Source organism: Euleptes europaea, chromosome 9 (assembly GCF_029931775.1).
Source record: "Euleptes europaea isolate rEulEur1 chromosome 9, rEulEur1.hap1, whole genome shotgun sequence".
In the NCBI taxonomy this organism is placed as follows: Eukaryota; Metazoa; Chordata; class Lepidosauria; order Squamata; family Sphaerodactylidae; genus Euleptes; species Euleptes europaea.
In genome coordinates this window covers 41,644,517-41,788,695 of record NC_079320.1, presented here as the reverse complement: position 1 = coordinate 41,788,695, position 144,179 = coordinate 41,644,517, and the positions used below count along the sequence as shown (strand labels likewise).

The 144,179-nt window shown below is 42.2% G+C and overlaps 1 protein-coding gene and 1 non-coding gene across 2 annotated transcripts; one reads left to right on the top strand and one right to left on the bottom strand.

Moving 5' to 3' along the window:
• Window positions 1-29,169: 29,169 nt before the first annotated feature.
• HHIP (hedgehog interacting protein) lies at window positions 29,170-136,114 on the bottom strand. Its single transcript, XM_056855354.1, has 13 exons — window positions 135,842-136,114; window positions 119,847-120,039; window positions 105,905-106,061; window positions 104,380-104,581; window positions 52,317-52,468; window positions 51,061-51,234; window positions 49,247-49,390; window positions 48,120-48,241; window positions 46,834-46,957; window positions 45,295-45,425; window positions 44,316-44,397; window positions 32,504-32,652; window positions 29,170-29,433 (listed from the first exon to the last, which is right to left on the bottom strand). The coding sequence occupies exons 1-13, from the start codon at window positions 136,112-136,114 to the stop codon at window positions 29,240-29,242; spliced, it is 2,097 nt and encodes a 698-aa protein (XP_056711332.1). The 3' UTR covers window positions 29,170-29,239.
• On the top strand, window positions 31,225-31,296 carry TRNAA-UGC (transfer RNA alanine (anticodon UGC)). The gene has a single exon. It is a non-coding gene; the product is annotated as a tRNA-Ala (tRNA).
• Window positions 136,115-144,179: the final 8,065 nt, after the last annotated feature.

The following is a 144,179-nucleotide window of genomic DNA, read 5'->3' as shown; positions in this document are numbered from 1 at the left end:
ACCCTACTTAGATTCTGAGATCTGACAGGCTATACCATGCTGCCTTCCCTCCCTTAGAACATCCTACATCAGCTTAATTCTGCTTCCTGAATTCTGTTCTAACTGCTGGTACCAGTTCTGGTGACTAAACATTTCATACATTATTTAGAAGTTAAGCAGTAATGATGTCCCCAAGGTTTGAGATTACCTGGTTCAGGGCATGAATTTATCAGCTTGTAATGCTTGGATTCATTATGACTGAAGCATTTTTGCAGAACGACTTCTCCAACCCAGAATGTAAGATGAGCTGCACAGATCATCCTGGCCAACATTCAGGCTGGCCAGGTGGCTTTGTAGTACATGCTCAAAAATTCTTTGATGTCATCTCCTTACTTTCAATGACACTTTCATTTATCACTGTGAAATTATGAACGGCAAAGCCCATTGCTTTTTAGGTATATGCACAGGGGTTTTATATTTAAAAAGAACCCTATAAACCTTTTATTCTCAATTAAAATGTCATTGTTTGCTATGGCCTATGCTATGGACCACCCAACTAAGCAACCTTTTGTTATTGGGTGAGGATTTGGATCAATTTTCTCACTAGTTTCTTGCAAGTGCTTTCTGTGGTTGCTGGCCCCCATTCAGATCAAAAACCCTTTCTTATTTTTGGGTGTATTCGATTTGGGAGTGGGATGACTGACTTTCAAAAGTTGCTTGCAGCCATGGCTGGCAGTGGGAGATACAGTTCCCAGGGGATAATACGATAAGGAAGACGTGCCAATATTACAAGTTGGAAAGAAGTCCCAGAAAACAGGCAAGGTTTTTGTCCTGAACATTCACCAAGAGAACTATGAAATATTGAGTTGATTCCAAATTGAGCCAAGGGAAATTTTCTTTTAAGCAGTAGTTATAGCACCCTGTGGTCTTCTGATAGTTTTATAAATAGGTGTCCATGTGTAAACAGTCTCTATTATATATTTTATATGGGTAAAGTATTTTTTACGATATTGCTGAGGAACATAGACACTTGTCATATCCACTTTTATATCTTGCGCAGATATAGTTACAGAGTATAAGTGCTCGAAAACAATGAATGATCATGACATTTCTTCTGCTTCTACTCATCATGAAAGTTCTGCTTCCTAAAAATTCCAACGTGAAAAGTGTTCCGACCCTTCACATTTGTTAAAGGGATCAGTGCTAATTTCTTTGACAGAAGCTATGTGAGAGATAGTGTTTCGCTGAAAGAGTTGGAGGGGAGCCTTGCCTCATTCCTTATTTTACTTTTGGTGATAGCAACTTGAACCATGCATCCCTGAGCAGCCAGTCCCTCGAGCACCAGTTTTCACTTGGCAGAAAATGGATCGCTTTGACCCAATTCACATCTGATTCTCAGTGGTGGGGGTGTGGATTGGTATTGACTTTCAGTGGAGACGTGCCACGGTGTGAGTCACACTCCACCTTGCCCTCCCAATAGGACGATGAATAATGACACTGGCAGAAACGGGGAGGTAAAGCAGCACTCTTTCGATCCAGAGCTGTCTCTTGCTGCTCTGTCAACATGTCCCAAGTCTAGTATGGGTGGAGGCTGAGCCCGTTTGGAACGAGTTGAAGCAACATGCCGTAGTAAGTGAACAGAGAGGTCCTAACCCTAGCCTGCCCTGGGGTAAAGACTTAGGTCATGAGAGGGTAAAACAGAGCATATTATTGCAATGGAAAGCGAGGGGAAAGCATCAGAAGTTTGTTTAAGGATCAAGATCAGCCCAGCCCTTCTGCTTTGCCAAAACGTATATGAACTTAGCACCATGAAGCCAATTCTAGCCTCTTATTACCCTTCCATTATATATCACTTTGGCAGTGAAGACAACTTCAGCCAGTGGCTTTCCTGATTTGTGGTTTCCACTTGGCTTACCTTACTGACTTTAAATTTATTTTATTTTGTTAATGGTCAATGACAGAGCAAGGCTCCAAAGCAGAATTGCTCTGGCCAAGATTCATTATATAAACATGTTGTATTACTGTGGATTCTGCAAAACACAGTGAACCAAAAGCACTTCAAACACATGTTGGGCCTCAGTAAAAAATGTCATTGACCATTATTGATAGTTGGAAGCCATTGCTTTGATTTCTTTCCAGCTTTTAGTGCCTCTCTGTAGAGCTCAGTTCGTAGACAACTCACCACAGATGATCATCACTCCGTCTAATAGTAAACTTTCTGGCTTTTGAGTGAGTAGCAAGAACTGCACAAAGTGACCAGCCTCAGAAAAAAGGTAGGTGGTCTACCAACTTGCAGGACTCCCTAATATGCTGGTGATAATAATTTTGTAATCTAAAGAACCGAAAATAGCCCCCTCCCCCAAAAACCATCACTTGATGTGGACTGAAAGTGCTTTAGAAGAGAAGAGGGCATCGACAGCAGCTGAGTGTCAGGTAAAGGGGTGGTGGTGGACATCAGCCTGGTTGACCCCCTGAAGAGCTTAGAGAACCCCAAAGAAGGAGGCTTTGGCATGGGATTCACAGCCCTCCATCAATTCGTTGTGCGCCCCCAACTTGTAGTCCCTTCAAAATTATTTGGCAAGTTTGCCTGTCCATTACATACCCACCAATATCGTAATAGTGTGAAGCTGTTGATATCTGTAATCATGGGCCTATTATTTATTATTTTCCTGGACAGTTTCGTTATACTTAAAGAATACAATCAAAGAAGTGAGAATAAGAGAACAAACAGATGTCATTAACACATTTTACAACTTTTTTTTAGAGTTTGAATCAAGTGTTTTCATAGTTCTTTCACAATTAAATGTAGTAGTCTCCTTCCGGTTTTCAGCAATTATTCAGAGTGTTCTGTTACGTTTATTCATGGTTTGTCTTGCTTTATGCCCCCATCACATAGAGGAAGATGCTGATGGCAGGAATTTGGGCACCTAGGACAGCTGGGAAGGATCTGTTAAGCATCTTCCACCTTTCAGGTATCTGGAAAGTAACAGTATCCTGTTTCTTTTGGGCTGCAGTCCTTGCAGTTTCATCCTATTATAATTTCCATAAAGTCAATCATACATTAAATACCAGAACCTTAAAATTCAGAAGCTGAAGGACCTATGCTGGCTCCTTTCAGCACAAGTACCTGATTCAGATGTTTCATTATTCAAGATGCCAAGGTTTACTACTGCTTTATAGGCCACGCTAAAATAAATGGCTTTAAAAGCCATTCATGGCCTGAGGCCTACATACCTGAAGGACTGTCTCTCTCTTGATACTAACCCATGTGGTAATTGCACTCCTCACAACAGGGTCTCAAAGCAGTCCCCTCATTCCTGAGAATACAAGAATGCTGCCCCACAGTTATGGAACAGCATCCTGGAAGGGGTAAGGCAGGCACCTACCCTTGGGGCTTTCTGATGAGGCTACAAGGCAGAGTTATTTTGAAGAGCTTAAGGGTCAGTTTGAATGAGCTCTGGCTTAACTATATTAATTAACTATTTTAATCATCTGTTTTTGTTATGTTTAAATTGCTGTCTCTTGCCTTGGGTCCTAAATGTGTCTGGAGATTGGCAGGGTATACAAACAGTATAAATAAACCACAATTGTGCTTTTTTGCCTATTAAAATGAGTCTGTCAGTTATTAGAGCAATGAAAATGACTGATTGGTCAATTGCGTGAGAGGTGGCAACTTTTCTCTTTATAGTGTCAAGGAAAACTTAAATTTCATTTCCCCCTTTTAAAGTGTGAAGTGGTTGATGTATAGCCAATGGCTGTTAAATCTAGGGAAAGAAAGAAAATGACTGATGGTTTAAAAAGCGGTATCATTTAAGAATTCTAAGAAATGAGCAGCTGGTTTTACAACAGATTTGTTGTTCTCACTGGAAAGTTGAGCAAGATACCTGGCTACTGGGGCCCTCCATGATATTTCAAGGTGAGTCAGGATGGACGGACTGATGAAATCAAAGCTGTACTTACAAAAGGTGATTCCACTTTTGGGTTTACATATTGACCCCAATAGGTAAGGAGAAGGGACTTACAAGCAATTGCTAATGAACTTCTTCCACAAACTTATCGCCCACAGCTGGGAGTATGTAGAAAGAAATCATGCAGGAGTTCAGGAAAGGATACAGTGCACTGGTAGGGGAAAAAAGGACAACCCACAACATCTGGAACCTGACTGAAAAGAAGAAACAATTGAAAGTGCAAATGGTAAGAGAAAACAGAATGCAGATTGCAACCAATTAGGAAAGATCAAAAGCATCATTGGAAAGACTTTGCGGTTGGAGTTACATGTTACAAAAGACAAGTGTGGTTGTTCCTTCTCACTTGGGAGGCCATATTAGGACTCCCTCACATGTTGAAACCTACGCAGTATTTAGCTTTGCTTGACTTTCAGACCATGGCAAAGAAATTAAACTCAGATATATGAGTTTTGCAAAGGATAGGTTGAAATAACGTGCATGGCCTTACCACTAGATCACCATTAAGGTTTCTGATTTTCAACCTGAACAGTAGAGTTTATATTCTCATTATCATCTTATTACAGCTATTCATACAAGCACCTTGTATGATATGCCAGGTCATATCACTGGAGCATGTCACACTGCTCATAAATAATGTTATCATCACCTTTTCCGATCACACAGAGCAATCACAACTGCCAGTATTCATTTCATGAAAAAGCAGAGAACAAAATTCAGTGGACTGACTTGAAAACCAAATACCATTTAAATCCATCTGCTTCAGAAAATTGAAGCCAAAATAGGTGAGAAGATCTCTGCTGGATAAGACTAAAGGTAGGGTTTCCAGGTCCTTCTTTGCCACTGGCGGGAGGTTTCTAGGGCGGAGCCTGAGGAGGGCACTTCAATGCCATAGAGTCCACTTGCCAAAGCGGCCATTTTCTCCAGGTGAACTGATCTCTGTTGGCTGGAGATCAGTTGTAATAACAGGAGATATCCAGCTAGTACCTGGAGGTTGGGAAGAAAATAGACACCACTGTACTAGTATCAAAGAGATTAGGAAATTAGCACAGGAGCAATGTTAATTAACAAAAGTGCAAAATTATTTATACTCTACTTAGTAATACATAAACACATCATAATGAACATATACAAACATGACCTATGATATAACAAACAAAGTAACAAGGGTACTATAAAGTCAAAAGGGTTCAAAATTGTCTCTTAAAAGAGTACAGTAAGTTCCTTGAAATGAGATATCATGTATCTTATAGAAGCCAAGATCTTGATGAGGATACGGCCGTTTCAAATTCTTAATTAATAATTCTTCATCAGTCCTTCAATCAATGGTTTTCTTATATTTCTACATTTTCATCAACAAGTTGTAGGTTACATCACACGTCCCATTCAGGGTAAGAATGCCACTATGCATATTGTAGAAATATGTAGAAATATAATGTAAATGTAGAAACATAAGAAAACTATTGATTGAAGGACTGATGAAGAATTATTAATTAAGAATTTGAAACGGCCGTATCCTCATCAAGACCTTGGCTTCTACAAGACTACATGATATCTCATTTCAAGGAGCTTACTGTACTCTTTTAAGAGACAATTTTGAATCCTTTTGACTTTATAGTACACTTGTCACTTTAATTGTTTGTAATATTGTAGGTCATGTTAGTACCTGGAGGTTGGCAACCCTAACTACAGGTCCATCTAGTCCTGCATCTGTTTGACACGTTGGCCAACCAGATGCCTTCAGGAAGGTCATCAGCAGGGCCCCGGGCAAACAGCCCTCCTCACTCACTTGCCCCACCCCCCCAGCAACTGGCATTCAGTGGTAAATTGCCTCTGAACATGGAGACTCCATTTAGATGATGTCTGATAGTAGCTGATAGGCCTGTCTTTTAATTTGCCTGTTTAAAAGCCATCAAAGATATAAATATGCTTAATAATGCACTTTTATATAGTACTCTTGAGTAGGTTTAAGGCACTTCACATCTCTGTCACTGTTTTCACCCAAAAGCTTGCCTCCTGATTTCCTCCTGCCTTAAAAGAACAAGAGGGGAACTTTCTCTTTGTATAACCTTGAAGCACCTTTAAAAAAATCAGCTTTTCAATAATAACAATAATATTAATAGGAAAAAAAAAACATGTTATGTAGATGGGCTCCACAGGGCAACGACACAAGATAAACTGTAAAATCTTCCCTATTTGTCTTTCCCCCTTTTTTTCTTTTCCTGTACCCCCTTCAAGAAAATGAATAAAATCATTTAATTAAAAAAAAATTCAGCTTTTCCTGCTTGAGAGGGAAGAAAGAGAAAGGTTGGTGGGATGGAGCTTCAAGAGAGAAGAAGGATGAGGGAGAAAGCAACAAAGGTGTCTCTTTGCATTTATGTGAATCAAGGAGGATTTGCAGGGCCCTTTCAAAAGTTTGGGTTTTGTTTGTTTTTAAAGGCGGAAAGTAATGGCCATATCAGTTTCACCTTTTCACATGCAAAGTGGGTATCTTAGGGAAGGCAGATCCTAGTCCTGGTCTGGCTGTGGGTTGAGTTTTAAATCCAAGTATATCATTGTCTAAAAACACAGCTGCTGCAAGCTAGAGTTGCCAACACACCTGGAGGAAAATGTCCTGTCCCTTGAATAGATATGAACATTAATGTGGAAATGAGCAGTTGAGACTTTTCTTGACATGGGGGTAAATAACATTGCCTGGTAAATAACATCCCAATAAGCCTTAAAGAAAGGTACGGAAAAGACACTTTTCTCTGGGCCTGTTGGCAACCCTATCCAAGGTCCAGGATGAATGGTGAGAGCACACATGGCTTTTAAGCAATACTCTTCTGCATTCAGTGCTGCTGCTAATGCAAGAGGTATTCACACTGGCAATGGGTTTGAAGCAAATCCCATATGTATGGGAACAATTCTAAGTAGGTCTATGAAGAACTAAGTTCTCTCTTATTTAACAGGGCTTACTCCCAGAAATGACTGGGGAAGGGACTGGCAAACCACCCCGCAAACAAAGTCTGCCTTGGAAACGTCAGGATGTGACGTCACCCTATGGGTCAGGAATGACCCAGTGCTTGCACAGGGGAACTTTACCTTTTTTTTTTTTACTCCCAGAAAAGTGGCTTGAGGATTGTAGCCTAAGTATGCATTTTATATGACTGGTCAATATTTAACATGAGGCTAAGAGAAGCTTTCCACCAGGTACAGACTGAATGTATGAAAACACTCTAAGAGAAAGTATAACCCCCAGTGCCCCTTCATGTCCTCAGCAGGAAGGAAAATGGAGAAAGCAGAGGTGTTATCAGTCCATAGCATGCTCAGGTCCCCAGAAGGGGGACTCTTCCCACAAGAGAGTAGCTTATGGGTGTCCCTAGCCCTAATAAATCAACACAAAATGCAGCACAAAGTTTCTGCAGTATACTGATAAGACTGTCTCTCTGTCATGAAGGGATCAATTGGGAGGGTCAGGGAGGATCTTGGTTTCCCCTAGCAACTGTTCACACTTTCTCAAGGAAACCTTTCTCACATTGTTTTAAATAACATAAAGATCACTTTTGTGGGTGCTACCCTTAAAACCTGTTTACTTTTAGAAGTTTAAGGAACAGAGAGCTGCAGCCTAGTGGCTCTCAGCTCATGGCAATGGGTAACCAAAACATTCCCTTGGGCTCCCCTTACTTGTCTATCACAGACATTGGCTATAACAAAGGGAACGTGGTCCTGTTTCCATGTGTAGATGAAGCAGAAAACTATTTTCCCATTTGCCTTCTGTCTCCGGTTCTAGAAGGTTCAGAGACTTTCTTGAAATGAAAGCTTCGAATCTGAGCAGCTAATGGGCCAGACAGGTATTGGGTGCCATGTCCAGCTTCCAGGTAAAACCAGGCAATATGGCACCCCTAAATATGGAAAATAAAGCATACGTGCTTTTCATCAGCATGCTAACGCCCGAAGTATAATAGCACTTAATCAATGGTACCACTAGGTGGCATGGTTTTTAAGTAATGAGAAATACATCTACTTAAAAAAATATATACAAGCATGCTTTTATTTATTTTGGGGTGGGCTGACCTCATTCCAGTAGTATTTTGAGGGAAATGGCATGTAAAGATTCAAGGGTTGTTGGGAAAATCCAAAATATACTAATACTTTAATGAGAGTGTCAGAGCTTATAACACCTGTTACTCCTAAACTTTTGTAACATCCGAAGTAGCCTCAGCGACTATTATTCCTGCTCTTGTTTCACACAAATAGTCTTCCTGGTTCAAAACAACATGTCACATTCTACTGATATAGCATGATGTGGTTATTTCCCAGTCTTGTGTACAGATTCTTTAATGAAAGGGCTACATTTGATCTTCAATACATAAATAGCCAAGGGGGAGGGGGTGTCAACTGATTTCAGTCCCTTTTACGATGGGTAATAACAATTTCCATTGCTTTTGTCAGTATATAGATTATCTCCTCTAGTGTTTCCTTCCCACATTCCAAAGAAATGGGAATCATTAAAGTTAACTTTGAAAGTAATCAATATCCCTGTTCCACAAATTCATTAATTTGCAATTTGTAATCTAATATGTGATTATGGATATATTTTAGATTTTCCTGTACTGCTGCTGCAGAAGAGGCAAGATACTGTATCACAGAGATGTAGAAAGCAGTTTGAGACGGCACTCCTAAGAACCCTTTCCTTGGATCACGATGGGTAGCCACGTTAGTCTGTCACTAGCAGTAGGAAATAGTAGGAGTCCAGTAGCACCTTAAAGGCTAACAAAATTTCTGGCAGGGCTTTCGTGCTTTCATGATGAATGTGAGCTGAGGCTCACGAAAGCTCATAACCTGCCAGAAATTTTGTTAGCCTTTAAGGTGCTACTGGACTCTTACTCTTTTCTACTTTCCTTGGAGTAAGCCCCATTGGATAAAACAGGACTGACTTCCAAGAAGACCTGCTTCGGATCGCTCCCTGTATCACTTGAGTACTAATGAGCTGGGAATTTACAGTTCTTCTCTCACTTGCCCTCACAAAAACTGTGAAAGGTAGAGTGGGCTAGGAGGATGCTGAGTGGTCTAAAGGTAGGGTTGCCAGGTTCATCTTTGCCACCGGTGGGAGGTTTTCTGGGCGGAGCCTGAGGAGGGTGGGGTTTGGGGAGGGGACTAGGCTTGCCAGGCCCCCTAGCACCACCGGTGGGAGACTTCTAGGGCTGTGGCTGCGGCATGGGATTCGCGTGCACCGCACGCAACAAGCCTATGTCACTACGGGGTTTACCCGGAAGCGACGTGGATGCTCTAGCAATCTTGGCTAAAACTCTATGGTGATGAGAGGGGCTGTTTTTATAATCAGTTAAGCACAGTACAAGTGAAAGTCGTATTGGAAATCTCTACCCTAAACAAGGCAGAATCTTGTAGAAAGCTGGACAAGTTTGCCAAGTTTGGAACACTGGCACTTTTAGGGAGCAGTAGTGGCTGCTGTTTTTTTTAAAAAAAACCTTTAAACCTAGCAAGAACCTTTAAATCTTTACATGAAGGGCTGTTATGTGGCAGAATTTGAAAACCTGGGTTTCTTTGGTGGTGGGTGATTTTTCGAGAGTGAATCAGTGTTCCACACAAGGCCTTGAGGCCAATGAACCCACCCCTGGCTATGGCTCAGTACAGGTGGACAACTGCCCACAATATTCAAATTGTAGCCAATGCCCCACACTGACTACTTCTTACACTTCAGCATGAAGATGCCTGTGCATCACCCTGGAGAGATTTTGAGCTGAAAGTATCGTTCTGTTGGGTCCATCTTGAATGCTCAATGAGCTCAGCTCTTTAACCAGCACAACGTCATGGCTTTCAGACCCTGGCTGTGCAATCTACAACGTTCAACAGTCAGTTGCAAAAAAAATCCCACAGATGGAAAAATGTGCACAAATGAAATGTGCTCTCAATCTACTTGGGCAGTTTGACTTGTCTGTAGATGCTGATGAGATATCTCCAGATTAGGTTACCTTAAAGAAGTGAATGGGTGGTCTTAACAAAAATTAATATTTGAGATAAAAATCAAAGCATAGGGGTATAGAGAGAAGGATAAATACTTAACCTTTGTGTTTAGACAGGGTTTCAGTTTCAGTAGAAGCTAATTTTTCAAAAACATGACAGCTTTTGGCTTTCTTAGCAGGCAAATAGTTTGTGGGCAGAGGTATGACAAACTTCTACAGCTGTTCTGAAATAATGCTTGGTTCAACTGAGGTTTTATGTTGAACTTTACGGCAACCAGTTAGGCCTGAGGGCTGCACGCATGAAGGACTAAATAGAGTTTTTAAAACATAAACTAAACCAATGAGAGGGAAGGACGCATGCTTGAAACGATATTTTAAAGCCTCTGCCAATAGGCGAACTAGCATGGATGATTGATTTTTAACTCTAGGAAACCTTTCTTGCCTTTCTCTCGCCATTTTGTTTTCATTCCCTTGCGAATGTCGTGGCTAGGCAGCTGAGGATGGATGCAGGACACCCGAATCTCTGCTGAGCCATGCATCTCACTGGCCAGCTCTCAACAAGATGCGCTTTTTCCGCCTGCTTGGTTTTAAGGAGAAATAAACAAAGTGCAATCTCTATCCCATTATAGTAAATGTCAAAATGTTAGTTTTGAATGAAACTGGATTATCCCAGCCTAAGTACCCTACCCTTGACCTTTTTGATAGGAACAAAATCTAAAACCAGCAGACTCTGTAACAGACTGAAATAAAACTGAAGACTGGAGGCACACCCCCAAAAAATTGGATGATGGGTTAAAGTTTTACTGTTTTATGGAGTGCTTCTGACTTTTTATTATAAGAGGTTTTATCAATTTTAGTAACGAATGTATTATTGATAATGTTGCATTAATTTATTTAATTTATTTATACACGCCTTTTTCCTCAATGAAGATCCAAAGTGGCTTGCATCATTCTCCTCTCCTCCATTTTATCCCCACAACAACTCTGTAAGGTAGGTTAGGCTGTAAGGTAGGTTATGACTGGCCCAAGGACACCCAATGAGCTTCCATGCACGAGTAGGGATTTGAACCTGAGTCTTCCCAATACTAGTCTGACACTCTTAACCACTACACCACACTGGCTCTCTTGCCCGTGTAAATTCTGGTGTCTTTGGATAATGAGGCAACTAACAAATCTGATAAATAAAAAGGGTGCTGCGTTACAAGATGTGCCGTGATGAAAAATTTCGAATCTAGCCACTTCTCCCCATTTGGTATAGATTTCAATCCCACCATTTATCTTGAAAGGTCTATGTGGAACATAAATTCTATAAAGCAATAAGCCCCAAACTGTAAACATTTAATACAGGTGTATAACCCCCCTCCGTAATCTTAAAAACATGACCAGAATATCTGTCCACAATAAAAGTAGCTAGGGCTGTCAATTCAGTTCGGCCCAAACCGAAAAACAGCCGAATTTCCCCCGATTCGGCAGTTTTTAGTTCGGATGGAACTGAACTAAAAAAAGGCTGGAAACCGGGGAGCCGAATTCAGCGAGTTCGGGGTGTTCGGCGAATAAATTCGGCAAATTCATGGTTTGGCACAGCAGCATAACCGTCAGTTAGTAAGCATCATTCTCCCGCGGCCAATCGGTGGCCAAGCAGGGTCTTCTTCTGGCCAATCAGTTGCGATTGAGCATGTGAGCCCAGCTGCTGCGTGGCCCGGGGAGAGAAAGAGAGAGTATCTGTTTTTGTGAGAGAGAAATCCCTGTGTGTGTGTGGGGGGTGCGTGTGCACATTCGCTCCTTTCCGTGGCTGCAGGGGTGCATTTTTGGGGGTGCAGCCCCCAAACTTTCAGCGTAGCTTCAGATGAGGCTTCTTGGAAGAACCCCCAAGTTTTGTAAAGATGGGATCAGGGGGTCCAGAGATATGGGTCCCCCCTTTTCCTTTACTATCTCAGGAATAAATGTGTGATTCACCTCTGCAACGCATTGATACCATTCTAACAAGCGGTCCTCACGAATGAAACTGGAGTGAGAGACTTGCCTGGTATAGATGTCAGTGCGTTTATCCAGCATGTCAGATCCGCATGCAGGCTTCCACCCATCCAACCCCACGGAAGACTATCAGCATCACAGTGCTTTTCATGCTGTACTGACCTGGCAGGATGTATCTTTTGATGGGATTAAGTCTCATGTTGCACATAGCAAGGACTAGACAAAGGCCAGTTTGGAAGGTACATTAAGAGACAGGTAACTGCATGGTGGAACTAATTGTGGAATGTTGCAGAGGGGGGATTGCAGGAAGAGAATGGAAGTTTGAGTGCCCTCCCAAATAAAGAACTGTCTGCGCACAGGAAAGTAGTGCTGGAAACAGCTAATAGATTTTAGAAGGCCTGAAGGTGGAATGACTGGGGTTGCCAGCTCTGGGTTGGGAAATATCTGGAGATTTTGGGAGTGGAGCCTGGGGAGGGGAGGGTTTGGGGGGAGGAATCTCAGTGGGGTATAATACCATAGAGGACCCTCCAAAGCAGCCATTTTCTCCAGGGGAACTGATCTTGGTTCCCTGGAGATCAGTTGTAATAGTAGGAGAGCTCCAGGTGCTACCTGTAGGTTGGCAACCCTAGGAATGACAGAGATATCACTACCCATGGTGCATACATTGATTTCTTTTGTCCCATCACCGTCTCTGTTCAAATAGGCACTGCAGATCTTTGAACAGTGACAAAAGCCTGCAGAACTCCTTGGCTTAAACCTTTATGCAGCTGCGCTCACAGAAGGGAATTTTGCACACACACACCCCACGACACCCTGCCATGCTCCCTCAAAGTCTGCTCCCAGCAATCTTTGGGCTCCCAGGAACAACATGCAGGACAAAGTGGGAGTCTACAGAGGAACGATGGGGTGAGGATTGCTGAAAAAGTGCTTTCTGCAAGCGGAAAAAGAGTTTAGGATCTAAGCTGTTTGCTGGTGACAACTGTGGGGGTGAGTCTTTATAACCATGGGTAACAGGTAAACAAACAGAAGGAACAAAATCCTACGTCAGGACAAAGTCCAGCTGTCTTCCTAGCATACAGACACACATACACATCTGTAATCAGAAGGGGAACAGTCTTTCACAGCACAATCTGTTGGTACAGGCCGGTTAAATCTGCCCATGAAGAACTATTATTTCCATTTTTTTACGGATGGTGAACTGAGGCTGAGGAGCTGTAATTTGCCAAGGTAACACAAAGCAAGTCTAAAGCCAACAACCTGTCAACTGGGCCATACTATTTCCATCAGAAGCCTCAACTGGAGACAAGAAGAGAAGAAACTGAAAGGGCTTCAAGTCCCTTGGCACAAGGAGGGGATGGCTCTTTCCCTCCACTTCCCTTCAACTAAATTTTTCTGAAGTGACGTCCACTTAGCAGTCCCCACCCAGGCGGCACTAGATGAGGTAAGGGAACCCTCCATGTAGCTGAGCCAGTGGGTGCCGTGCTAAGCTTTCCCTACTTGGAAGTCTCTCATAACTACCTCACACCTGGCCATATTTCAGAGATTAATGAACAGCATCTTGTCAGGTTTAATATATCACCCTGCTTAAGTTTACTTTGACGATGTAATCATAAATTCCCTAACTTGTGGACTACACCTTAAGGATTTGCATGAAAGTCCTAAGAAGAAAAGAGGTGGGGGGAGGACCCTGAAAGGACTATAAAACAGAATAAGTGCCAGCTTGGAGAAAATGAACTGTTATTTTTGTTATTTTTTTTAACATGGGATTTTTTTTAAAGGATTACATGCAGACTAAACAGAGTAGAAGCCATAAAAATTTAAAGACACCAGAAAACATAACAAAAATAAGATCCTTTTTAGGTATGATACAGTACTAGAGAAAATTTATACCCAATTATGCCACCCAAGCAGAGCTGTTAATTAACCTAATGAGAAAATATGTTCCATTTTCATATGCCAGAAGCATCTGATATTTCTAAAAGTAACATCTATGCTGCAAACATGTCCCAAAATGGTTTTGAGTAACCGGCCGTTGGGGAGGGGAACAATAATATTGTCTGCTAGTGGTATGTGTAAAATATTAACAGATAAGCAAGCTCTCTTTGCTACCCCGGATACCTCCATTCAGCTCATATATCATACAACTTGCATAGATTTAATAGTATTTATCTCTCTGAAATGTGAGGGCATTAGACTAGTACACCTTTCCCACAGTTTACCTCTTTCTCGGGAATGGCAATATCTAACAGACGTGTTCATCCCCTCTTACGTTCTAGAACCCTGAAATGATTGCTTGAACTCGTCCATAGAGACGTCATGAAGACATTACACAAATTAATCTGAGATGCGTGCATGCCAACGCCTGGTGTTCTGGCAGACTCACATTCAGACGTATCAATTATGATTCTAATGGCGGCAAAGGACAACGGCGCCCCAGCTGCAAGCCTAAGCCATCACAAGGTGACAAGTGTCATGCCATTCAAGTAATCCTTTAATCTGAATTGGGCACCTGCAGTGGAAGAGATCCTCTTCCAACTGCAGTGGAAGAGATCCTCTCTGTTCGGGACCACCATGGGGCACAGGCTTTTTCTGCCCAAGAATGAAAGGAAACAAGGAAATGTGGAAGGACATGGGTGAAAACCAGGGAGGTTAGGCAAGCCGTCCAGCTAATGAGATTGTGGGGCTTGCACCCCTGGACTCTGTGGACAACCCAGCTCTCCTGTGTGACAACAAAATTGGGAGGCTCTGGCCCAAAGGTTGTGTGTCAAAACATGGATCAAATGGGCTGGGAAGCACAAATGCTATCTAGCACATTTCAATCCTGCTGTTTTCATGGTGAACAGGGTGAACTCATGGTACTGTGCCTGGTTTTCCATTCTGCACCTGATAACCATGTGAAGTAGGTTATGCTGACAGAAAATGACTGACAAAAGGTCACACAGCAAGCATCCTGGCCAAATGGGGACTTGAACCTGGGTCTCTCAGGTCATAGTCTGACACACTGCTGCACCTTGCTTGATGCTCAGAGTTTTAAAAATGGAAGATGCCATTGTGGGGCTCCCTAGGCCTCAGTGAGAAGAGGGGAGGGGGTTGCAACACCAGAGTCCTCCTCCTTTCCACTGTCCTCTGTTCACCATTGCTCTGAGCATAGGGTTGCCAGGTCCCTCTTCGCCACCGGTTTTTTGGGGGGGAGCCTGAGGAGGGCAGGGTTTGGGGAGGAGAGGGACTTCAATTCCATAGAGTCCAATTGCCAAAGCGGCCATTGTCTCCAGGTGAACTGATCTCTATCGGCTGGAGATCAGTTGTAATAGCAGGAGATCTCCAGCTAGTTACCTGGAGGTTAGCAACCCTATCTGAGCAGGATCAGCTACAACCAGGGTTGCCACCCTCTAGGTGGCACCTGGAGATCTCCTGCTATTACAACTGATCTCCAGACAACCAAGAGAAACCTGGAGAAAATGGCTGCTTTGGAGGGTGGACTCTATGGCATTGAAGTCCCTCTCCTCCCCAAACCCTGCCCTCCTCAGGCTCCCCCCAAAAAACCCTGCTGAGGTTCCTCCCCACCCCAAATCCTGCCTCAGAGATGGTGCTGAGGTCTTTGTCTAGACCAGCCTTTTGGGAAACATGTAAGGCCATATTATTCGGAAGTTCATATTGGTTCAATGGAGTGATCTGAAGCTGGTCTGAGATTGATCTGTTGTGCATTGTTTGAGCAGGCTACGGATTATGGATTTCCTTTGTGGATTTAGATCACTGTGCAAACTGAATTTTGTTGTGGGTTGGATCCAGATGAAATTTTCCATGAGTGGAATGGAACTTTCCTGCTCTCCCTCTCCCCTGAGGAATGATATGATGGAGGGCTGCAGCAAGAAGGGGGAACTGGTGGAAATTGCCAGTTCAGTCTGGATCCAGCCCTGTGTCAGTTTGACTATTGTTGTAAGCCAATTAAAAATAACCGAACCAACTGATGTTGCATTGTTATTTTAGTGTGGTTTCTAATTTTACTGTATTCCGTAAGAGGCAGCTTAGAAATGTGTTTTTCATTGTTATTTATTCATACATTAGCAAAATATATGACACCTAAGATCAGGGGTGTCAAACTCATTTGTTATGAGGGCAGGATATGACATAAATGTCATTTCCTCAGGCTGGGCCCTGTGTACCATAAAATTTAATGCCAGGTACTGGAGATACAGACTTTATAGAAGACACAGGCAAAGCCAATTAATGTTGTTATTGTGTTAAGCATGTTTGTATTTTAAGTAAAAAAAGTAAAAAGTAAAAAAGTAAAAAAATAAGTCTCTTAGAGTATTTTCTTTTATTTCCCAGTCTTTGATCCTTGACACCTCGGGACTGTGGGGGAGGTGGGGGAGGTGGTTGCCTCGGATGGCTCGCAGGCCAGATAAGAGCTCTCAAGGGGCTGGATCCGGCCCGCAGGCCATATGTTTGACACCCCTGCCTTAGACAGTTTCATAAGTAAAACATAGCTTCAGTGATAAAGAGGGGAGTTTTAAAGCACAGAAGGAAGGAGAGCAGTTTTTTGATTCCTGAGTCTTAAAGTCATAGAATCTACTGGGATGGTATCTAACTTAGAAGCTGTCATAACACTACAATTGATGGGACTAATGTTAGTGTTAGCCTGAGCGGGTGACACATGCCCAGATATGGTTACAGTCCTCTTGGCCTCTCTTGCTACAGTCCTCAATGAGCAGATGCTGGTGAAGTCCAAAACTTCACTGACAGAAGTACATCTGTAGTCACGGCCAGAGTAAGCAATTGGTGTGTTCGAATTGCAAAATGACAAAGATCATAAACAGCTCTTAGAGGGCAGCTGACATCACGGCAATCCATCAGCATTTCAACGGCACATGAAGTCCCAAGGTGCCTGAGCAATGTTTCTGTCGCTTTCAGTCAATTTTACCAGCACTGAATATAAATATCACAAGTTTAAATAATGTATTACTGATGCTTTTTTATTTACCTGTTTCCGTTACCATTGATCTCTTGCTTCTTAAGAGACAGGGAGATCAAAGCCTTAAATGGCCATTATAAGCCGCAGTTGCATCAACAGTATTATGCTTTCCAGCAGGTGTACTCTCCACCCATTTGTTTATAATATTGTGAAGGGTGGGGTCCCAAATGCAAATACTTGGATTCCTTGCTGGTCAGGTGATTCTGCTGTTCCTTGCTGTTGGATCAGAGTCCAAATGACAGACACAAAATGTGCCGAACTCAACTGTGGGGCAGAGTTGATCTTTAATACAATCGCGCAGAGAAAGAAAAATACAACCCAGATGTTGTTTGGAGCTGTTGATGGAATCGGTCCAGATGGACATCATCCTGAATCACATACTGGCACTGCTTTCATTTCAATGAGATTACTTAAAAGCAAGTGGTTTTCAGGCCTGAGGCCAACTTGACATTCCCAGGGCTCTAGGTTCAAAACAAAATAAAACACCCTGCGTAAACTTGCTCTGAAACCCAAATGAAAGGTCAGGTGCATATTAATTACAAGGCAAATAAATATGTCAGCAGGTTTTTGTAACTTCTTAATAAGTCACCAAAGCAAACAGAGCTGGCTTGTGATGGCAGGACCATATGGTCAGTAATTAGGTACTCAACCTTGGAAAATTCCTTTCTGTGCAACAGATCCTACTCAACATAAGCCTAAGATACTATTTTCCCCAAAGATATAATAATAAGTTCAAGAGAATGACACTCATTTTAGAAGGAGTTTTGCTTAGGGTTGTGGTCCTCTCTTCCACCCTGCAGCAGGTGCAAATGAAGCTTTCCCCATTGTAGGGGTGCCATGCTGAGACAAGATGGTGGTGGAAAGCGCCATCAAGTTGCAGCCAACTTATGGAGACCCTGTAGGGTTCTCAAGGCAAGAGATGTTCAGAGGTGGTTTGGCATTACCTGCCTTTGCATAGCGTCCTTGGACTTATTTGGTGGTCTCCCATCCAAATGCTAACCAGGGCCAGCACCTATTTAATTTCAATTTGTTCCTGTGGCTGGTACAGGTACAGAAGGAAAATGGCTGCCAGCCTGCCAGAGAGGAAGAGTCATGCTTAGGGGAGTCATGCTTCTTGTGTCACGTTGTGGAAAGATGCCAGAAAGTGCTCAAGAGGGTGTATGGAGAGTAGGCCCTTTTCAATGAAATGGGTACAAGTAGTAGAAAGGTGACCTGAAAGTAAATTTAAAGCAGTGCCGGTCTGAACTTCCCTGTTGTGCGAAGCATGAGTCACTGCTGTACGGCCTCAGAGAGGATTGCCAGCTTTTCCTGGCAGGGCTTTTGAGCCTTCAGCAATTACGTTTAAGAAGGTAAGGCAAAGACAAAGAAGAGCAAGGCACAAGGCTGAGAGTTTATTGAGCTCTTCTAGATCCCTACAATTGTTCAAGATGAGAGCGGAGAAATTTCTATAGGGGATTCCCTGATGAAACAACTTGCGAAAGGTGTAGGGATCTAGAAGAGCTCAATAAACCTTTGACCTTGCACCTTGTTCTCCTTTGACTTGTCCTGCCTGCTGGTGCAGCCTCATTTTCTCCTGATTTAACAAGATAAGCCTTTCTTTTCTCTGATATCCATGCCTAGCATGGCTTTGATGGTCAAATGTCTCCATATCAAGTAGCTCTTAATGGCACAGAAACCATAAAAAGAAAAGTGGTGGCAGCCTCAGTATGGCCAAGTGTAGTGATGACTCACTCCTCATTCCTCAGTGTGTAAAAACTGGAATGCAACCTTCTCACAGTGGACTGCTCAGAATAGGGGTTTATGCTCATCTCAGTGTTTTCCAGTTGCCTGCCACACCCCTTTTTAATGCTTCAAGAGAATGAGGCAATATGATTTCCTCCCCAATTTATTTGTTCCTTGTACCAGTCTAGGTTTAGGGGCTCCACTTCAGAAAACCTGGCTTAGGATACTCAATCTAGGTGACATATGGTATAAGAACTGGACGAACCTTTAGAGACCTTGCTGACTGAGACCTTATTAACCATAACAATGCTAAACAGTAGGCGGTATTGCTTGTGCTAAAAAAGTTCAAATTCTGCGTCAAATAACCTACATTCTGTACGTGAACAAGTGCAATTTTACGATCAAGCACATTTCCCTTATTCACATCACTTACACTTTTTGCTAATCGCTGGGAAGGGCAATAAATGTGAGGTATAAAGAGCCCTGAGGCCTTTCTCCAAACACCTGGAAATCCTACTGAGCCCATTGCTCCAAAAGTTCACCAGATGTTTAAAGTTAAACCCTGTCTTCATAAGAACAAGTCTTAAAACAAAACATGGAAACTGAAGTTATCAGAAGGGAGAATTCTGTGGCCACTGACAAATCCTGCTGTCTTTATAATCTGCTTTGAGAACTTTATGTTCAGAAAGAGAGCTAGAAATCCAGCAAACAAATGTTGATGGGTACCAATCAATACTAACATGATGCCATAGTAAGCTGTCTTGTTGTCACAGTCTGATTTTGGGACTTTGCTCTTTGAAACCAGTCACAGTAGTGATTTATGAGTATGGCCAGCAACTTCCTCTGCTCCACACTCGATGCTGCGCTATCCATCCTGAGAGTCAGACTCAGGAGGTAGGATAATCACATGCAACAGAGGACAGGGCTCCTGTATTTTTAATAGCTGTGTAGAAAAGAGAATTTCAGCAGGTGGAGCTTTTCTCACTTGCATTGCCTTGTGACATGAAAACTGCACATGCTGTGGCTTAGTGGAAGAGCCTCTGCTTTGCATGCAGAAGGCCCCAGGTTAAATCCCTGCCATCTTCAGTTAGAAGGACCAGGCAGTAGATGATGTGTAAGCTCTCTACCTGAGACTCCGGAGAACTGCTGCCAGTCTGAGTAGACAATACTGACCTTGATGGACAGATGGTCTGACTCAGTATAAGGCAGCTTCATGTGTGTGTTCCCTCTGGTACACAGCTGTTCATGGTATAGGAATTCTGTTCTCTGTAGCATCTCCTCATCTTAAGCAGTGTCATTCTTAACGGAGGGGCCTTCAGGATCAGTGGACCCTGCCTGAGCCAAGTATATTCAGGAAGTCCATGCACCCATCACACCACTTCTCACAACTGACATTGGAAGTACTGATACTATAATATTATCCCTACATGGGTAATAGCTAGACTATAGATGGAATGACAAAAACAAGGAGACCTATGGTTCTTGAAGATGACCAAAGCTTCGAATGCTGCTGCATCTGTCTATCTTCAGACTGACAGGAACGAAGAAGACGAAGAAGACTTGGTTTTTATATGCCGACTTTCTCTGCCACTTAAAGAAAAATCAAAGTGGCTTACAATCACCTTCCCTCCCCCTCCCCACAACAGAAACCCTATGAGGTAGGTGGGGCTGAGAGAGCTCGAAGAGAGCTGTGACTAGCCCAAGGTCACCCATCTGGCTTCGTGTGTAGGAGTGGGGAAACCAACCCAGTTCACCAGATTAGTGTCCGCTACTCATGTGGAGGAGTGGGGAATCAAACCCGGTTCTCCAGATTAGAGTCCACTGAAACAGTTTAAATTCCATTTGGGGTGTGATACGGGACAAATTCCCTTGGTATGCCTGGCATATCAGATGCTCAGTGCCTTGAAGCCTGATTAATTCGTCTCCATCAAGATACTACCAACTTACCGGTAACAATTTATTAAAATATTTATACTCTGCTTTTTTACATCATTCTCCCTGCCTCTATTTTTTCCCTCACAATAACCAGGTGAGGTGGGTTAGGCTGATAAAGAGTGTAACCAGCCCAAGATCACCCGGTGAGCTTCCATGTGCTGACTAGAACCCACGCCTCCCAGAGTCCAAGCTGATACTCTAACCACCACACACTAAATTTGAAATATATTTTACAGGCTGAGAAGGTATTCAGAAAAAACTTAAAAGTAGCCTTTATTGTCAGTATACAAGCCAGTAGACAATGCATGAAAAGTTGCAGGAGACATACAGATATGCTGTATATTAAACTATATATTTTTCTTTCATTTGAATGGCATTTTATTTTATATGTTTTATTAAAAAAAAACATTTCTGACATGGCACTTCCTTCCCCATTCAAGCAAAATTCTTCCAACAATTCCCCAGGCTTTAGCTTATAACATTATGATGCCTATGTACATTAGAGTAATTACAAACATGCTATGAACAGAATGAGGCTATCAAAATGTCTTTTAAATCTGTAAACTTCTAAACAGTAAAAATGTCATTATCATTATTTACACCTAGTAAATGCAATGTGATTGTGTGTTGGTTCTTGTGGGTTATCCAGGCTGTGTGTGTTTGTGTGTGTTTTACTGACAAAGGGTTAAAAATGCATCACCCGATGCCACTTTGTTGCTACTCTACTGAGGAGTGAGAGGGAATAAATGATCTTTATTTGGTCAGAACAGCCCCACATGAACCAGCCCATTATATATAATCTATTCTTTTTCCATTTTAAAATACTAATGTTGGTCTCCTTGACAGCTATAATGGTAGAAATGCTGCATTGCTGAGTTCCAGAAATTATTATTATTTTCAGTTATAATCCACCTGTTCCAAGGTGGATTGCAGGTATTATAAAACAACTTTCTAGGCAGTCAGTAAGTGCATTACAAAAAATCCCCCATGTTGGCTGTTAACTTATTACGTATCAAGAAGAAAAAGAGTTGGTTTTTATATGCTGACTTTCTCCACCACTTAAAGAAGAATCAAACCAGCTTACAATCACCTTCCCTTCCCCTCCCCACAACAGACACCCTGTGAGGTAGGTGGGCTGAGAGAGCTCTAAGAGAGCTGTGACTAGCCCAAGGTCACCCGTCTGGCTTCATGTGGAGTGGGGAAACCAACCCAGTTCACCAGATTAGCGTCCGCCACTCATGTTATTATTATTTATTATTTACAGCTTTTGCCAGAACAACCGCCACTCATGTGGAGGAGTGGGGAATCAAACTCAGTTCTCCAGATTAGAGTCCACCGCTCCAAACCACCATTCCTAACCACTACACTACGCTATCAAGGGGACTAGAGATGAAGAAATTAAAAGTATCAAGATTTTTTTGTTTTCGTGAGGTGCCACCGAATAGACATCAAGCATAAGATTTTGGGGACAGGAAGGTTGTCTGTTGTTGAATATTTCTGTAGACCTCACTATGATGCCATGTAGAAGGTCAGAGCAAGGTGTAATCCCAGATACATCTCAACACTTTTTTATTCGGAAGATATGAAACTGGTCTCACAAACCACTGATCCATGCACTCTGATTGGCAGTAGCTCTCTAGAGCCTCAGGCAGAGATTGCCCCTTTTCAACACCTGCTCCTTGACATCCTTCTATACTGGAGATTCCAGAGACTGAACCTGGGACTGTCTGCATCCAACCTCAGGCATGGCTTTTCTCACTCAGCCATGGCTTTTCAGGATTGGATCCAAGTTTCCATGTCTCTTGGAAATAGTGATTTGCGATACTGTTAGTTTTTGGGGGAAATCTTACTTTATGCATGTTAGATGCAGCTATGCATACATCTGCCATTACAGGCTGAACTGCAGCTGTATATTTACCTATGCGTATAAACAAGTATTTGCAACTAAACAACTAACAGAAAATGCTTCCCTATGGCTATATCTGTCAGAAGCCAGAACAGGACACTATTTTTAATCACTTTCCCACAAATCAGTTTCTATTAAGATAAATGAGTGCCAGTATGCAAGAAGGAAGTGTGATGTGCTTGCTTCTATAGAGTTATGCCAAGAAATAAAAGCCTGGCAATGGGAAGAGCCTTAACTGATGCAAAGAACTGGTTCGCTTCTATCCTGATTTTTTAAAATTGCTGATCTATGTAATTTGTTACTGACACATAATTCACTATATAAAACACATCAAAACTATTCTGTTGCATTCAACAGTTGCTCATAACACATCTTATGAGCACCTCCTATGCATTATGAAACGGAGGTAATCTTTATTAAACAATGATATCAGTCTACAATCCAGCTGCACTGTGTTGATATATTAAAAATTATATCAGTCTACAATTCAGCTGCATCACCGTGTTGATGTATTCTGTCAGCTTAATAGAACAGCTCATTTCAACTTTGGATGTGATCCACACCACCATTATGAAGCTCCACCCAGCACCAACATAGACAGCTGAGTCCTGAAAACTCCAGCATACCTGAAAGCTGAGATACTACATGATCCATCAGCCCTCAACAGCCACAGATGCTGCAGTGTCTGGCTGGAGCAGTCAAATTAAGATATGATAAAAGGAAACAGGGGTGTCTAGGTTTTAGCGGCTTCATTCTGGAAGATATAACAACCTGGACATCTCTACTTCCATTGATCACACTTACTTTGACTGCTCTAGTACTACTGCATCATCCGTGATTGTGACTTTAATGCTCAGATCAATGATGACTAATACTGTATTTTGTAATATGAATATGGGGAGAACAGTAACTTATGATGATTCAGAGGCCAGATTTTGTCTATTGCTGCTTCCTTAAGAGGGTCTCTCTATGAATCTAAGGGATGCTTTTTACCTAATATCATTCAGAAGACAAATGATAGAAAATTCAGTTGACAGCTGAAAACCGACAGTCTAATTGTGAAGAGTTGCAGAATGACTCATTGATTGCACTTTGATTCTACCACATTGCTGTTTCCATAAATATCAAAGATATAAAGCCCTGTAATGGTGCAACAGTGGATTCATGCTAGTTGTCACAAGGGTCAATTAAAGGTAAAGGTAGTCCCCTGTGCAAGCACCGGGTTATTCCTGACCCATGGGGTGACGTCACATCCTGACATCTACTAGGCAGACTTTGTTTATGGGGTGGTTTGCCAGTGCCTTCCCCAGTCATCTTCCCTTTACCCCCAGCAAGCTGGGTACTCATTTTACCGACCTCGGAAGGATGGAAGGCTGAGTCAACCTTGAGCCGGCTACCTGAAACCAACGTCTGTTGGGATCGAACTCAGGTTGTGAGCAGAGCTTGGACTGCAGTACTGCAGCTTATCACTCTGTGCCACGGTGCTCCTAAAGGGTCAATTACTATTATTTAATTACACCATAACTTTAGTAAGAGATTAAAGTATTCCTCTTATGTGCATTTGTATGTAAAAGGGATCACATAAATTATGGAAAGTATATAAGATATGTTCTACATATAAGGCTGAACTATGTTCATTGGAGTATTCAGGAATTTTTGTTTCTGCTTGGCAGAAAAACAACTTGAAGAATGTCCTCCACCCTCTCCTGAAAAATATACATTGCTGTGGAAACAAAGACATGGTTTCAAAATAACCTCATTAGAACTGCAGGTGAGAATACCTTAGATTATGGGAAGAAATAAAGAAAGATATGATGATTTGGACTAACAAAAATCTGTCCCTGTTGGGCCGCATTTCAACAATACAAATGAATGTATTGCCAAAATTATTATTTTTGTTTCAGAATCTTCCTATAATATCCCAAGTAAAGTATTTTAATACTTGGAAGAAGACATACTGAACTTCATCTGGCAAGGTAAAAAACCAAGGATTGCATATAAATATTTGGTGGATTCAAAAGAGAGAGGAGGTCTTGCACTTCCTAATTTTAAACTATATGCTGAGGCGGCTGCTTTAGCATGGCTGAAAGACTGGATGGACTTAAAAAATACATGTTTATTGGACTTGGAGGGTTTTGATAATAGAAGTGGTTGGCACGGTTATTTGTGGTACAATAAAGTTAAAACACATGCATCATTTCAACAACATATGGTTAAATCATCCCTTTATAGGATATGGATTAGATATAAGCATATATTAGAAACAAAAACTCCGTTATGGATCTCTTCTCAAGAAATGTTGACATTACGCCCATTAAGACAAGCTCAATTTGTAATATATCAGGATCTTTTGAAATGGGAAGGTACAAAATGCTCACTAAAAGAATATGAAGAAGTTAAAGACTTATTATCTTGGTTCCAGTATCATCAAATAAACTCGGTTTTTTTTACAGGATGTGAAAACAGGATTTTCTAAAACTAAATCAACTCTACAGAAACTTTTGCTGGATACAAATGATCATCTTATTTCCAAGATGTATAAATTATTGTTAGAACTTTATTGTGAACAAGAACAAATAAAACCTACTACGATTGGTTGGGCACAAATGTTGGGTCATGATATAATGTTACAAAAATGGGAAAGGCTTTGGACGAGAGATCTGAAACTTATATCTTCGCAACTACTAAGAGAAAATGTATACAAAATGATGTATAAATGGTATTTAACACCAAAGAAATTAGCAAAATCATATGCTTCAATGTCACCAAATTGTTGGAAATGCAATAAAGAAATAGGATCTTTTCATCACGTGGTGGACTTGTGAAAAAGCTAAGAAATTTTGGGAGATGATATATAATGAAATAAGGTTGATTTTACAACAAAATATTTCTAAAACACCTGAAATGATGCTATTAAGTATGATACCGGATACCATTTTTACTCACAGAACCTTTTTGATGTATGCCACCACGGCTGCTCGATTGGTATGTGCAGCTAGATGGAAGACAGTTGAGATACCAGACAAAAAAGACTGGATAAAAAAGATGCTGGAACTGACCGAGATGGCGAAACTTACAGCTTTGATAAATCAGAATGATAATGTACAATTTTGGGGGGAATGGGAGGCTTGGAGAATGTACTGTGAAAATCATTTTTAATGGGACCATTTAAAGGATATTCTTTGATCTAATCCCTTGTTTATATTTTGTATTAATTTTTATATTAGGTATTGATTTAATAATATTGGATACGACGAGAACAGGTTAATTAAAATAATATTGGGATTAGTTCCGTTAGCAAAAGTTTATACAACTTAATTTTAGATGGAAGAGGGAGAGGGGGAAGTCATTTGATTGTTAAACTAGAGATATTACTTGTTTTTCTTTTTATTATTACTATTATATTGTTTTTGTTGATATGTTAAATGAAGAAAAATAAAAAAAATATTATAAAAAAAGAAAGAACTGCAGGTGAGAAGAGGCAGACAAAGAAAAAACTTGAACCCAAACACAAAAGCCATAGGCTCTTTTTGAGCCTGTTAACTGATTGCCCTACTGACCCCAGTTTTTACTAGGGGCAAAAGTTTCACTGTAAACTCCATCTTTAGGGTCTCATTGTGAGCTGCCAGGGTGTGAGATCAAATAGCAATGAAATTGTCACAGAAATTATTTAACTTTGTGCATGTTCATTACACAAAGTCATTACCACATACCATTAAAACTCTTTTAATTTTAGTCTCAAAGGGGTGAAGGAGAAAGACAAGGATCAAAGTTACTTACCAACCTTTTCAATAATTGGTGTGCTGTTCATAGCCATATGACTTGACTGAGAAAATTTGTTTCCATTGAAGTGTTCTCATGCTAAATTATGCACACATGGATGCCTAGTGGGGTGAGCTCTGTCTCCAAGGGATGGAACGGATCTTAAGCCATTTGCCAGTACACATTCCTTTCCATACTACCCCAGTTCAGTATTTTCATTGCTTAGGTTGGGCTATGAGGATGGTTACTCCAGCGTAGTATCACAAAACAGACATTAGGCCAATGTTATGGTACACTGACATAGCATGTCAAAATGAATGTCAGGGTCCCTGCTTTTACTAACAAAATAGTCTGATGGTTTCAAGTATTGTTCTATTATAACATGCTTCTTATGAACTAACACATGGGATGTTTGATGTATTAACTCACTTCAAGGACTTAACCTTCAATATTTCAAGACTTTAACTGGAATGATGCTAGGAGTTCCTGTAGAAAAAGCACAATGTCTCTTTTTAAGTTTGAGACTGAAAATATTTTCCTGTGGTAGCTAGTTTTCTCCCCCGCCCCCTGCAGCTCTGCAGGGAAATGCTTCAAACTGTTGGCTGTTTGAGCCCTCTAAATATGGAATGCTTATCAGTGTTGCAGTAACTTTATTTTTACTCGGACAGAGTTATGGGCAGTGTAATGCATAATAAAAATGCGGTATTTGATAGATTTGGACAGCTGTGTCATTCTCTAGAAGTTCACATTTTGTTAATGTCACCCCCACATTGAATAAGAGAAGATTAGATGGTAAGGTCAACTTACAAAAATGGTTGTCAGGACATTTTTTTTAATTGTAAAACTTTTTGTGATGTGATTCAGTAAAAAGACTATGGGGAGAAAGCAATGGAGACAAAGGCCTGCTATTAACCTACAGATGCAGGCTATTGCAGGGTTCATTGCAAGATTTGTCACACTGCTTAACCAATGATGTGCTAGCAGGACTGGAAGAGACCACCCTTTTCTGGGGGAAGAGGGCAATTTGGTCTCCATGCTCATTTAATCCTGAACCTTCTGTGAATAGAGTGACAGTTGGACCTACATTGTGCGAAATTACGCATGCACTTTTTAATGCAGACCATTGTTCACTAAGCACTCGACCAAGATTTCTCAACCAATTTCCATTTGTCATGAGGTCACTTGAAACTCAAGTGTAATACATAGGTGGATGGCAAGTGTCGATTCTGTGTCCTCCTTCTGTCTCTAAACCAAGACATTTGGGCAAGAAAAGCCACTATCACGTTTTGTTTCCAAATTAGTTGCACTAAAATGCAAGAAATCTCTCGGTGTCATTAGTGAAGGATTTGTGACACAGACATTTGCAGAGTCCATTTTAAATTTATCTTGGAACGTTTGGTTACAGGTTCAGGCTACCAAGCTTAAAAACCCCGGCACTGTTGGTAGAAGAACACTTATTTGATGAAGCACAGGAAGGAGAGCAGTCTTGTTCTTCCCATCTCTCTGTGTGGGAAGGCTACTCTGCGAAAATAATGACATGGAGGAATCGACATAAGCTGTAATTATGCACACACAGACCAGGCCACAGGTATTGCACAAAAAAGATTTTAAATTCTCAAGATGATCCTATAGTTCAAATAGGAATACTTTTACAATTCTGAATACAGCATGTACACCAAATTTATTGATACATTTACAAAAACAAACAAACAAGGGAACAGTATTCTGTTAACTTCCCCCCAAATTTACATTTTAACCATATTTGGCAAATAATCATATTTTTAATGATTTGTACAAGTATCCTCTTACACAGACAAGGTTAGCTGAAGTGAGCTCCCATCCAGTGACGTTTCATTCAGTGTGAATTCTGCGATAGATTCTAATAACATATAAACAGGCCAGTCGTAATATAGTGGAAAGAACTCTCTAAATATTACAGTGACTGGATCGGTGGTGATTCTCCGTTGATAAGGAATAAAAGTTGTCACAAGGATACATTTCTACATTAGGTCCACAACACATTAAAGAGTGTGTTTGCTCTTTCATCCCCCGTCATTCCAATTAAGTTGGAGAAAAATGTAACTTTAGTATTTTACAGGACATGGCAAAGCTGTTCATCTAGGTGATGTCTATATTATAAAAAAATAAAATAAAATAATATAAATATGTAACACAAACCCAGTGCTCATTGTTAAATAAGATATTCAATAAAAAGCAGTCCTTTTAGAATTGACTGGTTTTTAAAATATGCAGATATAATTTAATTAAGAACTTGAAACAGTGTGGAAATTAAACTGCAAGAGCCATATTTTTGCATCTATGCCAGGTTAAGTAGTTAAGTGCATAACATTCTGTTACATTGATAAACGTGTAGATTACAATCTTACAATGAATTGTTTATATAAGAATGCATTAAGGAGTTTTGAAATATTGCCTTATATGATCAGGTGGATTCACATGACTATTGTTCTTCAAATGATGACAGCAATTTTCATATGATAGCTTGGTAATTTGAAACTTCCCCTAGGTGAAAGCTCTTACCACAATAGACTTTGAATCTGGTTTAGACAATAGCTTCCAATGGAAGAAAAACTGGCAATGAATTTACCATAATATGAATTGGGTGACAACTGGCCATTTGAATCCACCTGCCATTTTTTGCACATTAACCAATGGTTAAAATTAATTTGTAATTACATTCAACCATCTCAAAACTCCTCTCTGATTGCTATAATTAAATAGTTACAGACATAAAATTGGTGGGACATCAAATAATTCTTGGTGACATAATGATCTTTGTGGTTAACAGTGGAATTCCTGTGTAAACTACTTCACATGAGGAAATATAATTTTAATATTCCACTAGTTATGCAACCAGATATTTGTGCGTGAATCATACATTTCTGTTTCTCTGAAAACGTTAAGGCAGATCTACAAACCCAATGGTATCACTGGAGTTAAAAAAGCAGGGTAACAGTCTTTTGTTTTTTTTTAAAGAAAAGAGAAGATTTAAAAATAAATGCCCATTGAAAATGTGGTATTCAAATCGTCCCGGAAACTATACAATGTAGCTGGTTAGATCCAGCAAATAGGATGTCATGTCTATGATCTGATCAAGAATACCTGCCCTTGTCACTCTTCGGATGTTTCTATCCACTTGTTCACACTGAAGACCAAGATATCCTTTTTTACACATGCATTTGTTTGGTCGTATGCAGACACCTCCATGTCGACATGCTGGGTCACATTTTGCTGTTAAAACAAAAGCTCTAATTAAGTGAGGTTCCTGAGGATTAGAAGCTTGGCCCTATGCACAAATGGGATCTACTTCTCGACCATGATATGAGTATCCATGTATGCCAGTTATTTTCCTCAGATAGCCTTCTGTTTGTGGTGCCCTCTCTTAGGACTGTCCATACAGCAACAGTTGGGTCATGGGTTTTCTCTGGAATGGCCTGCCAGCATGGGTAAGAAGAACATCTGAACTGGCTGTGTGTAGGAAGACACGCAAGGCAGTTCTATTTCAGAAGAGATTTGGTGGTGTGTAAACTGTATTTGGTAAATTTGTCTATGTTTATGAATCTGTCCATTTTTAATCTCTGTGTAATTAATTTCTATGTTTTTGTATTCTTGCAACATCTAATTGCTTTATTAATCACTTTACATCTAGGAAGACAGGGTGGGCTAATAAATAAATGAAATGTTGGAAGGCAGACTGTTTTCTAAGTTTTGGAATACACAGCTGGGATAAAATAAAAGACGGGGATAAAATTGAAATAGAAATATGTTGATTTATCAAGGTATCGTTCTAATATGGAACGTGTCTTAGGTCATTTATGCATGGTCGCTTTAACCTCCTTTATTACCCGTTTCAGCCAGGATCAAAGTAACCCGGGTTGGGGGAAACTGTATGCATTGGCTGTGTGCTAATGGAGGCACGAATACAGAAAAGCAGTCTCCCAAGTTCAAATCAAGTCCCACCCCTTTAAATACTGCTCTCTAATTGGCTGACTTCGCAGTACTCACCCTGAGAGAAGATCTCCTTCCCCCCAGACCCAACTGCCGCATTAAAAAGCATTTTAAGAACAAAAAACAAAAAACGGAGTAATCTGAAAGAATGGGGTGGGGGTGGGGGAGAAATCCAAACCTCGTTTCATAAAAGCCTTTCTTTTGCTCAGAAAGAGCTCCGAGGTAGCAGGAAGCACTTGAATCCCTGCCTCTTTACACACTGCTTCGTGATTGGCTGTGAGAGAAGCCAATCTTCTGTGCTTCCCCTGTTTGGCTATCAGCATGTTGCATGGAAGAGGGGTTTGGAAAAGGGTGGGGCGAAGCTCAACCTGAGAACAGAGTATGCATGCTCTGTGACTCCTGAATGAGCCAGGAAGAACGGTTTAATTCGGGCCAGAAGAGGAATGGGAAAAGCTGGGTTCGTTTTGCGTTGAAACAGCGTTGAACTTCCAAGGAATGAGGTAACGTGCATACTGAAAAATTTGATCCTGGCTGAAACAGGGAATAAAGGGGGGTAAAGCAACCATTCATAAATGACCCTAATTAACATTCATGCTCTATATGTAACAGTCTCTTTCTTTCTAGAGGTAATTTCAAGAAATCCCACCCATCATAAGCAGCATTCTAAAGTGAGCAGAGAAAAAAGATATAGCAATGAAATTAATAAATCAAAAAATTAATAAATCAAAAAAATAATTTTGTTCCAGAGATGGCTGTAATTTGTTTAGAAAGGGTGTGAGTGTTAGCTGTTGGAAAGATTAGTATGTCTTTCCCTAGCTTGACGACGTCTCCTTTAAACAGAGTAATTTGGTTTTCTTTGCCTCTGAGGACTGGGGAAGGCAAAGGTTTTCCAAGAAACAATCTCATGTTGCAAAGATATTTCTGCCTCACACACATATTGCACCTGTAGTCCAAATTATTCCCCCTGCCCCAGTCAACTACTTTATTTTTGCTCTGGAATTCAGAGAAATTGACTGAAAAGTTGTGCTTGGACAATATCTCCCTGACGGGCTAATGTAGTTGTATGCTTAGGGAGGAGCTGTGGCTCAGTGGTAGAGCCTCTGCTTTGCATGCAGAAGGTCCCAGGTTCAATCCCTGGCATCTCCAGTTAAAGGGACTAGGCAAGTAGATGATGTGAAAGACCTCAGCCTGAGACCCTGGAGAGCTGCTTCCAGTCTGAGTAGACAATACTGACTTTGATGGACCAAGGGTTTGATTCTGTATAAGGCTGCTTTATGTGCTTGGTGATGGTAACAAACCCTAAGTGTGTTTTCTCACTGCTGCAGTCTCATTATTCTCCATAATTGTTTCTTTCTGCTTTTATACATGCGTTTTAAATTTGGTTTTAGTTGGTTCTTGTAGGTTATACGGGCTGTGTGACCGTGGTCTTGGTATTTTCTTTCCTGACATTTCGCCAGCAGCTGTGGAAGGCATCTTCAGAGGAGTAATACTGAAGGACAGTGTCTCTCAGTGTCAAGTGTGTAGGAAGAGTAATATATAGTCAGAAAGGGGTTGGGTTTGAGCTGAATCATTGTCCTGCAAAAAGTATCAAAGGTAATGTGCTAATCATTGTCCTGTAAGTATCAAGATAATGTGCTAATGAGGGTGTGGTATGTTAATATGGAACTATTTGGCGAAACGTCAGGAAAGAAAATACCAAGACCCATGGTCACACAGCCCGGATAACATACAAGAACCAATGAACTCTGACAGTGAAAGTCTTCGACAATATTTTGGTTTTAGTTGTTTTTATGTTTTTTATAATAATAATTAATCTTTATTGCTCATTGACAAGCATTCATAATATAAGATTTTTATAGTGCTTTGATTTAACTGTTAGCTACCTTGTAACTCTGATTGTACATAAAGGCAGTTTAGGAATACAAACAAACAAACACACAAATAACATCCTTACATACTGCACATAAGCCAATTTCAGAATTCTTTTTGCACTGGTTATTAAATATCTATGGGCGAAAACGCATGGTCGCTTTAGCCTCCTTTATTCCGTTTCAGCCAGGATTCAGCCAGGATCGGACACATGCATTTCGCCAAATGTGCGTTCAGTCCTGGCTGAATCCTGGCTGAAACGGAATAAAGGAGGCTACAGCGACCATGCGTTTATGCCACAACTGAAGCAACTTTAGGATTCATATATCCAGGTTGAATTTCCCAACCTCTCCTTCCAGGCTTTTTCCTCCTCACTCATTCATTATTTACTGTTAGAAGCTTCAATATGTGCAGGTATTTAAAAACTTTGCTCAAAGCCTTGCTAATCAGACATTTTGCTGATTACTATGAATGGAGTACTAACCAGTTCTGCAGAATTCACCTTCCCAGCCTTGATTACAGCAACATTTTCCGGTGGGAGTGCAGTACCCATTTCGACAATGCCTTGAGCATTCAGATGTCAATATCTGGGCAGGAAGAGCTGATATTTTGCATTCTTCTGGGACTAAAGGTCTGTAGAAAAATATACAATCAACATACATATTTAAAAGTCAGGGTCAAAGAGAAATTGTTTACGCTCAGGCTAGATTCACTCCACCTTCTGCTACAAAGAAAGCTGTTTAAAATCACCTATGTTGTATGTACGCTGTGGAAAGTTAGATATTTCAGATGTTTCAGAGTTTTTATGACAATGAAACTTGCTGTTCTACAACAAGTATTACAAACTTAGCAAGAAATAACATTTTCAAGGAAGCCCTTTAGATACAATTCCATCAACAAGGATGTCATATCAGAATTATCTGGCTATCTTGTACATTTCCTTATAAACCTGTTTCCCCCCCTAGTTGGCTAAGAATGATGTTCTCATTGTGTGAGGCCAAACACTCAAGTACCACTAATTACAGCAGGGAATAGTGTGGCTGATATAATCACCGACAGCATAATCCTAAATACCAACTCTTTTTAGGATTGCCCTGTGATGCTTGTAATGTTTTTAATCAGAAGTGAAAGAGCTATCTATCCATACATCCCACAAGGTGCAATTCATAAGGACTGCTATACACACATCCAATTAAAAACCGCTGGCAAATGTAGCACTCCATTATCACACACTTTTACTTGGAAGGTGTGTTCAGGATCAACACATCACAAAGAAAATGGGACAGTATTTTCATTAGTGTTATTTGGTATATACATGAAATTAAATGGCTTTTCTGGTCTTATGATAGTTTAATCTTATATTCTAATAGCCATATGGACCCATCTCCAGATACTTAAATCTGTAGAATGGGGCCACAGAGACAAAAAACAGATAGTTCTGCAAACTTGTGGGACCCTCCCAGGTTTGCAGATAAATCTGAGAACTTCAAACAAAAATAGAGGGGGGGGGTTAAATTCCCTTTAAACACAACAACACTGTCCCTGCTTGTGCACACAATAAGACTCTGTCAACTGGCCTTATCTTCCCTCCTAGCAGCAGAGGGAGCAGATGAAGGACATGCTGTGCCCAACAGTTGGAGGAAGAGTTGGAGTAGTCACTGTTGCCACCACTTGAGCTAGACAGGCAGAGGCTGCAACCAAAGGGCGGGGGGGGGGGGGGGGAGAGAGAGGAAAAACAGTGGTGTTACTCCCTGTGGACAGGTAAGGAGGAGTGGGAGCTGCTCCCCCCCCCCCGTTGAGCTGCAGAGGTGGGGAACAGCAGGAGCCAGCAGGTGGGTAGGTCAGTAAGCAGGGGGGGAGGAGGAGAGAAGGCAATGAGAGTGTGACACAGCTGCCCCAGGCAGTTTTTCAAAATGCAAGATGCAACATGGATTTTCAACCCTTTGTGTGGGAAAGCCAGTGGGCCAGGGAGGGATTTGGAACACAGAAATAATGGGGGGGATGGTTAAGTGCCTTTTTCCTCCCTTCCTTAGTTCTTGCCAAATTCTCTTCTGAAATGACTTGACTTTTTTAAAAAAAGTGTCCAAGTACACAGATTAGCATGTAACACACAGTTAAGTCCTAAAACAGTGAACTCGCCAGCATTCCTATATCCATTTGCTGCTAGGTTTAGAATCATACAATCATAGATTTGGAAGGGGCCATACAGGCCATCTAGTCCAACCTCTTGCTCAATGCAGGATCAGCCTAGAGCATCCTTGACAAATGTTTGTCCAGCCACTGCTTCAAGACTGCCAGTGAGGAGGAGCTCACCACCTCCTTAGGTAGCTGATTCCACTGTTGAATAACCGTTATTGTAAATACCCCCCATATCCAGCTGGTACCTTTCCATCCGTAATTTAAACCCATTATTGTGCGTCCTATCCCCTGCTGCCAATAGGAACAGCTCCCTGCCCTCCTCTAAGTGACATCCCTTCAAATATTTAAAGAGAGCAATCATGTCTTCCCTGAACCTCTTCTTCTCCAGACTAAACATTCCCAAGTCCCTCGGCCTTTCCTTGTAGAGCTTGGTCTCCAGGCCCCTGATCATCCTGGTCGCTCTCCTCTGCACCCGCTCCATTCTGTCCACATACTTTTTGAAGTGAGGCCTCCAGAACTGCACACAATACTCTAGGTGCAGCCTGACCAATGCAGTGTACAGTGGTCCCCCCCATGCCTTTTCAGGTACAGAAACAGCCATTGTTATTAGACTCAAATGTAGTTATATTTTGTAATCACTGAATCATTTTATTTTCCTAGAAATCTTAGCTGTTAGATTCAAATGTTATCATTCAAACACTATTTTGTAACTAGAATACTTCTAATCCACTTTGAGTCCCAGTGAGAAAGGCTGACTATAAATAAATACCAATCATCGATAAAATAAATATATGAAGTTGAAATATGGTTTTGAATTTCTGAAGGGATTTTAAGAGAATTATGCTTGTATTTCTGCTGTGCTGGTATGTCAGGTGTGCATAGATGCATAGGTGCCCAAGGGCTGTATTTTCAATTGAACTTTACATGCACACAAACACACAAAATCAATAACTAATTTTGAAAACTACTTAGTAATACAATTGAGCACAAATGATCATCCAACCCCCCTGGAAGCAGTAGGGACCCCACTTAAAGCTATCTTTGTTCAGGTGGGGCGAAGGGGTAGAGAACAAAAGCAAGAAAAAGCATGACAATGCAAACATTTACTAGTTCATTTCTCTTTAAACCAAAAATCACCACCTGCAAATAAATTTTATTTCCTGGTAAGTGACTACTTTCTCCAGAATAAATACAGCATCCCTTCAGGTATGATTTTTCAATCTATTTGCTTTCAATACTGGGAGGCATGCCAAGAGCTCAAGATTTGATTTACTGTGGGGGAAATGAGTGGGGAGGAAGTAAAAGACCCTTCTCTCCTTTCAAATTTTTAAACTCAGCAGCATATCAAATTTATTCTTATATGGTATACTTGTTCATGACCCCTAGTCTTTAAGAAATCCTGTCATATTTGAAAACTAGTCCCCAGCGGAGCCTGTATCAGTGTTAATAGCTGCGAGGTCAATGCAACTGCTAAACAGTTTGTATTACTGTCAGGGTGGTCATGAAAACAACACCTGCAGCATGAGGCCTTGGCAGCTGGGTCAACAGGCACTGTGGGAATTTATCAATTTAGGGGGCCACTTGCATAGCACTTTGACGGATGAATTGAGAAAGAACTGGCTTACGGGGCTAAAGCTGCTCAATTATGTATTACATTCTTTACGACGGCTGAACAGCCAGCTTCTTGCAGGCACCAGGAAAACACACACACACAGGGAAAATATGTGGAATAGGTGTTTTTTTTGCCTTATAGAGTGAAGTACACGGAGATCTCCTTAAATGCTAGTATTAGAAATATGGAAGTCAAGGGGGAGTGGAAAAGAAAACATTAGATATGGAAGATATATAAAAAAAAGTTCTCCCATAATCAACAATGCTCATGTTAGGCATTCAAAGAGCTTAATGCGTATGTTTTGCCTATGGGCGAATCATTCCCCCTCCCCATTTTAAAAGCTAAACTGTATATGTAGAAGCATTTATTCTGGCCTTCTATGACTGCAAATGACTTTGAGGATTAAGTATGTTTTTGAACCCAAGGGGATCTCATGGTCCACCTGGGCGAGTTACCAAGTCAACTGCAGCTTGCTAACAGCTTCATGTTGCGTAATTCTGCATTATTATTCAAATGCGGTCAGGTATGTGAAGATAATTGCTGACAAGATGTTTTATATTGTGCATGTCACTGAACAAGAGCCTGGAATGTTTTCAGCAAAGCACTATACCCTTAAGCTGGATTTACCAGATACCAAACCATGTTGCCTCCACTTTAATGCTTATAAATATTACTTCACATCACTTAGGGTTAGCGTGTGCCTGAATAAAGTCTTTTATGATACAAGTGCCTGTGAATCGGAAGATCCCAAAAGCTCAAAACAGTGAGCCAGATAAAATTCTTACCACACATTTCTGCAGTCCAGGGGTAAATACAATACTCTGGAAGAAACTACTCTTCCTTAAGTTTGGCTGAAAGGTCTATGGCAACGAGTGATGGTACGGTCATGTTAGGATACTAAGTTTGCAGTCAATCACAGCTCTCTTTAAGCAGTATATAAAGCTCAGCCAGGACATTCATATCTCAGATGAGTGTGTGCAACATGGGGGTGAATCTCTCTTTGGCCTCCTGTTGGGCGCACTTAGGCCCACTTTTCACGGAAGATTTTGATGCTCTCTTGCCTCGGAGCAACAAAAAAAGGCGATTTAAATTTATTTTTCATGGGCGCGATTTAAATTCATGTTTTCATGTCCCCGTCAATCCAGAAGTAGTTTTGGTTTTTCATGAGACCAAAGCAAGCAGTATTCTACAACGATTTGGTCTGTCCCGTTCTGAAAAGCTCATGGTTTATGCCCGCCCCCAACTCCGCCCAGAGGATTACCCAGTGCAGTTCACCTCTGTGGACACAGCCCCAGCCAAAAAAAGCACCAGTCCCTCTGGTTTCCTTATATAACTTTTCTATTTACCATGCTCCCCATCCTCCCCCCCCCCGTACTTGGCCACACACACCCTTTCCCAGACTTTGACAGATGGTCATCATTGTGCCCCCCACCCCCACCCCGTAGAGCTCTGGCTATCCATTGCCAGGAACCTCCATCCAGATAGAGAAGGGAGACCCAGAGCAGACTGGCTGCCCCTCTTCAGAAGGGTGACGGGAGTTTTGGCTTGGATTTGAAGGAGGGAGATCTGTCCTGCCTTGGAGGGAGGCTGTCCCCCGGGCTTGAAACTCTCCTAGCCAATCGCCGTTCACAGGGGAGGAGAAATTAGCCGACATGGGCGGGGACAATTGGTCCGAACCCAGGAACGTTTTTCATGGAGCGAAAAAAAACGCGTAGCAACCAAAGAACGGACCAACACAAGTTTGAGAAGACGCGGAGCTGACGTGGTTTTTCTGCTAAACCTCGAAGCGTTCATGAAAAATCAAATATTTGCCGCAAGGCAAAACAAAGACGAAACCGTGCCAAACCTCCGTGAAAAAATGACCTTAGAATGCACATGAGGGTGGACTTGGGTGATGGGAACTCTAGAGGAAGGGCACGTTGCACTAATGGACCAACACAAGTTTGAGAAGATGCGGAGTTGACGTGGTTTTTCTGCTAAACCTCGAAGCGTTCATGAAAAATCAAATATTTGCCACAAGGCAAAACAAAGATGAAACCGTGCCAAACCTCCGTGAAAAAATGACCTTAGAATGCACATGAGGGTGGACTTGGGTGATGGGAACTCTAGAGGAAGGGCACGTTGCACTAATGGCCAGAGATGACAGCAAACACTGATTGGCTGGGGGTACCCTGTTCAGGGGACCATAGAATTGGAAAATTGGTCCAATCTACTTGAAATATGGGGGTTATTTAAAGGACTGGCACCAGCAGCTCCACTGCAATTTTGGTGCCTGTTCCGTCAAAAACACACTCTCAGCCACCCGGGAAGTTTCCCCATAGGGAATAATGGACCCCCAAAAAATTCAGATCCCCCCCCCCAAACTCAAATTTGAATACCATATCAGTATTGAAGTTTGGGAATGCCAATATTTTTCAAGTCCAATATACCCTAATCCTCCCCCCAAAACACCCTCTTGAAACTGACAAAGAAACCGGAAACTGACAGAAGCAACTTGGCAAGCCCATTGAACTCCCCAAGACACAAAAACAAAAGGAGAAAAGGGGTGGGGGGGGGAAAGGAGGGGAAACAGTCCACAGGAGCCTGCAAACACTGGCTCCTGATTTTCCTGGTAAATCCCAAACATTTCCTGAATTTTCCATGATCTCCCCCCCCCCCAAAAAAAATCTTTGAAATATTTGGGAGAGCCGAATATACCTGAAAAATACCTATAAGTTATTTTTGAGGAATATTTTTGGCTTCGGTGTATCTGAATGTGCACCCCTACTCATTACTGTTCTTGTGCCTATTCTGGCTGTTTCTAGGCATCCTTCCAACAGAGGCAGATGCTTGGCCCAACCAACAGGCCAACCAACAGCTGCAGTGGCTAGTGTGCACCTAGCTGTTCTGATTTGCGGTTGCAATCTTTCCTGTTCTAACATAGTTATTTTACCATTGCAAGCAGCTTAACAGATCACCAGAGGGGCACCTGTGAAGGGGATGAAGTGACAGGGACAGCTCTGCTTGTGATTTTTTCAGACCATTAATGCAGCTTTCAAAGGCACAGGAGTCTTGCTACACCAAGAATGCTGGGAACCTCATTCATCTTACTGGGTGCTATTCAATAAATGAGATGTTTCCTATGCCTGTCTCTGGTTGCAACTACCTTCAGTGGTCTAGAGAATGGGATTCATACTAGGATGGGGCTGACAGAGTCTGTAGCTTTTCTGTAGCAAGAAGAAGAGGCAGGCTTGTTCCTGTTCACAACCCCCTGAATATTGCTGGTGTGTGACAAAGCATGCAGGCTACATGATCTGAAGGGAACATGAAGAATCACAATACATTCCTGACCTTTGAGGCCACAGCACCGTTGGGGCCCCCTGCGCCGGCATCCAGGCTACTTACACCGGCCCCAATACTGGCGGGGAGGCCCAGATGCCAGTCTCTGGGTGCTGCCGCGGCAGCGCCACCCCGGGACACAGGTATAAAGGCCCACACTGGCATTCCAGGAGGTGTTCCGGCATCCCGGGAGGTGTTCCTGGGGCAAGCCGGGGAGAGGAGCTTTGTTAGGTAGCCTCCTGTTCCCTTTCTCCCCTGGTATGCTGGTGGTGAGAAGAGCGAGGCTGTGCCTGATTTTTAGCAGGCGCAGCCTCAGTTTTCTCAATGGCTCGAAAAGCCCCATTTTAAGAGAAAAAAGCCTTTCAAAGGCTTTTTTCGAGCTGCTGGTGGCCATGGAACGGCTTAGGAGGCACCGCAGCGGCACCTCCTCTCCGCCATCCCCAGCCACCAGCAGCTCAGGAATGCGCTGTAAGAGATCTAGTTGTGTTCTGTGTGCGTGGGGGGCAGGGTGACACAAGGGATACATGACGGCATCACTGGTCATCTGCTTCCAATATCTGGCTGGTCCTGGGTATCATCAGCATTCTGCTCCATGATTGGTGGGCCTCAATGACATCACTATGGATTCTCCTACAGATAATGTGCTCTCAGCTCTTCGGAATAGGTTTTTATTTGCCACTTCTTTTCTCTGCCATCAGTGATGTGCCAGCACCTGGGATTTAGGTTTCAGCTGTCAGTTTGTCTGTACCATTGAACAGGGTCAACATATGCTTACCTGGAAAGGATTTTACTACTGTAAGAGATGCATTGCTGAGTGGCAGCTTGGCAGTGATAAAATTCCTCATACTGTATGCAGAAATGTACACAGAGGTGTTGAAATCTGATACTACTGGGATGTTTGGAAGCAATGACAGAAACTTTGTTCAGATTCGGCCCTGTTGACTTTTTGAAGTGATCCTTTGCTTCTTAGGGATGGGAAAAGAAGTACCCAGTGTGCACTGAATGCAATATATTTGTACCTCTCTACCTACAGCAAGTGTTATGGGCTCTAAGTCCTAAAAAGTTACCCATTCAGTGAAAGTAGGCAGAAAAGAAACATAGGATTTTTTCAAGGGAGAGGGGAATTATCCACTTGTATTGATGAGAAGATAAAATATTATAGGAATTCAAGAAAAGCACGGAACTGACTTTTAATCAGTTAGCTAGCCTACAGAATTTAGGGCCCTACAAATGGCTGTCCTCATACAATGACCCCAAAGTCACTGGCAGCCTCCCAGCATAGCTGATGTCTCATGGAGGTGTTGACTGCATGGAATGACACTTCTGTTTATGTGGTGGAAATGGGGCTGCTGAAATTTGATGGATGTACTGAAGTGGGACTTCCCTGCCCCCCCTCCTGTTGCTACCCTGAAATACCTCTCCAAATCCCACTTCTGTGCAAAAGGGGACCCTCAAAAGCAGGGCAGGAGCTGGAGATCTGCAGTGGGAATGGTGGATCAGGGAAACTCATTTCCTTTTCTATCACAGAAATCTTCCATGAGATTCAAGTTATTAGCTCAAAAATGTTTGGATCTGGGTAAATTTGACAGACAGAAACATTTATTGCGGCATTACGCCAATAAGAATTTGAAAGTGTCCAATTTGCTGTTACACTGTTTTCTTGCATGACCACTCAGCTTTCTTGCACCTGCTGTCTCCCATGTTGTCTGCTACCACCTCCAAATTTGAAAGGCACACATTAAAGAGAAACAGAATTAACTCTGACATTTGTAGCTGAGACTTAGTGCCATCCTAAGTGCCATCCTCAGTGCCATCCTAAGCAGAATTAGTGTTACTAAGGCCAATGATTTCAATAGGCTTAATAACAATTCAACTCTGCTTAGGCTGGGACTGTTTCTGTGTCTTCATTTCCTGACCATGAACCCAGCTAATCCTGCAATCAGTTCTTCAGATCACTTCTCAGATAGATGCCACTGACTGCACAGGATCAAAACACATGGAATATATTCTATCCATGTATGAGTTAAAGGATGCATTCAACTTCACGCACAGAAAGGGGACAAGCTACAAACAATATACAGGTTGAGTATCCCTTATCCGGACATCCAATATCCAGACTGATCTGAAAACCGGACCTTTCAAGCTGGCTGCCCGGCCTCTCCTGACTTCCGAGAGGCTGGGCCATGCGGATCTGACTCACATCCCCACCGCCCCGCCTCTCTGAAGTCTGGTGAGATAGTTACACCTTTGCTTTCTGATGGTTCAACGTACACAAAATTATTAAAAATATTGTTTAAAATTACATTCAGGTTATATGTATAAAGTGTATATTTAAACATATACAAAACATAAATGAATTTGGGTCCCATCCCCAAGGTACCTCATTATGTACACGTAAAAATTCCGGAATATTCCAAAATACGGGAAAATCCAAAATATGGACCACTTCTGCTCCCAAGCAGTCCGGATATGGGATATTCAACCTGTATACAAATTGGTCAAATATGACCCAAATGAGTATGAACTCTGGGAACACTGCCTCTTCTCCAGTTAATATCATTTATTCCTTGGACTGGGCAAGAACAGCTGCAAGCTGCAATGACCAAGAGGCTACTGAGCAGGTAAAAAGCTGTTTGACATGATGCAGTGCTCAAGATGAACTTTGTCAGGAAATATTGAGATTTTGCACAAGGGAGTTCAATCGCTGTACGTTTGCCTGGTGTTTGTGTCGAAGTATGCAACATGCCTAATCCATACGTCATCCTGCCACATGCAAGATCAAGAGAAGATAGCCTGCCTTGCTGTCCATTCACAAGATCCTCAACTAAAATAAGACAAAATGCACTTAAGGCTCTAGAACAGGGATGGGAAACCTCAGGCCCGGGGGCCATATGCGGCCCCCGAGGACATTTTTTGTGTTTGTGTGTGTGTGTGGGGGGGAGGGGAAGGGAGGGGAGGGGGGAGGCCGTGGCCCGGAAGCGTGGGCTGGCGTGCGCGGTTGTGTGTGTGTGTGGGAGGCTTTTCTCTTTTCTTCCTCTTTTTCTGTCACTCGTTCTCCTTTCTTTCCCTTTCTTTCTCCCTCTTTTTCTGTCTCTTTCTTTGTCTCCCTCTGTCCTTTTCTTTTTCTTTCTTTCTTTCTTTCTTTCTTTCTTTCTTTCTTTCTTTCTTTCTTTCCTTCCTTCCTTCCTTCCTTCCTTTCTCCCCCCTCTCCATTTCTTTCTCCCTTTCTCTCTCTTTCTCCCTCCCTCCCTTTTCCTCTTTCTCTGTTTTCCTTCCTTTCTTGCCGATTGACTGCGGGCTGCACCCCCCTGGTGCCTCGTTTGCTGGGGCCCACTGCTGGCTGCTCTCCCGCCTGGGAGGGGGGAGTGGGGGCGCCCTGCAGGCCTTGTCTGTGTGGCCTCCCCTGGGGTTGCCAACCTCCAGGTGGTGGCTGGAGACCTGGCAACCCTAGCCTCTTCCGCCACCGAGAGATGTACACCTGGTATGGCCCCCGAATGATGTTATAAATGTGCAAATGGCCCTTGGCAGGAAAAAGGTTCCCCACCCCTGCTCTAGAATAACCAATCTATAATTACAATCTCTACTATTTTATGTATACTTTGGAGGATTTTATCCCTTTATTTCAGTTTTTTAATCTCCACTTCATCTTTATCTTTTGTATTACCAATTCATAACTATTTATGTATATATTTAATTATATTTTTTTGGGATATTTGATGGTTTATGACTACAAATAAAGTCTGATTCTGATTCTGGTTTACAAGATCCAGTGCTGCTGTGTCTGAGCAATGAAGGAGTCCTGTGAAGATAGGCAGGGCAAACCAGCACCTATATTGCCACACATGCAAAGTGTTGCACGTGGAAGAATGATAATGCAATGCAGATGACTGCCTAATACTAGCTGAGCATAGTTTTTGACTGAAAACTGCATTAAATATGTGAGTAACTATTTCACTGTAGTTTTGTATGTGTCAAAACATCAGAAATATAAACTCCCATAGTGCTATTTAATAACTATCTTTTCGCTTTTCCATTTGTATTAGTTTCATTTCAAATTCGTGCCAGAATACACAGTGTCATTAGCATGGTTTTTGTTTCTCTCTTGTCTTATTCCAGCCTCTGTGCCATGCATTAACTAGCTAACCAAGAACTCTGCATTGGGAGGTCTGGCCTTTCAGGTATGTCATTTTGAGACCACCCTAATCGCCGAGGCAACAGGAACACAAAGCCAAGGTCAAACAAAGCAGCCCCCTTGTAATGAGATACTAATAATGGATTAAAGGTGTAAAATTCACCTAAGTCCACACACCAACAGACTAAACAATCCACATGAAACTGGGCAAATATATATAAAATCCTTGACTGACTGCAGTAACATCTGCTTCGTAATTAATAACACTACATTTGGGTGGCAGATCCACGACAAAGAATTAGAGCTCTACTGTAATCTATAATGCTACTCATGTATTGTTAGGTTGTTCATAGTTCTAGAAGACTTGTGCCCAAGGCACAAAAATGTTTGACATGATGCAGTGCTCAAGATGAATCCAAAATCCAAGGCGTTATAGATTAGTTATTGCATGTATTTCCAAGCATCTGTCACATATTCTACCTGCTAGTTGTCCATAAGACCCCACCCACCCATAGTCAACTGATGACTGTGTTCTTCAGGATACTTTAATGGTTTTTTATTTATATTATCTGGAAGATATACAGTACTGATGTAAGCAGGACTGGGAAAGATCAGGACTTCCCTGTTCACAGGGCAGTCACCCTGGCTTTGCTGCAATCTTTCTTGACAGGTTGTTTAGGATCGATCTCAGGAAAGCCAGGGAAAAGCCAGAAGGTGCACAAAAGCACCCCAATGCTGCATGGAAGCAGGAACCCCCCCCACTTCCCATCAGTAGCCAAGCCAAGCCAAATGCCCAGTGAAGAAGTAAATCAATCCTATGTACAACTGCCCCAGCACAAAAGTGGCAAGGTTCTTCTTCACCACAATAGATCGCTACTGAGGCAGATGGTGGGCTATACTTGAAACACACTACAAATCACATTTCTCAGTTTAGCTATGAGTAGGTACAACTCCAGAATCCTTCTGATTCCACTGCAGCTTGTTTCCAAAAAAGGGGTGAAGAGTCAGAATCTAAATTATTCTTTCCTCTGTCATACCTGGAAATCAGAATGATAGCTTAAAGACTGCACTTTATTTCTGTACAGTATTTCTTACCTTTTGGGGTCAATTATTTTATACAGTTTTCCATTGTGAGACTGTGTCATGCTTTTACTGCTTCCTAAGATGTAAACTTCACCTGTCAGACAAAATCATACCATAAATCAATATTGGTATACACAAATGTGTGATTCTAAACAGAGCTGGCAACTTTCTAAGTCCACTTGAAGGCAATAGATTTAAAAGGATCTAATTCTGTTCAGGATTGCATTGTAAAGTACTTTATGGTTTATGTGACAATGTTGTAATGTATCCTTTTCATGGGCCTCTTAACAGGGGCATGTACATCATAATAATTATCTCGCTCATTTTCACAACAACTATGATTTGTATTTTATTTCAATAACGGGGAATAGAAGCTGAGTAACTTGCCCAAGGAAACTCAGAAGATTCATGTATGAGCAGGAAACTGCATCTAGGTCTTTCTGGTCCAAGTATGAAGATCACTTCTAAAGGTACATTTTGTTCTTCGTCTCAACACCTGATTTGTTCTACTTTTATGTAAATATATAGGTTTGATCTACTCAGCTTTTTTGACTGGTAAAAAAGGAAAAAGGAGTCCCCTTTCACTGCCAAAGAAGGTTATGCAGGGATCATGAGATCGGCATGTACAAAAGCCATGTGCAATAGGAATTGTAGTAAGAAGGGGAATTATGTGAGATTGAATGAAAAAGCCGGCTGGATCCAACCCATTGTTACTAAAAGCCTTAGCACAGAATGTGTAAGCAATCATGGTATATAATGCTATTCATAATGCATTTTAAGTAATAATGGAGACAGCGACTAGATGTAAGTAGAACAATGCTTAGGAATACTTTACTAGTAATTTTGTTAAAGAAACAGAAACAAAAGAAAAGCAACTGTTGTGCAGATATGCTGCCACCAACATTCCCACTTCTGAATATCACTGGGATGATCGTGGTCAAGATCCCATTAACAATACAGTCACATACAAAGAATTTTTCCCCTATCTCACCTAATTCATCTTCGCCAAATCCCAAGATATGTCCTGAAAAGAAACCTCTACATGAACCACTGTTGCCAAGGCATAATGGTTTCTCTTGCCACTGTTTGGTAATGAGACTCTGTTGAAGTGTTAAAAAGTTTCTGTAATCACATATACAAAAGACAGACAGTTACACAGTGTTAGTTTTGCTTTAAGGCAATAAACTGCTGGAATTAAGATGAAGACCCCACCCCCCAACTGGAATCCTTTTCAAATTTGGGCTAACATTAACCCTTTGAAATTGGAGTTATAAAACAATAATTCAAATGATACATTATATAAAATAGTGCAAAGATGGATCTCGGAGGCAGAGTTTCTATTACATTAAAGGGGCGTATGCAGGATTTCATTCCTATTAAAAGACTTACTTGGGAGTCATTTAGGACTCGCGGTGCAATCTTAAGCAGTCACACATTTTTAAGTCAATGGGCCTTAGAATGCTGTGATTTTGCTTAGGATAGCACCACAGGGTTGCAATTCTATGCCTATTTACTTGGAAGTAAGAGCAATGTGCCCTGTCCTGGATGGCCCAGGCTAGCCTGATCTCGTCAGATCTCAGAAGCTAAGCTGGGTCAGCCCTGGTTAGTATTTGGATGGGAGACCACCAAGGAATACCAGAGTTGCTATGCAGAGGAAGGCACTGGCAAACCACCTCTGTTAGTCTCTTGCCACCAAAACCAAAAAGGGGTCGCCATAAGTCGGCTGCAACTTGACGGCACTTCACACACATAAGAGCAATGTAACTTATTGAGTCCTACTTTTTAGTAAACATCAAACACCTCTACAGCTTCAGCGCCACCTTCAATGGCATTTGGATAACCACTATAAGTTTTTACATAAAAATATCTTTATTAAAAATGATACAATATTTTTGTTTCTGTTAACTCTGTTTGTTTGCTCCAGCCTTTTAACCCTTTCTTAATCTCTTTATTGGATTTAAACATTCTTGAGAAATACTAAATGTACTGTCATAATAATAGCTTGATTAACCCAGATAATAGTGTTGGGGCCATAATTCAGACAGTTACTTTTAGAGCGCCGAAAAGCTTCTACTTTTTTGTTTGTGAGGCTTTTTTCGGGAACAACAGACAAATGGGGCATGTCACAAGCTGCTTTTGAAACACCTCTGGGCATCAAATAATTGTGTTGTTGGATAGGTATGTGTGCATGAATCCTAGGTTCCTATCTGGAAACACAAATCCAAAGTCCTCTAGACGTGATCTCTGAAACGTCGCCTTGGTCTGCTGTTAGATACTAAAGTGTTGCCTCAGAAGTAGTATCTGTTTTATTGTTCTGGAATCTTTGAATTCTATATTGGACTACTTCAAATGTTAAGCGGATAGAAATCTGATTACTAATCTATATAAAATGTAAGTGATTTACTATGAATATAAATCTTACAACAGTACATGCTCTGTACTTTTGGGTCGCCATGAGTCGGAAGCGACTTGACGGCACTTAACACACACACACACTTTTGGTTCACTATATTGATTTTAAGAAACTTACCCATTGCGGTCTGCAAACACATAACTTCCATAAAGTCTTTCAGACTGGCAGCCTCTGTATACGAATCCCCCAACCAAGGGTCCACTACTGAATGGCTTGAATTCTAATAGTGAAGGCTCACTTTCTAAAAAGGAACTAACATAGCATTAGATAAAACGCTATTTCATGTCTTCCAGACATTTTAAAACTAACATAATAGCAAAGGATAAAATCACAGCTTCTTTATTGTATGTTTTTCTCACATTACACCTAAAACATCAGACTTCAAAGGAGATAAGATCTCTGAATGACCATGGGCTAGATACAGCCAGCTTAGAATAATTGGATTTTTTACACCACAGTATTGCTTTGTGTGATCATTTGGTCATTTTACACCACAGCATTGGTTTGTGTGATCTACTCTGGATGCAGTCAGAATTCCATTGCAACTGTGGCATAATAAATCAGTTTCAAACCACATAACTCTTTGGTTCGGCTTTTATAAAATGCACACATTAAATATGCCCATTGGTTTAAATGAGACTTAAGGGCATGTGGCCGATCCTGTAATATTTTGCATATTTGTTTATAAAACTATAGGACTAGAATCTTTCTCCAAAATGAAATTCTGAAGAACTACTCATGGTCAACAAGATCCTTGTGGACTATACACAACTGTATCAGAATCTATGTGTGCAAGTAGGTGTTAATAGGCTTGGCTATGTATCTATGCTCAGTGAAATATTAGACATGCATGATGACCTAAACATAAGAGCTGGTGTGATGTAGTGGTTACAGTGTAGGACTAGGACCTGGGACAACTGGGTATGATACTGTAGGACGTTATCCTGTTTAAAGGCCAGAGAAATTACTGATCAATAGAACACTAGCAGCATAGATTTTGTGTGATTCTTGGTTTTCTTTTTCTCTTTCTTTTTCTCTTACTGGGATCCAATGTCATCTTGTTCATACTTGACCACAGAAGTGTGAGGCATTGGCCTAAAGCAGGTGTGGGAGCAACTGGAGGCTTATTAGCTGGGTGTTATCAGAATATGGATGACACCCACTTTCGGTGCTACGGACACTTTCTTTAAGGAGAACAATTGGATCCAGCCCTTTTTATTCATATCCAAATTTAAGCAGATTTAATGAACTAATTAAGATTAATGCACCAAATTGACTACAATATCTTTAATCGGCGATAGCCTATAAAATATACACAATATTAAAATAAACCTGCCTGTTTAATTCTATTCTGTATGTTTTTTGAAGGGAATATGTGCAATTGTGTGTGATACAGAACATACCATAATCTTTCCCCTTTATTATCTGTAAGATCCTAGCTGAGGACCGATTCTTTCCATTGGAGTCTGAACAAAGTATTGTTAAATTAACATTCGTATCAGTTGGGTGACGATCCACAGCACACCTGTACACAGCACACAACAATATGTTAGAATGTATAAAACAGCTAATCTTTTGTTATTCATTACATTTAATTCTGTACAGTACAACTGTGAAACAAGGCTTTTTTGTCCCAAGTCACTGATACAGCAGTACAGGACAATATGCATTTGTTTATGGTTTACTGAATGCTGTAGGAATCTGGACATATCAGTTGAGATAAAGTGACAGCATAGGTAATGCAATTGATTTAAGAATGTAAGAACATAAGAAGAGCCCTGCTGGATCAGACCAGTGGTCCATCTAGTCCAGGATCCTGTCTCACACAGTGGCCAACCAGTTCCTCTGGAGGTCCAACAACAGGGCTCATTCAAATATATTCAAAACCCATTCAAATACACTCTGTTAAAAAAAATGCAGCGAATTATATTCTCACAGTACCGGGATGCTCTACAGAAAGCGTTGTTTCTGAGAGCCAAGGGAATACCACCCCGCATAGTAAGAATATGTAAGATGTGACACAATGTTGTCATGTTGTGAATTCCTTCCTGGCCCCTGTTTAATGTTACTGATGTAGGCAGGGAAACTGTGATAAGTACTCCTAGTTTGTGGTTCTGTGTAAATTATTCAGCTAATCTTCAATGTCTACATTTATAAACAGCAAATGTAATATGCTTACGCTGTGGCTTAGTGTAACTGAGAGGCACATGTTTTTAAATTGGGTGGGAAAGTGGCTTGGGCAAGGAAAGGAGTGCACGGCAGAGAACCAGTGGAAGGGCAAAGGGTGTCCTCTGCACACCCTGCCTTGTGCTCTTCTGCCCTACAAGCATCCTTTCTTTCATAAACATGGCAAGGCAATAGAGCTGGAGCTCTGCCACAAGCATGTGGGTATAATAAGTAGTTTGTTCCCAGGAACACTGGGATAAAATGTACTAAACAAATAAGGGCTTCTGTTCCTACTAGGTATTTAGATGTGTGTGAAGAGCCTGGCTAGTCTGCTCATGCTGAAAAAGGAAAGCAATATCCTTACCTGCCTGGATTGTGGAGTCCATGAGCAAAAATTTCAGGAGGCTGATTGGTGCTGTTAAAGTGTGGGTTGCTTTGCGGTATGGAGTAAGGCACATTGCAGAAATCAGTGTCTACATCTAGGCGCAACACAGAACCTGTAAAATCACTGAGAAAGTTGGAGGATAACACAGTTGATTTTAAAAACAATTGATAACTTGGCAGCGTAGAGAACTGTAGAGAATCACTCAGAAGAGGGGAAATTTCTGTTACGTGTAATTCAGTACTTCCTTCTATACCAAATAAAGGAGTGCTGAATTTACGAGATGAATAGGGAGATGGCACATTGGGACTCAGATTGCTGTGATTTTGATTAGTTTAAGGACCAAGCCAGATGGGAGGAAAAAGATCCATGATTATGATCTTTTTAAAAGCCAGTTAACAGGCCTTGGCAGCTGATTTGAAGATAGGGGAAGGGTCAATGGGTGTTTAAGGGTGTTCAACTCTTTTCTCCCACGCCTCTTTTACAATTTAAAACATCCATCCAAAGCTTCAAATCATGTTGCATGGAGGGCAACACAGACACAAGTGCTAGAGCGTATACAGTGAATTGAGGCTTTGCATGGGGCATTTGAAATTGTGAAAGAGCCATGGGAGGAAGTGGTTGAATACTCTCTCACTGCACAGCCCTTCTCATAAACTTCACAACCTCAAACTGCTAATCAGCTTTTAAAAAATTGCAAGGTCCTATGCTTGGACCTTTGGCCTCTTGTCTGTTTTGGTCCTAAGATAATTCCAGAGTGGTAGCTATGTTAGTTTGTTGTGGCAAAATAAAACACACATCCAGTGGCACCTTAAAGACTAACAACATGTATTCTAGCTTGAGCCTCTTTCTGCCGTAGGGTTTCCTACTCTGGATTGGAAACTTCCTGGACATTTGGGGGTAGAACTTGGAGATGTCAGGGTTTGGGTATAATGCCATCCAGTCCACCCTCCAAAGCAGGTATTTTCTCCTGAGGAACTCATCTCTGTAGCCTGGAGCCCAGTTGTAATTCTGTGAGACCTCCAGACCCCACCTACAGCCCCCCTCAATACTACTGTGCCCCAACTACTCCCTTTCCCCTCCCCTTCTGTAACTTTCCTAATAAATAGGAGGAAATTATTTTATCTGAGGAAATGAGCTTTCACTCACAAAACCGCATGCTGGAATAAAGATTGTGAGTCTTTAAGGCGCCAATGGACCTCTGTTTTATCCTGGTCCTTAACAGAAGGAATGCATGCACTTTTAATTACACAACACATTTTCTCGAATTACTTGTTTAAAAACAAATATTTCTGCTGAAGGGTAGCTTCTGGGTAACTGTAACGGGAAGTTACCAATATAACAATTGTATTAATAAAAATGCATTTAACAGAAACTTTTTCAGACTATCAGAATGTGGTCTAGATCTTTTTTCATGACACATCATAAGTACCAGTCTTCTTTACCTATTGAGGCTTAGAGCAGCCCAGGAGGCCTACCCGTCCCCCCACCCCCAAAAAATGAAGGTTGACCACCTTTCCCTACTACCATAGGACCAATTCATATTGGACTCCTCACCTAATTTGGGTCAGTTAATATGTCTGAAGTTCCTGTCATAGAAGTCTAGAACCACATGTAGATTGGCTCTAACTCATTCTGTGAGATTAGTAGGATGTGAATGGGATAAATATACCAAATAGGGTTTGGTTCTTTTTATAAATTAGCATATTGATTTGTTATTGACCAAATGAATGCTAAAACTTCAATTATTTTCTAAGGAAAAAAGGAGAAAATTAAAACTACTGGTATTTTTGTACCTTAAACCATCCATCTCCTCCATATCATCAATAGTGATCATCCCATCACCAAGGAATATGTATAAAAATCCATCAGGGCCGAACAACAGTTGTCCTCCAAGGTGTTTTCTGTGTAGCTCTGCTACTTCTAGGAAAACTCTTGCTGTTCTCATATCAACTTGGTGTGGATTTTTTCTGCAACATACATACACATTAAAAAATCACAATTAATCCCAGTAACATATTTCTGCTCAAATGATGTGTAATACATTTTATCTTTGTCCCACAATGAAAGGAATGGAAGGTCCTTGAGAAGCTGTTGCTACAAAAAGTACTGGGTCATACTATGTTAAGTAAAAAAATGTAGCCTATGCTAGTTGCCATTCATTTGTGCTGGAAGATAATGTTTTCTCAGGGCACTGTAACAGACAAAAAAAGACCTATGTGAGCTTTATATTGTTCCCTTGCCTTCCCTGTAGTACCAGATGTCTTATGACAAGGTTTTGTGGTACTTTATTGCATTCTGAATGCACCTCTGGTTTCCTCCTTGATATTACCACAGTTGTACGGGGATGACATAAACAGGCACTAAGAGATAGAGAGAAACATCACTGAACCATTTGCCAGAATGGTCTCATTAAAGAGACGAAGCTGCCTAGGACAACCATAACAGGCTGAAGCAGCCTGAGAGATATCAGTAATCAATCACATGCAGTAAGGTTGCAAATTCAGTTTGGGGCCAACACTCTATTTCTCCAGCAAAGGCAAACGAGAAAAAGCTTGTGGGCTAGTACAACCTTCAGCAACTACCATAACACTTGAAACTATTTCTGTTGTCCAAATGTCATGATTTTATAGAGCAAGACAATAATGGCCAACCATCCTCTGAATGTGTTCCAGTTTGTTAGCCAAGAGGCAACCTTTTTAATTACAGAAGTGGCAGTATGTCTCTTCCAAGAGCCAAAATTTTGTACCATACATATACGATTGTGCACCATTCAGACAAATATGCACCATTAAGAAATTATTTGATGAGAATTAAAAAAAAAAATTGTACAGAAGGCCAAACGTCATATACTGTTGGTCTCTAAATTTATCATTGGTGCTTTCTTAAGGCATCATCTCAACCAGGAGGACCCTTGTTTAAAAGCAAGACATGGAAAAGAAGGAAGGCAACATTTGAGGTTTGGGACTTGGGATGATACTCAACAAACAAAGTATGTGTTTGATAACTATGCAGTGCAAATCATTGCAGAAATTGTACATAATGATCATACCTGGACACTGTGTATTCCACAACCCTAAGAATATGGTCATGAGGCCCAATAGCCCATCGCTCTTGGTTGGTGGTATAAGACGCATAGAGCTTTCCATTTTTTTTGTAATTGGGATGGAATGCCAGGCTTAACAGCCCTCTTTCATCTCCACCCTGCAGTCAAATGAAAAACACAAAGAATTGTGAAGTTAATTATGTTCTTTATTGTGTTTAAGAGGGAACCCCCAAAAGTTTCTTTCTTTATTTTGGTAATCTTTACCCGGCTCCTTTCTTCCTTCCTTTCTTCCTTTTCTGACTACATCACAAAAAAGGATTATAAAACATTTCATTTGGATTGGGGAAAGGGGAGTCCTTCAGAGTTGGAATAGGACAATTGTTTTGTGAAGCTATCGGTACACAAGCCTCCTTCCTTGGCTTTTATGGAGTGATTTGTGAGTGTAATCTTTGGGAAGCCATGAAGACAAGTTTAAGTGCTGCAAAGAATTCTTTGCTGGATTACTAGGTTGCTTGTGTGCAGAAGGCAAATAAAAAAGGTCTATAATCAGCAGTCACTTCAAACCCAAGTATCCAAGTCCTAAAACGCAGTGCCAACTCCCACTGTCTTGGCAATATGTTTAGAAAACAGTTAAATTGCTTGTATAATATGTAAGCCTTTGTTTTACCCTGGAGGCAGCTACATCACTTGTCACAACGATGGTGGTCTGTTCATCATTGCTAGCATACTGTAGTAGGTAATAAGCTGCCTCCAATCTCACTGCCTGAAAGCATCGTTTGTTTGCATGGGGGCCCACAGTGCAAAGCTTTTTATTATTTCAAAAAACAAAAATAGAAAATAACCAAACATCTTTCTTTCATTATTTATGTTCACCACACAGATTAGTGCAGTTATGTGTTTAGCATCAATTTCATGTACTGTGACAATACGAACGCCAGCAACAGAATGCAGGAAAAGACCACAAAAAAAGAGGCGAGAGACCTAATGTGCAATAAACAAAAGGCACCCCCAAAACAGAATAGCATAAATGCATTTTTCAACAGACAGAGACAGCATCCTGATTATATATTGTTATACAATCTATAAATAAAGACATACAAAATAACAGGAGAAACTAAGATCGGAAAATGAGCAGAAACTACAGTGCGATAAACTATTGTGCGTATGTGTTTTTGACACTGGGAAACTGCAATATTTTAGTGAAAAGCTATGGCCTGGAAACAAACTATTTTCACAATGGTACACTTCACTTCCCATGTTTACTCTGGCCACAATCCATCACAGACAGCCCAGTCCCAAACCTGTTTACTCACGTTCAGTCTCAGTGATTTTAATGAAGTGAGCTTTCAAGTTAGGGCATACAGAATTGCAACCACTGATAAGCTCAAGAATGCTTAATCCTGGACTGGATTGTAGCCTCTGTGGTATTTTACCCTTGCAAAACAATTTTATGCCTCTGAATTGATTAAAAAAAGGTAAAGGTCCCCTGTGCAAGCACCGGGTCATTCCTGACCCATGGGGTGACGTCACATCCCGACGTTTCCTAGGCAGACTTTGTTTGCGGGGTGGTTTGCCAGTGCCTTCCCCAGTCATCTTTCCTTTACCCCCAGCAAGCTGGGTACTCGATTAGTTGCTGCATAAAGAAATAGCTGACCATCTTCTTCTATCACCAATGATCAGGTGAATTTCTGTTATTCATAGGTTAGCTATAAAAATACATTTAATAGCTCATTATATTAAAAAAATCTGAATTATTCTGACATATATGAAATGAAGCATGAGGTGGCATCTAGCCAAAGTTGTTCCTTCAACTCCCATTCATTTCAATATGAAAGAGTAAATATTATTGGGGCCTGAATCCTACTGCTGTTCCACTGATAGTATAGGGAGGAGGATAGATCTCACACAATTCATCTCCTTACTGTAGCCACTCCCAGACCATGTGGGCTCCCTTCTCCCATCAACCCCCTTACAGGATCATGGAAGGCAGATGGGGAAGGGTAAGATGAGGAAAGATCCTCTCAGTTGAGCAGAGGTAGGATACAACCCATATTGCTTAACTCTATATGTTTAACAGTGCAATCCTAAACAGAGTAAAATCCTTTTAATCTCACTGACCTCTATAGACTTAGCAAAGTGTGACTGCACTATAATTCTGCCATAGAAATAAATGGTTCTTAGAAGTGCTACGTTTTAGTTGAATCGTGGCCAACATGCTTTATGCAACTCCAGGCTGTGGCTTGTGGAATGCAGGCTACATTGTTGAAGAGACAGTATGGCTCAGTGGCAGAGCACATATATTGAACACAGAAATTGGTACAACCCTCAGCATCCCCAATTAAGAGATCTCATACAGCAGATGTTGGAAATGACTTTGCACAGCGTAAGATCATTGCCAGTCAGAGTAGACAATCTTGAACTCGATGGAGCAATGATCGGACTCAATATAAGGCAGCTTCATATGTTGCTATACATATTTTACAGAATATTAAAACTGCTATATTTTGAAATAACACTGGCAACAGATATCAAATGCAAGGACTTGGATCTTTGGTGCATGCAAGCACTTCCATGAATACACCAGTGGCTTCTCTGGTTATTCATGCCTAACCCCATTATTTTCCACTTCATATTCTACATTAGAGGCCACCGTCAAGGACTACTCCCAAACTTCCAAAGTTTTGGGTGTCGCTTATCTGGCAGCAGGGAGGGCTGCTTTCAGAAAGAGCCTCTTAGAAGCTCCAATACATTGCCTGTATGGCCTTTTGGATCTCAGCCATAGTCTATTACATTGTACTTTCAATGGAAGACAAAGAGAACTATTATAATAACCAGTGTAAAGAAACAGACGAGAACAACAAAAAAAGAAAGAACAAGAAATCTGTTTCACAAGATCCAAGAAATCAAAGGGAAATTTAAAGCGCGGTTAGGCATGCTGAAAGATCAACATAGAAATACATTAACTGAGCAGGACAAAATAAAAGTTGGGAACAATAGTGAAGAACTATACAGAAGAGATGAAAGGATGGCAAATTCCTTCCAAGAAGAAGCTTTTGAAGAAGAACCTACAGCTTTAGAAAGTGAAATGAAAGCTGTACTGTGAGCAACTGGGAGAAACAAATCACCAGGAGCAGATGGGATATCAATAGAGCTATTCCAAGCCACAGAAACAGAGTCTATCAAAATCTTGACAAGAATATGCCAACAAATATGGAAAACAAAACGATGGCTCTCAGACTGGAAATGGTCAATTTACATCCCAATTCCCAAAAATGGAGACATCAAAGACTCTAGCACCATGTTGGCGAACCTATGGCACGCGTGCCGCAGCCGGCACACTGAGCCCTCTCTGTGGGCACGAGCGGACCCATCGCGTCTGGCTAGGGCTGTGCCGTGTTGCCGTGGCGAGGGTGCTGAGGGCGCTGCTCCTTCTCCCCAAGGCCAGGCTCCCCAAGCGTGCACTGGTGCCCTCCCTCTCTCTCAGCTGAGTTGCGGTGCAGCTCAGCTGTTTGTCGGGCCCCCGCCTGTCTTCAGTTTGGACCGGGAGGCTGTGGCCGAGCACCTTGCCACGCCCCCCTCTCGGCTGAGCTGCGGGGCCCCCGCCCATCTTCAGTTTGTCTGGGGCCCCGCCCATCTAAGAAAGCATTTAGAAAATTCTAAAACATTTGCAGACAATCGTACAAGCCATCAGGAAATCTACAAGGAATTTTCTGGCATTGTAGCAGCTGCAAAGGTGAATTTTAGTAACAGATTTTTACAGTTCCGTAAGATGAAGACAACCCTGTGTTTTCTTACTTCTCCAGATAAAGCCAAATTTGAAGAACTTGATCTTTCCTGCCTACACTGGTTAGATTTAGAAAATCTGGAAATGGAGCTAATAGAATTTCAAGAAAGCTCTATCTGGAAAAATAAATTCTGTGACCTGCGTGAAACACTTGAGAAGATAGAAGGGATGCCAAAGGACAGCACAGTTAGTTCTGAAAATGAAATCCTTAAAGTGTGGAATTCTCTGCCAAATAATTTTAAGTCAATGAAAGCCCTTGGGATTGCTTTCCTTACTTTGTTTGGATCATCTTATGCTTGTGAGCAGCTGTTTTCAGCTTTGAATTATATCAAATCTGACACCAGAAACAGGCTAACAGATGACCTGAGTGCTGCATGTGTTGCTCTCAAACTTACAAAGTATGAGCCAAGGGTAGACAAATTATCAGCATGCACACAACAGCAAAAATCACATTAATTGTTCAAAAAATTTGACGATGTCCTCAAAAATGTCACAAAAATGGTGAATTACATCATGGCTCGTGCTCTGAATTGTCGACAGTTTCAAGCACTTCTTGAGGAGGTTCAGGCACAGTATAATTGTTTACTTATGTACAATAATGTCTGGTGGCTGAGCAGAGGACGAGTCCTGGAGAGATGCATGCCAAATGCAAACTTTTACCTTTCAATAAAAAGTTGTTTGTATCATTGAAAGCTCTGTTATTGTTTCTTTTAATGCAAAATATGTGAATGTATGAGTTGTTTTTTTCTAAACTAAAACCTCAGGATTCAGGTTAAATTGCCGTATTGGCACTTGGCGATAAATAAGTGGGTTTTGGGTTGCAGTTTGGGCACTCGGTCTCTAAAAGGTTCGCCATCACTGCTCTATAAACTATTGGACCATAGCATTAGTTTCTCACACAAGTAAAGTGATGCTCAAAATCTTAGAACAAAGACTGTTACCATATATGGAATAAGAAATGCCTGATGTTCAAGCTGGATTCAGAAAAGGAAGAGGCGCTGGAGATTATATTGCAAATTTATGTTGGTTCCTGGAGCATATGAATTTCAGAAGAAAATCAGTTTACGTGTCACAGATTACAGCAAAGCTTTTGACTGTGTGGATTATTAAAAGTTATGGCTGGTTTTAAAGTAAATGGGTGTTCCACAGCATCTGATTGTTTTGATGGGCAACCTATACTCTGGACAATAGGCTATTGTTAGGACAGAATATGGAGAGAGAATGGTTTCCAATTAGCAAAGGTGTCAGACAAGGATGTATTTTATCTCCCTATTTCTTCAGTATGTATGCAGAACATATCATAAGGAAAGCTGAGTTAGATTTAGATGAAGGTGCAGTGAAAATTGGGGGGAGGAATATTAATAATTTGAGATATGCCGATGATACCACATTACTGTCAGAAAACAGTGATGACTTGAAACAACTACTGCTGAAAGTTAAGGCAGAAAGTGCCAAAGCAGGACTACAGCTGAACATCAAGAAGACAAAAGTAATGACTACTAGGGAATTACCCAACTGTAAGGTGGACAAGGATGTGTCACTGGCAACCAAGATCAAGTTAATTCATACTACAGTATTCCCTATTACTACGCATGGGTGTGAAAGTTGCACAATGAAGAAAGCTGGCAGGAAGAAAGGAAATGTGGGTTGGAGGAGAGTGTTATGGATACCGTGGGTTCTAGAAGCTAAAATGACTAAACCGAGGCTATTGTACTTTGGTCACATTATGAGAAGAGTCACTGGAAAAGACAATAATACTTGGAAAAGTTGAGGGCAGCAGGAAAAGAGGAAGACCTAATATGAGATGGATGGACTCTATAAAGGAAGCCAGGGCCCTCAGATTGCAAGACCTGAGCAAGGCTGTTAATGATAGGATGTTTTGGAGGACACTGATTCATAGGGTCACCATGAGTCAGAAGCAATTTGACAGCACTTAACACACATACATAAGTACACCTCCAATTAGCAGCATCCTGGATGAAAGCTTTGGTAAAACATCCATCCTCTTTCTCAGTTCATAAACAAAACATTACATAGCTGCTTCCAAGTTGCTACGAGATGCTGCTTTCAGATTCCTAAAGAAAGTACAGTGGGACACCAATTATCTGATTACCCAAACTTATCAAGTTCTATACTGTGTATTACATATGAACTCTTGTTATTTGTCATGTACATTTTTTTCATACTTTTTGTTTCCTCATGATTTCCACTGTTCTAATTTCAAGAAATGTCACCATGAAAATTACTAAAAGCCAAGAGCTACTATTGTATGGAGAACTAATTTGCGTTAATAGCATATGTACTTTTATTTTTGTTTGTTTGTTTGCTAGATTTATAACTCGCCCTCCCCGGCCAAGGTCAGGCTTAGGGTGGGTAACAACATTAAAAAAAACATTATAACAGTAAAATACCTTAAAACCAATAACATGTAATTTCTAAAATTAATAACACCAGGTGCCGTATAATATAATGCCCGCTAGAACAGGATGCCAACACCAAGGTGAGTCCTTCAAACAAGGTCAGCAACCAGCCCCACCCCCATAATTCAGTAGTCAATAGTTGTAGATAAAAAGTGGGGCGGGGGCAATTAAAAATAATGAACTCTTGGTAACCTGTGCTAATCAGCTAGTGACCTTGGATCATTAAAAAGCCCTTTGATTATAGATCTTTAAAATAAAAGTATTCTCTGAAACCGCAAAAAAAGTTGACTCATTCACATTTTAATGTATTCAGTTTAATTTTCCACTAGTAAAACCCTGTGGTGCAGAGTGGTAAGCTGCAGTACTGCAGTCCAAGCTCTGCCCATGACCTGAGTTCGATCCCAACGGAAGTTGGTTTCAGGTAGCTGGCTCAAGGTTGACTCAGCCTTCCATCCTTCCGAGGTCAGTAAAATGAGTAGCCAGCTTGCTGGGGGTAAAGGGAAGATGACTGGGAAAGGCACTGGCAAACCACCCCATAAACAAAGTCTGCCCAGTAAACGTTGGGATGTGACGTCACCCCATGGGTCAGGAATGACCTGGTGCTTGCACAGGGGACCTTTACCTTCAAAACTCAGCAAATCAAACCTGTTTAGAATACAAACTGAATTTTATTTCACATGCCAAAACTGTATGATCTGTATGAATGTATGAAAACTGGGATATGTATGAATCAATGCAATTGCTTTTCCAGGCTCTTTGCTCAAAACTCAAGCCATGTTTGCCATAGTACTGGTTAACTCTGGACCTTCTTGTGTGATCCTTTGGGTCCATAGCAGTCATGCATCTTCATCTATAACGACAGCATAAATCAGCTTCTAATAGTTATTTGTGAAGTTGCTTTTCAAGTTACATTTTTGTTTTTATGGTTTGGGTTATGGTGCACCTATATAAAAATGTTACTTAGCCTACATATGCTAAGGTACCAAAGAGAAGGTGGGAACAGGCTTGCCAGCTGGTGGCTAGCACTCTGTGATAGACGGGAGACATGATGGGGTACCATTGCACTGATGGTGTATTGTCATTTCCAGGAAGAACCCAGAAGTGATGCCATGCTGTTCTATAGTGGTGTGAGTACTTCTGGAAATGATATCGCGCCACTGACATGGTGGTGATTTTTTCCTGCATTTCCCCCCTGTTGACCTATCAAGCAGCAACGGGAGTTGGGGCGGGGGAGTTGAACGCCGGAAGTCTCTTGCTATAGCAGGTTTCAGTAAAAGATGTGGTACTATGGAATATCATATTTCTATGCCTCATTTAGTCCGTAAAATACCATATGCTTTCTTTTGGAACTTTATCTAATGTTTTAATAATTATTTCTGATTTTTCTTTTAAAAATCTTGAACTTTAGCATTTTTATTTTTTGTTGTCAAGTTGTAATCGACTTATGGTGACCCCACAGGGTTTTCAATGCAAGAGACGTTCAGGGATGGTTTGCTACTGCCTGGCTCTGTGTAGCAACCCTGGTATTCCTTGGTGGTCTTCCATCTAAATACTAACCAGGGATGCCCCTGTTTGGCTTCCAAGATCTGATGAGACTGGGCATGAAGTGACAGGGTGTACACACTTAAAATGCCTAAAATGCAAAAATGTTCTTTTGGTAGTTGGTTGGTGAATATTTCGGTAGTATGCCACACCATCAGCTATCCAGTGAAAAGTGATTTGCTTATAATCATACCACGAGCCCTACGCTGATTTAACTTGTGTGCCTGTATTCTTCTGTCGACGAGATGCTGCAGGGTATAAAACAGTGGGACAGGATTCAAAATTGTGTTGCAAAAGTTGGGGAGTGAGAGATTCATATTAGCCAGTGCTTTAATTACTAACATGGGAGATTACTGAGTTTCAGCTGCCTCCCTATCTATGTGTTTATTTCAAATATTTATATTCTGCCTCTCCATAGCAATAAACTAAAAATAAATTAATGAAATTATCCAACAAACAGACAATAAGAAAACAAGTAAAACAAAAGTAAATGGTTAAAGAAAAGCCTTAACAGCTAAAACAGCAGCAGCAGCTAAAAGCAAATATTGAATAAAGAAGACCGACAAATACTAACCACCAAGGGGAGCAATAATCAACCAAATTAACTAAAAGCAAGGTGAAGTTTCGAAAAGTCTTGCTCTGGTACAAAAAGATGTTAACTGAAGGCACCAAGTGTTGGGAGAGGGGAGGGTATTCCCGAGCTGGGTAGGCAGTTATGGAAAATGCCCTGTTCCTTGTGGTCACCCGCTTTACTTCTGAAGCCAGAAGAACATGAAGAAGAACCTGCAATGTGGACGCAGCGTATGGGCAACACTATATGAGAGCAAGTGTTCCTCGAAATACATCCCCTAATAGAGGAATGTATGCCTGCAGTGTTTGCAGTCTTGGCATTCAGAGCAGAGATTTTGTTTTTGGCTCAGATTTTTTCAGCTCATTCCAAAGACCTTGTTTTTCGATAGTGAGAGGTGGCACAGCTTCAGGCTACCTCAGTATTACGCCCTCTTTGAATTTCTGTAGTGAACTACTTCTTTTACTGTATTGTGAGGTTCTGGGGTTTAAAACGGCCTGAGCATTATGCCTCTTCAATCCCTAGTATCGGGTTTTGAAGGAGATGAGTATAGAGATTGACAGTGGCTCTTTGCTGGGGTATAACAGGCATTTTACACATGCTCAGAGGCACACCTTCTTTCTCACAGGCAAGTTGTTGCAAGGTGGGTTATGACTCATGATTCAAAATAGATAGGCTGAGTGAAACCAGGCATTCATTTGCCTCCCTTCCCACCTACATTTATTTATTTTATTAATTTTTTAATCCACCCTCCCCAGCCTAGGCCGGGCTCAGAGCAGCTCACATAATAATATAGTATACAATAAAATAAGATAAAACATTTAAAACAGTATTTAAAATAACCCTGTAAAGACAAAAATGTCCAATGGCACCCCTAACATGTAGTCACAGCTGAGTAGGGTTGCCAGGTCCCTCTTCACTACTGGCGGGAGGTTTTGGGGGCAGAGCCTAAGGAAGGTGGGGTTTGGGGAGGGGAGGGACTTCAATGCCATAGAGTCCAATTGCCAAAGCGGCCATTTTCTCCAGGTGAACTGATCTCTATTGGCTGGAGATCAGCTGTAATAGCAGGAGATCTCCAGCTAGTACCTGGAGGTTGGCAACCCTACAGCTGAGTGAACAGATGGTATTCAGCCCCATAAGTTACCAGAAGAGGAAGAAGAAGTAGCAGCAGTGGAGGGTTGGGAAGGCCAGCATTTATAAAAGAAGGAATCGTAGCTGGCCTCAACCATAGGCTTGGCAGAATAGCTCTGTCTTTCAGGCCCTACAGAACTCTTTAAGGTCCCGCAGGGCCCTGGTCTCACTAGAGAGGCTATTCCACCAGGCCTATTCCAGAGAAGGCCCTGGCCATGGCCAGCTGGACACTTCTTGGGCCGGGGACCACCAGAAGATTAGTGTTTTGAGGAACATTTCCCACTGCAAAAAGAGGAGGCAGCCCCAAAATAGGATAAATCTCTCTTAGACTTTCTACCCAGTGTTGTCACTTGTTTCTGCTGACATTAAACAAGGAAGAAGCACCGGGCAAAAAGTTTATGTAACACAACAGACAAGAATTAACTCAGTCAATAAAGGGTTAATTGACTACTACAGAGCTAATTTACAGTTTTCTCTCCCCTGTTCCTCCCTTGGCAATTGGTGAAAAACTGCTTGTACTTTCCCCCTTATATCTGTGTACCGAAAATATCCAGTGTTCTTTTTCAGAGAGGGGAAGCGGAGGAGTGTTCTTTTTCAGAGAGGGGAAGCGGAGTATTTCTAAGGGAGCACTGCCCCATATTTTCCTGTAGCTACAGCTCATACTCTGAAAATCAATTTGACCATGTTAATTCAATTTTACTTTGGTGTATCCATTATAGCCACTGGAAATGTTCCAGGTAGGGTTGCCAACTCTGGCTTGGGAATTTACTGAAATTTTGGGGCAATGTCTGGAGAGGGCACAGTTTGTGGAGGGAGTTCAGTGGGGATGTGATGCAATGGAGTTCACTCTCGGAAGCGGTAATTTCCCACAGGCTCAAGGGAATTGATCTCTTGTATTATGGAGACATTGTTATTCTGGAAAAACTCCAGGCACCACCTGGATGTTGGCAACCCTAGCTCCAGGGCTGCTCCAGAATAAGCGGACTGTGGACTACAATTTTGCGCCTCCAAGCATGTACATAATACATGAACTTGTAAAGTTTAACTATTTTAGCCACAGAACTATACTTGTCTATAAGCATGTTGTATTAATTGCTGCATTTCTTCAAAGTTTCCAAGGGTAGACATATGTCAACATGTTCTTCAAACTTTTTCATCATTTAGCATAATTTTTGTAAGAGCCTAACCGTATATTTCAACAAGTCATCACAAATTCCATCAGAGTTAAAAAAATAAACTTGAGGCATTTTTTAAAGAAAAACCTTACCACAGTGTTAAGATATCCTGGAACTGTTAAAAACAATAAACTGTCACATATATAAACACACAGCCTGCAAGACTTTGAAATCCATTGTGTATTAAAGCTTTTCTATAGGGAGAGAGTTAAAAACAGAGTGTGTGTGAGAGAGAGACGACATGGCAAGTTTGACAATGCTTATGCAAAATGGACAAGCCTACTGCAAATGCTGGGATCGGCTAATTGAAAACAAGCTCATTCTGCTTCACCACCATCACTTTATATGGAAAGTTCTGACTATAGTTTGCAAGGCACTTGAGACATGATGCACTCCATCATAAGCAGGAACACTGATCATTTGTACAAATGTTGAACATTGAAGCACACTCATTGTCCAAGTCCTGTACGACCAGACGGAAAATGAGAGAGGTGCCATAATATATCGCGATGGGTAAGGAGTAACTCTGTCACATGTTAACCTTCAACGTTCTGCTTTGGCAGCCGGTGCTTCAAGTGTTCATCAGTTTCTTGCAGCTAGCGTGATTTGTTTGAGACATAGGACTCAAAATCCTTTTCACTACTACTTAATCCCCACTTATACACCCATGTTCAGCCTTGGTCCCTGCATTTTGAGAAGGATGCAAACGACTTAGAGAGCGTTCAGAGAAGATCAACAAAGATGATTCACGGCCCAATTGTCTTGTGCTTTAGTCACTGCTGCGGTGCAAACGGAAGTATTTTAACAAGGAATGTAGCAGTTAGTCTCAAGTACACAAATTCTGACTCACTTGACTTAATCCATCCCCCCCTCACCACAATCCAACATAGTTCAGCTTTTCATCTGTTCTTCATTGTACAGCTACTAATGGTAAGGATATGGTGAAAGGTTCTGCCAGGGCCTCTCTACAAGAGCCATGTGAGTTTGCTACATTACATGAGGGCATGCCCAACATGCTGCCGCAATTATATTAATTACTGCTGCTTCTCCAGCACAGGGGGCACAGTCAGCTCCCAGTAAACAAGCCAAGGGACCTGCCTATCTTGACCCAAAGCATACTTCAAGACAAGATTAGATCCCAATCTGTGAACTCACTAATTATCCCTGTCTGCCAAACCTCATCAACCAAACCTCATCAACATGACATGAAAACACTAACTGTTCACAAGAAATCACACGCCCCTTATTTTTTCTAGGAACTTTCTGATTGTTTCATGATTTGCACTTAGGATGGCCAATAGGCAGAGCTCTCTAGAGGAGATCATAAGGCCATTTTTAAGTCCTTGTGTTTGCTACATTATTAGGGTTGCCAACCTCCAGGTACTGGCTGAGATCTCCTGCTATTACAACTGACCTCCAGCCGATAGAGATCAGATCACCTGGAGAAAAATGGCCGCTTTGGCAATTAGACTCTATGGCATTGAAGTCCCTCCCCTCCCCAAACCCCACCCTCCTCAGGCTCCAACCCAAAACCTCCCGCCGGTGGCAAAGAGGGACCTGGCAACCCTACACATGGTAACCACAAGCACTTTTTATCAGACATGCCTTGGAAGTTAGATTATTTATTTACTTTATTTATACCCTGTCTTTCTACTCAATAGGGTTCATAAGCAACTTATATCATTCTCCTCTCCTCCATTTTATTCTCACAACAACTCTGTGAGGTTGAGTTTGCTGCCTGAAACTCAATTCCCAGGCACAGGTGGGCCTAATTTGCATCAGGACAGTGACAAGCAAGAAAAGGGGCTTTAAAGCTACCCCTCAAGATAGTTTCCTGACCAGAAGCAGCCCTGGGAAACAACTATTTGCTCCACTAGGGAAACTTACATGTAGCCATCAGTAAATGAAAGTTTCCCCAAAAAGCAAGTAGCAGCTACCCATGTCTCTTTCAGATCAGGAAAACAGTGTAGAAGGGGAAAGGCTTAAATCTCTTCTCCTTGCATCCATGGAAATTAAGTTCCCAACAAAGACGAAGGGGGTTACCGCACTTTGTATTCCCAGCGATGTATTAAGAGTTTGAAAATGTTGTAAAAAACATCGCTTTAAAAGAGTTTTTGGATACAACGGCTTATAAATGGTTGGAAGACGTCTTCACAGCTAAAGGGGCCAAACAAAGTACGAACAGTATTTTTTATAACGTTTTTAAACTCTTAATACATCGGTGGGAATACCTAGAAAGTGCAACCAGTATTTTTTATAACATTTTCAAACTCTTAATACATTGCTGGGAATACAAGTGCGGTAACAGCCTTAGAAAACCTCCATTAAAAGTCCATGTGGAACACATGTGGACTTTGTAACATGCAAATTGGTCTGTAGTGGTAGAAGGCATGTATTTCCCTGTATGATATTCAGTTCCTAAGATCTCCATGTAAAATATGAAGAATTGGGTTGGGACTTTTGCCTGGAAGTGGAAGACACTCTGCTCAGCAGAGAAAACAGTACTGGGCTAGGTGGTTCAAAAGTATAAAAGTCACTAAAAGGAAAAAAAAAAGTTCCTTGTTTCTCTAACATTTTTCCAGGTATGGAAAGCAAGCTAATGGTGATATGGTTCTCCAGACGCTCTACCCTGGATCAATGCCTGATTTTACATCACCTAGCAATGAAATATAGTACCAGGCTCCATGGGGTGCTCTATGTGGCCTTTGTAGATTACAAAAGGGCTTTTGATAGCATTGCCCGGGATAGATTATGGGCTAAATTAGAGGCATCCTCAGTAGATTGCAGACTACTCATTCTTATTCGTATGTTGCACAAAAACAATTTCTTGACTGTACAATGAAGCCAACAGGGCCACCTATTTTCCAGGGTCCCTGTCAAGAGGGGAGTAAAGCAAAGCTGTATTCTGGACCCCTCTGTTATTTAACTTGTATATTAACTCAATGGTTCCTAGGTAAAGTGACATCTCAACTCCTGTATTATTCACAAATCTGTTTGTACAAAGACTTTCATTCCTTGGAAGCAGTTCGATCTAAATTACTTCGATGTTTATTTGGTGTTCCTCGTTGTGCACCAAATGCAATTCTTAGAAGAGAATCAGGACAGCTGTCACTTGAAGCTCATAGCTGGTATCAAGCTATATGTTTTTGGCTCAAACGAAACCTTAACTCATCTGGATTAATTCCCTTTTCTTTCAGATAGCTACTACTCAGGTTGGATCGATGTGGTTGAGAATAAAATACAATTTCTCGGCTTAGCAATATGCCTTAGCAATATGCCATTTGGGGTTCTCGGGAGCTAAAGAAATACTTAAACAATGGATCTGGGATACAGCTCTTCAAGCTGATAGAGCTTGGGCACATCTCTATCCAGTGGTAGGGAATCAGGCACAACTCTATCTGACGGTGGGAAATCATAGCCAAAATTTTGGGCCAGCAAACTACCTTTATATTTTAGAATTCCCCAATACTGCAGAATTTTCATCCTAGTCCATTGTAACTGCCTACCCTCAGTGATACTGGAAGATACTTGCATAACCCCTATTCTCAACGTCTGTGTTCCTGCCAATTGAATGCAATCGAAACAGTGGAACATGTATTATTATATTTTCCATTTTATAAGGACATCCGTTCCACTTACCTCACCATACTCTAGGTAAATTCCCAGGAAGATCTGGACAATTCTACACATAGCTACACTATTAGTAAATAGGAAGCTGAAGCCCTTGAGATACATTGCTTATGCCACATACCCTTGTGGACACCTCTACTCCATTATGAGAAGCACATAAAAGACTCAATAGATTCTGGTTGTTCAAGGTGCTAAGAAATGAAAAATTATAACCTCTTTACTGTGTCTGGCTTTTCGAAAGACAATCACCTTTCATGTTCCCGTCTTTAGACTAGATTTCAACTTTATTATTTTGAGGAAATTATTCAGAAAGGAGCAAGTTTGCTGCCCTAAAGATGTTTCAAAATTAGCAGATTACTAGTGTAGTTATCCATGCTATCCGAGTAAGCAGCAATAATCAGAAGAGAATGACAGCAAAATGGAACATGATGATAATATACTCAGCCTTACCTACATAATGGTCCCAGTCCATGTAAGTCAAAATGGTACAATGTGTTTATCAGTGGCTTCTTGAAAATGCCTACAATCTTGGGCAAGCATGAGTTTTTAGAGAGAATGCCCAGAAGGTGCTATGAGTTTTTACAATATCCTTCATAGGGGTTTCCGAATGATTTCTCTACAAGTCATATAAATATGGCCACTCTGAATGCTTGATAAAAGCTATCAATGCAGGCTTCATATAACCCCAGGACTTCCAGATTATGATGCACATTAAAAAATATTTCATTCAGAATTGCATGGCTCTGGAAAGCATTCCGCATGCTGGATAAGCCATATCCCTGCATTGGATTGCTTAGGTTTTTTCAGACTTGAAGGTCAGACAGGACAAACCAGGACAAAGCATGCAAATTGAGCGTACTGATGCATTTCCCCTCCTGATTTATGTAATGTAAGCACATTTCCCAAACAACTGTATTTCAGATGGCATCGTTCATCCTTCTTGAGTCTGGATTTATTCTAGCAAAAGATAAAATTTAAGCATGGAGTTCTTCTGTAATGAGAAAATGCAGCAGAAAAAAACCAGTTCACCATCAAAGCAATTGGGGGGATGATTAGGGTTGCCAGCCTCCAGGTACTAGCTGGAGATCTCCTGCTATTACAACTGATCTCCAGCTAATAGAGATCAGTTCACCTGGAGAAAACAGCGGCTTTGGCAATTGGACTCTATGGCATTGAAGTCCCTCACCTCCCCAAACCCCACCCTCCTCAGGCTCTATCCCCAAAAACCTCCCGCCGGTTGTGAAGAAGGACCTGGCAACCCTAGGGATGATGTGGGAGGAGGCTTTGGCTGGCATCCATCCAAACAGGGCTGCACACGAAGGTGCTTTCTGTGCAGCCCAGCTTGGATCTTGCTGAGGTGGCAACAACATGAGAGAGAGAAGTCATGTGTCTGCTCTTGCATTGTTCCAGCCTTGGATCAATTCAAGCTGACTGCACAGGAAGTGCCTTCCTCTGCAGCCCCCTCTGGATTCTGCAGGGGCGTACTGACACAGGAGGAGGGTGTTCGGTGCAGTGTAGCCGTTTAAACTGGCCCTGTATCACGGTACCTACAAAGTGCAATGATAGTTCTTTAATGCTCTGTCCTCAGCATTTAGGGTTTGGTGCCATAAACCTAGGATTAAGGCTCGTTTACTTAATCATGTGGTCCAGAAGCAAAAACCCATACGATGATGGCTGCTTACACACCCTCAGCTTTTGATGCCAGCAAAATGATAGATATTCTACCAACCAAAATATTGCTGATGAAGAAAATGCTTGACTGGAGTTAAGAAACACATGATTTCTGACCTCTGGTTTCCATAAAGATTTTTTTATGATCTGTAGCTAATATGGTGGTCATGCAGCTAAAGGCATTATCTTCACATCATTAGAATGAAACATAACACTGGAAATCCCTGACTTCATTGCTTGAGGTTTCATTGCTATCTGAGATTATATATTTCCCATTGTAAATCTAAATAAGAACTTGTGCTGACCTTTATTAGAGCAAACATTAAACAATTTAGCAAGAGTACTACTATGAAAGGGAACTTTAAAAAAGTGATTCGGACCACCAAGAAACAATCATAAATTTAAGGAAATATGAGGTTTTGGCCATGTGACTTCCCCTGCAGAGTTATGCAACAGATTGTTGTGACTTTAAAGGTCATACATTTTTTAAAAATGGCACATTTAAAAGAGATTTATAGAGTTTCTATTTATACAATGTTCACATCAACAATTTAAAAGGTATACGTTACTAAAATAACATATAAAAATTTAGGTTCTATGACCCCCTTGATAAAATGCAGAATGTTAGCCAATAGTAAATTATGTAAACTTGAGTGGTAATAAAGTCATATCTTTTAATAGAGAGGCAAACAGTTATTAATATTCGGTTTTAGGTACTTCATGACTTATGGACAGCAGGGAAAATGTTTATATGTTGGTTTTTAAACTGGGAAATTATTTCTTTTTTTTTTTTTTAATAGCCTACCTTATCAACAAAGTGGAGCGAGGAAAACAACATTTAGAACGGTTTTATAAGTTTCTTGCATCAACCCAGCAAGAGCAATATGCACGGATTGCCCTTCTGGATCCTTTCTTCTGCACATGCAATGCTGAACAACTGGCTTCATGGACAGGTTTGAGAGGATTAATTGCCTGTTTGGGGGCTGGGAACACTGATGCTGCCTAAGAATACTCTTCTTCATTTCTCCCAAGCCATCATCACTGTCAGAGCTGAAAGTGCCAACTATGTTTGGGGGCGGGGAGGGGCAGAATCTCTAGATATGGGCCAGATTGCCTGCTGGGCTTCCTTACTATTAAATGCCATTGGCTGGAATCCAAAAAACTGCTTAGGCTCATGCAAAAAGTAAGACCAAGCCCAATTCTGATTATTCCCCCCCCCTTTTAACAGCTAAACTCCATGCAATATCACAAACTCCTTTGATTCTGAAAAGAGTTTACGATGATGGGAAGAGGAGGAGGGCATCTTTCATACAAGAAAAACAAACCTAAAGGACACTGGGGTCATGGAACTAGTTTCATGTTTCTCTGGATCCTGACCATCTTCTGGAATCTTATGTTGAGATCAAAATTCCAGCTCTAAACAGCTACATTTGTGCAAAACCTTCTCTGGAATGAATGTTCCTCTGGTCTGCAAACCAGGATTAAGCTGAAACAATCTTGACAAGACAGAGGATCTCTGGGTTAGTAGAAAGGCAGATCAGGGACTTGAGATTTCTCCTGATTTGGATAGGGTTAAAATTCCCCTGAAAAGCCAGGTTTGTGGCTTGGGAATGCTTTTTCACACAGTAGTCGCCTTAGAAAACTAGGTGGCTGCGGTGGCTTGGGTGTGCATTCGAATACTGAAAAAGGAGGCACCATTTCAATGGAGCCGAAAAGGCAAATCTGAAAAAGTCTATTCCCCCCAGATTTTTCAGGTTCATTTTACCCTAGGAGAATCTTTGTGGGGCCGCAAATTTTAAGGGCCCCCAAAGAGGGTGCCCCATCCATTCACCATTGTTTCCAATGCAGACAAAACTGAGCCCCTTAAAATTAGATGCCCTTACCCAATCTTTTCCAAACTTGGGGGTTCTTCTAAGGAGAGTCACCTGAAGCTACACTGCAAATTTGGTGCCTTTACCTCAAAAAACCACACCCCGAGCTCCACAAAGATTTCCCAATGGTTTTTTTTGCTGGAAAAATTTCTCTCAGTGATTCTCAGCTGTGATATAGCTCAATGTTATGTCAATGGAGAATCTTTGAGGGGCTCTGGGGGATGTTTTTCAAGATAGAGGCACCAAATTTGCAGCTAGTGACTCTCCTTACACGAACCCACAAATTTTGTAAAGATTGGGTCAGGGAGTCGAATGTTATGGGTCTCCAAATAGAGAAAAAGGAAGGCCCATAAAATTGGACCCCCAGACCCAATCTTTACAAAATTTGGGGGTTCGTGTAAGGAGAGTCATCAGCAGGTATGCTGCAAATTTGATGTCTCTACCTTGAAAATCAGCCCCCTAGAGCCCTACAAAGATCCCCATTGACATAACATTGAGCTAAGAATTGGGAGAGAGAAATTTCCCAACATAAGGGAACTATTGGAAAATCTTTGCAGGGCTCTGGAGGGCATTTTTTTGAGGTAGAGGCACCAAATTTGGGGGCCCATAAAATTGGTCCCTCTGTCCCAATCTTTACCAAACTTGGAGTTCTTCTAAGAAGAGTCACCTGAAGCTACACTGCAAATTTGGTGGCTCATAAGAACATAAGAAAGGCCCTGCTGGATCAGACCAAGGCCCATCAAGTCCAGCAGTCTGTTCACACAGTGGCCAACCAGGTGCCTTTAGGAAGCCACAAACAAGACGATTGCAGCAGCACCATCCTGCCTGTGTTCCACCGCACCACTACCTTAAAAATGCCTCCTAGAGCCCCACAAACATTTCCCATAGCCATAGGGTTTAATGGACCCCCAAAATTTGGATATTTGAAAAAAACAGGAAAAAAAACCATATCGGTATGGGGATTTGGCTTTTTCAGATTTTCCGAAAACATTTCGGAACATTTCTATTAAACCTGAATCCAAAAAATACCCCTGAAGGCACGCGGGGGGGCGTGGAATAGATCTGTGCCTCCTGGCCAGGGGGCACAGATCTATTTAAAGGGCCTCCTGAAGGCGTGAGGGGGGGCATGGAATAGATATGTGCCTCCCGGCTGGGAGGCGCAGATTTATTTAAAGGGTCCCCTGAAGGCGCGGGGGGGGGGGAATTTCCCCCCAAACTCCGGATCTCGCCCGAATTTCGGGGATCCGAAGCAGGGGAGTTCGGACTTCGGCACAGCCTGAATCAAAACAGGCCGAATTTTGCCGAATCCAAATTATACCGATTTTTTTTTTCAACAGCCCTATATGGAACAACTTCCCTGGGGAGCTGCACTGGGCCCCCTTATTTTCAGTCTTCATGAAGCAGCTGAAGACCATTTTAGGATTGAATTTGACTAATTCATTTCTTATTTACTGGCAGTCCTAACTGAGATTTTAAATTGTCATCTTTTATGTGTTTTATAACTGTTGTTTTATTTATATTGTAAGCTTTTTAGAGTACCAGGAGGTAGAAAGGTGACAAATAAATTTCTTAAATAAATAAAGATCAGCCATTCATTACACCAGTAGGACAAAGAGAGAGGAGATCAAGAACCACAATATAATTGTATTTAGTCACATTGCATTAATTATTTCAATGGTGTTGAAAGAAGGGAATTGGAAAACAGGAAACTCATGCTTAATATCCAGAAATTTTAGTTTTCAGAGTGGTGACTGTGTATTATATTTTACAAATTTCATATTAGTCCCTTCTTTTTAAAACATAATTAATATTGCTCCTTGCTATCTTCAAAAGCCATTTCTTTTGCCTTGTTCTCCCTCTTCTGCTACTGTCTTCTGCTGGTGGTTTACTCTCCCTCTTCTGCTGGTGGGCAAAAGGAGGCAATTTCATCTGATTTTTCTCTTGCTGCTGCAAATCCTTGTACTGCCTTGTAGTTTTTGTTTGTGAGGCCCTTCTAACCTTCAGAGAGGCCATGAGCTTTTCTGCTGGATATAGAACTACATGTGGTGCTTTCAGCAGTGAGATTCTATGTCTTTCTTTACTTTAATGTTACTGCTCATACAGCCCAATTCGACTCTGAACACTTCTATGTCTTTCAGTTTAGCTCTGAATGGAAAGCATGAGAAATGATTTGCCAAATATTTGGCATGCTGCTGCTGAGATGTAAACAACTGTTAGGATAATACTAACATCAGCAAGGTATGAGTTATGCTTTCCTAGTGATGCCAAGGGTATCAAGCACTCAGCATTTGGACCAGAGCAGCACAAGTTTTATCAGAATAACATCTGATCCATGCAGCAGAACTGATAAGTGGGTTCTCTCCTCATAGGGAGAAGGAACTTGGCTATACATTTCTCAGAAAAGTCTGTGCTTGTAGGTAACTGTGTTATACGCTTGATCAAAATGGTCTCTTAGTGAAGCACACGTTCATTGAGAAACCACAGTAACTCAAGCCAGTTCTCATTAAGCATAGTTCAATAATAAGAAAACAATACAGAAATTTGGTTACCATTACCGAATAGAATTTATAGGCTCATATAGCTAATGCAAGCAACACTGAAGCCAAGTTAGAGATGTATGAGAAACAAACTGATTTATTTTTTTTTACTCAAATGCAGCTGCAGAGGGCAGTTTGGAGCAGTTGCAGCAGGTGGACATGCTTAATATATTTTTTGTGGACCATTTTTCTGATTAAATGCCAACACATGTATTGATGAGGGTGCTGTACTAAATCTAGGTTTAGAACCCTTGGGAAAATTTGCTTCACTCATGGCTGCTCGGCTATCTTACCTCACATAGTGGGAAGGATAAAATGGCAGAGGGGAAAACCATGCACATGGCCTTGAGCTCCTTGGAGGAGAAGTGGAATGAGTCTGTGCTAAACAAACTTCTCGTCCAAGGAGCTCAAGGCCATGTGCCTCCAGCGTGGTGTAGTGGTTAAGAGCAGTGGTTTGGAGCGGTGGACTCTGTTTTGGAGAACTGGGTTTGATTCCCCTTGGTAGAGAAAGTCAGCTTAGATAAAACAACTCTTCCTCTTCTTTGTCCACAGTGGGGGGAAAAAAAGAATCCTGTAATGTTTCTCCTGACCTGGATGGCCCAGGCTAGCCTGATCTCATCAGGTCTTGGAAGCTAAGCAGAGTTGGCCCTGCTTAGTACTTGGATAGGAGACCACCAAGGAACTCTAGGGTTGATATCCAAAGGCAGGCAATGGCATGTCTCCTCTGTTTGTCTCTTGCCTCGAAAACCCTATGAGGTCACCGTTAGTCAGCTGCGACTTGATGGCACTTCCCATCACAAATGTTTCTCCTGTGGGGAGAAAAGCATCTGAGGGGCTCATCAGGAAAATTTGCCAACAGGGAAAAGGTTAACCCCCCCCCCCCCCACTGCTCTTGTCAAATTCACAGTCTTTTGGCAGGCTGCATGTCAGTTTAAAAAGTTGAAGAGACTTTATCATTTATCTCCCACATCTCATCTTCTTTTAACCTTAGATTAGAGAACATGTGATTACTTCTTATTTATTATAACAAATAATGTAACTGTGTGCAGAATTGGCTTAGGTTAAAAAGCAAGGACAATAATAAGTGAACTAGTGGTATTAGTGGTATTTTTTACAAATAATTTTGCAACAACTGTTTGAAATGGAAGCGCCAAACATGGAAAATTGACGGCAACCCAGTCGAACAAGTTAAGTCCTTTAGATACTTGGGCCTTCTTTTTCACTACAATCTCAATTGGTCGCACCACCGGAAAGCAGCTATTACTGCAGCAAGAAGCCAATCCCAAGCGGTGACACGATTCCACTACCAAGAAGGACATCAGTTTATCCCTGCAGCTATTCAGATCTACTCATCGAAGGTTTCTAATCAATTATTATATGGTATCCCCGTTTGGATCCAGGCTCTAACCTCGGATGTCGACCGTAGTTTGGCTTCTTTCCTACGACGAACATTGGGGCTGCCCAACATGATTAATCTCTACACTCTTTGTAAAGAGCTTGGCCTCCACCTTCTGTCTACAAGAGCCTGGACCGCCACCGTTAAGCTGTGGCTCCATATTCACTTCCGCTTTGATCTTTCCACATTACTGCATGACATGCTAAGGGATTCCTACGTCTCCTCATGGTATCAATTCATTCGGCAAAAAATTAATTCCTTAGGAATTAATTTAGACTCACTAAATAATTGTGGTGAGTCTCAAATTTTCTTCACCATCCGGCAAAGAATTAGGGACATCGAAAAATAGATCATAAATGCAGGCCCCACTATGACACGTTCCCCGTTTCCACGGACTGACGACCTATATGCCCGGAGGTGCCCCCTACATACAAAATGTCATTAACCCCCTTCATCGGCAGTCTTTTATGCTCACCAGATTTAACATCTTTCCCTCAGCAGTTCTCTCCGGGAGATTCCACAATATCCCGTTCAGAAACAGATTATGTCAATTTTGCCACCTCGAACCCGATTCCATAACTCACATCTTACTGATTTGCCCTTTTTTCTCCGGTTTAAGAAATCGTTTCATAGATCCAATCATCATGAATTTCCCTGGCCCAGCGAATAGAACAACCCAACTTTTACTAGCGGATAAGTCCCCCAACTCTACAGAAGCAGTTGCCAAATATTTGGCAAAAAGTTTAGCTATTGATTTTAGTACTGACAACTAATACCTATGCCAATTGCCTGTGTTATTTGGTGCCTATAGTAGAACTCTATTATTGTATTGTATTGAACTTGATAAGTATTGCACTATCTTAACATGCTTTTTCTATGCTTTTTTAATGCCATTAAAGGTTTTTGCCTTTTTTTTGATAACAGGACAGAATTCTGGAGGCTATATTTTTTATAACCGTTGAAAGTTACAGAGAAAGAAAAAAAAACTAATAAACGTCACCCACCATTATGATGTCATTCTTCTAATTTCCTTTGCAATAAACTAGCAAGTGCAAATAATGTTTGCAGGGTGTGACATCATTAATGTATCTTTCCATTGCTCAAACTTAGTGTTATATTTAGCAATGTTTCCTGTTTGTTGTAAAGAACACCTTCTGAGTGGAATGGAGTCCATTAAGAAAAATCTGTCTCATGTTAATCCATCTTTGTTAAAACATACACAAATACATGACGCTAGGAATGATACAGACCCAATGCAGCAATTTATGAAAACTTTATCATGTGTTACAAATTAAGGACTCCATCCTGCTTTAAGGTAATTCATAGCTGGAAAATGAAAGCAGGGCTCAGATAATACAAATAAAGCTCATTTCCTAGGAAATGCTTCATCTCTATTAGCAAAACCTAATTTCCCACCCACGGTACTTAGTCACAAAATACAGGCCAAACTGCTAAATATTAATGTAATCAAGCTTATTAGAAGCATGCTATATCTTAACAAAAACATCTGGGGAAAATCTGATAAGTTTCAAATGTGATAGAGAAGCCATGATTGTTCGAGAGCCAGTGTGAGTGAAGATAAAGAGCCTGATCTTGTAAAAAATGCTGAAATTGTATTGAAATATTAGGTTTCTAATTATTACCAAAAAACGTGGATGTTTTCTTAGCAGAAATTCAAATAGCATTGTAAGAAACAGGACGGATATCATCTGTATGAATTTGTGGGGTCTGTTCAATCTGCCCAGGAGCAGCTGAGTATCTGGAAAGACTCCCCAAAACAAAATGTGACGTTATTGGGGTGAAATACAGATGTAGGATCCAGCCAGTTTTTTGCACTCAATCTCACTCAATTGCTTTTCTTACTACAGCCCCGTTCTACATGGTTTTGTATAGGAAGGCCACATGACCTTTTTGGTGGTCGAAGTGGATCCCTTCCTCTTCTTTTCGCCAGTGGGAAAGCTGGGTGTATCTGTCCGTGTGTCTAAATGAACTTTAGGATTTTGCTTCATGCCCAGTTGGGTGCCTGGAGTTTCACTATTGGAACTACGATGTGGTATACTAATCTTTTGGCCTTCTGTATTTTCCTTATCCATGAGGGAAATATTGTCTTACAATGCATGTTTCCTCTTAAACTACTTCTTTGACAAATACGTAAAAAATTTTTTTTACCACTATTGTATTTGAGATATAGCCACTATCCCTCACCCAGTGTTCAGGGTGCTGCAAAACACAATGTTACCCCAGCTATTTGCATGTTGTAGGTAAACAAAAAAAATTCTCACCAGTGATTTTGTATAATTTAACTCTTTTCAAAAGCTATAAACAAAATTCCAGTGACCAGCCTCAGTATACTTGATTAGAGGCTCTGTCATTTCCCCCCTAACATTAGATTATCCTTATTTATATTTTCCTGGGTTTCACTGCTCTAACCCCCATACACACACACAAGTAACCACAAGTAACTCTAAGAGTCTCTGTAAAACACTGGCCACTCTCCAGTAATAACATCTGTGTTTCTAGTGATGAATTAGACAGTTTTTAAAAATTAACGTAGCAACTTTAAGTCAATTTTTTTCCTTAAAATGTTTTTAAACACTCTTTGGTTTTGCCATTTTCCATCACTGTTTCTTTCTCATATCCTGATGTGGCCTCAGACCTGCAACCTGCTGTGTCAGTGCACAGGGGCAGCCCATCCAGGCTCCTCCTTGGCCGCTTGTTTTATAATTAGAACCACAATTACTGTAAACACAGCATTTATCTGATTTGTAGTAGACCCTTCCACCAAGATGCTCAGGGCAACCTACATGTGGTCCTCTTATTTTACCACTGCAAAACTGAGAGTTGTTTGCCCCAAGGTCACATGGGGGGCTGTTTCTGCACCTGAAAAGGCATGGGGGGTGGAGAAATAAGAGCTCCCAAGGCCTTTGTGCTGTGCACTGGATCCAGATTGGGGCCTTGTTGCAATTTTTAAAGAACTACAAATGCCTTTAAAATGTCATTGGTGGCCATGGGATGGGCCTGTGGTCGCTGTCATTTGTAATTTTATTCTGAGTTTCATGGCTGAGCTGATATATGTATGAGTGACTGTGTGTGTATGCGCATGCACATTTCAAAAACATTTTCTCCCCCCTTGTGAAACGTGTCCCCCAATCCTTTTTAGAGTATTTCGCCAATTTCTACATGGATGTTAAGAGAGAAGTTCCTACACACTATCAGGTAATTTGTCCCTCCCATGCCTGACTTCCCATCTCCCCCCCATGTCTGGCATTCAGAAGGCAACTGGAGCACTCCATTATGAACTTCTTCACCACCCTGTTCAGATGCAACTTCAGCTCCATTATTATTTGAAAAATAGCCCTTCTTCCATTAGATCTGTCAGGTGACAATTAATGTCCTCCTAACCAGGGCTATACTTTTTAAAGCCCATTTACTTCAATGGACTTAGTATGGAGTAACTGCTTAGAGTGGCCCTGAATGTCACTGCAGGCAAACGAACCCAGTTGATGGCAACACCTATTTAGGAAGCACTGCCCTCATTCAGGATTAGCTTCATCTGTTCTTAAAGATGTCTTGAACCAAACATTTGATGTGTGACAATATCACTGTTGGAAGGACTCTTTTCTGAATGAAAAATTGACACAAATGCTACAGCTTATCAAGTTTTATACTGGATCAAAAGCAGAACAAAACAGATATGCTCGTTGGGCAAATTTTATCGTCTAAGTTCCTTTTTAAAAAAATGCAAATGCAAAAAATGTTTCCTGGAGAACATCCAATTCAGTATATGAGTACTTAGTACTTTGGCTTACCACATCCAGAGTTAGCACTTTAGTTATTAGCTTGTTGACTAGTCATTAGCTCTCACCACCCTAACAAAGTAAGCAGTGATTTCAGCATCAGCTTCTTACATTTGAATGTGATTTTTAACTTTCTCCACTACTACTTTGTCACCACTTTGCAACTTAAGAAAACACTCCCAAGTTTTTTCTGAATGCCCTTCTAATTATGTTCTAAAAACACTATTTAGGTGTGTTGAATCCAACCAACGTTTGCATTGGCGAAATCCATTTGACCAACCAAAATGGTTATTCTGGGGATCATAGGACGTGCATGGACAAAAGCCATGGGGGGGCCTGTACTAAAGAGGGGAAATGGGTGAGACTGAATGAAAAAGCTGGCTGGATCCAACTCAGATTTTCATTTTATGCTATACTTTCATCATACCAAATTAATTTAATAATGGCATGAATTTTTTCCTCTTGTAAGTTTACAGCCTAATCATGAGATTATAACTATATATGAACTAGACTATTTTTAGAGCTGAATATCCTCTTCTACCTTACTATAGGACCTTTTAAAAAATTCATATTGCAGAATTTCCATACTTGACAGGCACATTTTAACAGCCTCTGTGCTGATTATATGGATTTTAATTTCCTAACTTTCCCCTTAAGGCTATTTTTGGCTTCTGAGTTATTAAAAAATGAAGTTTACTGTAAAATTATTGCCTTATGGTATGATCCCCATGGGAGGATGCTGCGTTTAATTACATTATGGTCACAGCTACCTAGTGGCTGAACCACACTTATTTCCTCAATCAAGCTTATATGCTTAACTCATGAATTTTGTCAAGAGCAATTTCTCTCCTTGTGTGCAACAGAAGTGGCACTAAAAATGAACAGAAAGTTGTTCGCTACACTCTAGACTGGAAGAAGAAGGAAAGCCTAGTAGATAGGACTCCTAGGAAGAAAAATGCTACAGTTTTATCAAACAAGAGTTAATTCGCCTAGCCAAAAATAAGCCCTGGCCAGGCCACACAGCATATTCAAAACTGATGGCTCTGTCACATAGCCAGATCCATTTTCAGCCCTTGGGGAAGAGAATAATTCTTACTCACTTAATCTTGGGCTGAAAATTGGTACAGCCAAGTGACAGTAGAATCAGATAACTGCTTTACTTCATAGGCAGCTACAATGTGCTTTCAATTGGCTTAAGGCAAATTTGGAAACTGTTAGTTGTTGGCTTGAATCATGCAGTACAGAATTTGCATTCAGCCACTTAAATGCAACACACACAGAAGTTTAGTCTGTTTATCTAGCGTAACTACTCCCCCCCAACCAGATTCTACAGTCACCATCTCTGTTACAGATTACCCTCCATAACCTTCCAGATACTGAATCACTGGAGAAAAGTTTGTTTTTGCACTCTATAAACCTGATAGTTAAAGGATGTGAAGGTATTGATTTTACCATTTTATATTTATATTTAAATATAACTATATTTACAGATGGAAAGCAAAAGTGGGAATAAGTATCAGTAAGAAGCTCCCGTCAGGGCCCTAGACAGGTAAAAGAGGGGGAAAATTAATAAAAGATTATACCTCAAAGTGTTTACTGCCTGCCCAGCATGGTGTGTGGATAACCTTGGAATGGAAGATAGTGCCTTAAAATATTCTTCCCAGGACTCTGTAATAAAATGATACTTGATTGCACAGGTAACTTGTGCACAATTCCTAGGGGTTTATTTGGGGTGGGTGGGTGATGTTTAATTGGTATTCTAGAAGGTATGAGGTATGCATCCCTACCCCTTCCACAAGCTCTCTAATACATCACAATTAATTCATAATTGTTTTTGTTTTATTTATTATAGTTATTATATGTGTTTGGATGCTTTCCAGTCTTTTTTTAAATTTCCATTGGTTTCAATAAGAAATACATTTTCACTGTAACTCTTCTGTTTTCCACCCAACTGAGAGCAAAGGCCACTTTACAGTTGTCTCTGTATTTTCATTTATTTATGTATTAGACTTCTATCTCGCCCCTCCCTGGCCAAGCTGTGGTATCAGCTATAGTAGGGTTGCCAACTCCTTCTTTGGAAATTCCTGAAGTTCTGGAGGCAGAGGGTTGGGAGTGTGGAGTTTGGGGAGGGGGCTCAGCAGGGATGTGATGCCACAGAGTCCACCGCAGAGTGTCATTTTTTTCCAGGGGAACTGATCTCTGTAGTCTTGTGATAAACTGTAATTCTGGAAGAATTCTAGCCCCTGCCTGGACACTGGCAACCCTAGCTAGGAGGATTTTCAGATAGAAGCTCCTTTGCAAGTTTCCCACTCAACTCTGAGGCACGTGGGACCTGATTCAGATCTGGATCACTGTGCATGGGGAGAGAGGACTTCAGCCTCCCCCACATGTTATTTCCCAATCTGAAAATGGTACCAGTGACCCTTTGTAATAACTTGGGATACAAGTCTAGGCCAATCTCTGATAATCCACAGAGTGGAAATTAAACATTCCCCCCCATCAAATTTTGGGAATTTTACATTTACCTATCAAACGAGGTGCCATTACATCACAGAGCCATGAGAAGAATATTTGTATTCAGTTTGTGGGATGGGTTTTCAAATAATGCCATGGTTCAGATTGATATTTTTTGTAGACATAGTCAGAAAACACTTAGTGCACATAGGATAGGATACAACTGTTTAATTTATTCTTTTGCTCCAAAAATCTTGTATGGTTCTAGGGAAATAGAGAAAAACAGAGTTGCACTTACCTGTAACTGCTGTTCATTGACGTCTTTGGTGCAGACACACATGTGGGACTGCGCCTGCGCGCAGGCCTGCCACCGGAACCTTTTACTAGCCTTAAATCTCAAATTGGGGATGCCCCTCCCATCAGCAGGCGGGGCCGGCCTTCGTGCCGAAACTTCCGCGTGCTCCCGGGCGGGGCATCCCCTCCCTCCTCAGTTCCTCGCCCACTGCCAACCAAAGCTTAGTGTAAGCAACAGGTAGTCATGCCCCATCGAGGCACCACCCCAGAGCCAATCTGCTACCCCCCCTTTTTTTTAGGTCGACAGCAAGGTCGGAGGGAGGGATGTGTGTCTGCACCGAAGACGTCAATGAACAGCAGTTACAGGTAAGTGCAGCTCTGTTTTCATCTTCCGTCTTCAGTGCAGCCCCACATGTGGGATATTAGCAAGCTTACCCATTAGGAGGTGGGTGTCGATCTAGGAGAACAATGTCTGAAGCACCGCTCTACCCACATCTGCATCTCTTCTGGCTTGCAGGTCCAGCGCATAGTGCTTGACAAACGTGTCCTCGCATGCCCAGGTTGCTGCCTTGCAGATGTTACCGATCGGGATCCTCCTGTGGAAAGCAGCAGAAGAGCCCTGCGCCCTGGTGGAATGAGCTCTAATCTCTAGCGGACATGTTATCCCTGCTTGCTTATAAGCAATTCTAATCGCTGAGACTACCCAGCGTGCTATGGACTGGGACGATGCGGCTTTTGCCTTCTTGGGACCTTGATAACAAATAAAGAGTGAATTTGATTTCCTAAAGAGTTTGGTCCTAGCAATGTAATAAAGCAAGGCCCTCTTAAGGTCTAAGGTGTGAAGGGTTTTCTCTGCTCGAGAAGTCGGGTGTGGGAAAAATACTGGTAGGACCAGATCTTGTGCCACGTGAAAACTAGAGATAACTTTGGGTTTGAAACTAAAACTGGGGTGCAACACCACCTTCTCATTATATAACCTGAGGAAGGGGCTGTCAATTCTTAGGGCCGCTAGTTCCCCTACCCGTCTAGTAGAGGTAACTGCAACAAGGAATGCTACCTTGGCTGAGAGTAACTGCATCTGAGCCTGGGCTAATGGTTCAAAAGGGTAAAGCATTGCTTTGCTGAAACCAAGGAGAGGGACCACTGTGGAGTCAGCTTGGGAGTAGGAGGGAACATATTAGTGAGTCCCTTGAGAAAACGTTTAGAAAGAGGGTGTGAGAAAACAGTGTAGCCCTCAACCTTATCATGGAAAGCAGAAAGGGCAGCTAAATGTACCCGTACTGAGGCAACTGAGAGACCTGTCTTAGTGAGATCTAGGAGGTAATCCAGAATTCTAGGGAGAGGGCAGACATAAGGGGAAACACCCTTAGCTTTGGCCCACGTCTCAAATCTGTTCCATTTCCTGTCATAGGAATATCGTGTAGAAGGTCTCCGAGCTTGGAGTATAACCTCCCTCACGGGAGAGGATAGACCTACTGCCGAGACGGAAGGATTCTCTAGGCCGTCAGGTGTAGTCTGCTCACATCATGATGGGCTAGATCCCCCCAACGTAGCAGTCACGGGTGGTGGGGAAATGTAATGAGGATTCCCTGGGACAGAGACATCAGTTCTGAAAACCAAATCTGACGTGGCCACCTGGGGGCGATCAGGATGCATGAAGTGTTGTCTGCTTTGATCTTCACCAACACTCTCGCCAAGATGGGAAACAGGGGGAAGGCATAAAAAAGGTTGTTGGACCATCTGATTTGAAATGCATCCCCTAAAGACATCTGATTGTTCCCCGCCAGGGAGAAGCTGTTGGCCTTCTTGTTGGACCTGGTGGCGAACAAATCTAACTGGGGGGTCCCCCACTGCCTGAATATAGGTTGAAGGAAGTGGTCCTGTATCTCCCACTCGTGATTTGTGCGAAATTCCCTGCTGAGGGAGTCTGCCCAGGAATTGTGAACCCCTGCTATGTGAATAGCTTTTAGTTGTATCTCGTTTGAGATGGCCACTTGCCAAGCTTTCTGGGATTCTTTGCAAAGGGGAATAGAATCTGTGCCCCCCTGCTTGTTGATGTAGAATACTGTACAGGTGTTGTCTGACTGAAGGAGAGTTCTTGAACCCTGAAGGATATCTGCAAAAGAGGTAAGTGCATAACGTACTGCCCTTAATTCTAACATATTAATGTGCAAGGATGCTTCGAATGAACTCCATCTCCCTTGGACTGATTGGGTACCACAATGCCCTCCCCAGCCTTCCATGGAGGCATCAGTCATGAGGGTAAAGTCAGGCTTCCAATAACCGAAAGGTATGCCACTCAGCAAATTAGGTTCTGAGAGCCACCATTGAAGGGATCTGAGGATCTCTCTCGGGATAGACAGTCTATGTATGTGGGAATGATGCTTAACGTCATAAACTCTGATAAACCAATTCTGTAGGCTCCTCATCCGTAGTCTAGCGAATGGGGTAACAGCTGTGGTAGAGGCCATAAGTCCCAAAAGTCTCTGAATAGAACCACAGGTTGATGTCTGCACCGTGTAAAGTGATGAACCATACGCTGAATAGCAACAACTCTATCCTGGGGTAGGAATGCCTTCCCACTGGAAGAGTCCAGCACAGCACCTATAAACTGAGCTTTAGTGGAAGGGATCAGTTTAGATTTCTTCAAATTAACCATCAAACCCAATTTATCACAGGTAGAGAGAACTATCTCGAGATAGTCTGATAGTACTTCAGGGTTGGCTGCAGTGAGAGGCCAATCGTCAAGGTAAGGGTATATGCTACATCCCTGGTCTCTGAGGTAGGACATGACCACAGCCATGCACTTTGTGAAGACTCTAGGAGCTGTAGCAAGGCCAAATGGGAGAACCGTATAGTGGAAAACCTCTGCTCCATATCTGAACATTAAGAATTTTCTATGGTCTGGGTGGATAGATACGTGGAAGTATGCATCTTTGAGGTCTAATACTGCAAACCACGTGTTCTGGGAGATCAGCTCCATAACAGAAGTCAGAGTGATCATCCGGAACTTAGAAACGCTTAAACTTTTATTAAGAACTCGGAGATCAATAATGGGTCTGGAACCCCCATCCTTTTTGTCCACCATAAAGATTCTGGAGAAAAACCCAGAATAGTGAGGTGAAGCTTTTTGAACAGCACCCTTTAAGAGAAGCTCCTCTAATTGTGGGGCAAACTCAGGAAATGGGTTGTCTCTCGCGGAACTGGCAGGAGAGCAAACTGGAAAAAACTTGAACTCTAGACAATAACCTTCTGTAATAACCCTCAGGACGCAAGAGTCCGAACAAATGAGGTTCCAAGCCTCTGCAAACTGTGCTAGCCTATTTAAGAAGGGTAGATCCCCCTGGCTAGCTGACAATGTTAGTCAGAACTTTTGAGACTGTTGCCTCTGCTCCTTCTGCTGTGGACCAGGGGGAGGTCTCTGCTTGAAGGTAGGTTTACGTTGGCTCTGTTGACCCTGTTGGTAAAACCTTCCCTGTGGAGGATATGGTTGGTATCTTTGGTAGCGTTGGGTTCTCTGAAATTGGGATCCGAAGCTCTGTTGTCGTTGTTGAAATCTGTCATGGTGAGGTTGAAAGGATGGGGTGACTCCTAGGGACTTAGCCGTCAGGCGATCTTTTTTGATATTGGTTAAGAATTCCGTGGTACTGGATGCAAATAACAGGTCCCCTTCAAAGGGGCGGTCCTCCACCTGAGATCGGGTGTCCAAAGGCAGAGCCGTAGTGTGTAGCCATGCATGGTGTCTCAAGGTTATAGCAGATGCCATGGACCTGGCTGCAATGTCAGCTGAGTGCTTGCCTGCGTTGATCTCCTGTTTGGACAGGCGAGTAGCTTCTGACTGTAGCAGTTTTAATGCAGATCTAGATTCATCAGGGAGTAGATCAATATGGGGACCAGCCTTTTCCCATAGGAACAGTTGATATCCCCCCATAATTGTCTGGTAGTTGGCAATTCTAAAGTTTAGGGCAGCCGAGGTGTAGATTCTTCTGCCCAGTTGATCCAGACGTCTACTTTCCTTATCTGCAGGGGTAGAATGCTGACCCTGTCTTTGTCTGGCTTGCATCTCCCCCGTGACGATCGAGGAAGGGGATGGATGTACCAAGAGGAATTCTGCTGACTCTGGTTTAGTTTTATACAGGTTTTCAATTTTCTTGGATGATGGCGGGGTGGAAGCAGGTTTTTTCCATATGTACCTTGCGATGTCAGCTAGGCCTTCTAGTATTGGAAAGGCGGCGATACCCGGAGAGTCAGGGTAGAGGCGGCTGAGTATCTTATCCTTAGGTTTATTGCCTAAGGTAGAGATGTTAATGTCTAGGGCCTCTGCCATCCTGATCATCTGCTCTGTCCTCAATTTCAGATCCTCAGATGGAGACACTGCTTCCGTGTCACCGACCAGCTCGTCTGGGGATGGTTTGGAAACCTCTTCTGAGCTTTCGACTGATTCCCTGGACTCAGAGTCTTCATGGTCTGAGTCGACTCTTGGGCTCCTCTGTGTTAAGGGAGTAAAGGGTGATGGAAGTTGTGAGGTTTGGAGAACCACAGGTCTTCCTTGGATGTTGAGTTGGCGAAATCTGCAAAACTCTATCCAGTCCTTTACCAACTCAGGTGAAATTGTTGGCTGGGTAGAGGAAGTAGATGGCTGAAGGTTTCTTCTCGGATCCGAAGGGGTCGGATCCGAAAGGATCGGATCCGGAGGGTTCGGATCCGTGGGTTCGGACCCTCTCGGATCCGACAACAACAGCGGGTCGTCTAACGGTTCAAATTCAATGTCAGAGAAACATTGCAGCGGAGAGCCCGAGTGGAAGGAGGGCGTCCTCGGTACTTGCGGAGGAAGCGGGCGGGATGGTGGTGGATCCAGGGTTTTCCGAGCTGGGGTGTTTGCTTTGACGGACGCGCTGGATTTGGTGTGCTTCTTCTTAGGTTTGTGCTTCTTAGACACGTGGGTCGGATCCAACTGGGAGGCCGGATCCGAGGATTTCGGATCCAAGCTGGATTCGGGAGTCGGTTCCGAGCGGATGGATCGCGCATCTCCTGGTGTCCTGGAGCCGGCTGACGGGGAAGGAGCCGTCAGGGCCTTTCTCCAGAGTTCTGCATTCAGGCAGTTTGCACGGGCATTTCGAGCCCGGGTCGAGAAGCCTTGGCAGATAGCACATTTTGACACCTTATGCCCCTCTCCCAAGCAAATTAAACAGAGTTCGTGTTGATCCGTGTAAGGGATCTTTGTAGAGCACTTGGGGCACAGCTTGAAGAGGGTCTTTGGGGCCATCACGGCCCTCAGTGCGCGGCCGAGGGGACCGAGGCACAGAGGATATCTTCTCTCTGGGCTAATCCTCACAAAACGACGATACTGAAGTGAGCTGGCTAGGCGGACCTAAGCGGCAGCTCTAAAAAATAACTCCCAGTCGAAGGAAAACTCAAGATCTTGAGGAAGGCGAGAAAACGCTCCGTTCTTGGCAGCGGCAAAGAAGGAACTGAGGAGGGAGGGGATGCCCCGCTCGGGAGCACGTGGGGGTTTCGGTGCGAAGGCCGGCCCTGCCTGCTGATGGGAGGGGCATCCCCAATTTGAGGTTTAAGGCTAGTAAAAAGGTTCCGGCGGCAGGCCTGCGTGCTGGCACAGTCCCACATGTGGGGCTGCACCGAAGACGGAAGATGAATCTAACTTTTACAGGGCTCCTTGAATATGTTTACCAAAATCCTCAAGACTTTACCCAATTAACTTTGGGGAAAGTAGCAAGATGGATTGACTCAATAAAGTTTGCAAGACCTGAACAAGGCTGTGTCAGGACTTTTGGATGCCGTTAATTCATAGGGTTGCCATAAATTGGAAGCTACTTGGAAGAACTTAATACACACACACACACACACAAAGTAGCTTTGGCATGAGGAGGTAGTTAAAGCTGACATTCCATGATAGAAATCCCAAGTAGTTAGAGTGTTAAACTAGGATCTGGGATACGTCGGTTAGAATTCCCATTCTGCCGTGGAAGCTTGCTGGGTGACCTTGGACTAGTCACATACTCTTAGCCTAACCTGCCTCACAGGGTTGTTGTGCAGAAAGAGTGGGGGAGGAGAACAATGTAAGATACTTCGGGGCTCCATTGTGGAGAAGACTGTGGTATACATAAAGCAAAATAATAAATAAACTAAAGGAAACATGGGTGAACTTGGCTATCCAAACTATGAAAAAATTATGAGCATCTGCTAAATAGCAGAACAACTTATTTACTGGGAAAGGATGCTTTTGCATGAGAGGGCAGCTTTCTAATAGACAAAATGCTGCAAGCCTAAACTCCCTGTCTTTTTTTCCAGACGTCTGATCTGGACCTTGTGTGTTTGTCTACTAAACATAATTTTGTGTTATTCCAAGTTATTTGCAAGCAACTTAGTTAACAATCTTTTATGATTTTGTATAATCTCTTGGGTGGCTTGTATTTAAAATTTAAGACTTGTTTACACACACACTTTAGAAAAGAGCTTAAGTTTGTAGGAAAGCAGCTGCTGAAAATTGATTGTTAACACTAAATGCCTTTCTAAATGCATACTGCAGATGCAGCTTAGGGGCAAACCTGAAGAATAAATGATAATCAAATTAGATTACTTTAAATGTAAATAATCTAAATGACTTTTTTTTTTAATTTACCAGTCCTTCAAAAGTATATAAGGTTTAGTCTGTTTGCTAGCCAGTCTAAACAAAGCCAGGTCCTGGACAGAGAAGTCCAGGTTTTTTATGACTATATCTTCAAAAATGTTTCAAATGAAGAAATTGTTACAAAAACCATTCCATGTTTCAGATTCAACCTGTAAAAGAGCAAGTGTGCATTTGCTGTCATTAATAAATGTGATAAATTTTAATTGTAAACTACTTTGGGAGACAATCTGGCTGAAAAGTGGGGTACAAGTTCATCAAATAAATCAAACAATATTTCCCTATACCAGGGAAGCAGGAGAGAGTAGGTTGTGTCTGTCCGACCTCTAAGGAAACACCTGTACCCACCTGTACAAGAGCTCTGGATGGTACATCAGTTTTATAGTGGTTGCCATTTCTCCTATCGAGCAAAAGGCTGAGAGGATGCAGCACAAGAGCCAGCAGGAAATCCTGTTTTCTCCCTTCCCTACCTTGTCTTTGCTAGAAAAGTACAATTGCATTTGTACAGCACAGCTGTGCCATAAATCAGACCGGGGGAAGCATCAGTGCATAGGAACCGAGGTAGCTGATGTGTCACTGCGTCCTGCGAATAGCTGCATCAATGCAGAGGTTCAAGCTGTCTATACTGCAAGGGGCATTTAATATCACCAAGTGATCTTGATTTAAATTTGCCTGGGTAGGGGCTGCTCTGTGTACTACAGCTGTGGAGAGGGCCTCTTGTCAGACAACATGCCTTCTATATAGAGGGCCCCAGTTTCAAGCACTTGCATCTCCACTTGCAAGATTTCAGAGATCACTGGGGATGTGGGAAGGGAGGTAGTTGTGAAATCCCTGCATTGTGCAGGGGATTGGACTAGATGACCCTGGTGGTCCCTTCTATGAGAGTAGGTGTTGGTAAAATATTGCCTGCTCTGATGGGCAGCAACTCTACACAGTAATAGTTATGCATATGGAATGGCTATACACGAACTGTTTGCCACTTGGAGTACCCTTTAGGCAGTTACATTTCACATGGCATTGATTCTATCTGTCTAAACGCTCCCACATATTTGTCTGGTTAAGTAAATCTTCCAGTACTCACAATATAAGAAATGCATCCAGTGTGGCACATATCTGTTTATTTCAGGTCAACTAGTCTGCCTCTAGTGCGGTCATGGTTTTTTAGGGGGACGGGGGTTGCATTCTAAGACTTCCTTCTACCTTTTCTATATTTCTCATGATAACTGGACTTTCTGTTCTATTATTATTGTTGACCTCAATACCATTTGTTTCTCTTCCACAAGATATAGAATTTTTGCTGTATCACAGTTTTTGCAGACTTCAGCCATCTGAATCAAATGCCATCTGCCCTGGGAAGCAATGGTCACACACGCTCAAGTAAAGTAAATCCGAGTACATCACCATTATTTGTTACGACATGTACACTGAAGAAGAAAAATTCCTGATCATTAAATTAACTACAAAGGCCCTTAAAAGGACAAGAAAACACATCTGTGCTTAGCACTATGATGGCTAGCACATTATAAATACCTAAGAAAGTAAATTCAGAGATCTGATCTTCGTAGATTAGATAAATGTTTGTACTGTCATTATGGACCTCCCTGATGCTAAAACTACAAACTGTCTCAAGTAATTTCATCGTTTCACGTTGGAACTTTGGAACAACATGTACCCCAGAATTTTAGAAAACATTTGCTGTTCTTTTTCAGAACTTATTCATTATTGTTATGAACCTTGTTAAACACGCCTTTGTCTTCCTTCGATGTGATGAACTCTTCTTTTGTTTTCTGAATTTCTACCTATCCAGGAAGAGACCTGCTTCCTGTCCAGCAGAAGTTTAATCTTACCTCTCCATTCTGCACCATTCTTTGTTGTGAATTCACAAGCATAATAAACCCATAAAGTCAGAAACCTTATAAAGGCTTAGATTCAATGAACCATGAGTGAATCATGAATGGAGTTCTACACCACTTGTGAAATGCGGCTTTCCCACATTCCTCTTCCCTGTACAGTCCCCAATGCCTTTTGAAAAGCTGACTGTCAGGAGAGGGGAATGCTCTAGAATAGGGTGGCATATGGTACAGAGGCCTGCAGGGGGAATCCGCTGATATCACCCCCCTCCCTGTACCAATTGAAGTGCCTGCCACCTGAGTAAGAACAGAATTGGATCCAACCCAAAGTTAGGATTTGTCATCACATGGGCAGAGTCTCAGGCTTGATTTAAGGAAGGAAGGAAGGCAAGAACAACTTACAACTGTTGCATGCATCCAGCATATTCTTTAAATTGGGCTCTTTGCTTCTGTGCGCGCTAGCATGCTAATGTTGCATCCAGTCCCCGGATCTCTGTTGTGCTAACACTGCATGCATTGTGGTTGACAGCCAAATTCAAATGAGACAATGAGTATGTACTGTGCCACGTGGCTAAGTCCTTCCTCCTTACCAGCATGAAATCAGGTCCTGCAATATTGAGAAATAGGAGGCAAGGCACGTTAACAGGCTTCTTGTGCCTGAATTGTTAAATGGAGCTCTCATGGCCCTAGTTAAATGCTTTCAGTTCTTCAGAAAATTTTTACTGCACTATTGCATAAAAGTAATAAACATCTAAAGTATTTTTTGAAAGCAGTATATTTTTAAAAAGGTATATTTAGATGAAGGGATATATTTTTAAAAAATTGGTTACACATAGTAATTCCAGGCTGAAATAGTTATGGTGACATACACTGGGTTGCCACCCAAAACGGTAACTCCATGTTAAGTTCCAGCTCCATGACATAATTATACCATGTGTTCCCCCCCCCTGCCCCAATCAGTGTTACTGGCTAGGGCTGAGGGAGGGGCAGGGAAATAGCATGTCATGTCATTACAAGACAAAGAGGGGACTCAATATGGGGATGCCATTTTCAGCATCAACACATTCATCTAGTTCCAACCTCAAATTACAGAAATGAAGTCCATGAATCCATGAACAGTATTCAAATTGAACTTCAGCACAAATCTGTGGCAGAAAGGCTGATATTCTGCAGGTGTACTGTAAACAGCTGATGGTATGATTGAAGCTTATCTTCTGATTGTCATTTGAAAATTATAGGCACCTTAGGGGCAAACCTGGGGCACTCAGATAGGACCCTGACTAGGATCTGAATAAGGAGTGAATGGGACAATTAACACGCAGGCTGGGTCTCTGCAGCCCTCTGTCACTCCATAACAAGAAAGTTAGGAGACCCCTCATCCATACAGCATGGATAGAAGAAGTTGATTTCTATCACACTTTGACAGTAGTAATGCTCTTTTGTGGGTTGGTTCTTAAATGTGAAGGAGGCTAACTACTGGTACTATTAGGAGGAGAAACTGACCAGGTCACTTCCCATGTCATTGTTCTCCACTTCCAAGAGTTGTGTGGGAACTCTGGCACAGGAAATAACTGTTTGTTCTTTCTTTTGTGATCTTTACTCTTTCTGGCATTATCAGAAGTGAAATAGGATGAAGTCATATCAGATAGGCAATCCTAACATTCTTACAATGTTAAAAATCAGCCAATGATAAAGCGTACATCATTTCAGACAGGGCTTTTTCAGTGGTGGCATCTTGCTTGTAAAATGCCCATCCCTTTCAGGCTCAGCTAACACTTATCCTACACTCTTTTAGGGGCTAGGACAAAATGTTTATTTTTACATAGGCCTTGAGTTATGGGATTAAGGTTTAACATTTTTATAGTTTGCATTTCAGCCTAAAATTGTTTTATGAGGCATTTTAAAATGTTTATTGTTTTATGCCCTGGCTGGGTTTTTAAATTGCTAAATTTTATTGTGCTATGTTTTTATTATATTTTATTTTGAAGCTGCTTCTCTTCTCTGAAGAGGCGGCACATAACATTTCCAAATTAATAAATAAAACCAGAGGGCTCCATCCCTAACCCCCTGAACTGACTGCCTACCTACTGGAAGTACATAGACTGGTATATCCTGTGCTACTAGTTTGCTTTAGAATTGTCTTCAGTAACACTGTTTGAAAGTTAATTTATTACTTCTATTCTTATTGAGGCCATTTAGCATGTAACTGATGATTAGTTAGCATCACTTAAAACTGCAATTCAGCTTCTGAATTTTGTTCCTAGCTGAGGGATACAGATCAAGGTTTCAAATATATCTATTTTAAATTAAAAACAAATGGTTAAACTACTTCTGTGTTGATCCTCTGATCATGTACTCCTTTATCCAAATTAAATATAACAAGGAATATTGTTTTAATGGACATTTATGAAATAATTTTTCAAAAGAAATAGGGAATATGGGATTATATGGTAGTAAACAGACACATATGCCGTTGACTAACTGGTTTCAGCTTTCCCTTCAAGCAGTATTTATATTTTAACTTATTTCAACTATAGGAAGGGGGAAAAAGACTCATTTTTTAAAAGAAAACAAGACTTTACGTAATTCATGACAGAGAATATCATCTCATTTTAATGGAGAGAAAGGATCAGCAGGAAGGTGAATCATTTGTCAAGAAGGTTTTGCATTTCAAAAATTCAGTTCTATCCAGGTAGGGCTCTGTCTATGAATTATGAGGAAGAGGTCAGAGCTGGAATCATAGGGTGAATACAAAAGGCCCTTTACAGCTTGTTCCAGGTGCTGGGGGCCCTTGGCAACATGCTGTTAATGACTCCCCCACTAACTGTGCCTCTTTCCTTACCCTGTATCTTATCTACCCACAGGACAAACTGCAGGACAGATACCATGGGTGCCTACCACTGCCTATCCTCCATGCACTCCTCCACATAACCCGCTCCATCTACCACTCAGCACAGATATGACAACTGCTCCTCTGCTAGTTGCAGCTAGCTAACTGCCTGATCCTCCTCCAAACAAGCAAACATGCGTGCAAGTGATGATATATGTGAGTACGGTTGTGCATATCGATATATCCGAACTGAAAATAAACCCGAAATTAGCCATTTTTGCAATATTCAGGTTTTGGGTTGACCGAATTCCAAAACCTGGGAATCTGCCCAAAGCCGAATAGGCGATTTCCGAAAAAGCCAAATAGATATTCAGCTATTCACCTTTTTCAGCTATTCACCTTTGCTCAAATGCACAGCTCTGTGCTTTCTCCCATTTTTCTATCTTTGACTGGTTTTGTTAGGGCCCCATAGTTGCGGCCCTTTTGAGATAGGGGTTGTGTAATAGGAGCCAGCTTGGTCAGACCCAACTAGTCTGGAAGGGTCATTTTAAATGATGGGGCTCCTCACCCAGTCCCATCTGGAGGGATATACCCTCCAAATAAAAAACGGCCGCTTCTACAGCTACTTATTGGGCTTTTGAAGAAGACTGCTCACGCACATGGATGAGCAATCTCCTTCACAAGAGCTGCCTTGGCATGGACTTCGGCTGGCTCCGATATCAAACCCCCCCAAAAAAACCTGCTCTCAAACTGAAGGTCGCCCCAAGTAAAGGCTTTGTTCCCCCACCCTGTGACCATCTCTTGAAATCAGATTTTTGATTACTATAATAAAAGACTTCACAGGATGTCATTTGCCACCAAAAGAAATGTTTTCCATGTCTTATTTTTCTTGCATTTAAGCCGTTTTCCTCAGTTTGAAAGCTAATTTGCATGGACAACATGCTATACGCCCCAGATACAAAGGGAGCCCTCAGACTTGGAGGTGCCAGCCTGCCAATTGGCTCTTTCTGCCAGTCCTCAGCAACACTGAACTTCTGAACCTGAAATCTGATGGACAGCCTGGAGGATGGGGTGACCCCTTTGCGGGCCCATAAAATTGGACCCCCTGACCCAACGTTCACCAAACTTCGGTGTCTGTCTAAGGAGAGTCCCTTGCAGCTATGCTCTATCTCCAAAAATGCCCCTACAGGAGCTTTGAAATAAATCCCCATAAACTATAATGGACCTGATTTTTTTCAGTAAACCTGAAAATAAAGCCAAAATACCCCTTTACTGGTATGGGTATTTGGTTATTCCGGGTTTACTGAAAAAATCAGGCCCAATAAACCCAAACCCGAAATTTACTGAATTTTTTTGCACGACCCTATACATGAACTATTTTCCAGAAAGAGAGGGCTGCAGAGATGGCTGCTGCTACCCACCAAGAAGAGTGAGCAAGCAGCCAACAGTTGTGGGGGTGCAAATACTAATATCCAACACAGATGGAGGTAAGAGCCTCTGCTTGGGGGAGGGGTGAGCTAGTGGGCAGTTGGACAATGGTGGGAAGCAGCAGCCAATATCCAGTCCAGGCAGGGAGGAGAAGTTGCTGGTCACCTGATGACATCTTACATGAAGCTGCCTTATATTCTCTCAGACTACTGTTTTATTCAGGTCAGTACTGTCTGTGCTGACTAGCAGCAGGCACATCACCTCCTATCTGATCTTTTTGACTGGAGATGTCAGGGACCTTCTGGACACAGAGATGCAGAAAACAGGTGATGGCAGCCTCTATCAGGGCCAGGCAGTGGTAATAAATAACAGTACCAGCCTCAGGACACTTGAATATCAGTACCTTTGATAAGAAGCAGCTTATTAGTGCAGCTGTGTAATAATCACTAGGTAATTTGGCTATGTAAGAAGAGCCCCATGGTGCAGAGTGGTAAGCTGCAGTACTGCAGTCCAAGCTCTGTTCACGACCTGAGTTTGATCCCAACAGTTGGGAAACAGTTACCTGGTTTCAGTTACCTGGCTCAAGGTTGACTCAGCCTTCCATCCTTCCGAAGTCGGTAAAACGAGTACCCAGCTTGCTGGGGGTAAAGGGAGGATGACTGGAGAAGGCACTGGCAAACCACCACGAAAACAGTCTGCCTATGAAACGTCAGGATGTGACGTCACCCCATGGGTCGGGAATGACCCGGTGCTTGCACAGGGGACCTTTACCTTTACCTTTTTAATTTGGCTATGTGGTCCAAAGTAATATTGCAACTGCTTCCCTGGGGGTCTCCTGCATGATGATTGGATGGAAGAGATTCACATAACTGGCGCCATCCACATGGTTCAAGTATTCACATATCACACCTATGTGAAATCTTATCATGGAGAAGCAGATGTCACAGTCTGGATACGTATGTGTCTAGCTGTGATTGTGTGAAAGGGGCTATCTGAAATTGTCTTGCCGAACAGTAAGAATTTTTTCATCGTTCTTCTCTAGATTTGTGATCAGGTACAGAAAATGTGGTCAGTTTCCAGAGAACATCTTTGTGCCTTTTCTTTACTTAATGCCATGTCATTTAATGGGGTTTGAAAAATTTTGAATTAAAAGGAATTTCTCAGCTTACAACAAATGGCATATCAAAAGAAGACATTTTAAACGGAAGAATGCTCACAAAGATATTGAAATAAAGAGGAAGAGGAAGAGGAAGAAGAGGAAGAGGAATAAGAAGAGTTGGTTTTTATACCCTGCTTTTCTCTACCGTATGGAATCTCAAAGCGGCTTACAATCACCTTCCCCTCTTCCAACAGGCACTTTCTAAGGAAGGTTGGTCTGAGAGAGTTCTGAAAGAAGTGTGACTGGCCCAAGGTGACACAGCAGGCTTCATGTGGAGAAGTTAGGAATTGAACCTGGTTCTCCAGATTAGAGCCCGCTGCTCTTAACCACTACACCACACTGGCTTTCACTAGCACTGTGTGTGGGATACAGCTTTAATTCATACAGTGCATGGAAAAGAAGCTGGCACTCTTCATCATACTACACACATCTCCATAATAATAGGGTATAAGGCTTACAATTTCAAGGAACACCCACAATGAAAACTATGCTTTCCAAACACAGACTTGTTTTGGAGCAAGCTCTGTTAATTGGCACCATGGGATTCCCCTCAAGGAACATTACAACCTTCACAGGCACATGTAAAAGTATCTAGATTCCTTGAGCCTAGGACAAAGGGCTCAAAACCAATGGATATTACGATGTCTTTAGTGTAAACAACCTGCTACTACAATGTCCTACAACTGCTGAAGTAAGTTACAGTTATCTTGTTCAAATGTTTAGGTCTCTATGTAACTTGAATGAATGCTACTGATAACTGACAGGGTAACATTTTTAACTTATCCCAACTTAATTAGGATCAGATATTTCCTTCAAAGGAGCAATAAGTACATGAAACCACTGATAGGTTGCTATATTTTGTGATACAGGGTTTGCACAGGTATCTTGATTCTAAGAATGACATAATTGTAGATGTATTGTATACAGAATGGAGCGGGTGCAGAGGAGAGCAATAAGGATGATCAGGGGCCTGGAGACCAAGCCCTATGAGGAAAGGCTGAGGGAGTTGGGAATGTTTAGTCTGGAGAAAAGGAGGTTGAGGGGGGATGATTGCTCTCTTCAAGTATTTGAAGAGCTGTCACTTAGAGGAGGGCAGGGAGCTGTTTCTATTGGCAGAAGAAGATAGGACTCACAATAATGGGTTTAAATTGCAGGAGGAGAGGTTCCGGCTGGATATTAGGGAAAACGTTGATCAATATTTCTCTGCACGTTGATATTAGGGGAAAGTTTTTTTTTACAGTAAGAGCTGTTTAACAGTGAAATCATCTACCTAGGGAGGTGGTGAGCTCCCCCTCACTGGCAGTCATTAAGCAGAGGCTGGATAAACACTTGTCAGGGGTGCTGTAGGCTGATCCTGCATTGAGCAGGGGGTTGGACTAGACGGCCTGTATGGCCCCTTCCAACTCTACGATTCTATGATTCAGTCTATGAATTATTTGATCCCAGGGCAAACTACACTTTACAAAAATAAATGTAATGGGAACACAGAATGCTCGCTTTTTGTAAAGAAAATTAGCTCTTGGATAGGGATATTTTGAGCAGAGAAGCAGTTCAGGAAAGTTGCTCTCCCCCCCAACTCCAGGTACACAGTTACAAAGATAAACTAGAGTATAATGCCAAATTTGGAGCTCAAGGAGGGGGTCCTACCATCCAGTAAAAAATTTAGACAAACACACACCTAGAAACCTGTAAGGTAGGGTATAAACAATAGTTTGGAGTAATTTGTGCAGGAAAAAAAGCTTGTGGGAACATGGTTACATACACCACCTAGTCCTCCAGTAAAAATCACCTTCTCCTCAAGCTGCACCAGCTGCAACAACACCAGCAATATTACATATATCTCTACATGTAAAATGCAGTTAGGTCCTCTGCTGAATGGTGTAATTAACAGCAAAGTCACTGGGGGTGAGTATCAGCATGGCCCATCCTTTCCCACAGTGAAAGTACAAGTGGTGTGAACACGTTGTCTTGGGGCGGAGCAGTGCCATCACGACACCATATAAAAAGGCACAGACAGCCACTTCTTTGGAAGCAATGACCAGGCAGGTTGTGACTGGCTCCTGATGGTCAGCAAGGAAGAAAGTCTTCCATTGTTTCCTAAGGAAGACAGGCGAGGATGCACTGAGCCCAGCCACTATCATATGCTTCAGTTTTAGGTCTGCTGCCAAACATTCAGGGTCACTTTATAAAGGTAAAGGTCCCCTGTGCAAGCGCCAGGTCATTCCTGACCCATGGACTGACGTCACATCCCAATGTTTCCTATGCAGACTTTGTTTACGGGGTGGTTTGCCAGTGCCTTCCCCAGTCATCTTCCCTTTACCCCCAGCAAGCTCATTTTACCGACTTCGGAAGGATGGAAGGCTGAGTCAACCTTGAAACCAACTTCCGTCAGGATCAAGCTCAGGTCGTGAGCAGAGCTTGGACTGCAGTACTGCAGCTTACCACTCTGCGCCACGGGGCTCCTGGAGTCACTTTACATGGCACATAAGTCTATTCCATACTTATTGCAAGCCCATGTGATGAATACAGTAAAGCTTGAAAAAAAGGCACATATCTGTCAACTTGAAATATGGTAAGGAACCATGATGCATGTCCACTGCATCTGCCTGGGATTTTCTTCCTTGCTAAAGATGGAGGGGAAAATCCTTCATGAAGTGTCCCTCATTTGTCTAGACCAGAGCTTCTCAAACTTTTTCCACTCGCAACCCCAAGAAATTTTTAGGGGACCCCGCTGGGGATATAGGAATATAAAATTGGTATACAGACCAAACATTTACTGATAATAAATCATAAAGAAATTTATTTTAAAACAATTCATTGGTGTACCTATAATTATACCATTTATTAAAGGATGGATTTTTTCCTACTGAGACTGCACCTGAAAAGTGTTTATACTGCAGAAAAAAAGTTACAACCTGCCCTTCGTAGTGCTTAGTGACTGAGGGTGTATGTGTGCGGGGCTGTTTAATATTCGGCTGTTCCACACAATCAGTAATCACCATCTTTTGCGTTCTTCAGCTGGCTCAAGGGTGTCAAACTCAATTGTTATGAGGACTGGCTATAACATAAACATCACTTGGTCGGGCCGGGCCATGCCTCGCCAGCCCAGATCAAGAGTGTGTGTGTGTGTGTGGGGGGGGGGGGTGGCTCGCAGGCCAGATAAGATCTCTCAAGGACTCAGAGCTGGCCCACGGGCCTTATGTTTAACACACCTGGTGTAAGGCTTTAAAGGTCAAAACTAGCACCTTGAACATTCACAGAAAGCATTCTTGGGTTTCACTGGGGAAAGGTACCCCTGTGGCAAACAGGAGCTATGGACTCAGGGTCCATCCCCAGGAAAGTTGGCAAGAAGGCAACGCTCACCTTGAAGCCAGCAACAGACCTGTCAGCCACAAAACAAGTGGAAGAGTCCAGATGAGAAGCCACACCTTCTCACTTTGGATCCATTGGGGAGGTCCAATTTAGACTGTGACTGCAACATTGGGCAAGGAGGGGTTTTTCCTATACCAGCCATATATCAACCATCATGAAAATCACAACAATATCCCTTTTTTAATTAAAAGCATCCTCCTGAAAAATGTGGTTCAGATGAAAGACATTGGCAGGAGTATGCACACCCTGCCTAACAGGCTGCAGTCATCTGAGAATCTCTCTCCCCCCCTCAAAAGAGTCCCCACCCACTCCAGTTAAGGCATCTGGCCTCTTGCTCTGAGCAGCTCTTCCTGGGGGGAAAAAGTCCCCCCCACCTTTCCCCCCACACCCACATTCTCCATTTGGGATTCTCCTGATCTGTCCACTCAAGAGAGGGGGCTGAAAAAGTTACAAATCAGGAGACATGCCTTACCGGCCCCACAGAAATCCTATGCTGTGTAACACTTCCACCCCACCCACCCCCATTTGCCAAAGGAGGGCCTCACTGTATTCCCACCACCTCCTCCTGCTCCAAAGGAATCCCATTTCCCATGAGAAAGATTCGCTTCAGGAGGGCAGATGCTCACCAGGGCCGCGTTTTTGCCTCAGAGAAGGGGGGGATTCAGTTATCTTTCAACACCAAGCAACACCAAGTAAGTGAAGACCCAGAGGACAGGTACCCACCTTTCTCAGACAGTCTTGGGGGGTACACATGGAGGCAGCTCTATTCCCCCTCCCCAAATACAAACAGAGTGCTCTGCAGCAAGACAAAGCTCTGCCTGGCAGCCCATACAACTTTACACTCGGGTTGCCAAATGACCAGGAGAAACTCCAGCCTGCCCAGCACCTGTGCCTTTAGCTTAGGTTTCATCTGCAACAATCAGGAAGGGAATCAGTTCCCAGCCTGGAGACAAACCGGATTGCACCCTGGCTGTCATTCCAGTCCCAGAACACTTGTGCAAGTCCCAGGGGTCCTCATTCCACTCTGGATGCTGTCAATCCAGTCCCAGAACACTTCTGCTAGTTCCAGGGGCTGTCCTTCCAGTCCCAGAGTAGCGTATCTGGGCTTAGAGACCTTACTGGAAATTCCATTCCACTATTTCTTTGCAACTCTTTTTGTGCTGTAATGTATTTCAATGGAGCCCATGCAAGTCAATTGGCAATCCAGATTCCCATTATTTTCAATGGGCTGTGCAGCCTCTCCCATTGCTTCTAATGGACAATCCTGTCATTTGTTTCAGTACATCCCAAGAAAGGGAGAACCAAAGAGAGAAATAGATAGATAGACAGGCAGACAGATACTGAGAGAGAGCGAGGGAGAGAGAAACACAGAGAGAGAAGGGGGAAGAAAGAGGGAGAGAGAGAAAGTGGGACAAAGAGAGAAAGAAATAAAAAAGAAAGGGAGAGAAAGATAACGAGAAAGAGAAAGAAAGAGAGAACGGGGGTGGGGAAGAGAGAGAGAGAGAGAACAAATGAATGAACTAGAGGGGGGCAGAGAAAGAAAGAAAGCACCAGAGAGTGGGGACGGGGGGAAGAAAGAGAACCAGGGAGAAAGAGAGGACAGAGAGAGGAGGAGAAAAGAAAGGAAGGAAAGAAGGGAGAGAAAAATAGAGAGACGAGGAGTGTGAGAGAGAAATATCCCTTGGCTAAGAACCCTTGAATCCCCCCCCCCAATAATCGCATTCCAGGTCCAGCACCAGATGCAGGGATGCCAAAGCATGCCTGCCCTCCACCCCCTACTCACTGCCAGGGGGGAGGAGGCCAGGAGGGACCCAATTTTGCAGCTGTCCCTAAGAGCAAGGAGGCGACAGGGCTGGCGATAAGCAGCAACTCAAAGGCAGCCACGCCACGCGGCTGGATGACAGCTCCTTGCCTTGGGGGCTTGCGCAGGGAGCTGGGTCCCGCACTGGCTCTACTACACTGCACCCAGGTGGCCCAGCCACCCTGCAACTGTGAAGCGCGGAACCACGTGCAACCTAGTTGTGCTGGCGGGCCGCATGCTCTATTCAGCCCTGGCGGTGCACACAGCAGCTTGGGAAGGTCTCTCCCTCCCCCAGCACAGCCAGCTCCCCTCTCTGGGCTGGAGCGTGTAAACCAAGCTGTTTGCAGGCTTGGGGCAGCTTGCACGCTCCAGCCCGGATTGGGGGAGAGGGGGGCGCCTTGCTTCCATGGGCCACATAAAAGCCCTCTTTGGGCCTGATCCGGCCCGGGCCCTATGATTGACACCCCTGGTCTACAGGGAGAGCTCAGCGAGAGGGGCTGGGGGGGCGTGGCTGGCGACTTTTTCACGACCCCAAGATTCAATGACGCGACCCCATTTGGGGTTGCGACCCACACTTTGAGAAGCTCTGGTCTAGACCAGGGGTGTCAAACATGTGGCCTGTGGGCCAGATCTGGCCGCCTGAGAGCTCTTATCCGGCCTGCAAGCCAGCTGAGGCAGCCTCTCCCCCCCCGGCCCCAAGTCCCGATCTGGTCTGGTGAGGCATGGGCCGGCCCAACCAAGTGGCGTTTATGTCATATCCAGCCCTCGTAACAAATGAGTCTGACACCCTTCTTATCCCTATCCAAACTACTGTACTCATACCATGCAATTCCAGAAACTCTTTGAAGTCTGTTAAACACACCTGGAGAGCTGCATATACCCAAATATGAATGTGTTACAGGAACAGAAAGAAGCAAATGGACAATATGTAGCTGAAATGCTTAAGAACCTACGTATTTATCGGCAATTTGCTGTAACTGTGGCAACCTGTGGACTACTGAAATGATTACAAAAGGAATCATAGAAGAATATTGTACTTTTTTTAAAAAAAAAAGTGGAAATGCAAAAGCACATATAGCTGGCCTCAATGAGGGATTTGACTCTTCAGTGAAATAAAGAAGCAGATGTGGTTCAAGATTTAGGGAAACTTTCTATTAAAATTTAAGCCATTGTGACAAGCAAAAACAATTCATAGCCTGGAGGGGAGCAGAGGGTGGCTGAGGTCAAGGAGTCTAGCTCATATATTCTTAACAGTCTATCTTCAATACCATTTCCCTGACATATGTTTTCTCTTTCATGGGGAGGGGGCTCTTTCCTTTTCCTCAGAGGCTTTGTGCTTTTATCATGATGTTTTCATTAGATTTATTATTAAAACACTACTATCAATACTTAAATGGTTGCTCTAAATACAATATAACTTTGATACTATAGCTTTGTAAGCTTCAAAGACAAACGTTTTGAGCTATACTCTCCTTCTAATAGGAAGCAGAACAGCTTGCCTTATAATATGCTCGTTTTGCAGATCTTAGTATCCTTGTCTAATCAAATTATCCTAACAACATAAAACAATAAAATAACACACCAATTTTAACTGCAAAAGCAAGAAAAAACTCAGTTTACAGTACAAGAAACCCATCATATATAACAGTTCTTATCCACTGAGGTCAGTTCGCTTTATGCATTTCAGTTTCTTTAAAATAGAACATAAAGACTGAAAGAGGACTGCACTAATGGGAAGCAATATCACCTTGGGCTGCTGCAGCAAAATGTATAATACTGCAGGACATGCAAATGATAAATGTATATCTGCCTATATTTTCTCAATGCCCACACACAACACACAACATATATTTTTGCAAGAATTTCATGTTTTACAAAAACTGCAGAAGTCTGTTGAGGGGAAATTAAAACACATGCACTGTCCTACTACAGTTATTTGGAGGAATGTCCTTGAAACAACGCATCCCACCAACTTGAGTTCAGAAAACATTTGTGGACAGAGCTGCTAAACAAAAACAAAGGGGAAAATACTGCACATATTAGACACATTCCCCCTTAAGTAGTTCTCACACCAAACTTCCCAAATATTTTGCTGGAAACAGTCTGAAGATTAGGCAGCAGAAGTAATTTTGAAGGAAAACCTAGGTGGATGCATACAGTGTATGCACATGCCTCTAGATAGCAGAATAACAGTACAATCTTATACAGTTACTCAAGTCTAAGCACACCGATAGCTGGAGCTGTAATTTTTCATTATGTTTCAAATAATATTTTATAATTGACTTATTTTAATGACTGGGAGCATGGACCCTACCAATATCTAGGCTGAGCTGGAGCAAGATACAATGGCCAACAGAAGGGGGCAGATTGTCAGCATGTAGGATCAATACTCAGCTAATAGACCTTGGACCACCCAAACTTGTAATTTGAATTACTGGGAGCATGGACCCTAACAATATCTAGACTGAGCTCTGGAGCAAGATACAGTGGCCAACAGAAGGGGGAAGATTGTCAGAATGTAGGATCACACTCAGCTAATAGACCTTGGACCACCCAAACTCTTAAAAAATGGCATGATAGTGAACAGCAGCTACAGAAGATTCCTTCATTATCCACAATTACTCAGGCAGACACCACAGATAAGAGAATTTTGGAGTCAGAGAGGCCTGCTCATTAAGGGTTGGACCCAAACAGCTTTTTCACTCAACCTTGCCCAATTTCTATACTACAACCCCATCTTATATACTTTTTATGCATTCAGGACCCATGTACCCCAGCATAACCTTTGTTGGTGGTTAGAGGCTTCCTTTTTCACCTACAGGAAAGCTGAAACCCTAAGACACATAAGATGTTTGAATTCCCTATTACAGGACTAGTATTGTACATAACCATATGATTCCAGTAAGAAAGAGCAGATTATAATGAAGATGCAAATAAATATGGTTTGGTCTCAGTTACTAATCTGTAATGTAATCTATGTCGACCAAAAAACCCCTTGTCATTTCATGTTTAAACCTCTTTAGATTTCAGGTTGTTACACAATTTAACTGTTTTGGACAATGTATTTGGTAGTTACAATTGCATTTAAAAATAATGATTTATTTCATAATATGAAATATAATACAATTAAAAGTCTGGATAATACATAATTGCTATGCACTGTTCCTTAACTGTATACTTTGGATATTTTTCTCACAATGCAACAGAAGTTAACATACTGAGGAATAATGTCACTGCTCAGTTTCCATTTAATTCATCCGCAATCTTTTCATTAAACTCAATGGAAGTTTCAACCATCCACAGATGACACTAACGTTTTTGCAGGCAAAATGAAATTTCCCCAGTTGAATCCCATATAATATGCATTCAGAATACTCTTGTACTATTTGTTTGTTGCCCTTATGGGCTTTTTAGGTGGCTGTGATGATTGGGCCGTGCCTCTGAGATGTTGGTTTGCTGTTTTTTGCTTGTTTCTCCCCTCCCTACCCCTGGAATTGCTGTTGAAGCCTCCCTACACTATAATGTCTATACGTTGCCCTCACAAGTTTGTCAGGTGACTGGAACCATTGGCCAGAGGTGACCATGTCTTCCAAGCTGGAGCTGTCAGTCAGCCAATTCTGGCTTGAGCCTTTATTTCTTTGCCACTGCCACCACGGTGATGCTGTTGGATGGTGCCAGAAGGCAGTGTCAGAGGGATTTATCCAGCATATCCTCCTGCAGTGAAATTCTGGCAAGATACTGTTTGTTCCTATTTGTACCCTGTTACTTTTTAAAATGACCTGCAGAAGTGGTTTGTACAGGGTGTAGGGAGGCACTCTTGGTTCAGAATGCGGCTGTTCAACTGTTGTCTGGAGACGGTCACTCTGCACAAATTACTCCCATCCTGAGATCATGGCATAGGTTGGTTTCCAACTTCAATTCACGGCACTGGATATCAACCTTTAAAGCTTTTCATGCCCTCATACTTGCAGGACCACCTCTTCTGGTGTGCCCCAAATTATAGCGAATTGAACCTTTTAAAATTAAGAGCTAGCTGATAGAATTTAAGTCCAAATATGCTTAAACATGACTAGCTTTCTTTAGATAGGGGCTATGATGTTTTTCTTATTTTTTTTATTTCACTGCATTTATATCCCACCTTTTCTTTCTGACTAGGCCTGAACTTGTTTAGCTTCAGCATGACTGGCTGGACCATGTGCAGATACACCATTAGTCTTGTTGCTTAGGTAAAGGTAAAGGTCCCCTGTGCAAGCACTGGGTCATTCCTGACCCATAGGGTGACGTCACATCCCGACGTTTCCTAGGCAGACTTTGTTTACGGGGGTGGTTTGCCAGTGCCTTCCCCAGTCATCTTCCCTTTACCCCCAGCAAGCTGGGTACCCATTTTACCGGCCTCGGAAGGATGGAAAGCTGAGTCAACCTTGAGCCGGCTACCTGAAACCAAATTCTGTCGGGATCAAACTCAGGTTGTGAGCAGAGCTTTTGACCTCAGTACTGCAGCTTTACCACTCTGCGCCACGGGGCTCCTAGGTGTCTTGTTGCTTAGTTATCTGCAATTACCCTTTTAAAAATATTTGCTTAGTATTTTCTTCTTTCAAATATAAAATTAAAATGAAGTGTTTTCCTGGAAACCTTGAAGCTATAATGAAGTAATACTGAATTAGGTAAAAGTACAAATGGACAGTTAATGGCAAAAAAAAAAGGAATTCCAACCTTGATTCCACTTTGAACAAGTTTGTGTATATCCAGAAATGGTTCTTTGACTATATCTCCTTCAGGTGTGAAAATCTTTACATATCCTTCCTTCTCCAGGATGAACAGGCGCTGTGATCCATCTCCGCAGTGTACTGCTCCAACAGGTTGCCTCAGACCACTTATAACCTCGTGAATACAAAAACAACTGTGTTTGTGTTTCCTAAAAAATAAGCAAAAAACAAAAACGATTCTTGCTTTCATTTGAAGATGATTCAAATTGCTCTTTGAAAAAAACGAGTCAGTTTTTCAAGAAATCAGAACAGATAACAATATCCAGTTCCTCTCATTCATATTAACAGATGCATTATAGGCAGTAATGAAAACATAGACTATTGAAAACACAAGAGAGCCATTCCATCCAGTTCACAAAAAAAGCATTTTGTTACTGTACTAAAGATAGGGTCAAAGCTGATGGCTTGACCTGTCTCCAGGGCTAGTTTTGAGCTCCACCATCCTAACCTGGAATGTGGGGAGGGCAGGGGTGTTGGTCACAAAAGAATGAAAACAATTCAGATCATCAACAATCCAATTTAGATAATATTTCAGATAACAGATCTACAATATATTTGATCCAGTGTTAATACAATGAATCATTAGTAAACTATGTATTACACAAGAATTTGATACATTAAAAAAGAATGGAATGTTACCATGTGACAGGGTCAGGCCAGAAAGGGAACCCACTTACCTGAGGTCAGAAGGTACACCTTGTGAAGAAAGCCCTGAGGCATGGCTGGAAGTGAAAGGCCTGCTCAGGAAAGGAAAGGCAAGCCCCAGGTGGAAACAGTGAGGGCTAAGAGCCCGGGAGACAAGCCAGCAGCAATTAGTAGCTGGGAGCAGGGAGAAGCTGTCTAGCCAAACCAGGGTGCTCACTGAGGCAAGGCTTAAAAGAAGCAGCCAGACGCTTGCTTGGGGGGGTGGCGGCTGACAGAGTAGCAAGGGGAACTTGTGAGCCATGAGGCAGGAAGGGTGCTGTTAACTGCTTCTCTGCACTGTGTGTATGAAGGTCTGAATAAATGACTGATGGAACTGACTAGAGAGTCTGGCACGTTTTTTTTGGGGGGGGGGAGAAGAGGGCCAATGCAGGGCCCTAACTGTGGGGGGAGAGGAGGGCAACCACCACCCCTGTGGCATACCGAGAGAGTGGCAGAACTGCCTCTCCTACAGGAGGAGCAGGCGCCTCTGTGCCGGGTAGTTCTGCTGCCCTCTTTGTATGCCACAGGGGCGGCGGCTGCCCTCCTTGCTCCCCCACCCCAGTTACGGCCCTGGGCCAATGGACTTTAGACCTTTATCCAGCTGGCAACAGGCTACAGAGCTACAGGTTGCCTGGGAGACATCCAGTTCTGTCACATAGCAACAGCAGGAGAAAGTAACATCTGGATGACACAGCTGGAGAGCATAAGCATGGACTGACTCAACTCACTAGCAAAACTATAAACATTTGTCAGATTTTTTAGATTAAATAGCATTTATCTTTATGAACCTGCTGATCTCTTCCACTTTTCCATATTCTTCCATCTGATCCAAATAGTTAGAAGCTGGTCCTCGAACTTGTTTTCTTGGAAAATCTGGAAAGCATGACCCACCATCTTTTCTTGCATAGTAGAAGCAAAATTCATCAACCGTTGTTTGGAGGAAACCTTAAAATGGACAGGAAAAATGCTTAGCATATTGACTGACCTTGAGATTTTATATGAGTACACAAATGCCCTGGGTACTGAATGAAAAGGAGCTGTTTTTAAATATCTGTATATGTAATAGTCAACATGGCACCATCTGTAGACACTTAACTCTGTGCATTGGGGCCATGTAGACAGAAGGGAGCTTTTCCAGCAAACGGGGGACTCCCCGGGTTTGCAGAAAAATCTGAAACCCAGGAGAAAAGGGAGGGGTTAAATCTCCCCTACCAGGGGCATTTGTCTGTGCAGAACATTCAATGCTCCTCCATTGGAAGTACTGCCTCATAGTGGAGGCAGCAGCACTATAAGTGGGTATGGGAAAGAGGTGGGCAGGCACAGTGGCAAGGGGGCATGCAGGTGGGAGGGCGGAGCAGTAGAGGGCAGGTGGAATGACTATACCCCCATTGCTTGAGGCTGTAGGGGAGGGGGAGCTGCTGAGCACATCAGCCAGTGGAAGCTGGGCAGGCTAGCTAGTCACTGGGGGAAGGATGGGTGGGAGAACAAACTGGTGGGGAGTGGGACAGAGTGGTAATGAGGGAAACAGACAGGCAGGCAAAGTAGTATGAAGGGGTATAGATGGGCAGACAGAATTGTGAAGAGGGGGACAAGTAGGTGGCAGAGTGGAAAGGAGCTAGCGGGGAGGGCAGACTGGGAAAAGAGGAGCCAGTGGGAGGACAAGGGGGAGGTGGGACAAGTGTTGGGGATAAGGGGGGAGAAGTAGGGTGTGCAAGGAAAAAGATGGGAAGAAGAGGGGGCAGTGGGGAGGAAAGAGTACAGGAAAGTGGGGTTGGGCATCAGAGGAGAGTGAGGGAATTTTCCACAAGTTTCTCATGGGATCCCATTTGTACTAATCTGTCTCACAGAAGACTGCATTTAATATACATAAATATGGCAGAAAAATATTGTGGTTTATTTGTGCCAGATGTGTTAGTGATACAATTAATTAAAGAAATACTTGAGAATCTTTAAAAAGATCTTAATGTTTTCATTTTATTAATATCGCCAATATAGGAATTTACAGAAACTTTAAAATATTGTTGTATGCAGATCTTTAAGTTTTTTAGTATCTAAAAATACTTTATACAACATTAATTCTGATTTTTATCTGCATGCTCTTATCTAGATTTAAGTAAAAAGGCAATTTCCATATGCATATAGGGTAAGATGGCAGCAGAACTCATACATTTAAACCTCATGAAATATGAAAGCCCCCAAATCTATACACTCACAGAGATTATACCAGAGTACCGGCAGTCTCACTGGAACCTATGGTGCATCCAAAGAAGCCGTGAAGCAGTTCCACTAAATTTCCTGGCAGAGTTACACCCTCCTACGTCCATTGCCTTCAGCAGAAGGGGACTTAAAAGGGTGTAGTGTTGCTTAGGATTGTGCCAAAGCAAGGCAAAGAGACAATACACTACTAGAGACTACACAAAGGCCAAGGAGATAGGATGCATGTTGATTTGAAATAACCAACCAAATATTTTGTCTACAAGACTCTAACATACAAGTGTCATGAATCAAGAGGAAATCTGATCAGCAGCCATGTCAAAAACCCAGGACAAACAACAATTCACATTCAAGCTATTTTGGTATTTGCACACGTATTGTTCAGGGAAGCCATTAATATTGCATGTGTTCTCAAAAATACTGAGACACAGCCTTTGCACTGTTTGAGGAAAGCTGACCATTTAGAATGAACAAGACCAGCCATCCATCTAGTCCAGCATCCTGTTTCACACAGTGGCCAACAAGTTGCCCTTGAGCATCAGTAAACAGGACAGAGAGGCCAAGGCCATCCTTTATTGTTGCCTTCTAAAACTGGTATTAATGGGACTATTTTCTCTGGATGTGGAGGTTCCCTTTTGGTCATCATGGCTAAAGCCATTGTGCATAACAGGAGCCTTCATATTCAGAGGAATTAAACTTCTGCAACTATACTGTTCTGCAGGGGGAAAGATTGCATTTAAATTCTCATTTTATTTTGCTCATATGTTATTAGTTAAAATTTTATTGTTTTTATTTTTTATACCATGATTGCTTATTCAAGTAAAGTTAATTTTTTCTTTTTTTTGAAATTGGTGTTTTATATATAAAAACTGGCTCAGCCCTCTTAATAAAGAAGTGGCTGACAATTCTCCCGGGCTGTACACATACTGACCTGTCTGAGGATCAACACAATATTGGTGATGGTAAAATCGCTATGGGTGGAGTCCAAAGGCCTCTGCTTGAATATGATTCAGATGACCCAGTCTGTTTCAGGAACTATGGATCAGATCAGCATAGATCCCTGCTACTGTAACCAACACTACAATACCACTATCCTAAATAATGAGATGATGGTAGGGTTGCCAGGTCCTCTTCACCATCGGCAGGAGGTTTTGGAGGCAGAGCCTGAGGAGGGCAGGGTTTGGAGAGGGGAGGAACTTCAATGCCATAGACTCCAATTGCCAAAGCGGCCATTTTCTCCAGGTGAACTGATCTCTATTGGCTGGAGATTGGTTGTAACAGCAGATCTCCAGCTAGTAACTGGAGGTTGGCAAACCTACTCGATGGTCACGTGTTACAACATGTAGACCCGATGGGGAGGTGTGTATCTCAGTCATTACCTTCCATCAGTGTTGAGCCAGTGGCTGCCCAGGATACTGAGGCATCAAGCATCATTTTGTCAACTTACTTCAGCTCCTCTCTGGTATGACTACATGAGCTAGGGGTGAGGGGTGTAATGTATTAACTTTCCTTCCTCGCCATACTAAGAATTGTTGGAATTCAGACTGTTAGAAAGCACTGTTTCACTTTCCTGCTCCAGTCCAGCTTAGCTTTTGCTAGCAGCCAGTTCAGTTCAAAGTTTTTTCCTGATGAACTCTTGTGGTTATCTGAAGAAGTGAGCTGTGGCTCATGAAAGCTCATACCCTGTCAGAAATGTTGTTAGTCTTTTTTTAAAATAATTTTTTTAATTGCTTTTTCCATAAAGTTGATACAATAATCCCATTCGATATACCATCTAGCTTATTTTTCCATATATAAACAATAATAGTAGAATGCCAAATGGATATCCTTATAGTAAAATACATATATCAATTTGAACTCCCCCCCACAACTTCCTCTAACCCATTCTTAATCTGGTCACTTCTTTGTATTTTACTCACTGCATATCCTTCTAAAACAGTATATATTTATTTTTATTTATCTATTTCTTTCTTATATCCATGCATACGCCATAACTTTGTAACCCTATCTGATATGATTAATTAACATTGAAAGTAATTAAAAATGCTAACAGAGTATAAATTATTCCAAAAACAAGGATAGAACTACACATACTTGACATTATCATGTAAATTAAAAAAAAGATTATATTTCCCTACACCTCCCCTTATTCCCATTATTTTAATACTCTCCAACCCTTCCTCCCTTCTTTTTAAAAGACTTCTTCTGTCGGGAGTTTCTACTGTGCTTTTCTTGCTTTCTCGGTATAGTCTCTTGAAGTCGATGGTGTCCAGTTGCTACATCTTGCCCAGTTGAGTCTTCATCCCGTCGCATTTCTTCTTGGTCTCTGCCTTGAATTGGATCTGTCAGTTCTTTGTGGCTTAATACAAATCTTTCAGCTTCAACTGGTGAGTTGACGGCACATCTGCTCTGTTTATAGATGAACGTAAGTCCTTGTGGTATTAACCAGGTATACTTTATTCCATTTTTCCTCAGCATCATTGTGAAGTCTTTGTAAGCATTTCTCTTTGCAACCAAGTGGTGAGGTACATCTTTTAGCATTATTAAAGGTAATCCATCTACCGAAAGAGGACTATTATATTGGATTTGCATGATTGTATTCCTCATTTTGAGATCAAAAAAGACAATCACAATCTCCCTGGGTGTTGATTTCTGTATTTTTGATGACAGGGGAACTCTGTATATTTTATCTATTGCGTAGTTTAATTTTGATCACTTAAATGGAAAATATCAGCAAGTGACTTTATCATAGTCTCTCTGGTGTCCTCATATTTTTCTGCGAGATTGCGTATTCGTAGATTTGATTCTCTCGATTTTATCTCCAAAAATGCAATCTGGTCCTTCAGAATCTCTCCTTGTATTGGTAGGTTTTCAATTTGTTTCTCATTATCTTTGGTTTCCTTGTAAATTTCCTTTTGTTCCTCCTCCACTTTTATTATAGTAAGTTCCATCTTATTCATGTCTATTTTAATACCTTCACTTGTTCTTTAATTGACTTAATCTCATTCATAAGATTGTCAAGTTTCTGGTCGAGTAGTTGAGTCATATGCTGCATTAGATGTTTAATTTGCTTGTTAAGTGTTTCAGTTTGCTGCATCAAAAGTTCCTCCATTCTTTTGTAATCCATGGTTCCCTGTAGAATTAGTTGCATAGACGGGCAGTATTGATGTAACACCCACCATCGAGTTTCAAGAGTCTTCTAGTTAGGTCTGTAAAGACATCCGGTACTTCTCACTGAGTCTCCTCGCTCTCACAATGAGACGTGGCAGGAGGGCTCAAAAGCGAAAGTATTTCAAATCGGAAATAAAACTTCTTCCCTCCCCCTTCTAACTCGGAGTCTTCAGTTGCTGTGTGCAATGTCACTCAAATCCTCAGTTGTTATGTCTACCGGCAGGAAAGATTTATAATCCTCAGTCCGGTTAGTGATTTGTCTTATTTATTATCAAGTTATCTCATGGTCTTGGGAAGTGGGTGTGTGGGTGTACAGCTAGTTTAAAAAAACTCCTCCGTCTCTTTTTTTTTTAAGAAAAGCAAACAAAAGAAGTTCTTGGCACTTACAGGTCTCGGATGTTGGGGTTTCTGATGATTAAAATTTTTCAATAGCTGGTATTAGGTAGAGGAGATCTGATCCCGGTTCCATTAGAGGCGCTCGCAGCGATGGTCCTCCCTCAGCCGAGCGGGACAGCCTCAACCCCCCCCCCCCGGTTTTCGTTTGGGAGTCAAACTGGTCGGCAGCAGGAATTGCCTGCTCCACGTTCCACCTTTTAGGAACGTGATCGAGTCACTAAAAGTGACTCGTGTCCAAAGCACCTCCAGGTTCTCTCAAGAGCTCTTGAGAGAAGTTGCGATCAGATCAGCCATCTTGCCGGAAGTTCAGAAATGTTGTTAGTCTTTAAGGTGGTACTGGACTGTTGCTCTTTTCTTGTAGTTAAAATAGAGTTACCTATTTGTTGTGTACCTTGTGTGTCCTCTTTATGTTTATTATTATTATGTGTATTATGCTGTTTCTTCACTGTGTGTGTGCTTAAATAAATGTACAGTAATATGGGTTATTGTTGATCCTAATTCTGGTTTTTGGACATGTATTAGGAGACTGGAGAGAGCCAATGTGGTGTAGCGGTTAAGGTGTCGGACTAGGATCTGGGAAATTCAGGTTCTAGTTCCCACTGCATCATGGAAACTTGATGGGTGACCTTGGGCCAGTCACACACTCTTAGCCTCGACCCTGGCAAGTATTTGGATGGGAGATCTCCAACGAATACCAGGGTCATGATGCAGAGGCAGGCAATAGCAAATCACCTCTGACCGTCTCTTGCCTTGAAAACCCTATGGGGTTGCCATAAATCAGCTGTGGCTTGACAACAACAACAACAAGAGTGAGATTAATCGGTTTTTGTTTTGTATTTAGCAATCATGTCAGCCTTTTGCCTACAGAAACAACTTGTGTAAGAGCTCATGCTACTTCTTAAGTTTGGAGAACCCACTCACATTACACTCATATAACTCTATTAAGTATGTGCAGAAATGTAAAAATGTTGATTGCTTCCTGCATTGACCTCTACTTTGAAAACTTTGGATTTAAACTCATAGATTGTAGGAGCATTTCCTTGCCAACAACAACACCCAAAACTACTGCCAAGATTAAGCAGGGTGTACATGAACAAAGTCCGACATGAACACTTTTAGGCCTTTTAGGCCTAAATTGTCACTTAAAGGTATTATGTCAGTTAGGCAAACAATAGAAAGGGACGTTGTCATACGCTGGTACACTTTCATGCCATTAAACAGAAATTAATGTATAGAATACAAACAGGACATTTTGGAGGCCATTAATTCATAGGATCGCCATAGGTCAGAAGCAACCTGATGGTATATCACCCCCCCACTATATTTTCTAGCTGAATGAAAAATCACGTCAAAACTTTGTACTACATATACTTTGCATTTACAACAATTATGGAGAGAGATTAAAAAATGCATAGTATAAGGATATAAGCAGGGGACCTATAAGGATTTGCATTTTTCCCTCCTCCACTATTTCCTCTTTGTTCCCTGAAAGCTTCCATAGCCTCTCCCATATTCCTGCTTTCTTCTCCTTTCCCACCCATTAGCTAACTTACCTTTATCTGCCCCCCCCCCCCGTCTTCAGCTTTCCCTTCTTCCCTCCCCCAGGAGTTGTCAGGAGGACGGAAAGAGGAATTACTGTGGGGAAGGGAATACAGTGAAAAACAAAGTGCCCCTGAAGTCCTAATGCGTTCCCCACCATGTAGCTGGGCCCAGCCCAGTGGCCTGCACCACACAACTTAGCCATACTTTTCCCAGACAGAGTCAGCCAGAGGAAGGAAAGAAGGGAAAGCTGAAGACACGGGGGCAGATAAAGGTAGGTTAGCTTGTCTTTACCCCCTTTCTCTACAATGGGAACCCAAAGCAGATTACATCACTCCCCTCTTTTCCATTTCAGCCAGAAAAAAACAATTTTAAACAATTACAATAATATATATGTCAATGGTCAGTCAATGGATAATAATACAGTGTTTCCAGATTTAGAATAATCCTTTGGACCAAAAATTAACATCTGATTGATGTGGGGGAAATATCCTATTCTTGCTGATGTTTCGGCATGTAAGCTGTTTCTTCCAACGCACAGTGCTCTGTCCAGTGCTTAAAGTTATGTTTTCATCTGGTTATCTTTCAAGGCAACCTGGGTGGTCACAAAAAGCACTTGACATCTTGATGCACTTCAGCAGTTTTACATATACACAAACTCTGTAGGAAAATAAATTTGTCATTCGTCACCACATATGTTGATCTGGGGAGTGAGGTTCTTTTGACTCTAGCTCCTGTGCAGCTCAGCTTGCTCTCCCTGTTTCCTTTCGCATCTTATTCTTTTCACGGTGCAAAAGAACAATAACTCTTGGGGGAAAGATAGTGCTGAAGTTTCACAGAATATGCTATGTGGATGGGCTAATTTAAATTTTTATTTATACAGGTTTTTTTTTTAACAGTCCTTCCTGGAGGCCTTCAGCATGAGCCAAACATTTAATCTAATCTGTTATCACTGCTCAACATGCAGTCTTGGCAACTGTGATCTACTCTGCTTTGCTTTAGGGAATGCAATAAAGAGCAAGAAACAGCTGGTTTGAGAAAGCCTTAGAAACGTCTCTGTAGTTTACAAAGTCAATAATAATATTTTCATATTTGAATGAGTTTAGATACATGTTAAACCACACCAAAGGGAAAAAGCAACTCTTTTCAAAATATTTTCTCAAGTCAATCAGAGAACACTACAAAAAACATTGTGCACCCCTGAGAGTTCAAAGAAATCAAGAATACACCGTACACAAGCATTTTTTAACGTTCTTCCAAATTTATTCCACTTTACTTTGAGACTTGTTTTGTAGCTCTTATAGTTTGCGCAACTTTTTCAAAAGCAGCACACATTTCATATCTGACTGGTTACACAGTGTTAGTTCCAGTACCCCCTACAATCCTAGTATCTATGCAGACAAAAGTGTAGACAGATTCCATCTTGAAGCAAGCCAGAAAATCATGATAGATATTAAGTGTAATAAAATGCTATGATGAGACAGCCAGGACTGTCACAGGAAAGGGGGGAGGAGGAGGGGACGGGCGCTTTACCTCACACACCGCCCCTCTCTTGGGGGGGGGGAACAAACTCGAAATGGGGCGGTGAGTAGAGGTTTCGTGGTCGACTTTTGGTGGGGGGGGGCGCGCCTCTTCCTCCTCCTCAGAAACCGCGAGCTGCTGTTTGCCGACCACTGGAGTCGGCAAGTAGGTAATGTGAAAGACCTCTGCCCGAGACCCTGGAGATAGGGTTGCCAGGTCCCTCTTCACAACCAGCTGGAGGTTTTTGGGGTGGAGCCTGGAGGGCGGGGTTTGGGGAGGGGATGGACCTCAATGCCATAGAGTCCAATGGCCAAAGCGGCCATTTTCTCCATGTGAACTGATCTTTATCAGCTGGAGATCAGTTGTAATAGCAGCAGATCTCCAGCTAGTACCTGGAGGTTGGCAACCCTACCTGGAGAGCTGCTGCCAGTCAGACAAGGGCTTGTATTATCTCCAAGAGATCTCCTCACATGCAGACCAAAAATCAATGACCACTGCTTGTGGAACAATAACCTAACATTCTATTGCCCTCTAGGAGAGTCCCAAATAATACCAAAAAGTTGTAAAGCCATACTGGTTCACGTAAAATCCAAAACCAAGAACAAAATCTGTGTAATACCATTTATTAGGATCAACCAAATTGAAACAAAATGTGCCACATTTTCAAGCTCACCAGAACTCTTCATTAGGCCAGACGTGACAAAATTTAAAAAGATAGAGGGGTGGGAAGCACGCTTTCCGGCCATGATGTTACAACCTGATGTTACAAATAATACGGGTCTGTCGAGTAAACTAATGAAGTTATCTTGCTGACTGAAGACTTGATCTCCAGACCTTTAGCATCTCCCTCAGAGTGACTCAAGTGATGAGAAAACTTTCTTCCTGCCAACAGCAAAGGGTGTGAATTTCAGGTCTATAAGTTTCCTCCTTTAGCCTAGCGTTATAGCTTCAGTTTCACCCCAGGACTGTCCTTCCATCACAGTCACGCTTGACAATGTTCCCACTTCAGGATCAAGAAATGTATGAACCTTTTTCTCATTTCTGGCTCTCTTGCTTGTGCTCCCCTCCCTACTCTCCTCTGATGTCACACAGCCTTCGTCCAGAGATCTCCCTCTCTCTCTCTCCCTCCCTTCTCCCTTTCACTCCTAACCAGCTCGTGGGCATTGTGCCACCTCTCTACCTTTCTTTCCTCACAGCATTGTTCAACTAAGCTATAAAATCCCATTCTGTACCCCTCTGTCCTTCCTCCTTCCATTCCCCACTTCAAGTTCAAGCCTTCCCAACCTGCAACACCTTCTCTTTTCTCTGGTTCCTCTCCCTTTTCCTCTTTTTTGGGGAAAAAAAGGGGGGGTTCCACTTAGACTAGCTAAACGTCACCACTTCCACTAGGAATTGTTTGCCCTCCATTGAATTCCCATTGAATGGATTTTACTGCACTGCATTTTGAAATCTGATTCCCCTCTTGTCTATCACTGTATTCAATAAACAATTGATTCAGCTCAACCAACGCCTCCCACCCACTCTTTCCTAAATATTAACCCCAACTATGTACCTATGTATACAAATATAGAATCCCATACCAGGGTGGGTACATACATAAAAGCCAGACACTTATATCCTCTTGGTTTCCCAGGTAACAACAGCATAAAATGCAATAGTAAACTCATCTTCGAACAAAAACATGGCTACCTTTCAAATACTGCGTGTGTGTATAAACTTTAAAATAATGGGTCAAAATCAGCCAAAATCAACCACTTTTATGTCTCACTGATTCCAATGAAAGAGATTTATACACTCCTGTACTATTATATTGATATGAGTATAGCTTAAAGTGCTTAATTTTGAGTGGATCATATCCAGACAACTTTGCTATGTGATAACAGCATATATGCAAAGAAGTTTAATAGAATAATTAATAACATCAGCCTAAGCGGAAAGCCTGCCTAGCCAGATCTCAGAAGAAGGGTTGGCCCTGGTTAATATTTGGATTGGAGACCACCAAGAAATACCAGGGTCACTACACAGAGGCAGGCAATAGCAAACCACCTCTGATTGCCTTTCGCCTTGAAAACCCTATGGGGTTGCCATAAATTGACTGCGTCGTGATGTGGGGGGGAACTCAAAGCACTCAAAAGATAAAACATCATTTGAAAAGCATTTCAGTAGGAAAAAGTGACAGCAGATTATAGGCACAATCCACAGAAAGGTAAACTTCAGTGATGTCGAAGGACTTAAGCACAACCTAACTTTCTCTGGATTGTGCCCCTTTTCTATTAACACAGATCCCATGTTCCATATTATTTTCTTATCATATAATACATGACAAATCCCACTTACTGTGATGTGGTCTCTCATGTTTATCAAAAGGTCTCTGGATTGAATCCACAGAATCAGAGTTGTGCTTGTATCATGGAATGAATCTTTATCATCCCTCCCTTCCCCCATGCAATTCTCCACACTTTCAAAAGCTGCTCTTGGTTATTGGGAAATCTCCAGCAATTGTGTTGGATTGCAGTGTTCCACTGTGAAAAGGGGAAATTGGCAAAATCCCTCCCTGCTCTTGCATATGCAGAAGTGCCCTTACAGGAGAGTTTGAAGCCTACTTATTATTTTCCTCTAGTAGCTCCATGGAGTTAATCCAAACCTATATTTCAATTGAAAGTTTGCTTTAGCTCTCTGTTCAATTTGTATGACTGTCAAATCAGAAAAGTAATAGAGCTTTAGCTTTATGCAGTCCACTTAAGCGCATCATGACTCTATCTATGCATTTTGGCTGTTTTAAAATTACAAGTCACTGTTCCTAGACATCCAGTAGAGCCAGGAGTGTGGGATCCCTCCCTGATGGCTTAACAGCCACAATTTCACCTAAGGCTGCCTGTGACCCTTGATAGTGCCCTTTAGCACAGTGTTTCAAAAAGGTCAAGACGTCACCTTCCTTTATTAACCTATTCATCAATTTTCTTTGCTTGCTTTCCCTTTAATCATCTGTTTGGATTGGGTGTTGTGTTTTTGCTGTTGTAGCTTTCGGTTCTCCTCATGAGTGGAATTCTTTTCCCCTTGGTCTTAATTATTCACTTTCTTCTTTTAAAATACTCTGCTACACCTAAACTTTTAAGTAGTTTTCATCTCTTAATATTTTTGTTTTATTTTATAAATTTAAAAAGAAACATCCATCAACCTGCCCTACATATCTTGCATTTTATGTCTTTCTGTTCCCCTTCCATCTTGTGGACTGTCAACATTTAGACTGTAAATCTTCAGGCAGCGATTTGGTCATTTTATAAATGCTGTATAAAATTATAATACTACTAATAACCAATGAAAAAATAACAGTACCGTATATACTCGTGTATAAGCCGACCCGCGTATAAGCTGAGGTGCCTAATTTCACCCCAAAATGGGAAAAAATTAGGCACCCGCGTATAAGCCGAGGGTCGGCTGATACAACCCCCGGGTCGCCCTCCCGCCCAGCCTCCCGGGCCCTCCAGACCCACCCCTAGGGGGGGAGGGGGAAGAGCCCGAACCCCCTACTTACCGGGAGAGGCGGCAATCAGCTGGCGGCAGCGGCCTCCCCCCCCCCCGGCGCGCAGTGGGCTGCGCAGACCGCTCCTGGCCCGGGGGAAGCGTGCTGGAGGAGGAGGCGGCACCCCCCCTGGTGCGCAGGAGGCCCTGCAGGCCGCTCCTGGGCCGGGGAAGCGCGCTGGAGGTGGCGGCGGCCCCCCGCCCGGCGCGCAGGAGGCTGCGCAGGCCACTCCTGGCCCGGGGGAAGGAGCGCTGGAGGAGGAGGAGGCTGCCCCCCCCGGCGCACAGGAGGCTGCGCAGGCCGCTCCTGGCCCGGGGGAAGGTGTGCTGGAGGCAGCGGCAGCGGTAAGTTCCCCACCTCCCTCCACCTACCGTATTGACCCACGTATAAGCCGAGTTGGGATTTTTCAACCCTTTTTTTGGGCTGAAAAACTCGGCTTATACGCGAGTATATACAGTATATTGATAAGGAAAGCAGGTATGCACTGTGACTTATCCCTCCATTCTGTACCAAAAGCTTTACAGGCCCTTAAAACTGCCTGGAGTGTGAGGTGGAAGTCCCCAAAGACCTCTCTGAGGAAGAAGATGCTTTGTTGTTAGAGTATCAGACTAGAGAGACACAGGTACAAATCCCTACCTAGCCATGAAGCACACTCAATGAGTGACCTGGAGTCAGTCACTTTCTCCTAGTATAAACTGCCTCACAAGGTTATTGTAAGGATAAAATGAAAGAGAACCTTATACATCCCAAGGGCCTTGGAGGAAGAATGGGATAAAAATTTAATGGATTACCAGGTACAAGATATAGGAAGGAGATCTGAAATGTGCCATCCGCCACCCAAAGCTTTTTAGCCTGAGGGATCCCCAGAAGAGAAGATAGAAGAGGTCATTCAATGGTATTGCAGTCTGATACTTCAAACTAGCACACCAACCATTTATGCTATCTGTAATGTAACTTGAGAGGTTGGATTCTGGCAGTCATTGGACTGGAGATATAAAATTTCTGGAAATTCTGAAGTCATGGGAAAACATATTTCATTTCCTTCTCTGGAAACGCTTACTGGGAGCTCTCCCATATCCTACAGAGTCAAGTCCAACCCTGCTTCTTCATACTTGTACACTGAAATGTCTTTCTAGACCTTTTGAAGCTATGGAAAAAAACAGAAATGCTGGAGAAAACTGAAATATATGCAATACTTATTTTCTTGTCAAACCTAAGCTTATTTTACTGTTTTAACAATGTAAACTGCATCAGTTGTAACTTAGCAACAGAAATGCTACAATTTGTCATAAATTTGGAATTTAAAAGCATAAATGCCTTAGTTTTCTACAATCAAAACTGTGAATATGTCAAATACTTAAGAACAGCAAACAACTGTACCCTCTGTTACATATGTTTTTGCCCGCTGAGGGACAGGAAAAATAAAAGTTGAAAACTGAAAATAAATTTGGTAGTAAATAAAAGAAAATGTCTTGGGCTGGATTCCATCAGCTGTACTGTTCTATCTTATTCAATTCTCCACCTTCCTGCAGCTCCCACTCTTCATGACCTTTATCCACATGGGCCCCATGATGTCCAGCACAGCTTATTGGTGGGCAAAAGGGGGTCCTCCTCTCTCTTTCATCAGCGTAAAAGTTGGCAGGATCCGATCCATTATTCACACAGAAGCAGTTTCATACAGTCACAATAGGACAACTGCATATTTTAATATTAAGTTTATCTTTATAACGCTGAAAACACTGAACTCTTCAACAGCTCATTATCATAATACATGTTAAAGCAAATCAATCATAGACAAAAGAATAAGCCTTTTCTTGAAAATATATATGCCTACAGCAGACACAAGAATTGCTATCTAATGCTGTAGATTGTCTTGCATTAAATTTCTCATCTTATACATGTTAAGTGGGTAAAATCTTGTCTTAAAAGACATTTCAACCAATCCAAAATATTTCACAGAGGTTTTTTTCCCCACTGCTCTCCAAAATGTCTAATTTATCAATTTGGAAAAAATTAAAAGATTCCTTAAAAAACCCTTTTATTGTGGGGGATTTCCCCTCTGGGCCTTCACATTTCTACTTGCATCTGGAATCTCTCAGCTGAAATATAGTGTCCCAAGGGCCCACCCCAGCACAAACAGTGTTAGCAGTGCAATTCTAAGCAGTTACACCCTCCTAAGTACACTGAACTAAGAGTAATAAAATTAAGTACTACCTAACTATAATTATTCCAATTAAGCACAATTAACTGTACCAATTTTTTATTTCAATGAGTATTTTCTTGAAAAAGCATATTAGGATAGACATAAGAAGCCTTGCACAATAGTTAAGCAATTGAAAGTACACCATCTTTTAATGTTTTTTTACCTGGTATGTGACCTCTGCAAGTGTAATAGAATTCTTTACAATAATCCTTGCACAGGAAAGGAAGGACTAGTTCTCTTTCCAATGCTTCTTTCTCTGCTGAGTGGAACAGATCCTGAGCATTCGGTGAACAGTGTGCACATTTGATTTCCTGCAGCAGCTTCACACATTCTGTGTTGTTGGTAACAGAAAAGATCTGCAAGCCACAAACCAAAGACATATAAGCTTTCCTATCTATTACGAAAAAAGTACTTTAAATTAATGTGAGGAATTCATACTAATTTATATAAAAGGCAAGTCTCAAAATAGCACTGTCAAAATGTTGGCAATAATATTATAAGAACCAGACAAAGAAATTTGTTATCACAAATGCAAATGAATAATCTGATTTGGTTACAATAAAGAGTTTCTTGGCCTATGAAAATTAAAACTAATTCCACACAAATGACTCCTTTTACTGATTTCTTGTCCAGTCTTTCCAAGGATGTGCGCAAATCGTGCTAGGTTCCAAGTTGCTCTGTTCTCTCCATCATTTTGCAGGCTTCCCTCCCCAGCCAAGATGTGCCGAACAAAATGTGACAGTCAGAGTATCCTCTTGTCCAAGACAGTGAAAACTGGGAGACTATGGAGCAGGAAGACAGAGGAGTGAAAGAGAGCTGCTAGCTCCTGGAAATTCTTTGCACTCTTGTGACAATACAAAAAGAACAGATGTCAAAGTGTATCTCCCTCCTCTCTCCCCACCTGCTCTCAAATGTGCTCCCATAAGCCATGGGAGATCTATCTATTAGGTTACAATCTAGGGTTGCCAGGTCCCTCTTTGCCACCGGTGGGAGATTTTGGGGCGGAGCCTGAGGAGGGTGGGATCTGGGGAGGGGAGGGACATCAATGCCATAGAGTTCAATTGCCAAAGCGGCCATTTTCTCCAGGTGAACTGATCTCTATCGGCTGGAGATCAGTTGTAATAGCAGGAGATCTCCAGCTATTACCTGGAGGTTGGCAACCCTACACTCAGTGATATACATTTTGTTTACTTTCATAACAGTGATACACAGTAGCTCAGGGTTCACATGTGGCTCTTTGGCATGGCACCTGTGGCTCTTAGCAGCACTGTTCTCCAATGAGGCACCTGCGCCATGTTTGTGGTTGGCAGGTGATTCTCGCCTTGAAAGAGCCATCACCAGAGGAACAGGTAGGCTGTGAGCCTCCCAGGGGTGTAAGCCCCATGCCAGGGATGGAAGTTAATGTGTCTCTTTTAGTTGACAGCAATTACAAAAATTGCTGTCTGTGAGCTGTAGACTGAGTACCATTGTTCTGAAACCAATGGAACTTAAATAGGTGAGAAGTGCAGAAAGAATCATTGTGGTGTTTAATCTACATGCCAACATGCCTATTCATAATTTACTGCTTCAAAGAAGGTGCACAGATATATCTTGTAAAGTTGAAAAAAAGTCTTAATCAAAGTAACGCACTAAAATGTTTAAACTGCAGCGATGTTCTGTCACAGACTCTACTATTTTTAATCGAAGGATGCTGTATGATTCCATGTTAAAAATTAGCCAATATTTTAAACTTTGATATTGGTAGGATATCTGTCATCTGTTTTTAAAAGGCTCTGAGAGATTGCCAAAGCTTTCAAGCACAGGTCTCTTTAGCAGAATCAAAAGCAGACATAAACAGAATGCATATCTATGCTTTAAGTCTGAAAAACTGATTTAAGCCTCCCTGTATCTAACAGCAAAGGGTCATTTATGGATATGAAAGAATTTTGAGATAGCCTCCCTTTAAATGTTAATAGTAATGCCTGTAACCCCAGTTTGGACTACATTTTGGCTTGCTATAGCAGTCCAGACTGGTGCTCAACACTGTGGCAGTTGCCATCACCTTGAGGATAGTTTGGAGAGACCTTAAGAGACATTTAGTGGAGAGCTTGCTACAGCCCACTGAATCTACAGGTCCCGAAAAAAAAATAAAGAGCATCGACTGAAGAAGCCAATTTTATTTGGCGAAAACGCTAGTCATCCGGAAGGCGTTCCTGTGCGTCATTGGGGCACTCTGTGCAACATTCGAGCATCCACCTTTAGCCTTGCTTCGAGTTCTTACATTGTTTTGAACTTTGGATTTACAACTTGTCTTACTTGTGCTTTGAACTTTGTGGAGGCTTGTTTGCCCAGTTTACAAAGGTTTTTTCTCCCCAGTTGGGGTTTTTGTGTATATATCTGTAAGCTTTCGTTGTTTGTTTCATTGTCTGTTTTATTATTTAAGTACACCTACCATTGTATATACACGAGTTGACACTTTCTCCATTTGTATGTGAATTTCATATGTAACAATTAATCAAAGAGTATTTTGATATGTGGCCGCGTACTGATTTTTTGTAGCATCACCTTGAGGAGGGCAAGCTGGAGTCAGATGGGGGGTGGTAAGCCAGAGCTAGCATTGTGGTGGAAAGCCTGGCAAGAGGCAGCCGTGAGGAGAGAGAAATGGGATTTCCCCTCCTTCTGCTGTAGCATCTAAAACTCTATAATGCTTATTAAGATTAATACCTAGAGATGATTACACCAAAGTTAATTATAATAAGCCATGTGGAACCTGAGCAGCCAGATAAAAGCTAATGACTTTCCAGGACATTATCTGCTTTGCCGGTTTATGATACACTTTGGTAATACTGGTAAAAGAGAAGGAACAATATGGTAAGAAGCTGCCAGCTCCACTTCCCTCCCCAGCTCCATTTCTCCCTCTCCCTTCCTCCTTCTGGTGGTGGTGGCTGCCGCCAACACATCAACCCAAAATGCCACCCATACTGCAGTGAGAGTGTGTGTGACATCTACACAGACATCACTATTAACTTGCGGGAGAGATTCTCTCAGGTTCACAGAATCCTAAATGGGAGTCATGTTTGGCCACATTTTGCAGATTTGTCCATTGGCTATACACACTTACAAAATAAACCATTTTGTATTTAAAATTCTGCAGTGAAAAACTAGTTGTATTTTAAAAAGGGGCACAAGATAATATTTTACTCACTCCCACAAATGGTATGATCCCATTAATTTTTACTCATTTCCTGAAGTTCAGTTAAAATATATGTCTTTATTATATTTGTCACACACAAAGAATCACACATCTTCTGTTATGGATGCTACTTTTCTCAAAAAGAAAAATGTCCACAGTTGTTTGTATGCCAAGTCATTTTATAGTTTGCAGATATAACATTTGCTCATTCACTAACACTGAAGCTCTGCAAATAGCACAGGACTAAACCATTAAACATATACCATGAAAAGTGAGTGAGCTTGGGAAACAGAACATCCTGGACATTTTATGTTGCAAACAGGCTTCCTCAGGAGGTGGTAAGCTCTCCTTCCCTGGAGGTTTTTAATCAGAGGCTAGATGGCCATCTGTCAGCAATGCTGATTGTATGAACTTAGGCAGTTCATGAGAGGGAGGCCATCTTGGCCATCTTCTGGGTACTGTGTGTGTGGGGGGGAGGTAGTTGTGAATTTCCTGCATTGTACAGGGGGTTGGTCTAGACAACCCTGGTGGTCCCTTCCAACTCTATGATTCTATGAAACTTTGTAACCTTGGAACTGCATACAACCTTTCACTGATTAATGACCTGAGAGCCAGTGTGGTGTAGTGGCTAAGGTGTCAGACTAAGTCCTGGGAAACCATGGTTCAAATTCCCACTCATGCCATGGAAGCTTGCTGGGTGACCTTGGGCCAGTCACACACTCTCAGCCCTGACCCTGGCTACTATTTGGATGGGAGACCTCCAAAGAACACCAGGGTCATGACGTGGAGCCAAGCAATGGCAAACCACCTCCAAACGTCTCTTGCCTTGAAAACCCTGCAGAGTTGCGATAAGTCAGTTGTGACTTGACAGCAAAAATAAATAAATGCATGACTCATTTTTTTCCCCTCCAGAAAATTTAACATGGGTAATGTTCTAGGCATATTCCACATTCTGGAAGAGTTTACAACCTAGAATCAATTTGATATTCACAACTTATTAATGTTATTCAGACTATGGAGGATTTGGGATATGTGATATTTCAATCCGTATAACGTCACACTGGGCAGTTCTTTTGGAAAGAGTATAGTAATTTTTCGCTACATTACTCGATTCATTCTGCTTGAATTAAGCGTTCTCTATGCCAAATCTAGCTCTGTTACTGAATTCAGGAGATTCAGCCCATAATTAGCGCATATTGTATCATGGCTTTTTCGAGACCCCACAGTTCGGAAACATAATTTTCAACGCATCACTTTTTACTGGGTTGATGGAGATCATATAAAACTTGGTGTCAAGTTCGATCAGAGAGTATGTTTCATTATGCTAAGTAATTAAGCAGCCAGGGGGCTTTAATGAGTTTGTGCCAATGAAACGGCACTGAAGTCACTGGGATTGTGTTGGCACAAGAATACCTAATTTAATGATAGGAAGTGCTTTAAAATGCCCTAAGAATTAACAGAGGCATTAACTGAGATTATTCTTAAAACAGCCCATACTTGTAAAGCACTGCCCCCTTCAGGGAGCCACACTCTCCTTCAGCTACATTATACATTGTGGTCTATTGTATATATTATCTAGTTATTACCGCATTCCTTTCTATTTTTGTAATTCCATTCTTTTGTGCATTGTTAATGATGTATCATCTCTGATACTTTTTTGCACAGTTTCTCATTTTTGTGATTCTACTCCAGTTTTATTGTTTGTTGGATGTCTTGTGCTGTTTGATTACACTGTTTTACATTGTGTAATCCACCTTGATGATGCAATCTTAAAAAGAGTCATACACTTCTAAGCCTATTTACTTTAATGCACTCAGAAGGGTACAACTCTGCTTAGGATGGCACTGTGGGTCTCTGTGAGAAAGGAGCCTACAATAAATAAGTAAAAAGCTGGCCTAAAGACAAGATCTGTCTTCACAGTTCAAAACAAATTACTTCAGTAAGCAGAACAGCATTTAGATTATCAATCCCTACTGTGGTAACAGGTGCAGCAGTATGGTTTTGTCATCAGGTGGTGACCACTGGGCTCACAACCATAATGTTACAACTCTTATCTGCAAAGAAGGCACCCAGATAGCACATTAGTACACTCTTGGTTTGGCACTGTAGCACACAACTGGAAACTGTTCCAGGAGAAAAGCATTTCTTCTCCTGGGATCTCAGGCTTGCCATCAGAAGGCAGTCATCTAGTCCTCACTCTCGAGTCATGTTATGTGAACAGCGGTGCCAGATCAGGCCAAAGGCTCCAGCATCCTGTTTGCAACAAAAGTTGCCTCTGGAAGACGGAAGACTCACACGGAGGGCATAAAGGCAATAGCCATCTTCTGAATTGAACACACAGGTATCATTTAGATGATGCATTTATAACTGTTGATAGACCTCACCTCTACAAATCTGACTGATCCAATGGTTATCACCACATTTTCCATAAGCTGCGACCCAACCTTATGCATGTGTACTCAGAAATAAGTCCCAGTGTGTTTTATGGAGTCTTCTTGTAAACAGGAAATCACAGAATTATATAATTATAGAGTTGGAAGGGACTACCAGGGTCATCTAGTTCAACCCCATGCACAATGCAGGAAATTCACAACTACCTTCCCCCACACCCCCACTCCATGCCCACTCCATGCCCAGAAGATGGCAAAAAACCCCAACCCTCCAGGATCCCTGGTCAATCTGGCCTGGAGGAAAATTGCTCCCTGACCCCAAAGTGGTGATCGGCAATACCCTGGGCATGTAAGAAAGGGCCATGAGAACCAAACCCTGACGCAACCCTTTCAGGCCTTCCTCTCATTATCTTCCTAAGTTCACAGAATCAGCATTGCTGACAGATGGCCATCTAGCCTCTCCTTAAAAACCTCCAAAGAAGGATTGCCCACCACCTCCTGAGGATGCCTGTTCCTCTGAGGAATTGCTCTATCTAATTCAGTCTTAATTATTTATTATATGAAACAGTACTTCCTTTGGTCTCTCCTGAATCTACCACCAGGCCAACCACCTGGTGACCAAGTTCTACCATTGAGAGAGAGAGAGAGAAATGTCTTGTAGTTTGCTTTATCTACATTGTTGATCAGTTTATAAACCTCTGTTATATCTGCCCTTCTGTTACCTTTCTTTCTAAACTAAGAGACTAAGGTGTTTTATGCGAGGGTTGTTTCCGTGGCAATAACCCACCCCCCGACTACTTCGAGGCTTCCTTTTCATTATGCACGTCTTTTCTGACCTTTAGAAGTCACTTTACTCTCTCCCCATGTTTTCGGGATGCTGTCAGAAACAGCATCCAGAAAGTGTGGGGAAACCACAGGGAGAGAGCGAAGTGACTTCTAAAGGTCGGAAAAGACATGCGTAATGAAAACAAAGCCCCGAAGTAGTTGGGGTGAGTGATCGCCACGGAAACAACCCATGCATACAAGACCCCAGATACTTTAGCTTTTCCTCTTAAAGGAACATGTTCAACATTTTAGCTGTCTTTCCCCATCTCTTCCAGCTCTGTGATATCCTTTGTGAGATGGGTGTTCTCCCACCAGACACCCCCCCCCCAAAGATCCAGCCCTGGCAGTTGTATAGAGCTGGTATAGTGTAGAAACTCAGAAATTGAGATACAAATCAGGAATTGCCCAATGCAAGCAGGGAACATCTGTGGCACTGGAATAACAAAATACCTTTTGCAGATATTTCAAGCCCAGCCTTGTTTCTTAGCTCTTAGCCTGTAGCCCCGTATGAGCTGTGCCGGCAGAACCAGCATCAGCCAGGGACATCCTTGTGGCTCATCAATTGCAGTTATCCATTTAGCAACTTTGGAGAGATACTTGTGGAGTTTTTCATAATCCACCCTTCTCAATACTTTAATATCATCAACAAGCATAGTTATGAAACTGTTCGTGCCAATTTTCTGATATTTTATGAATAAGTTCAATTGCACTGTTTCCAAAACAAATTCCTGGGAGATCCCACTACCTGAATCTTTTGTAACAAAAAAGCTTTTCGAAAGTGCAAGTATATAGTGGATTGCCTTGATACATACTCTCTCAAATAGAATGTAATAGCTGTGAGGGGCTCACTGTTCTTGAGTGGTTCACCAAAACCTGTACCCCACATCAGATCCTGGGACTCATTCAGGAATATTTATTTATTATTTATACTTATATCCCACCCTCCCCCTGTGTAGCAGGGCTCAGGGCAGCTCACAAAATAAATATAAGACAAAGTAATTTTAAACTGTTAAAAACCAGAACTATAAATATACTTAACTACATTTAAAACAATATGATGGCACTTAATAAAATAACTCATTCCCGCCCCCCAGATTATCATAAAGAACCAGGGGGGGGGGTATAATAACTCTCAATAACTAAAGCAGTAATTTGGTGGGTCAATGGGGTGGAGAGACTGATTCAACCAACAATTGTGTCATCTGGCTTCTAGTATAATTATCACATTTATCATATCTACAACTTTTTGTTGTAGAGCAAATTTACATTCATTGAACCAGTTTCAGAGAATATGAAATCAACTTTCATTACAAAAATGTGTACTTTGCCTCTGCATATCTCTCTGCATTTCCTCAAAAGGAAATTTAAAGCACTGAATAGGACAAAATAAAGAAAAGGTGGGAACCATATACTGAAGAACTATGCAGAAGAGATGAAAGGATAACAGATTCCTTTCAAGAAGAACCTTTTGAAGGAAAACCTACAGTTTTAGAAAGTGAAGTGAAAGCTGCACTGAGAGCAACTGGGAGAAACAAATCACCAAGAACAGATGGGATATCAATAGAGCTATTCCAAGCCACAGAAATGGAATCCATCAAAATCTTAACAATAATATGCCAACAAATATGGAAAACAAAACAATGGTCTATAGACTGGAAACGGTCAATTTACATTCCAATTCCCAAAAAAGGAGACATCAAAGACTGCAGCAACTATCAGACCATCACATTAATTTCTCATGCAAGTAAAGTGATGTTCAAAATCTTACAACAGAAATGGTTACCATATATGGAATGAGAAATGCCTGGTGTTCAAGCTGGATTCAGAAAAGGAAGAGGCACTAGGGGTAATGCAAATTTACATTGGTTACTGAACCATATGAGAGAATTTCAGAAGAATATTAGCTTGTGTTTCATAGATTACAGAAAAGCTTTTGACTGTGTGGATCACAAAAAGCTATGTCTGGTTTTAAAGGAATTGGGTGTGCCACAGCATCTGACTGTTTTGATGTGCAACCTGTACTCTGGACAAGAGGCTACTGTTAGGACAAAATATGGAGAAACAGCATGGTTTCCAATTCGCAAAGGGGTCAGACAAGGATGTATTTTGTTTCTTAATCTCTTCAATCTATATGCAGAACATATCATAAGGAAAGCTGAGTTAGATTTATATAAAGGTGAAGTGAAAATTGGGGGGGAAGAACATTAATAATTTGAGATGTGCCGATAATACACATTAATGGCAGAAAATAGCAAAGACCTGAAACGACTACTGGTGAACATTAAAACAGAAAGTGTAAAAGCAGGACTACAGCTGAAAATCAAAAAGGCAAAAGTAACGACTACTGGGGAATTACCCAACTTTAAGTTTAACAACGAAGTAATTGAAATTGTTCTAGACTTTCTATTCCTTGGCTCCATCATCATCAACCAAAAGGGACACTGCAACCAAGAAATCAGAAGGAGGTTGTGACTGGGAAGGGCAGCCATGAAGGAGCTAGAAGAGATACTTAAGTGTAATGATGTGTCATTGGCGAACAAGATCAAGTTACGGTAATTCATGCCATAGTATTCCCTATTACTATGTATGGGTGTGACAGTTGGGCAATGAAGAAAGCTGACAAGAAGAAAGAAGATTTCTTTGAAATGTGATGTTGGAGGAGTGTTTTATGATACAGTGGACTTCCAAGAAGACACATCAAATCAAGCCTGATCTGTCCCTAGAAGATAAAATGACTAAACTGTTTGAAGGGAGCATGAAAAAAGGAAGACCCAGCATGGGATGGGCTGACTCTATGAAGGAAGCCATGACCCTCAGTTTGCAAGACCTGAGCAAGGCTGTTAACAATAGGACGTTTTGGAGGACATTGATTCATAAGGTCTCCATGAGTTGGAGGCGACTTGATGGCACTTAACACACACTCACATTGTAATTGCTCCATTACATTGCTGAGATGACCACTATATTTATGAACTCTCAGCTGTGTGGATCAGTAATCAGCTAAATGATACCGCCTATGCTATAGTTAGTTTTGAGTCCAGTAACACCTTAGGGACCAACAAGAGTTTCAGGCTGTAAGCTTTTGGGAGTCAAAGCTCCCTTCATCAGACACAAAGGGAGCTTTGACTCTCGAAAGTTTATACCCAGAAACTCTTGTTGGTCTCTAAGATGCTACTGAATTCAAATCTAACTGTTCTACCGCAGACCAACATGGCTACCCTCTGAAACTGCATATGATATGCATACTTTTTCTGATCATAATTTAAGGGTATGCTGGATGTGCCTTAAGTATGCTTCATCCAGTTTATAAAAAGGAGCTGTTCCCTTCAACCTGACCTTGCTTTCCTCTTATTTTTCTGAGTGTTAGGAGACAAACACATAGATTGGGTAGTCATGGTTGCTGGCAAAAAAAACCCCCGACATGTACAGCCTGCTGGGTTATTTATTAAAAAAAAGGTATACAAGTAGCTATAAGTGATAGCCATACATGCATCTCTCGCTAGGATCAATCTCTCAATTTTCCCCTGGGTAGATTGTTTAGGCAGCTACTGATGTCATGCTTGGTCCCATAAATAGTAGGATGTGGACAAGGGAAGCTAATTAGCTGCTATGGAAAACAAAAACAAAGCAAGCCAGTGCCTAGAAAAGAGGAGCTACTGCTGTCCAAGTCTAGACCGGGAGCCACAGGTAGGGAAAAGACGTATGATGATCTGAGATGGGAAAGTCATAGGTTATCATGTCAATACATTTGCCATTTAATACATTATATAGATGTCTTAGTCTAACAAAATACTGGTAATGTTCTGACATACACAGCATGCAATCCTCTCATGGTTTTACAATGTGTTTCTTATTTTGCCGTTCTTTATGAGGCAACTCTATTTTATGAAGCAGTTAACGGTAATCGAGTGACCTGGAAACAATCAGAGGTCCTAAGATAAACACCTAAGCCCACTGATGAAAATCATTCTAAGAAGTAAAAAGATTTCTCAACAGATCAATTTCAGCTTTGTAGAATTTAGGTTACCTTGGTATTAGTTCTGTGCTTGATCCTCTGATCTGACTGTTGAAGATTCAAAATGATCAGGAAAGGCAACTACTCAGGATCCTCTTGTCCTTTTACCCCCTAAGATCAGTAAATGGCAAGGCACTTGCATAGCAAAAGGGAGGGACCAATTAACTGTAGTCATGTCTCTGCTCCTCTCAGGCTCTTGTGCCAACTCCTCGATTTCCCATCCCTTTAGCCACCAATGTTGGCAGAGAAATATATACTGGCAAAGGGCTGGAAATGCCAATCTGAATTAAATGGCAATCTTCCGTACACAGCTCTGTTATTCCATTGCAGTTGTATTCAGTGGACTACTGTTACTCCACAAAACTCGGGTCAGGAAATACGATTTCAACCTGATCTTAAGCATACTTAAGAGTAGATTTTATTTCAAGTAAACTTACTTCTACGTAACTGTGTTTGGCTATAACCCACTACCACACGTTTTATACTATAGCAGAGAAGTAAGTTCCAATGAAATCAGTGGCACTTCCAAATGGGCACAGGGTAAACATTCCAGAACAGTAGCTGGGTAATAGGTAATACAGGCAGGGAATCCACAAGAATTTCTCTTGACTTGAAAGCCCCCATAATAGCCCTGGAAATGGCCCTGCCCCCTTCCCTGCCTTTTACTAACAGTAACCAAGGTTTAAAGGCTGGCAATATTGTGTGGTTGCCTAGCAATGACCACTGAGGATATTCGTTTCTTAAAGTGATATGTGCTGCTTCTATTAATTTTTTTTTTGGGGGGGAACCCCATATGTATGTGTGTTATTTAGATTTCATATTTTTCTGCAAACCTGAGGCATTTCTCAGGGTTGTAGAAATATTTGTTCTGCCTGTTCATGCCTTCAATCTCTGGATGTAAGTATCTTCAGATTTGGCCATGTGAATAATTAGATATATTGATTGACCTGGATTGGGTCTAAATTTTCTGTGGATGGAAGAATTTCTGTCCACAGAAATACAGTTTCCTTTCCTCCTCTCTCCCACTGCAACCCAAAGTGCCCACATAATATACTACTCCTGAGAGACAGAAGACACCCAAGGAATCTTTTAGGAGACAGAGGATGCTTCATGATAGGGAAAGTGGCAAAAATTGTGCACATGGAAATTTTAGGTGGGATCCAACCTGATATCTGAATATGTTCAATCAATGTTCACCATCCATAGAAATGGTTTACATTAAACCAGGTTTAAGCATGCACAAAGGTCTACCTGCAACATTCTGCAAAGGAGGCACCAAAACTGGTCTAAGTTTTTTTTTACTGTCCAGGCAAGTTAAAATTGTCCTCCTTCTTCTAGTTCCTTGTAGCGTATAGTATATTGCAGCATAAAATCACACATTAAATTTAATTTCTATCCACAGAAAGCTAAAGTCAGGAAAGGCATGTAAGATGAATATATAGGTAGTCTGCTTAGCACTAACAAATATATTGTGAAAGGTGAACATACACAGACATTGCTATCCTAAGGGAACTTACATCCTTGTAAATTCATTGAATTCAGTGTCCATAGAAGAATGTGTTTAGGATTATGTTGAAAGAGACACAAATTTCCTCCATTTTTACAAAAGAATCTGGGCAATATGGCCTGCATCATTTTGTATGATGAGTGTGAACAGGTGAGAGGTATTGGTGGAGATACCACAGTAATGAAGTAAGAACATTAAGCAGTATTCGGTATACAAGCAACTATTTTTTCAAAACAGAATGCCTGTGAAGTTGTTCAGCTGCTACTTTGAACATATGCTTCTTTCGTATTATAGTGCTAGATTATGTCATTAAGAAGTTCAGTTTCAATTTTAGGACAATATGTAAATAGATCATTGTACCAAGGCAGCTGTTAAAGGGATCCCAAGATGAGTTACTTGTTTAGCTGAATGTGCTCAACAATAGCTTTTGTTCAAGAAAGAACCAGAGCAAACAAATGATTGTACAAGGGCACACTTGAAAACAATTACTTTTCACCCATTCGCTGACAGCCTCAGCTGTGAACCTATCTAAGGTAGGGAGGACCACTGGGCATGACATCTCGTAAGAAAACGTATTAAAATTACTCCCAAAGCCAAATGTTAGTACTGCATTATTTGCTCATGTGTTTAGTGAGTCCAGTGATGAACAGGGCATTAACCAGACACCAGAAGAATAAAATATCAATGACGTCATACAAAAAAAAATTAAGGGACACTGTGTAATCTCTTGTCTATGTACTGAAGTAGTGTTCTCTGTTGCAGCTTTACAGTGCTTAAGAGGTTGGCAAAGTTTCCATTCTAAATAAAGATCAATAATTTGATTATAAAATTGCCCAGGAATGACAAATGTAGTATTAACCCAAGAGGATATTAGTAATTAGAAATGACTGCTGAGCATGCACAGTTACTTCTAAAGACTGCTGAAACACCTATTCTTTGTGATACTTCCCCTCGTCTGTGGATGAATGTATCATAAGTGCTGTGTCACATCAAAGACATAAGAATGTGCTTCTTGGAGCCCTTCCAGAATATCTTGTTCAGAGTCTGCTGTCTCTAAATCTAATATATGCATTCTGCATGAAAAAGCCACCCATTATGTGTCCTGTGCACTAAAAGTTATACATCTTTGAAAACTGTCCAATTTGAGAGATCTACGGCCATTGAAATGTAAAGGGTTAATGATATGCTTTTGATCATTTGTTTTGCAAAACAATGCTTATTACCAAGCTTTAAATGAGATACAGAATAAGTTGTCTGGCTCAGAAAGCTATGTTATGATGTACATTACACTCCTGTGAGAATGTTTTCAAATGCCACATTTAAAAAGGAAGAGAATCTTGAACTACAAACAAATGATAAGAGGTCATGCCTCAGTAGTGCCTAAAAACACAGTCAGTGTCTGAAATCTCACCTTTAATTTATTACATAGAGGTTATTTATTGCAGAGTCTTCCTCCAGTGTTCACAGAGCAGATGCTTCTGCTACAGAGGCTAGATATTATTAACAGGGTAAACTAAGGACATTTTCTCCCCAGCTTTACTCTGGCTTTTGTGGGTTTCAGTGAGAGTCTTCAGAAGGTTATCTGAATGTAGTTAGTGTGCAGTTTAATGCGATTACCACACAGGAGCTTTACCGACACTACCTCTAGCCAAACATGCGGAGAAAATATTCACCCAAACTCCTGCTGCATCTGGTAAGAATAGAGTTTCCTTCACTGAAATCCCTGCAGCAAAGACAGCTCTCGCTCATCTGGGAACGGAGGCAACAGGACAAATGCTCCCTCAAAAGGCATGAACATTTGGACAGAGCTGGGACTGAAGGAGAATGATGTTCTCCAGTTTCACCCATTAGTGAACCAACCAACAAACACAATGGTGTTGTTGTTATTCTTTTGCCATAAGCAACAGGACTCTGTGTGTGGGCAGCAGTTTAGTGGGCAGGAGGATAAGTCGACCCCTTTTTGTCCTATTGATTTTTTTCCTATTTGCATGACTTGAGCAAATTAAATGATGCAATATGGCTTTTTGTTGGAAAACAAAGTGAGAGATACCACCCAGACACATATGTTGATTCGTAGAAGCTGTTTACATGAGAATGGAGTGAAATCTACCGTGAACTGAGCATAAAAATTCGATTCAGGCTGGGTATTTTTTTTTTTATTATGCTTGGGCCAGAAAGACCGAAACACAAGTTTTCCAAGACGCTCTCAGACCTTGACAACTGCAGTGTTGTAACAGAGGAATTCTTAATTAAACCTAAAAGCTGGGGGAGGAGAAGGGGGGAGTGAGAAAGACACCTGATTGTTTATTTCACGTGCAGTGATTCTCAATGACATTTATTCATCACGTTTCCCCTCCCCAAATCCAGTGATTCACATTGCTGTTCTGATTAAAACGGTCTGAAATCTTATAACACTAACACAGCAGAGCACAGCAAATCACAGCCCCATAAAAAGGCATCCTTCTTATTCTAAGATGCCTAGAATGGCAGTTATTGTAACGAGTCACAGGGAAATGAGCTCTCCCACTCTGCAACTCTATAAAATCTGGAACTTGTCATGGCATGAGATGCAAAAAAGAGGGCTAGAGACTCCTTACTTATTCACTTTGAAAGAAACTCAGTGACAGCCACGATATGCTTTTATTCCATCCTCAGCCTTCAGTGGAATAACTTTGTGAAGTCCCTTATCCCACTTCTCTTTTCTTTCCAGAGGACTGACTTCATCGGTGAAAGAGCTCATAAAAGTTTGCAACGTACAGGCATCACCTCGTCTCCAAATCACCATCTGCTACCAAAGTTTCCTGACCAAACATGCGGAGAGTATCATACACACTTTTCTACCCTCAGAAAAAATAAACGGGGAACCACTGCCACTTTAATTTACAGTTTCACTGCTGCCAGGGTGCATGAACTTGTTCCAAGAAAACCCTTCATAATTTACTGGCAGCCGCAACCCCCCCCCTCCTTTCAGCCTGGGTGCAAGCCTACCTTAATTCTACTTGCACTGAGAAACAACTTGCAAACCAGACTTTCCTTCTCTTTGCCTCCAAATAACAAAACTAGGAATTGTATCTATGTGTGTGCACATGCATCCCTTCCCTTTCCCTAATTTCCTCTTTGAATGAATAGTATTAAAAAATATAAGATTATTAAAGATTCACAGGAAGCGGGCTGCTTTTCCTACTCTAACTAGTGAACAGTGCCAAGAGTTTTAAGATGCTTCACTCCCATTCTCTCAAGTCATCATTACCAGTTTGAAACTACATCCCTGAATTTACTATGTTTCCCTTGAACTGTTGCATTTTACAGGGCTAACAAAAGGACCCTGGAAGCTCTCGAAGATGACACACACACACACACACACACACGTGTACACGTTCCTAAATTAACATGTGCTAGTACACCACCAGCTTGATCCTGGAAGAGGCCAGGAAGCAACGGAGTGCACTGTACCAGAAGCTCCTGTACCTAAGAAGAAACCATGGTCCTGGATGAAGATCTGTGTAATTCCTAAGCGAACCTGTGCCAACACAAACAGAAAGTGGTCCAGTGAAAGGGATCACTCATTTCTCCCACCTGACTCCAGCACAAGACCTAACGGCCACCCGAGCTCATGTCCCTGCCAAATCTCTAACAGTGCGATCCCAAGAAGAGTCCCCCCCCCCTTTCTGAGCCCACTGACTTCAAGGATTTCACTCTGCTTAGGATGGTACAAGAGCCGCCCCGGAGTTGCTGGCTTGTTCCAACTACTTTTCTGCTTCTCCCACCGGACGCACTTTTTTGGCCATTTATTCACGGGGGTTTTTTCCTTGCAATTGCCTCTCTCGAGGTGCACCTTTCCCCCATCCGAATTCTCACAACTCCACAAGAAGCCCCCGTGCAGAGTTTCGAGAATTCGGATGGGGAAAAGGTGCATCTGGAGAGCGGCAAACCCAAGGCATGACCTCCCGTGCATCCACGGCCAACTGTTGCGCGAACTGGCCAAACCCACCCGCAAGCGCTCGAGTTAAGGCGCACCGAAAGTGGACTGAAAGTGCATCCCTGGGGCTACGCGAAAGCGCCCTGCTGCTCCCCCCGGACGCCCTTTGGACGGAGCCGACAGGTTCCTTTCCCCCCCCCCTCTTCCTTTTATCCCTTGGAAGCTCCTTGATCAATTGATCCTGAGCAGCATGTATCTAGTGTCGGAGGGATTGACCGACAGGTTCCGGCGCGCCAGGATTCGAACCCGCGCCCTCCCGCCCCCGCGTACCTTGTTCTCGGACGGCGGCAGCACGCCCTGGCTCTCGGCCCGGGGGCAGCAGGACAGGCGAGGGTAGAAGCGCCGGCAGGTCGGCTCCGCGCCCGGGGGGGGCTCGTGCAGCCGCAGCAGCAGCAGCCGGCGGTCGCGCTTCTTGAGGCGCCGGGGGGCCCCGCCGTCGAGGCAGCGCCGCCGCTTGGTGCCGTTCTCCCCGGCCTTGGCCTCCGCCGCCTCGAAGCAGCCGCCCAGGGCGGCGGCCAGCAGGAGCAGGCGGAGCGGCAGCATCCTCGGCCCGCGCCCGCCGGACCAGAAGGGCGACCGAGGGGGGGCGCCCCCTCCGCGACACGTGGGCCGGCGGCGGCGGCGGCGGCGGGGGGTCAGCCGCTCTGCCCGCCGGGCGCCGAGCGTGGCCGCTGAGGGCCGGCGGGGGTCCCCGGCAGGAGGCGGCGGCGGGGCAGGCGGCGGCCAGGCCCTGCTCCCGGGGCCATATAAAGGCGGCTGAGGGAGGGAGGACGGTTGGGAGGACGGTTGGGCCGGCGGGGCTGAGGCCTCTGCCGCTGCTGCAGCCGGCGGGAGCGCTCGGGCTGGCCGCGGGCCTCTCATGTTTCGCTCCCTCTTTTGCTTCTTTTTAAGCAGCGCGCGGGGAGGTGCTGCCACCGCGCGCCCCCTGCACGTCACCGAAAGGGGGACTCGCGGGGGAGAGCCGCGGAGAGCGCGTGCGCGTGTGGGCGCGCGCGACAGGGAGAGGGGGGGGAGCGGCGGCCCCAGCGGGAGGGAGGCTCGAGGCGCGTGCGCGCCACGACCTGCGGTGAGGAGATTTAGGGCTGCCGGGTCCCTCTTCGCCCCCGGTGGGAGGTTTGGAGGGCAGAGCCTGAGGAGGGCGGGGTTTGGAGAGGGGCGGGGCTTCGACAGTGCCGGATTGACGTATCCGCTCCACAAGCTGTAGCTTAGGGCCCCACTCTCTTGGGGGCCCCCCAAAAAATTTAAAGGAAATAATTGGTTCTTGTAGGTTATCCGGGCTGTGTGACCGTGGTCTTGGTATTTTATTTCCTGACGTTTAATAATTATTAATAAATATAATAATAATAATATAATAATTTCACCCATATAATAATTATGTCACTATTACCCACTCAACCAGTTCCCACCACCCACCCGGCAGCTTTTATCAGCCAGGAAGGGCAAGGGTTGAGAATACAGGTGGTAGGCCTCATCGGTATGTGTGTGTAAAGCGCCGTCAAGTCACAGCTGACTTATGGCGACCCCTTTGGGGGTTTCATGGCAAGAGACTAACAGGTGGTTTGCCAGTGGCTTCCTCTGCACAGCAACCCTGGACTTCCTTGGTGGTCTCCCATCCAAATACTAACCAGGGCTGACCCAGCTTCCGAGATCTGACGAGATCAGGCTAGCCTGGGCCATCCACTTCTTCTTAATTGTATCTCAGTTCAACAATTACTTTGATAAAATACATATTTTGTTATGTTCTTATGGCTTTAGATACCTATTAGGTCCATAAATTACCATATAACATATATTCAACACAAAAAAACAGCGTCAATTTGTTGACAAAGGACAGCTGGACATATAAAGGGCCCCATTACCTTCAATAGCTTAGGGCCTCATCAAACCTAAATCCGGCCCTGGGCTTCAATGCCATAGCGTCCAATGGCCAAAGTATTAATTTTCTCCCGCGGAACTGATCTCTATTGGCTGGAGAGCAGTTGTAATAGGAGGTCTCCAGCTACTACCTGGAGGTTGGCAACCCTAGTTGAGATGGGTGGTGGAGGTATGGGGCAGGAGCGTTTGCTGCGGAGAGGCAGGAAAGAATGAAGGGGCGTATGGGGAGAGACCGTGAAGCCACAGTGGCCAGTACCTGGGGGCTTATATACAGAATGGCAAAGAGTCATCCTCTCCTCTCCCACCCCTGCTGTCCTGAAGAGCTCTTGTAACTTTTAATAGTTATGTGGCAGAGGTAGAATGATAGAGTTGGATGGGACCACCAGGGTCATCTAGTCCAACCCCCTGCACAATGCAGGAAATTCACAACTACCTTCCCTCCCACTCCCCCAGTGACTCCTACTCCATGCCCAGAAGACGGCCAAGATGCCCTCCCTCTCATCATCTGAATCATGGCCATCTAACCTCTTCTTAAAAACCTCCAGGGAAGGAGCACTTACCACCTCCCACAGAAGCCTGTTCCACTGAGGAACCGCTCTAACTGTTAGAAAATTCTTCCTAATGTCTAGATGGAAACTCTTTTGATTTAATTTCAATCCGTTGGTTCTGGTCTGACCTTCTGGGGCAACAGAAAACAACTTGGCACCATCCTCTATATGACAGCCCTTCAAGTACTTGAAGATGGTTATCATATCACCTCTCAGTCTTCTCCTCTTCAGGCTAAACATACCCAGCTTTCCTCATAGGACTTGGTCTCCAGACCCCTCACCATCTTTGTTGCCCTCCTCTGGACATGTTCCATCTTCTCTACATCTTTCTTAAACCATTTCTTATAGCTGCATCTTCTGGTTGGGAAGAACCTCTTACCTTGCCTGGCTGCCTGGTGTGCGGCTGCTAAGTGCACAGGAAGAAGACAAGGTGGGCACCTTAAGAGTGGGGAAGGGGCTTATTTACAGCACTCATAGGCAGAGGGTTAATAGTGCCAAGATGCTCCAGGCTGGCTGGAAAAAGTCACATTTTGACCTGCAATTGTTGACCTGTAGATATCATGCTATTGAGATACATTCTTACTGTGTAATCTACCTTGTGTCTCAGTGAGACAGGCGGACTATACATAAATAAATAAACAAACTTTGTTTTGTGAGAAAAGCACTCTGCACATGCACAGAACACACTTTTGGTCATTCTTTTATCAGGACCAAGGGACCCTAGTCTAACACCAGGTTCACACCTGAAAAAAGGACAGGTTCAGAGGCAGAAACCTGGGCTCTAATTAAGCCCTGCCCCAAAGCAACCAGTCCAAAGTTTTTATTAATTTTGTTGAAAGGTGCTCTAGTTTCTTGGACTTCCTAGATGCCTGGCAGCAAATATGTGGCTGACCAGGGATTTTTACAAAAAGGAAGGGGAAGAGAAGGGATCCCAAGGATCATATAACGGGGCAACCAACATGCCAGTTGATAGGATCCACAAGACCTGAACCTTTTTACCTAGCCACTAATCTGCTAGTGTATTCTAAATCCATACATTGAAGGTCAGAAATGTGAAAGCAACGAGGGCTCTGAGGGAACACCAAACTGTGACTTCCTCTCAACCCAGTTCAGTGCCATATGGAATATGGAAAGGGCTCAGACACAAAACTCCCCCCACCAATTTTATCCTTAATTTCATTTACAGCCCATCACACATCCCACCTTTCTCTCTGTCAGATGAAAAGGGGCCAAGCATGAGCTTAAGTACCCAGAAATTAGATGCACAGGAGCAGTACATGGAACTTCCTAAATTACAGCTATCCTATTGATGTGCCCCAAGGGCTAGAAGACTGTACCTGTAATCTTTATTGAGCTTGCCAAATGGGCTCGATCTGAGTGTACTTTCAGAACTTTATTAGATTACTGGAGCTGCAATCTCAGTTCCCCTGACAGGTTTCATGTCCACAACCTTCCTTTTTTTTTTTTTTTTAAGGCACTACTACTACCTCAGGTGAAGTAGTGCCACAGGTGACTTCTTTGTTCAGAGGTATCTTGTAACATAAAATGGGCAAGGCGAATGATTTTGTTTTCCACTTTTTCAGCTTTTCTGAAGCTCATTGAAAGGATGCCACTATAATACATATTGCCTGTCTGTTTGAAAGATTCAGCACTCCTGCTATCCTCCTTTACATGCTATTAGGTTGATTCTGTAGTGAGAATGTGAGACAAATAGAGCTGGTCAAACATGAAAATCAAATGCATTTGTTTCTTTTGACAAATGCTAGAAATTTCTGTGTGTGGGCCTGTGAATGTTGTTGACTTCAAAGTTTGCTGTGAATGTCATTTCTTCACAAGGTGACAACTTGTTCTTTAAAACATGTTGAAAACTTCAGGAAGAAGGAGGTAAGGTGAAAGCAGATTTTAAAAAACTTGATCCTGGTCTAAATAAATAAAAAGGGCACAGCAAAATGTAAGCCACAAAGAAAGTGACTTGGGCAGAATTGGCTCAGGAGTCGGATGACTAATTGACAGATAAACGTTATTTCCTTTCCCTTTACTGCCATGTTAAATTAAGTAATTATTGTGGGTTTTTTTATGGGCAGCTGCTCCTAATACTTTCTCAATGCAACTAGTTCAATAAACAAAATTCTTCCATCACATGTAAGCCGTAGCATGCTTAATTTCAACTAAATAGGAAATGTCTGAGAGCAAAGTCTCATCTCCTTTGTACTGAGATTCATAATAAAAGGTAAGGAAAGATGTGTTTAAAGCACCGCCAATACTGTAAGTGCCATTAATTACAGCACAATGTAGCATTAGCATTTCAAATGACATTTGACTGGGAAGAACTCCTCGGAATGACATTCTTGACCTACTTTTCTGCCAGTTTTAAAAGTGGAAACTGAAAAATTTCCACTTCCAAATAAAGCAATTACCAGTACTGGATAAGACCCTAAAAAGCTGTGCAAACATACGTAGCCAACAGCAGCTGCACATACAGTGATTTCCTCTCCAAAGGCTGTGAGGAAAGGGAAATGGGAAGTGTGAATTGGTATGGACAAGTGCCCCTTCAAATAGTGGTCCCACAGACTTCCATTTTTATAAACTACCAACACGAACTGGCAAAAGGCAGCAGTGTGATATTCATTAGGTCACTGAATGCTTCCTACAGATGGTACTCAGCTAGCTCTGCTTGCAGGTTTTGAGAATGAGAGGGGACATATGGACACAGAAAGCTTCTTATACTGAGTCAGACCATTGGTCTACCAAGGTCCATACTGTGTACTCTGATGGGCCGTGGCTCTTCAGGGTCTCAGGCAGAGGTCTTTCAGATCACCTCTTACTGGATCCTTTTAACTGGAGATGCCAGAGGCTGAACGTGGGCCCTTTGGCATGCAGAGCAGATGTTCTCCCACCGAAACACAGTTCATGACTGTGGGTATATATTGTTTGTTATAATTTGTGCTGGGAGGGAAGGCAGCATGGTATAGCCCGATCTCATCAGATCTCGGAAACTAAGCAGGGTCAGCACTTGGGAGACCTCTAAGGAAGACTCTGCAGAGGAAGGCAATGGCAAACCACCTCTGCTTAATCATTTCCCTTGAAAGCCCCTTGCTGAGGTCACCATAAGTCAGCTGTGACTTGAGGGCACTTTTTACACACACATAATTTGTGCTAAAAGAGCATTTCTTAGAAATTCTATATATTTTAGGACTTAGTAGAACATGCCATAGGGAGCCCCGTGGCGTAGAGTGGTAAGCTGCAGTACTGCAGTCCAAGCTCTGCTCACGACCTGAGTCGATCCCGACGGAAGTTGGTTTCAGGTAGCCGGCTCAAGGTTGATTCAGCCTTCCATCCTTCCGAGGTCGGTCAAATGAGTACCCAGCTTGCTGGGGGTAAAGGGAAGATGACTGGGGAAGGCACTGGCAAACCACCCCGTAAACAAAGTCTGCCTAGTAAACGTCGGGATGTGACGTCACCCCATGGGTCAGGAATGACCTGGTGCTTGCACAGGGGACCTTTACCTTACCTTTTAGAACATGCCATGGGAGTTTGAGGTGCTCTGTAGCAGATGAAAGGATGCCAGAGCATTGTCTGTCACCTTTATCCCCTTAAACAAAACTCTGAGGGGAAAAATAACTCCACACCTTCCTGTATGCTGCACATAGTCCAGATTTGATAGAAAAGTTAAAGTTCTATGTTATCATTTTAAAATGTCTGTTCTAAGAGAAAATGCAAGCAGGTTGAGATAAATGTTAAGATCAAACTCAGATGCCAATTTGGTTAGGAATTTAGGATATGAGAATAAAACTACTTTATCCCCATGGAATTCTACCAAAGGCATATCATGCCCCAATGAACTCTGACTGAACTTGAGAGCCAACCAACCATCTTTTAAAATAATAATAGTAAATAAATATATACTGCAAGATGGGAGAAGCATTCACATATGTTGAAACCATTTGCTCTAGGCTCTTCCTGATTTTTAAAAAAATACATTTTCAGTACACAGGTGTTGTTCCCTTGACCAAAAGGGCATCGTTCATGCATTAGTCAATTCAGATATATACAAGACCCACAAATGAGGAAAGATGTTTGGAAAAAAAAAATCAGAAACCAAACTAGGCTATGTAATACTATTTAACATTTACACAGCCCTTAAATATTCAAAGCATTTTGTGTATGATATTTAAATAATCCTATTATATCCCTGTACAGCGCCTCTATGCTTTCCCCTCCAGAGCAACTATTAGCTCCATGGGTGAGTGTGATTTACATTGATAACAAGGCAGGGGGAAAGGGTTAAAACTCATATTCCCCATCCCAAACTGTACCTTTATAGATCTGTCAGCATTTCATCTAGTGATCCTGAGGAGCACAACGATCTATTCGATGTAGGGTCACCACTGGCCTTGTGACAGCAGGAAACCTCCCACCCCTGCCATCAGTCCCGCACTCTTGCTAATTTTAGCAGTGGGGAAAATGGGAGGGAATAGTGGTGATTGTGACACTCTAGAAATTTCCCTAATCTCTATGGTATTTACCATAAAGCTGGGGGAAATCCTAGAGTGTCACCCAAAATTGACATAATAGCCAATAACCCCACACTAAAGTGGTGTCACTTCCAGGTGATGCTCTAGGAATTCCCAAAGCTCTATAGTAGACCATAGCAATTGGGAGAATTCCTAAAGAGGTGTGGAGGAAGTAACATCAACCCAGCAACAGCTCCCCAGGTTCCACCCCCAAAATCTCCTGGCATTTGCCAGAGCAGCGCTGGCAACCCTAATCTGCCCCATCACAACTGAAGAGAATCCTTAGAATCAACTGAACCACCATATAAATATGGATTGTTATTCAAGCACATAAATGAAATTATTAGATAAACCCTATGAGTTTGGTCCACTGGTAGAGGTGTTGAGCAAACAGTATTTTGTCCTTGAGAGGGAGAAGTAGGGAGTGTTTTGGGGGAATGAACATTTCTGCAGAGAATGAATGCCCTGTGGAGAGAAAAGAGTATGCTGAGGAGGAACCTACAGGAGAACTGCAGCCTCTGGACATCTACAGCAGCACCAGGAGCAACAGAAGAAGTACAGAGAGCCAGCCAGGCTGCAAGAAATACTTGAGTGTGAGAGACATTCACAAGACCTCCAAGAAAAAATAAAATACTGTAACATTTCTGCTGTTTCATTTTTCAATTGTGTTGCCTGTGTTAGAACTTCGGAGCCTGGAGGCACCACCACTGCAGAAAAGAGCAACCAAAATGATTAGGGGACTAGAGCAACTGTCCTATGGGGAGCGGTTAGGACGCTTAGAGCTGTTTAGCTTGCAAAGAAGGCGGCTGAGGGGAGACATGATAGAGGTCTATAAAATTATGCATGGTTTGGAGAGAGTGGACAGGGAGAAGTTTTTCTCCCTCTCCCATAATACTAGAACACGGGGTCATCTGCTAAAGCTGGAGGGTGAGAGATTCAAAACAGATAAAAGGAAATATTTTTTCACACAACGCATAGTTAAATTGTGGAACTCCCTGTCCCAGGATGTGGTGATGGCTGCCAGCTTGGAGGGCTTTAAGAGGGGAGTGGACATATTCATGGAGGAAAGGGGTATTCATGGCTATTAGTTAGAATGGATACTAGTCATGCTGCATACCTATTCTCTCTAGTATCAGAGGAGCATGCCTATTATTTTGGGTGCGGTGGAACACAGGCAGGAGGGTGCTGCTGCAGTCGTCTTGTTAGTGGCTTCCTAGAAGCACCGGTTGGCCACTGTGTGAACAGACTGCTGGACTTGATGGGCCTTGGTCTGATCCAGCAGAACCTTTCTTATGTTCTTATGTTCTTACTTTCTCCTTTTCAACTCTGTCCCTTTGAGCAGTGGTCCATTCATCCTATCCATGCATACTTTATCAAGACAGCCAGTGTGGTGTAGCCCTAATTAAATGGCAATTTCTCAGCCTAACCTGTATCATAGGGTTCTTGTAATGATAAGACGGCATTGGGTCAGCTGCTCCGGAGTCTTGAAGAAAGGCTATGATTAAAATCTGGCTTCTGGACACAAACTAAAGACGTTGTTTTATATGATCAGTTGAACAAGAAATTTTTGTAGAAGTTCATTGCAGTTTATGAAGTCACTTGCTTAGTAGTTTGAGCAGCCTGATTTCTTTAAAGATCATATTGTAAAAGATGCAAACAGTTCTAGTGAAT

What these genes read in the sequence shown, in the direction of transcription:
- HHIP (XM_056855354.1), bottom strand. Translation starts at nt 136,114, where the DNA reads ATGCTGCCGCTCCGCCTGCTCCTGCTGGCCGCCGCCCTGGGCGGCTGC. An exon ending in GAGGAGATGGATGGTTTAAG is followed by an intron (nt 49,391 to 51,060) that starts GTACAAAAATAC and finishes CAACTTTCTCAG; the next exon opens with TGATTTTACAGGTTCTGTGT. An exon ending in GGACTCCACAATCCAGGCAG is followed by an intron (nt 48,242 to 49,246) that starts GTAAGGATATTG and finishes TGCTGTGTACAG; the next exon opens with GTGTGCTGTGGATCGTCACC.